General features: G+C 43.4%; 11 protein-coding genes across 17 annotated transcripts in view; 7 read left to right on the top strand and 4 right to left on the bottom strand.

Moving 5' to 3' along the window:
- The window catches only part of LOC111161084 (microfibril associated protein 1), a 13,557-nt gene extending 4,862 nt beyond the window's left edge, over positions 1–8,695 (top strand). Inside the window, exons 2-9 of the mRNA XM_022524570.1 lie at positions 693–912; positions 2,111–2,240; positions 2,512–2,699; positions 3,221–3,329; positions 3,432–3,592; positions 5,120–5,279; positions 7,948–8,037; positions 8,132–8,695. Of these exons, the coding sequence (XP_022380278.1) occupies positions 693–912; positions 2,111–2,240; positions 2,512–2,699; positions 3,221–3,329; positions 3,432–3,592; positions 5,120–5,279; positions 7,948–8,037; positions 8,132–8,314 (1,241 nt within the window). The 3' untranslated portion in view covers positions 8,315–8,695. The remainder of the gene's footprint in view (positions 1–692; positions 913–2,110; positions 2,241–2,511; positions 2,700–3,220; positions 3,330–3,431; positions 3,593–5,119; positions 5,280–7,947; positions 8,038–8,131) is intronic.
- A 5,100-nt stretch (positions 8,696–13,795) lies between these two features.
- On the bottom strand, positions 13,796–26,140 carry LOC111138940 (huntingtin interacting protein K). 2 transcript variants are annotated; one of them, XM_022490975.1, is made up of 5 exons: positions 25,701–25,917; positions 25,306–25,361; positions 24,895–24,946; positions 21,571–21,627; positions 13,796–14,200 (listed from the first exon to the last, which is right to left on the bottom strand). In XM_022490975.1, the coding sequence occupies exons 1-4, from the start codon at positions 25,860–25,862 to the stop codon at positions 21,580–21,582; spliced, it is 318 nt and encodes a 105-aa protein (XP_022346683.1). In that variant the 5' UTR covers positions 25,863–25,917; the 3' UTR covers positions 13,796–14,200; positions 21,571–21,579. The 2 variants fall into 2 exon arrangements, with proteins under 2 accessions (XP_022346683.1, XP_022346674.1); XM_022490966.1 differs by lacking the exons at positions 13,796–14,200; positions 21,571–21,627 and adding an exon at positions 24,580–24,746 and having other exon boundaries at positions 25,701–26,140.
- On the top strand, positions 14,244–22,426 carry LOC111138903 (microfibrillar-associated protein 1-like). The gene is made up of 8 exons (XM_022490886.1): positions 14,244–14,492; positions 15,691–15,820; positions 16,092–16,279; positions 16,801–16,909; positions 17,012–17,172; positions 18,700–18,859; positions 21,527–21,616; positions 21,711–22,426. Exons 1-8 carry the CDS (start codon positions 14,284–14,286, stop codon positions 21,891–21,893), a joined length of 1,230 nt encoding a protein of 409 aa, XP_022346594.1. The 5' UTR covers positions 14,244–14,283; the 3' UTR covers positions 21,894–22,426.
- An 18-nt stretch (positions 26,141–26,158) lies between the features above and the next one.
- Positions 26,159–27,480, top strand: LOC111138915. Its single transcript, XM_022490913.1, has 2 exons — positions 26,159–26,586; positions 27,073–27,480. The coding sequence occupies exons 1-2, from the start codon at positions 26,179–26,181 to the stop codon at positions 27,328–27,330; spliced, it is 666 nt and encodes a 221-aa protein (XP_022346621.1). The 5' UTR covers positions 26,159–26,178; the 3' UTR covers positions 27,331–27,480.
- Positions 27,481–28,087: 607 nt separating this feature from the next.
- Positions 28,088–31,540, top strand: LOC111138911 (serine incorporator 4-like). The gene is made up of 8 exons (XM_022490900.1): positions 28,088–28,105; positions 28,240–28,333; positions 28,986–29,081; positions 29,181–29,307; positions 29,709–29,781; positions 30,207–30,255; positions 30,402–30,555; positions 30,741–31,540. The coding sequence occupies exons 1-8, from the start codon at positions 28,088–28,090 to the stop codon at positions 30,937–30,939; spliced, it is 810 nt and encodes a 269-aa protein (XP_022346608.1). The 3' UTR covers positions 30,940–31,540.
- Positions 31,541–31,918: 378 nt separating this feature from the next.
- LOC111138924 (small EDRK-rich factor 2) lies at positions 31,919–33,679 on the bottom strand. Of its 4 annotated transcripts, none has more exons than XM_022490925.1 (3): positions 33,598–33,679; positions 32,881–32,989; positions 31,919–32,390 (listed from the first exon to the last, which is right to left on the bottom strand). In XM_022490925.1, the coding sequence occupies exons 1-3, from the start codon at positions 33,602–33,604 to the stop codon at positions 31,994–31,996; spliced, it is 513 nt and encodes a 170-aa protein (XP_022346633.1). In that variant the 5' UTR covers positions 33,605–33,679; the 3' UTR covers positions 31,919–31,993. The 4 variants fall into 4 exon arrangements, with proteins under 4 accessions (XP_022346633.1, XP_022346641.1, XP_022346661.1 ...); XM_022490933.1 differs by having other exon boundaries at positions 31,919–32,279; XM_022490953.1 differs by having other exon boundaries at positions 31,919–32,256.
- Positions 33,680–53,650: 19,971 nt separating this feature from the next.
- LOC111158849 (elongation factor for RNA polymerase II 3) lies at positions 53,651–57,234 on the top strand. 2 transcript variants are annotated; one of them, XM_022521146.1, is made up of 11 exons: positions 53,651–53,894; positions 54,134–54,169; positions 54,527–54,639; positions 54,754–54,970; positions 55,045–55,124; positions 55,248–55,320; positions 55,480–55,663; positions 55,924–55,966; positions 56,090–56,261; positions 56,485–56,529; positions 56,630–57,234. In XM_022521146.1, exons 1-11 carry the CDS (start codon positions 53,763–53,765, stop codon positions 56,738–56,740), a joined length of 1,206 nt encoding a protein of 401 aa, XP_022376854.1. In that variant the 5' UTR covers positions 53,651–53,762; the 3' UTR covers positions 56,741–57,234. The 2 variants fall into 2 exon arrangements, with proteins under 2 accessions (XP_022376854.1, XP_022376845.1); XM_022521137.1 differs by having other exon boundaries at positions 53,652–53,894; positions 54,754–54,955.
- Positions 57,235–58,477: 1,243 nt separating this feature from the next.
- LOC111158840 (protein disulfide isomerase family A member 3) lies at positions 58,478–82,830 on the bottom strand. Its single transcript, XM_022521125.1, has 13 exons — positions 82,526–82,830; positions 77,588–77,666; positions 75,273–75,390; positions 70,306–70,413; positions 68,560–68,689; positions 63,816–63,932; positions 63,381–63,506; positions 62,210–62,392; positions 61,317–61,425; positions 60,602–60,730; positions 59,977–60,056; positions 58,946–59,003; positions 58,478–58,747 (listed from the first exon to the last, which is right to left on the bottom strand). The coding sequence occupies exons 1-13, from the start codon at positions 82,690–82,692 to the stop codon at positions 58,634–58,636; spliced, it is 1,518 nt and encodes a 505-aa protein (XP_022376833.1). The 5' UTR covers positions 82,693–82,830; the 3' UTR covers positions 58,478–58,633.
- A 348-nt stretch (positions 82,831–83,178) lies between these two features.
- On the top strand, positions 83,179–98,292 carry LOC111138863 (cation channel sperm associated 2). The gene is made up of 13 exons (XM_022490794.1): positions 83,179–83,236; positions 83,683–83,829; positions 84,329–84,502; positions 84,696–84,764; positions 90,021–90,193; positions 90,716–90,871; positions 91,158–91,282; positions 92,527–92,705; positions 92,921–93,020; positions 93,339–93,395; positions 96,286–96,509; positions 96,867–97,034; positions 98,155–98,292. Exons 2-13 carry the CDS (start codon positions 83,685–83,687, stop codon positions 98,184–98,186), a joined length of 1,602 nt encoding a protein of 533 aa, XP_022346502.1. The 5' UTR covers positions 83,179–83,236; positions 83,683–83,684; the 3' UTR covers positions 98,187–98,292.
- A 13,795-nt stretch (positions 98,293–112,087) lies between these two features.
- Positions 112,088–128,097, top strand: LOC111159717 (stereocilin). Its single transcript, XM_022522286.1, has 29 exons — positions 112,088–112,133; positions 112,877–113,662; positions 113,750–113,774; positions 114,513–115,767; positions 116,767–116,829; positions 116,908–117,018; positions 117,187–117,353; positions 117,547–117,733; positions 117,858–117,973; positions 118,237–118,369; positions 118,726–118,908; positions 119,196–119,234; positions 119,394–119,561; positions 119,732–119,797; positions 120,201–120,326; positions 120,655–120,713; positions 121,504–121,627; positions 121,741–121,853; positions 123,400–123,535; positions 123,948–124,144; positions 124,344–124,434; positions 124,645–124,801; positions 125,434–125,603; positions 126,180–126,335; positions 126,718–126,860; positions 127,054–127,202; positions 127,455–127,552; positions 127,648–127,795; positions 127,991–128,097. The coding sequence occupies exons 1-29, from the start codon at positions 112,088–112,090 to the stop codon at positions 128,095–128,097; spliced, it is 5,319 nt and encodes a 1,772-aa protein (XP_022377994.1).
- A 261-nt stretch (positions 128,098–128,358) lies between these two features.
- Positions 128,359–134,503, bottom strand: LOC111162227 (creatine kinase, mitochondrial 1A). 2 transcript variants are annotated; one of them, XM_022526498.1, is made up of 10 exons: positions 134,223–134,503; positions 133,074–133,391; positions 132,247–132,445; positions 131,948–132,043; positions 131,349–131,570; positions 131,137–131,222; positions 130,893–131,016; positions 129,111–129,245; positions 128,786–128,911; positions 128,359–128,582 (listed from the first exon to the last, which is right to left on the bottom strand). In XM_022526498.1, the coding sequence occupies exons 2-10, from the start codon at positions 133,220–133,222 to the stop codon at positions 128,466–128,468; spliced, it is 1,254 nt and encodes a 417-aa protein (XP_022382206.1). In that variant the 5' UTR covers positions 133,223–133,391; positions 134,223–134,503; the 3' UTR covers positions 128,359–128,465. The 2 variants fall into 2 exon arrangements, with proteins under 2 accessions (XP_022382206.1, XP_022382197.1); XM_022526489.1 differs by lacking the exon at positions 134,223–134,503 and having other exon boundaries at positions 133,074–133,442.
- Between the last annotated feature and the right edge of the window lie 3,795 nt (positions 134,504–138,298).

The following is a 138,298-nucleotide window of genomic DNA, read 5'->3' as shown; positions in this document are numbered from 1 at the left end:
TCTGCTCAGGTCATGATCCCAGGGTCCTCACCAGTGAGCCTGCTTCTCCCTCTGCCCCTCCTCCTTCTCGTAACTCTCTCTCTCTCTCTCTCTCTCTATCTCTCACCTGCTCGCTCTCTCAAATAAATAAAATCTTTAAAAAGAGAGAGAGATGTAATCTTGGAGGTTTGATAGGACATAAGCTAAAAGAAAAGGTAGAAATAGATAAGATTAAAAGCTTGAGTTATATGGTGATATAAAGGCTGCCATAGAAAATTCCAGAAGAACTAAAAGAGGGATTGAGCAACATTTTAATTTTCTGTTCCCACCTAAGTCACCCTTGTGTGCTGGGCACTGTTACAAATAATTCCCTTAAGGATATAGTTGAGGTGGAATAGCATGAATTTGTGATGGATGTAGTCTGCCTGTCTGGGGGGAATTTTTTCTGTTGTTTCACTGCCTGTCTTCCTCCACGTCATTGTATTCAGGCTCACCTTCTTTATCATTAGGGTTGGTATTCACAAGAATGTTTTCCTGTGATTTCGTCTTATCTGGAAACACCAATAGATGAACAAATAGATGGTTGGATAGTGGCTCTCTTCTTCTGCTTGAACTCTTGTTTACCAGGAATAGGGCTCTACCTGCAAAGGCAGAGGTTGAAAGACATTGGGAAAGAGGCTACTGAAACATAATAAGTTATCTTTATCACCCAGGTGAAATTTCGATGGAGAAAGTGAAGGTAAAACGCTATGTGTCAGGAAAGAGGCCAGACTATGCCCCTATGGAGTCCTCAGATGAGGAGGATGAAGAATTTCAGTTCATTAAGAAAGCCAAAGAACAAGAAGCAGAGCCTGAGGAACAGGAGGAGGATTCATCCAGTGACCCTCGACTGCGGCGTTTGCAGAACCGTATTAGTGAAGATGTGGAGGAGAGGTAATGACTAGTGTTAGGTTTCCTTGGACCTAAACCCCCACAAGTTAGTTAATAACAAGAGCAATAATAGCTAATATTTGCACAATACTCATTATGTGCCAGTCTCTGTTCCAAGTACATTTACTAATTCTTCTATAATCTACCCAATAACCTTATGAGGTATATATTATCCCAATTTACAAATGAGGAAGCTGAGGCACAAAGGGATCAGGAAAATAACATGATCGAAAGTATTCAAACAGCAAGTAGCTGCCAGTAAACAGCAGGTTACCTCTGGTTCAAAAACCCTAATTAATTCACTAAGGGAATAGAAAACACAAACCATTAGTTGATTGTTGAGGGGCAGAGGAGGTCTTAAAATTTGAGAAGCTGACTTAATTCACTCACTTCTCCTAAAGGCTAATGAGGGGAATGACACCAATAAAGCAGGAAAAAGGGCCTGATGAATGAATGGCCTCAGGTAGTAAAGGGAACCTCCAGTGAAGGATTCGGTATGTTGTGGTTGATTGAGACATTACCTTACAAAGTAGACCAGAGATCCCAAACTTTACAGTTCATATTGTCTTGGGAATTTTCTCAGGGAGCTCCTAGACCTACACAGTTCTATTTATTTTATTAAGTAGTTAGATCCAAATAATTCAGTAAATAGTCATGTCCTAACATTTAAAGCCATTTGAAAAATATAATACACATAAAAGAAAAAACACTTTTATTTTATTCTTACATAACTGTAATTACTTATTAGTGAGGTCTATGTGCCTCTGGAACACTGTCTACTTCTCAGACCTTGGAATCAGATTGGCACTGTCATTCATTTCCTGTTCCATATTGATCTGCATGCAGTAGTTGCTTTTCATACAGCCCCCCAAAATTCAGTTTCACAAACATAATGACGTCGGCCGAAAAGAAACCCAGTGTGATCTAATGTTGAAACTGAACTACTTGGAGCTATAAAACCATGCCAGTGCACCTATATGTTTGTTGCAGTGCCTCATGATGCCTCAGCTTACATTTAAGGTTTTAGGTCCAGCCTGACTATTTGCTCTGACACTTTGAATTGTTTTCTTTTATCTGCACCTCAGGCTTCAGTATTAATAAAAGCAAACATAACCTCTAGGTGCTCTATGACTAAGGAAATGTGGTTGATGCTCTCTCATTTTGTGACACTGGTGTTACACTTGAAGATGCTGTTTTTCAGATTGGCTCGACATCGGAAAATAGTGGAACCTGAAGTGGTAGGGGAAAGTGACTCAGAAGTGGAAGGAGATGCGTGGCGCATGGAACGAGAAGATAGCAGTGAAGAAGAAGAAGAAGAAATTGATGATGAGGTATAAAAAAGGAAAATGGAAGTTCTTTCTAGGCCCAAGAAAAAGTTGGGCAGCTGTTCTCCTTTGTTGAGCTCCCGAAGGCAATAAGCTTGCTGCTTTTGGCAGAACTCTGATCTAAGGTTCCCTATTTGTTGGAGATAGAATTGAAAATAAAATGATGTAAATTGTATTTACTCCTATCAGAATTTGTTAAATGCGATGAAGGGAAAATAAAAAGCTGCCTTAGAACATAGGTCATTGGGTTGACTGATTTGGACCCGTGACTTGACAGGAAATAGAGCGACGCCGTGGCATGATGCGTCAGCGAGCACAGGAGAGAAAAAATGAAGAGATGGAAGTCATGGAGGTGGAAGATGAGGGACGTTCTGGGGAGGAGTCAGAATCAGAATCTGAGTATGAAGAATACACAGACAGTGAAGATGAAATGGAGCCTCGCCTTAAACCTGTCTTCATTCGAAAGTAAGTATCTCACAAACCAGGCCTGAATCCACATAGTTACTACTTTCCAGGTCTCAGGATAGAAGCTTTTTTTCTATCTCATGCTCTTCTGAAGTATCAGCACTGAGTGAAAATCTGCCTAGTTCCCTACCTGTGCAGAATATTTGCTGTGGAATATCTTGGTGTTAACAGAGAGCCTGAGTTTGTTTTCACATCTCCCTTTCCAGTTAAAGAGCACATAATCTGCCCATGGTCCTATAAAGGACAAAATGAAAGTTGAAGAGAGAATTACTAATCCCTTCCTAATGACGAGAAATCCTACTACTTACAGTCCAGCAGTTTCTTGCTATTCAGGCAGTTCTCAAAGATGAATGGAGTTTTAATGCTCTGAATACCTGGGATGACTCCCAATTTTGACTCTTTGCGAAAAAATAGAACCAGCGATTGTTGGGCTTTGCCTGATTTGGATGGCACTTGAGTTAAGAGGATAAAGAGCTCCACTCTAAGGGCTTTGGGCAATTAACAGGACTCTCGTGCTACAGGAAGGACCGAGTAACAGTTCAAGAACGTGAGGCTGAAGCATTGAAACAGAAGGAGCTGGAGCAGGAAGCAAAACGCATGGCTGAGGAGAGGCGAAAGTACACACTCAAGGTACTGGGAGTGGCTTTGGCGATTGCACACGAGGCAGAGTGTACTTAGGCTTGTCTGAGGAAAATAAGGAAATCCAATAGGTGAACTGTTTTCCTTACCTAGATTGTAGAAGAGGAGACCAAGAAAGAGCTGGAGGAGAACAAGCGGTCCCTGGCTGCACTGGATGCTCTCAATACTGATGATGAAAATGATGAGGAAGAATATGAGGCATGGAAAGTTCGGGAGCTAAAGAGAATCAAGAGGGACAGAGAAGATCGAGAAGCGTGAGTAATAAGATGGACCTAGAGTTTAATATCAGTAATGGGATGGGTTCCTGGTGGGGTACCTCTGAGGCTCAACATAGACTGTGAGTTCCATTCCAGCTTTCTTTATGGTTCCTGCAATTGAGTGAGTTTTCCATAATTGGAATGTGCCTTATTACAATGAAATCATGGAAAAGAAACACTTTGTCAGTATTTCTCTGTGATAGAGTATCAGCCGATACTCCCTGTAGTTTTCTAGTAGACACACAGACGTTATGCACTATTAATCAGTTATCTGTTCTTGCATAAAAACCCAATCCAAAATTTGGTCACTTGGAACAATTGATTATTCCTCACAGTTTTCGAGGTGGCTAAGCAGTTCCTCTGCTGGTTTCACCTGGGTTCTCCCATGCAGTTGCATCCAACTGGAGGATTGGCTGGGCTAGAGTGTCCAAAAATCACTTCATTCACATGTCCAGTAGTTAATGCTAAACTGCCTTACTTCTTCAGTGGGCTAGATTGGCTTTCTTATGTAACAATCTCATGACAGTATTCCAAGAGGGCAAAAGTGGAAACTGGCAAGGTCTTTTAAGGTTCACATGTCACTTCTGCCAAAGGGGCATGCATACTCTGAGGTGAAGAATTTGTGGCCCTTCAAATAATTCGCCACAGTCACTATTGTTAGAGCAGAATCAGTTCTGAGCTGCATCACCCATTCTTGAAAATTACTAGGAGAGGGTAATCCCAGATTACAAAGGGAAACCATCAATAGAAAACGCTGTCCTCAGCCTGCAGTTTCTAAGATTTTTAATCCTGGGTTTCAAGAAGGAGTCCATGTACCCTTTAAAATTGTATACAAAATTACGTGTATTTGTGTTTTTCTGGAGAAAGAGGATCTATGACCCCCCCGCCCCCCAGGGTTTGTCACTGCAGTCTAATTAATGATGGTAACCCTTGGTTTGTGATACTAAGTACATATACAATTACTTTTTAAAAATACCAATAAAATGTGAACAAAGTTATGTTAAATCCTGATTTTTTTTAAAAGCCAAGTAGGCTTTTTAGGGAAGGGGAGTTACTAATATTGCAAAATCAAGCATAATAGTATGTCTGAACCTTATAAAGGCTAGAATGAACTTCTGGAAGTTTTCAATAATGAAGACCACCTTACCTTTTTTATTTGTTGGGCTCCTGATCTTTTTTTTTTTTTTTTTGAAGATTTTATTTATTTATTTGACAGAGAGATCACAAGTAGGCAAAGAAGCAAGCAGAGAGAGAGGAGGAAGCAGGCTCCCTGCTGAGCAGAGAGCCCGATGCGGGGCTTGATCTCAGGATCCTGGGATCATGACCTGAGCCGAAGGCAGAGGCTTTAACCCAGTGAGCCACCCAGGCACCCCTGGGCTCCTGATCTTAATTCCTAACAGGCAATAGGTATAATTAAAGAGAGTGAATAATGCTTAAAAGGAGATGAGACTCCATTGTGTTCAGATAATTTGAGTGTCTCTGAGGCGGGAATGATACTAATAAATAGTTTTGTTCTCTGTACAGGCTTGAGAAGGAGAAGGCAGAAATTGAACGAATGCGAAACCTAACTGAGGAAGAGAGGCGAGCTGAGCTTCGGGCAAATGGCAAAGTTATTACCAACAAAGCTGTTAAGGGCAAATATAAGTTCTTACAGAAGTATTATCACCGGGGTGCCTTCTTCATGGTAAGTGAAAATGGAGTGGGAAGGTTGGGCTGTAGAAATAACTTACTACTTTTGAGTTCTTTTCTCCCCCCAAGAATAAACTGTCTTGAGATGTTACTTCTACTCGCCAATGATCAGTTTTCTTACTTGCTTTTTGCCTCTGAAGAATATAAACCCAGTAGGAAAAAGCACTGGCAACAGGATTTTAGAAGTAGCAGCAACTTTTCTCTCTTTTGGCCCCAGCTCTCAGGAGGAAATGGTATAACAGAAGAATTGAGGAACTAAAAAGAGAGATAGTGAATTATATTGACAAAGACTATTTACATCCCTAAAATTAATTAGAGGTCACTATTCATAGCCAAGTAAGAAATTCTGTTCATGCAAATATTTGGGAGGCAGAAATTTAATTCACTTCGTTCTGAGCTGATAGAAAGTGATTAAGCCTGACTAACCAAAAAAAATGGTTTATTATCTAACTATTATGTATAATACCATCAAGATTTTGTTCTTCATATAAAGACCAAGGTCAAAATAGCAATCTGTTAACCCTGTATAAAGTGATGAGAACTTCTTCCAAATTATTTAGATTATACCAGTGATAACTTGTTAATGGAGAGATGTCAAGAAAGAGAATCGGAGAATTGATTGCACATATTACTGTAATAGCATATGGTTTGTTAAATTATTACCTGATGCAATGTGAGTTTGAATCAAAAAGCAGACTCGTTTTTTTAAATGCTGTACTGTCAAACCCTAAAAGTCCCTACTGCAGCTAGATTCCTGCCTTTCACTGTAGATAGCCGTAAAATCTAAACTTCAGTGGAAGGTTCCTTACTCCCCTCCAAAATCCATTTCAGTCTATTCAGCCAGAAATGTTTGCTTATAATGTAGTGTCCTGGCTCATGTAGTTTTCTAGACTGGAGTCACTGGAGATTGAATTATTTCTTTACTGCTTTAAAGTCATAAAGTTTCATTGCTTACACATTTGAGCAGCTTTAATAAGCTTCTGAGAGAAACAGTGCATTGCTAGCTAAGATACATAAGTAAAGAGTTATGTAAAAGTCTTTTAGTGCACATACTCAATGAACTCTTCTCATCCATATAAGGACAATGAAGTTAAAATACCTTCTGAGATTAAATGAGGGACTCAGCTTCTAACAAGGAGAAAAGTAAATCTCACAAAAACTCTTACCTTTAAAGCCTTTCTGTACCCAGGTGCTCATTTTTTAAGTGGGCTCCATGCAGAGCCCAACATGGGACTTGAACTCATAACCCTGAAATTAAGAGTTGCATAGTCTAGGGGCACCTGGGTGGCTCAGTCATTTGAGTGTCCGATTCTTGATTTCGGCTCAGGTCATGATCTCAGCGTTGTGAGATCAAGTCCCACGTTGGGCTGTCCTCTGGGTGTGGATCCTGCTTGGGATTCTCTCTCTCCCTCTCCTTCCCTACTCACTCTCTCCCCCTCCCTCTCTTTAAAAAAAGGGGGGGGGGGCGCCTGGGTAGCTCAGTGGGTTAAGCCTCTGCCTTCGGCTTAGGTCATGATCTTAGGGTCCTGAGATCGAGCCCCACATCGGGTTCTCTGCTCAGCAAGGAGCCTGCTTCTCCCCTCTCTCTCTCTCTCTGCCTGCTTGTCATCTCTGTCAAATAAATAAATAAAATCTTTTAAAAAAAAAAAATTAAAAAAAAAGTTTTATGGTCTACCAGCTGAGCCAACCAGGAGCCCCAAGAGTACTACTGTTTGACACTGCTATAGGATATAAAATTACTACTCTCAGATGGGTTGCAACCTAAAATTGGGGCTAAGGCCATATATACTATACTATGACATAAGGATGAGTGAAAATACTGTGGGACTTCTGAAGAGGGAGATGTTTTACTTTGTAGGAGATGGAGAGAGATAACATGAAGGAGGGCACATTTAAGATGTGTAGCCTTTCTGAGTTCAGGTAGGAAGACATTCCAGGTGAAGGGACTAGGAGTGGAGGCAAAAAGCATCATCTGTAAAGGGAATTGGCAAGGAGAGGTAGATTACAGCTTTATGGTATTTGGCCTTGACTACTGTAGAGGAGGAGTTGTGCATATTTAACAAAACAATCACCAGAAGTTTTTGAGCAAGGCAGAGATACAAAAGTATGTTTTAGAAACATTAGTCTAGTGGCAGTGTGTAAGGTTGATTCTAAGAAAAACTATAATAACCCAGGGAATTCGAATTTGTAAATGGCAATTCATTATGCACAAAGTTTACATAAATTCTGAATCTGGGTAATTGAGAAAATGTTGGCCCTATTAACAGAAGTTAAATCAGAAAGAGGCCAATTTGAAAAGGTTAGGGAAATGATTTTCACTTTAAATGTGAGTCTGAAGTCCCAACAGAATATCCAAGCTAACTATATAGTGGGCAGTAGAAAATTCAGGATGAGATTTGAGAGGCTTCTACAGAGTTGAAATCATATGACTGAACATACTGGGTGCAGAGAGAATATAGCCAACCTTCAGGAAACATCCACATTTAGGAAGAAAAAAAAAGACAACACAAAGAGAAAGGAGTATCATATCCTCAACTAGATGTAAGCTCTTGAATAGGTTTAGTACCCTCATTCTTTGTATCCCTTGTTGTAGAGATTAATAAATTAGTGGTTTGAATGTATGGGTAATGAAAACCACAAGATTGATAAGACTCTTTTTACAGGATGAGGATGAAGAAGTATACAAGAGAGATTTCAGTGCACCTACCCTGGAGGATCACTTCAACAAAACCATTCTTCCCAAAGTCATGCAGGTATGGGTTACCTTAAGAACATGAGAGAGAAAAGTTATGTATTGAGGACTTGATGTTTGGTGGTATAACTCATCATCTATCCTTCCTTGATCAGGTCAAGAACTTTGGGCGCTCTGGTCGAACCAAGTACACCCACCTTGTGGATCAGGACACCACCTCTTTTGACTCAGCATGGGGCCAAGAGAGTGCCCAGAACACAAAGTTTTTTAAACAGAAGGCAGCTGGGGTACGAGATGTATTTGAACGACCATCTGCCAAGAAGCGGAAAACTACTTAGAGTTCAACTACTTCCAGCTGTGAGGCACAGGCAATGTCTCAGCATCTGGTCATTGATTTGCTTTTACCATTATTTACATGGCCCCTGTATCCAGCCTATTGGACCTACTGCCATACTTGTGACACTGGGCAACCCAGTCTTTGAAGGTGCTTTGTGAGGTTTGGACTCATCCTGAGAAACCCACAGAAAAGCACTATCCAGGTAGGATCAGAGGCTCCCCACTTAAAACCATTTCTGAGAAATCTACATTTCATCACTACTCTGCCTTCCCAAATTCACTTGGGACTATTCCAGATTTCTTTTTCCAGCCTCTTAGCTTGGGTTAGAAACATGGGCATGTAAGTGGACAGTGCTACCTTGTAGTAAATCTAAGCTCACAGATACCTGTTTTTGCATTTCTGGTTGAAGTCAGTTTTTCTAGGTGAACATATTTTTTGATCCATTTATGTGTGTGTGTCAAGAAATAAAAAAATCATACACCAAGGGTGCCTGGGTGGTTCAGTTGGTTAAGCGTACAGCTCTTGGTTTCAGCTCAGGTCATGATCTTGTGGTCGTGGGATCAAGCCCCACGTTGAGCTCCTTGCTCAGCTCAGAGTTGGCTTTGGATTCTCTCTCCTTATGCCATTCCCACTGCTTTCTCTCTCTCTCCCTCTAATAATCTTAAAAAACCCTACACCAAGAGGTTTCTTATGATACTGGAAATAAAATGTGCAGACTGACAAGAATCTACCTATTAAATAAGACAGCAAAGAATTATTGAGCAAAGAGTGTTTCGCATTTTGATTGTCACCTTTGATCTTAGAAACAAACTAAGACACTGGATAGTCTGTACTCTAAGTGGCACCCAGATTTACTCCATGAGCAGATATATGTATGGTATTCTTTGCTCTCTAAAATACAGCTGTATTAGAACAAAAGTTGACCCATGAAATGGGAAAACCAAGTACTTACTTGTTTATATGTCTACATATAAACAGCCAGTTTATATGTATCAAGGAGGGTATAGTGTTCTCCAAGTTGTAATTTAAAGACATTGAACTAGAGTTAAATTCGGTGGTTTTGCACTTAATATTTATTACATAACCACCATGCACATGGCAGAGCACTAGGGTCCTAGGGGTTATAAGGAATGACATTTCATCAGTGGGGAGGCTCTTTCTCAATTACATAAAGAGATGAGACGGCCAAGGTCTTTTTACCATCTTTTAAGTGCCCCACTGGAAGAAACATTCACAAATCTTTCATGTCCTAAAAAATCTGAATATAAATTACTATGAGGTAATAAACACATAAAGACGTCATATGTGTGTGCCAGAGGGATACAATTTAAGAATTATCCTAGAGCCAAAATGAGAATAAAACACTGAAATTCTTTTAAGAACACGTTTATAGCTGCTATCTGAGTGTCCACTCTTGGGGGGGGGGGGGGTGGAAGGGGTAGACTAAAGAGTCCCTTTTACAGGAAGGAATTTGGAAAATAATTGAGGTTTGTTTTTTTTTAATATACTGTACCTATTCTTGTGCAACTTGCCTTTTTCCTTAAATTCAAAGTGGCTTTTGATATCCTTTTATACATACAGAGCTAATTCATTCATTTTAACTACTTACAAATTCCATTGTATAATTAAACTACAGTTTATTCCTTACTAAAGAACAGTAAGTTGTTGTGGGGTTTTTTTTTCCTATTATAAACAGTATAGTTGTCCTTTTTTTTTTTTTTTTAAAGTAATCTTTACCCCAGACATGGGTCTCAAACTCATGACCCCGAGATCAAGACACATGGTCCACCAACTGAGCTAGCAAGACACGCACTGTAGTTGTCATTCTTAAACGTGTCTCTTCAGTGCACTGTGTAAGAATTTCTCTGGGGTAGACTCCTAAAAGTTCATCATCAACCTAAATAGCTATTTCCACTTGCTCTCCACAATGCGTTGTGAGAGCATTGAGAGTTTGTATTTTCCCATATATTCATCTGTATACTTGGGTTGTATCAGATTTTTAAATTTTGCCCAATCTAATTATGAAATATCTCATTTTAATTTGCATTTCCCTGATTACTAGTGATACAAGAATTTTCATGCATTTATCAGCTCTTTAGTTTTTCTCTTCTCTGAATTACCTGTTTTTGTCATTTACCCATTTTATACTTAATTTTTCTTCATCCTAAATCTGTCATATCTTTTTCCTATTTTGTCTTGGTTTTTTTTGACTTGTCTTTTCACTTTAATTTGGAGTTAAATTCTGTTTAATAGGCACTTTTGTTTCATAGGCATTTTTAATTTTAGTGTTATCAGATTTATCAATTTTATCTTTAATAGCTTGTGCTGTTGTATATATTTTGTAAGAAATCCTTCCCTGTACTGAGATCATAGATACTCACATTATAATTACTTTCTGTCATCTTAAGTATTTGTGTATACGAAACAGGATTGAATATACAACTGTGCAAGACAGATCTAATTTAAGGAGCTTATAATCCAGTAGGGATGTAATTGTTTAAGATGTGTTTATCACAGATGGGTCTTTAATCCATCTGGAATTTTGTGGGTGTGTGTGTGGTGTCAGAGATCTAATTTTACTGTTTACCTTATGGTTAACCAACTGCCCCTACTGTTCCATTGTTTGACTAGCCCATCCATTCTCCACTGCTTTGTTGTTTTTTTATTTAAGATTTTATTTATTCATTTGACAGAGGGAGGGCACAAGCAGGGGAAGCAGCAGGACCCTGGGATCATGACTTAAGCCAACGGCAGATGCTTAACTGACTGAGCCACGCAGGTGCCCCAAGATTTTAATTTATTTATTTGAGCAAGAGGGAGGGGAAGAAGCTGACTCCCTGCTGAGCAGGAAGACCGATGCTAGATCCCAGGACCCTGAGATCATGACCTGAGCTGAAGGTAGACTCTTAATCAACTGAACCACCCAAGTGCCCAGAGACTTTATTTTTTAGATCAGTTTTAGGTTCACAATTCCCATATATCTTCTGCCCCCACACATGCATAGCCTCCTCCATTATCAACATCCCCCACCAGAGTGATACATGTGTTGCATTTGATGAGCCTACATTAACACATCGTAATCACTCAAAGATTACATTAAGGTTCACTCTTGGTATTGTGTATTCTGTGGATTTAGACAAATGTATAATGACATACATCCATTACAACAGTATCACACACAGTATTTTCATTGCCCTGAGAATACTCTGTGCCCTGCCTATTCATCCCACCCCCAAGCCAACTCTTGGCAACCACCTGTCTTTTTACTGTCTCCATAGTTTTCCCTTTTCTAGAATGTCATGTATTTGGAATTGTACAGTGTATAACTTTTTCAAATTGGCTTCTTTCACTTAGTAATATGTTTGTAAGTGTCCTCTATGTCGGCTTGATAGCTCATTTCTGTTTAGCACTGAATAATATTCCATCATGTAGACATACCGTAGTTCATTCATTCACCTAGCAGGGGACATCTTGGTTTCTTCCAAGTTTTGGCAGTTATATGAACAAAGCTGAAATAAATACCAGTGTGCAAGTTTTTGTGTGGACATTAGTTTTCAACATGTAGGTAAATACCAAGGAGTGCAATTGCTGGATCACTTGGTAAGAGTATGATTAGTTTTATAAGAAACCACCAAACTGTCTTCCAAAGTGGCTGTGCCATTTTGCATTCCCACCAGTAACAAATTAGAGTTCTTGTTAGTCCACATTCTCGCCAGCAGTTGTGTTGTGAGAGCTCTGTAGTTTGGTTATTCTAATACATGTGCAGTAGTATCTCATTTTGCATTTCCCTGACAACATATAATTTGAAGCAAATATGCTTATTTGCCACCTTTGTATCTTCTTTGCTGAGGTATGTTAAAGTCTTCAGCCTCAGCTGGTTCTTCAGAACGGTCTTGGTTCTTTTGGCCTCCTTTTCTTCCATGTGATTTTCGAATCAGCCTGGGGACTACTGTTAACAGAATTGCATTAAAATTATAGGTCATGCATTTATTGATTAACTTGGGCACAGTTGCCATCTTCTCATACTTGAATATGATATATTTCTCCATTTATTTAGATCTTTTGTATCTTCCAATATAATTATATATTTTTCCTCTGAAAAGCCATGTACATTATTTGTTGAATTTAATTTTTGGTATCTTGTAGATTAGTTACTATTGTAAATTGTATTTTTTTTAAAGATTTTATTTATTTATTTGTCAGAGAGAGTGAGCACAGGCAGACAGAGAGGCAGGCAGAGGCAGAGGGAGAAGCAGGCTCCCTGCTTAGCAAGGAGCCCAATGTGGGACTCGATCCCAGGGATCATGACCTGAGCCGAAGGTAGCCGCTTAACCAACTGAGCCACCCTGGCGTCCCTGTAAATTGTATTTTTTAAACTTTATTTTCTAATTTATGTAGCTAATGCATAGGTACACTTATTTATATCCAGCATTTATTTAGTATTGTCCCTGAATTCATTTTTTAGCTTGCCTTTTTGTTATCTTGTATTTTCTACATAGATAATCATAGTCTGCAAATTTTGACAGTTACTTCTTCCTTTTTAATCCTTACCTTTTATCTCTTTTTCTTTTCTTTTTTTTAAGATTTTATTTATTTGAGAGAGAGACAAAATGAGTGGAGTGGAGGGGGAAAGGGAGAAAGAGAAGCGGACTCCCTGAAGAGAGGGAGCCTGACTCGGGGCTGGATCCCAGACCCTGAGATCATGACCTGAGCCAAAGGCAGATGCGTAATTGACTGAGCCACCCAGACACCCCTTTCTTCTTTTTCTTATTGTCCTAATTAGAACCATAATAAAACGTTGACTAGAAGGTGTGTTAGAGACAACATAAAGATGCCTACTGGTTTTTAAAGGAATACCTCTAATATTTTATCATTAAGCATAATGATTATTGTTAAGATTATATGACTTTTAATATATAAACTTTAAATAGTATATTGTGTTTTTTCCCATTAATTTTCTAAGCTTAAGCCATCCTTGTGGTCCTGAGCTAAATCCCTTGAGGTCATGATGGCTTAGAATTTTGTTTACTTTTACATTGCTGGAATAAATTTGCTATTATGTTACTTAGTACTTTTTAATGTATGTTTATTAAGAGAAATTCATGTAAAGTTTTCCTTTGAACTGTCCAATTTGGTTATCAAAACTATATTCATCTTATAAAATGTTTTGGTTAGTTTTCACTTTATTCACAGGAATTGTTACTATTTGTAAACAAGATGTTATCTTGGGGCCCTTGGGTGGCTCAGTTGGTTAAACAGCAGCCTTCTGCTCAGGTCATGATCCCAGGGTCCTCACCAGTGAGCCTGCTTCTCCCTCTGCCCCTCCTCCTTCTCGTAACTCTCTCTCTCTCTCTCTCTCTCTCTATCTCTCACCTGCTCGCTCTCTCAAATAAATAAAATCTTTAAAAAGAGAGAGAGATGTAATCTTGGAGGTTTGATAGGACATAAGCTAAAAGAAAAGGTAGAAATAGATAAGATTAAAAGCTTGAGTTATATGGTGATATAAAGGCTGCCATAGAAAATTCCAGAAGAACTAAAAGAGGGATTGAGCAACATTTTAATTTTCTGTTCCCACCTAAGTCACCCTTGTGTGCTGGGCACTGTTACAAATAATTCCCTTAAGGATATAGTTGAGGTGGAATAGCATGAATTTGTGATGGATGTAGTCTGCCTGTCTGGGGGGAATTTTTTCTGTTGTTTCACTGCCTGTCTTCCTCCACGTCATTGTATTCAGGCTCACCTTCTTTATCATTAGGGTTGGTATTCACAAGAATGTTTTCCTGTGATTTCGTCTTATCTGGAAACACCAATAGATGAACAAATAGATGGTTGGATAGTGGCTCTCTTCTTCTGCTTGAACTCTTGTTTACCAGGAATAGGGCTCTACCTGCAAAGGCAGAGGTTGAAAGACATTGGGAAAGAGGCTACTGAAACATAATAAGTTATCTTTATCACCCAGGTGAAATTTCGATGGAGAAAGTGAAGGTAAAACGCTATGTGTCAGGAAAGAGGCCAGACTATGCCCCTATGGAGTCCTCAGATGAGGAGGATGAAGAATTTCAGTTCATTAAGAAAGCCAAAGAACAAGAAGCAGAGCCTGAGGAACAGGAGGAGGATTCATCCAGTGACCCTCGACTGCGGCGTTTGCAGAACCGTATTAGTGAAGATGTGGAGGAGAGGTAATGACTAGTGTTAGGTTTCCTTGGACCTAAACCCCCACAAGTTAGTTAATAACAAGAGCAATAATAGCTAATATTTGCACAATACTCATTATGTGCCAGTCTCTGTTCCAAGTACATTTACTAATTCTTCTATAATCTACCCAATAACCTTATGAGGTATATATTATCCCAATTTACAAATGAGGAAGCTGAGGCACAAAGGGATCAGGAAAATAACATGATCGAAAGTATTCAAACAGCAAGTAGCTGCCAGTAAACAGCAGGTTACCTCTGGTTCAAAAACCCTAATTAATTCACTAAGGGAATAGAAAACACAAACCATTAGTTGATTGTTGAGGGGCAGAGGAGGTCTTAAAATTTGAGAAGCTGACTTAATTCACTCACTTCTCCTAAAGGCTAATGAGGGGAATGACACCAATAAAGCAGGAAAAAGGGCCTGATGAATGAATGGCCTCAGGTAGTAAAGGGAACCTCCAGTGAAGGATTCGGTATGTTGTGGTTGATTGAGACATTACCTTACAAAGTAGACCAGAGATCCCAAACTTTACAGTTCATATTGTCTTGGGAATTTTCTCAGGGAGCTCCTAGACCTACACAGTTCTATTTATTTTATTAAGTAGTTAGATCCAAATAATTCAGTAAATAGTCATGTCCTAACATTTAAAGCCATTTGAAAAATATAATACACATAAAAGAAAAAACACTTTTATTTTATTCTTACATAACTGTAATTACTTATTAGTGAGGTCTATGTGCCTCTGGAACACTGTCTACTTCTCAGACCTTGGAATCAGATTGGCACTGTCATTCATTTCCTGTTCCATATTGATCTGCATGCAGTAGTTGCTTTTCATACAGCCCCCCAAAATTCAGTTTCACAAACATAATGACGTCGGCCGAAAAGAAACCCAGTGTGATCTAATGTTGAAACTGAACTACTTGGAGCTATAAAACCATGCCAGTGCACCTATATGTTTGTTGCAGTGCCTCATGATGCCTCAGCTTACATTTAAGGTTTTAGGTCCAGCCTGACTATTTGCTCTGACACTTTGAATTGTTTTCTTTTATCTGCACCTCAGGCTTCAGTATTAATAAAAGCAAACATAACCTCTAGGTGCTCTATGACTAAGGAAATGTGGTTGATGCTCTCTCATTTTGTGACACTGGTGTTACACTTGAAGATGCTGTTTTTCAGATTGGCTCGACATCGGAAAATAGTGGAACCTGAAGTGGTAGGGGAAAGTGACTCAGAAGTGGAAGGAGATGCGTGGCGCATGGAACGAGAAGATAGCAGTGAAGAAGAAGAAGAAGAAATTGATGATGAGGTATAAAAAAGGAAAATGGAAGTTCTTTCTAGGCCCAAGAAAAAGTTGGGCAGCTGTTCTCCTTTGTTGAGCTCCCGAAGGCAATAAGCTTGCTGCTTTTGGCAGAACTCTGATCTAAGGTTCCCTATTTGTTGGAGATAGAATTGAAAATAAAATGATGTAAATTGTATTTACTCCTATCAGAATTTGTTAAATGCGATGAAGGGAAAATAAAAAGCTGCCTTAGAACATAGGTCATTGGGTTGACTGATTTGGACCCGTGACTTGACAGGAAATAGAGCGACGCCGTGGCATGATGCGTCAGCGAGCACAGGAGAGAAAAAATGAAGAGATGGAAGTCATGGAGGTGGAAGATGAGGGACGTTCTGGGGAGGAGTCAGAATCAGAATCTGAGTATGAAGAATACACAGACAGTGAAGATGAAATGGAGCCTCGCCTTAAACCTGTCTTCATTCGAAAGTAAGTATCTCACAAACCAGGCCTGAATCCACATAGTTACTACTTTCCAGGTCTCAGGATAGAAGCTTTTTTTCTATCTCATGCTCTTCTGAAGTATCAGCACTGAGTGAAAATCTGCCTAGTTCCCTACCTGTGCAGAATATTTGCTGTGGAATATCTTGGTGTTAACAGAGAGCCTGAGTTTGTTTTCACATCTCCCTTTCCAGTTAAAGAGCACATAATCTGCCCATGGTCCTATAAAGGACAAAATGAAAGTTGAAGAGAGAATTACTAATCCCTTCCTAATGACGAGAAATCCTACTACTTACAGTCCAGCAGTTTCTTGCTATTCAGGCAGTTCTCAAAGATGAATGGAGTTTTAATGCTCTGAATACCTGGGATGACTCCCAATTTTGACTCTTTGCGAAAAAATAGAACCAGCGATTGTTGGGCTTTGCCTGATTTGGATGGCACTTGAGTTAAGAGGATAAAGAGCTCCACTCTAAGGGCTTTGGGCAATTAACAGGACTCTCGTGCTACAGGAAGGACCGAGTAACAGTTCAAGAACGTGAGGCTGAAGCATTGAAACAGAAGGAGCTGGAGCAGGAAGCAAAACGCATGGCTGAGGAGAGGCGAAAGTACACACTCAAGGTACTGGGAGTGGCTTTGGCGATTGCACACGAGGCAGAGTGTACTTAGGCTTGTCTGAGGAAAATAAGGAAATCCAATAGGTGAACTGTTTTCCTTACCTAGATTGTAGAAGAGGAGACCAAGAAAGAGCTGGAGGAGAACAAGCGGTCCCTGGCTGCACTGGATGCTCTCAATACTGATGATGAAAATGATGAGGAAGAATATGAGGCATGGAAAGTTCGGGAGCTAAAGAGAATCAAGAGGGACAGAGAAGATCGAGAAGCGTGAGTAATAAGATGGACCTAGAGTTTAATATCAGTAATGGGATGGGTTCCTGGTGGGGTACCTCTGAGGCTCAACATAGACTGTGAGTTCCATTCCAGCTTTCTTTATGGTTCCTGCAATTGAGTGAGTTTTCCATAATTGGAATGTGCCTTATTACAATGAAATCATGGAAAAGAAACACTTTGTCAGTATTTCTCTGTGATAGAGTATCAGCCGATACTCCCTGTAGTTTTCTAGTAGACACACAGACGTTATGCACTATTAATCAGTTATCTGTTCTTGCATAAAAACCCAATCCAAAATTTGGTCACTTGGAACAATTGATTATTCCTCACAGTTTTCGAGGTGGCTAAGCAGTTCCTCTGCTGGTTTCACCTGGGTTCTCCCATGCAGTTGCATCCAACTGGAGGATTGGCTGGGCTAGAGTGTCCAAAAATCACTTCATTCACATGTCCAGTAGTTAATGCTAAACTGCCTTACTTCTTCAGTGGGCTAGATTGGCTTTCTTATGTAACAATCTCATGACAGTATTCCAAGAGGGCAAAAGTGGAAACTGGCAAGGTCTTTTAAGGTTCACATGTCACTTCTGCCAAAGGGGCATGCATACTCTGAGGTGAAGAATTTGTGGCCCTTCAAATAATTCGCCACAGTCACTATTGTTAGAGCAGAATCAGTTCTGAGCTGCATCACCCATTCTTGAAAATTACTAGGAGAGGGTAATCCCAGATTACAAAGGGAAACCATCAATAGAAAACGCTGTCCTCAGCCTGCAGTTTCTAAGATTTTTAATCCTGGGTTTCAAGAAGGAGTCCATGTACCCTTTAAAATTGTATACAAAATTACGTGTATTTGTGTTTTTCTGGAGAAAGAGGATCTATGACCCCCCCGCCCCCCAGGGTTTGTCACTGCAGTCTAATTAATGATGGTAACCCTTGGTTTGTGATACTAAGTACATATACAATTACTTTTTAAAAATACCAATAAAATGTGAACAAAGTTATGTTAAATCCTGATTTTTTTTAAAAGCCAAGTAGGCTTTTTAGGGAAGGGGAGTTACTAATATTGCAAAATCAAGCATAATAGTATGTCTGAACCTTATAAAGGCTAGAATGAACTTCTGGAAGTTTTCAATAATGAAGACCACCTTACCTTTTTTATTTGTTGGGCTCCTGATCTTTTTTTTTTTTTTTTTGAAGATTTTATTTATTTATTTGACAGAGAGATCACAAGTAGGCAAAGAAGCAAGCAGAGAGAGAGGAGGAAGCAGGCTCCCTGCTGAGCAGAGAGCCCGATGCGGGGCTTGATCTCAGGATCCTGGGATCATGACCTGAGCCGAAGGCAGAGGCTTTAACCCAGTGAGCCACCCAGGCACCCCTGGGCTCCTGATCTTAATTCCTAACAGGCAATAGGTATAATTAAAGAGAGTGAATAATGCTTAAAAGGAGATGAGACTCCATTGTGTTCAGATAATTTGAGTGTCTCTGAGGCGGGAATGATACTAATAAATAGTTTTGTTCTCTGTACAGGCTTGAGAAGGAGAAGGCAGAAATTGAACGAATGCGAAACCTAACTGAGGAAGAGAGGCGAGCTGAGCTTCGGGCAAATGGCAAAGTTATTACCAACAAAGCTGTTAAGGGCAAATATAAGTTCTTACAGAAGTATTATCACCGGGGTGCCTTCTTCATGGTAAGTGAAAATGGAGTGGGAAGGTTGGGCTGTAGAAATAACTTACTACTTTTGAGTTCTTTTCTCCCCCCAAGAATAAACTGTCTTGAGATGTTACTTCTACTCGCCAATGATCAGTTTTCTTACTTGCTTTTTGCCTCTGAAGAATATAAACCCAGTAGGAAAAAGCACTGGCAACAGGATTTTAGAAGTAGCAGCAACTTTTCTCTCTTTTGGCCCCAGCTCTCAGGAGGAAATGGTATAACAGAAGAATTGAGGAACTAAAAAGAGAGATAGTGAATTATATTGACAAAGACTATTTACATCCCTAAAATTAATTAGAGGTCACTATTCATAGCCAAGTAAGAAATTCTGTTCATGCAAATATTTGGGAGGCAGAAATTTAATTCACTTCGTTCTGAGCTGATAGAAAGTGATTAAGCCTGACTAACCAAAAAAAATGGTTTATTATCTAACTATTATGTATAATACCATCAAGATTTTGTTCTTCATATAAAGACCAAGGTCAAAATAGCAATCTGTTAACCCTGTATAAAGTGATGAGAACTTCTTCCAAATTATTTAGATTATACCAGTGATAACTTGTTAATGGAGAGATGTCAAGAAAGAGAATCGGAGAATTGATTGCACATATTACTGTAATAGCATATGGTTTGTTAAATTATTACCTGATGCAATGTGAGTTTGAATCAAAAAGCAGACTCGTTTTTTTAAATGCTGTACTGTCAAACCCTAAAAGTCCCTACTGCAGCTAGATTCCTGCCTTTCACTGTAGATAGCCGTAAAATCTAAACTTCAGTGGAAGGTTCCTTACTCCCCTCCAAAATCCATTTCAGTCTATTCAGCCAGAAATGTTTGCTTATAATGTAGTGTCCTGGCTCATGTAGTTTTCTAGACTGGAGTCACTGGAGATTGAATTATTTCTTTACTGCTTTAAAGTCATAAAGTTTCATTGCTTACACATTTGAGCAGCTTTAATAAGCTTCTGAGAGAAACAGTGCATTGCTAGCTAAGATACATAAGTAAAGAGTTATGTAAAAGTCTTTTAGTGCACATACTCAATGAACTCTTCTCATCCATATAAGGACAATGAAGTTAAAATACCTTCTGAGATTAAATGAGGGACTCAGCTTCTAACAAGGAGAAAAGTAAATCTCACAAAAACTCTTACCTTTAAAGCCTTTCTGTACCCAGGTGCTCATTTTTTAAGTGGGCTCCATGCAGAGCCCAACATGGGACTTGAACTCATAACCCTGAAATTAAGAGTTGCATAGTCTAGGGGCACCTGGGTGGCTCAGTCATTTGAGTGTCCGATTCTTGATTTCGGCTCAGGTCATGATCTCAGCGTTGTGAGATCAAGTCCCACGTTGGGCTGTCCTCTGGGTGTGGATCCTGCTTGGGATTCTCTCTCTCCCTCTCCTTCCCTACTCACTCTCTCCCCCTCCCTCTCTTTAAAAAAAGGGGGGGGGGGCGCCTGGGTAGCTCAGTGGGTTAAGCCTCTGCCTTCGGCTTAGGTCATGATCTTAGGGTCCTGAGATCGAGCCCCACATCGGGTTCTCTGCTCAGCAAGGAGCCTGCTTCTCCCCTCTCTCTCTCTCTCTGCCTGCTTGTCATCTCTGTCAAATAAATAAATAAAATCTTTTAAAAAAAAAAATTAAAAAAAAAGTTTTATGGTCTACCAGCTGAGCCAACCAGGAGCCCCAAGAGTACTACTGTTTGACACTGCTATAGGATATAAAATTACTACTCTCAGATGGGTTGCAACCTAAAATTGGGGCTAAGGCCATATATACTATACTATGACATAAGGATGAGTGAAAATACTGTGGGACTTCTGAAGAGGGAGATGTTTTACTTTGTAGGAGATGGAGAGAGATAACATGAAGGAGGGCACATTTAAGATGTGTAGCCTTTCTGAGTTCAGGTAGGAAGACATTCCAGGTGAAGGGACTAGGAGTGGAGGCAAAAAGCATCATCTGTAAAGGGAATTGGCAAGGAGAGGTAGATTACAGCTTTATGGTATTTGGCCTTGACTACTGTAGAGGAGGAGTTGTGCATATTTAACAAAACAATCACCAGAAGTTTTTGAGCAAGGCAGAGATACAAAAGTATGTTTTAGAAACATTAGTCTAGTGGCAGTGTGTAAGGTTGATTCTAAGAAAAACTATAATAACCCAGGGAATTCGAATTTGTAAATGGCAATTCATTATGCACAAAGTTTACATAAATTCTGAATCTGGGTAATTGAGAAAATGTTGGCCCTATTAACAGAAGTTAAATCAGAAAGAGGCCAATTTGAAAAGGTTAGGGAAATGATTTTCACTTTAAATGTGAGTCTGAAGTCCCAACAGAATATCCAAGCTAACTATATAGTGGGCAGTAGAAAATTCAGGATGAGATTTGAGAGGCTTCTACAGAGTTGAAATCATATGACTGAACATACTGGGTGCAGAGAGAATATAGCCAACCTTCAGGAAACATCCACATTTAGGAAGAAAAAAAAAGACAACACAAAGAGAAAGGAGTATCATATCCTCAACTAGATGTAAGCTCTTGAATAGGTTTAGTACCCTCATTCTTTGTATCCCTTGTTGTAGAGATTAATAAATTAGTGGTTTGAATGTATGGGTAATGAAAACCACAAGATTGATAAGACTCTTTTTACAGGATGAGGATGAAGAAGTATACAAGAGAGATTTCAGTGCACCTACCCTGGAGGATCACTTCAACAAAACCATTCTTCCCAAAGTCATGCAGGTATGGGTTACCTTAAGAACATGAGAGAGAAAAGTTATGTATTGAGGACTTGATGTTTGGTGGTATAACTCATCATCTATCCTTCCTTGATCAGGTCAAGAACTTTGGGCGCTCTGGTCGAACCAAGTACACCCACCTTGTGGATCAGGACACCACCTCTTTTGACTCAGCATGGGGCCAAGAGAGTGCCCAGAACACAAAGTTTTTTAAACAGAAGGCAGCTGGGGTACGAGATGTATTTGAACGACCATCTGCCAAGAAGCGGAAAACTACTTAGAGTTCAACTACTTCCAGCTGTGAGGCACAGGCAATGTCTCAGCATCTGGTCATTGATTTGCTTTTACCATTATTTACATGGCCCCTGTATCCAGCCTATTGGACCTACTGCCATACTTGTGACACTGGGCAACCCAGTCTTTGAAGGTGCTTTGTGAGGTTTGGACTCATCCTGAGAAACCCACAGAAAAGCACTATCCAGGTAGGATCAGAGGCTCCCCACTTAAAACCATTTCTGAGAAATCTACATTTCATCACTACTCTGCCTTCCCAAATTCACTTGGGACTATTCCAGATTTCTTTTTCCAGCCTCTTAGCTTGGGTTAGAAACATGGGCATGTAAGTGGACAATGCTACCTTGTAGTAAATCTAAGCTCACAGATACCTGTTTTTGCATTTCTGGTTGAAGTCAGTTTTTCTAGGTGAACATATTTTTTGATCCATTTATGTGTGTGTGTCAAGAAATAAAAAAATCATACACCAAGGGTGCCTGGGTGGTTCAGTTGGTTAAGCGTACAGCTCTTGGTTTCAGCTCAGGTCATGATCTTGTGGTCGTGGGATCAAGCCCCACGTTGAGCTCCTTGCTCAGCTCAGAGTTGGCTTTGGATTCTCTCTCCTTATGCCATTCCCACTGCTTTCTCTCTCTCTCCCTCTAATAATCTTAAAAAACCCTACACCAAGAGGTTTCTTATGATACTGGAAATAAAATGTGCAGACTGACAAGAATCTACCTATTAAATAAGACAGCAAAGAATTATTGAGCAAAGAGTGTTTCGCATTTTGATTGTCACCTTTGATCTTAGAAACAAACTAAGACACTGGATAGTCTGTACTCTAAGTGGCACCCAGATTTACTCCATGAGCAGATATATGTATGGTATTCTTTGCTCTCTAAAATACAGCTGTATTAGAACAAAAGTTGACCCATGAAATGGGAAAACCAAGTACTTACTTGTTTATATGTCTACATATAAACAGCCAGTTTATATGTATCAAGGAGGGTATAGTGTTCTCCAAGTTGTAATTTAAAGACATTGAACTAGAGTTAAATTCGGTGGTTTTGCACTTAATATTTATTACATAACCACCATGCACATGGCAGAGCACTAGGGTCCTAGGGGTTATAAGGAATGACATTTCATCAGTGGGGAGGCTCTTTCTCAATTACATAAAGAGATGAGACGGCCAAGGTCTTTTTACCATCTTTTAAGTGCCCCACTGGAAGAAACATTCACAAATCTTTCATGTCCTAAAAAATCTGAATATAAATTACTATGAGGTAATAAACACATAAAGACGTCATATGTGTGTGCCAGAGGGATACAATTTAAGAATTATCCTAGAGCCAAAATGAGAATAAAACACTGAAATTCTTTTAAGAACACGTTTATAGCTGCTATCTGAGTGTCCACTCTGAGGCAGGTATTAGGCCAAGCTTTTCACATTCACCAACTCCTCAGTTCTTAAAACAACCTATCAGGTATATATCATTTTACAGTTGGGGAAACAAGTTCAGTAAGGATGAATTGGCCAAAGGATAATCAACTCTTAAAATAAAACTGTCTTGTCTCCAGGAAATGGAATGTAAGATATAGTGTTGTGGCAGTTCAGAATTCAATTAAATCAACTTCGTAAATTAAAGTCATAGATTAGGGCACCTGGGTGGCTCAGTTGGGTGATTGCCTTTAGCTTGGGTCATGATCCTGGAGTCCCACATTGGGCTCCCTGTTCAGTGGGGAGTCTGCTTCTCCCTCTGACCCTCCCCCTTCTCGTGCTCGCTCTCATTCTCTCTATCTCAAATAAATAAAATCTTTAAAAATAAAATCATAGATTAATTCTGCATAAGACCTAAGCTTTGATATCTTTTTTGAACTTAACCATGTTTCCACCTCAGTACCTAAATTCTAACTCTTACGGGGCTTATGAACAGGGTGTCTGGGTGGCTCAGATGGTTAAGCACTCAGCTCTTGATTTTGGCTCAGATCATGATCTCAGAAGCATGAGATTGAGCCCCATGTCAGGATCCATACTGGGGATAGAGCCTGCTTGGGATTTTCTCCTTCTCCCACTGTCCTCTGACACATAAAGATGTCACATGTGTGTACCAGAGGGATACAATTTAAGAATTATCCTAGAGCCAAAATGAGAATAAAACACTGAAATTCTTTTAAGAACACATTTATAGCTGCTATCTGAGTGTCCACTGTGAGGCAGGTATTAGGCCAAGCTTTTCACATTCACCAACTCCTCAGTTCTTAAAACAACCTATCAGGTATATATCATTTTACAGTTGGGGAAACAAGTTCAGCCACGACACACACCCACTGTGTGCTCTTAAAAAAAAAAATTTTTTTTTTTTTTCAAAAGTCTTACGAACAAGATTGGTGGTATATAAACCACCCTAGAGACCCATGCCATGGGCTTCAGCAACCTTGCTGAGATTCCAAATATATCCTAAATACTACTGAAGGCTAGTCAGATGAATGACCCTGACCTGCTTCCCAGTATTTACATGTGAACATGAGGTCATGAGGTACCATTCTAGACTGATCCTTCACATGATTTCATTAACGCCTGGGGCTGGAGGGGAGTTGCTTAAATTCAGTTATATTCCAACATGTAAGTTTCCCACAATAAAATACAGTATAATATACATAACACTCGATCCAAGATGATATAACTGCAAAAAAAGAGAAAAAAAAGGCTACATCTTTATTGAAATAAAATAATCCAATGAGTGGGTCTGAGAAAGCACAAATCAGTTGGTCAGGGCAATAAGAGCCTCTACCACGTTGCCCATGTGTTCCCTCAAGCTCCGTTCTGCAGCTGCTCTTGAGATCTCCATCTCTGTCATCTGCAGGAAAAGGATCGACGATGTTACCTAAGTTTCTTCTGGGGCATTAAAATGCCACCAAGACTTGCTGACTCGACTTGTTTCAGTAAACAACCCCAATTAACCAATGTAAGCTCTGCCCATAGGCTAGGTAGGCATTACTACTCACTATCAGCTCCAGATCTTCCTTCTTAATGGTGACTTTGGCCAGTTCCTTCTCCCTGCAAATATTCATGTACATTAGTCCTCATTCTCTACCTCCACCATTAACTCTCATTCTCAGCTGTGCCTTACAAATAAATGACTCCCAACGAACACTGCTGAGTGAAAATACAAAATGACTCTCACGCCCTCACCTAACATCCCCATCCCCTCCCCTCTTTAGTCTTTACAGCAGGCAGCAGGTGCTGTCAGGCCTTTCCTTCCACCAACAAGAAAGTAAGGTTGTAAACTTCATACACATAGAAATCGGTGACAGAGCTGAAGAACGGTACAAGGTACAAACACTTAACGATAGCTTTTATTTTCGTTTGGGGGGAAGTGAGGAACTGGTAGGGCTGACTGCCTACGGAAGACTTACCGCTCCTGTTTGGCTTTCTGCTCCCGGGACCGTCTATCTCCAATTACGGACATGGCCTATGAGAAAAACAGATCTCCTTACCGCTCTGACACCCACAATTCCCAATAATCTAAAAAGGTGTAAGAAGCGGGCAGCGGGTTGTGTGTGTCTATTCACATGACGAGTGTATCAGGAACCAAGGCCTAGGTTTAACTCAATTCTGTGCACCTTAGGGCCACTTTAAACACCATCTCCATCAAGCTCCCTTTCGCAAGCGGCGGGCTCCAGTGACGGTTTCCCTCGTGACTCCTCTCGCCAACCGGACAGGAAGCCCGTCCTGGAGCCAGGATTCCGGTTACAATCTGAGAGGCCCCTCAGCTCTCAGCCCGCCCAGACACGCTCACGGCCAACCTCACCGTCTCCAGATTGGAACTCTGGATCTCCTTCTCCTCCGCGTAGTCGGTGACTCTCTCCAGGTCCGCTGCACCGCTGTCATGCTTGCGTGGCTTCTCGGGAGGCCGCTCCGGGCCGCTGGTCTCCGTCTCCAACTCCAGCTCCACATCGCCCTCGGTAGCCATATCGATCCCACTGTGCCGCTGCACAGGCCCCGCCCCACTCACGAAGACTTCCGGTAGCTTCCCCGAAACTTCCGCCGGGAGAGGATGAGGCGGGGCTGACCTCGGGCCACACCTTCACTAATGTTCTGGATTCTGGAAACTTCAGCCAGGAAAGCGGGTAGCCTCTCAGACTTTTGGAGGTTTTAGTGTTTTCTGCAAGGCCCTCTCCCACAGCTAACCACTCCAGACCTTCCCATCCAACATCCTTCTCACCTAGATCCTACCCACTCCATCCCAACCCTCCTCCCCTGCCCCCAATTCCGTTCAACCAGGAAGGATGACGTCTAAACCTAAACCAATTAGGAATGCTAATCCACTAGAGGCCAGATTTGCAAACTGCTCCCCAATCTGGAGAGAACAGCCTGTGTGGCCCAAAGGCCCTGGAGAAAGAGTAGCTTTACATCGACATTTGCATTCATCACATCCTGGAGGTCGGTGTTCTTTTCCTGATGTCCGTCCCCGTTCTTCTTTAGAGTGGGTGACCACCCCCATCACTGTGGCAGCCCATGGCGGAGGACAAACGAAAGCTGCTACTTTCTCATCTACCTTCCATCTGGTAGACCTAGGCCTAATCCCTGGGACAAGGATGGCGGGTGCAAAGGCTGTCACAGGCCCCAGCACCTCCCTCCGCCTGGCACAACGCACTGAAGTCAGCAGTATTATGGTGAATCCTCCCTTCTATCAGGTGAGCGTATACTTGGGCAGAGGGGCTTGAAAGGTCCCCTGATCAAGAACTATCTGAAAAAAATGTAAGGGAATGGTAACTGAAGCTGGGGAGGAAAACCCACAGGAGCGAATAAAAATGATAGGCATTCCTTTCACCTCGGAAGCCTTTCCGTTTCTTTGCCCCTGAGACTAGGATCATTAAACCTCTCCTTCCACTTCCCAGTACCAGATCTGTAGGTTTACAGAAAGGTGAGAGGCCAGGTGTGACTTAGGCTTTTAGGAAGGTCTGCTCAAGCCTGCATCATCTCTTAGGATCAAAGCTCTACTTGATGTCAGTGGAAGGCAATCCTAAATAGCTTGGAACCAGATTCTCATAATTCCTGAGTAAAAGGAGAGAAGAAAAGGGAAAGGGAAATTTTGGAATTCAGCCTCATGGGTTAATCTAATGCATATATTAATGTAAGCTTTTCCTCAGCAAATCTCCATCTTGTTGCTCAACCCCCAGGTGTCCTGCTGTGGGCCTGTTCCCTGTACCTGCTGCTGCCATTCTAGGTGCCCCCTTGTCACAGAATCTACTTGTAGCCGCCTGTTCTACATCCTCCTCCATCTGGGGTCCTCAGCAGTCTGCTGCCTCCTGCTGTCAAAGAGAGTAGTGGAAAAGGTCTGGGGGAAGGAACATGGGGTAAGTGAGAGGGTTCGGGTTGCCAACAGGAAAAGGAGAAAAAGAAGAAACCCTCAGACAAAAGATTCAGACTGGGGGTAAGGGACAAGTGAATGGATATACCCATGAGAAACAGGTACCTCTCTATACATGATGATTTGCCCTGCCATTTCTCACATGCACTCTCCCTCCAGATCCAGATGCCCTCAGGGTTGTGTGCCCATCTGTTTGGCCACCCTCATTGCCCAGTGCTCAGTGGCTCTGGAGCTGTGTACCGAGTATGTGCAGGAACTGCCACCTTCCACCTGCTGCAGGCCGTGCTACTTGTCCAGCTCCATTCCCCCACCAGCCTGAGGGCACAGCTCCATAACAGGTTTGTGTATATACACTTTGGGTGGGGTAAGGATGAGGAGGGAAGTAAGCATAAGCTGAGTAAAGGAAATTCCAAGATAAAGTGTGTAAAAACTCCAAAAAAAGCTTTAAGTTCCTGCTTCCGCCATACTTACTGTGTGACCATGAGCCCCATGTACTTACCCTCTTTGAACATCTAATTTTTAAAATGAAGCTAATTGTGGGGTTATTATATGCAAACCCTTTGTCAACTGTGAAACATTGTCCAGATGTTATTACGTGGTATCTGAGAGAATTTGGAATAGGCTAGGATGGGCCTGTTTCCAGACCCTCTCACATGGGACTGGATCCTCCCTTCCTATATTTAGTTGTCTCTTCTCTCCCCTTTCCTATAGTTTTGCTTTCTCCTTTGCCTTTTCTTGAGTCTTGTTTTGTCTCCTAACCAGCTTCTGGCTCCTCAAACTGCTGTTCCTGCTAGGTCTCTGTGCTGTTGCCTTCTGCATCCCCGATGAGCATCTCTTCCCAGGTACCTTCCATCTCATATCCTAATCAGCAGGCGTAAGCTAATAGATGTTCTAAGAAAAAGTGAGGGTAGGGAAAAAAAAACAGGAGTAATGACATGGTCAGCTACATTTTCCCACTGGTGCCACCTACTTGCAGCCTGGCATTACATTGGCATCTGTGGAGGCTTCACATTCATCCTGCTGCAGTTGGTGCTTATCACAGCCTTTGCCCATTCCTGGAACAAAAACTGGTAAGGTGCACCTAACCCTAAAGGGTCTTCCTGGGAAGGTTGTCTGACCTGGGAAGGTTGTCCAACCCAGTGTGGTCGAACAAAAGGCATGACAGGTCAGTGGTCCCTAACTTCCCACTAAGCAGTACCAAAAAGTTCAGAAACATGACTCTGTGGGCTAGGTGGGATGGGTAGTAACACCAGTGTTCTGGAAGAGGGGGAATAGTAATGCGCAAGAAGAGTTGGAGCCCCAAGCCACTGTCCACCTCCTACCCTTAGGCAGACTGGTGCAGCCCAAGACTGCTGCTGGTTCTTGGCGGTACTGCTGGCCACCCTGGGATTCTACAGCATGACAGGTGTGGCAGCTGCACTCCTGTTCCGCCACTACACACACCCAGCTGGCTGCCTACTCAACAAGATGCTGCTTAGTCTGCACCTTTGTTTCTGTGGCCTCCTCTCCTTTCTCTCCATCGCTCCCTGCATACGCCTCAGTGGGTACATGCCTTGCAACATTCCAAATCTAGAAGGCCTTTAGTATAGAAAAATTCATTAGCTTCCCTAATCTTAGTCAATTGCCTGCTTCCTCCTAAGGGTAGGGAGAAGTATAGATTGGGGTTTGAGTGGAAGAAACTTCTTCTCTGTAGACAAAAGCAATGATCTCCATTCTCCCCAGGGCAACCCCGTTCTGGCCTTCTACAAGCCTCTATCATCAGCTGCTATATCATGTACCTGACTTTCTCTGCACTGTCCAGCCGTCCTCCAGAGAATGGTAAGGACCAGACCTGGACTCCCCAGGTTAAAACTTTTTTTGTTCCTGCCAAATACTTAGCTCTTTGTTCTTACCACCTTTCTTGTTTCCCCTTCTCAGTATTCCTTGAAGGACAAAATCACACTCTGTGCCTCCCTGGCCTAAGTAAAGTGGAATCGCAAACACCAGATACTTATCTGGCAGTGCTAAGTGCTGGCATCATGTATACTTGTGTCCTTTTTGCTTGGTGCGTAAGGTATCAAGGGGAGAGGTATGAGAGAAGGGAGAATACCCAGGACAGAGAAGGATGGTCAGGAGACTGTCTGGGACCATGGTTTATTTGAACTTTAGAGCAAGACAAGAGTGAGGGAAGTTCCCCATAAACAGAAACAATTTCTAAAAATAGCACTTGTCAGATGATCTGTATTAGATGAAGGGGGTAGGGAGAATGACTTGAGAATTAAAAATATGTACAAAGGTTTTAGGGCCCTCACATGATGAGATTTATAAATATTTGGGGGAAACAGGCTCTTGAAATAGAATACCCTCCTGAGGATTACCAATATGGACCAGCTAACAGTACATACGCTCAGGCAATCCTCCTGCTATTTGACTGGACCTGCTTGAGAACTGTCTCTTCTTTCTCAGCAATGAGGCTTCCTACCTGGCTGAGGTATTTGGGCCCTTGTGGATTGTCAAGGTTTACAGCTACAAGTTCCAGGTGAGGATGGAGAGCTCAACAGCCCCAATGCCGTTCCCCCCTCACACACAGACAAAGATACACACACATCCTACCAACCTCTACCCAGAATGCTCAGATTCTAGCTGCTGTTACCTTTTATTAAGTACCCACAATGTGCTAAGCACTGTGCTACTTTACATTCATCATCTCATTTAATTTAATCCTCACAACAACCCTGTGAGGTAGGTATTTGCTCCATTTTACAAATGGAGAAGTTGAGGCACAAAAGGTTAAACATCTTACCAAAGTTTTCATAGCCAGTTATATGCTGGAGCTAGAATTTGAACCCAGGCGTGCCTCCACTTTTTACGCCAGACTAATCTTTTCAAAGCAGAATTTCCTGTATTAATACCCTCACATTCTTTAAAAAGTCATTCCAAAACATGCTGCCTTTTGTTTTACAGAAGCCCTCACTCTGTTTCTGCTGCCCTGAAACAGTGAAACCAAAGGAAGGTGAGTGTCATTAAGAATGTCCCTAAAAAAGTGTAGATTTCTGCAGAGTGCCAAAGAGCCCTGGAGCGCCTTCACAAAAGAAACTGGGGGAGGAGGGAAGAAGTGTTTCAGCCATACTGCTGCTAGCAGTCCTTCCCTCTCTCCAGGCCAGAGGGGTGGGGCTGTCAGGCCAGCTGACCGAGACACCTCTCCAGCTCCTCCAGCACAAGCCCAGCATCTCTCCTACAGCTATTCTGCCTTCCATTTTCTCTTCTTCCTTGCATCACTCTATGTCATGGTTACCCTTACCAACTGGTTCAGGTAGGATGGAAGTGGGCCTGGGATATATATACTCCTGAAAACCTGTTTTAGGAAGAGCAATTTAAGGCCAGTCCTAAGGGTTCTCAGGTGACACATGGGTCCACCATTATCTTTGGTGGGGAGGTAGGACAGGTCTGAAAGGTAAGGTCCTATGTATTCTCTAACCAGAGACTTTGGTTTCACAGCTATGAGGGAGCAGAACTGGAAAAGACCTTCACCAAGGGTAGCTGGGCTACCTTTTGGGTCAAGGTTGCCTCATGCTGGGCCTGTGTACTCCTCTATCTTGGGCTGCTATTGGTACCACTCTGTTGGTCCCCCACCCAGGACTCCCAGCCACCTCCTACATTCAGGGGACCCGGCCTTCGCATAAGTACTGCAAGGTAACAAATACTCAGTCCAGGTACTGTTAACTGGGGTTCCCTTAAGGTCATACTCCCTGTCTTGACTCAGGAACTGCCCAGCCCAGCAGGTACCTCAAGGACACAATGGGCAGTTATCTCCCCTTTTAGTCAGTACTATTTTTGAACAGGAGATAGTGGCCATACATACTCTAATGCCATGGGCAGAGTGTCTCACTCACTGGAGCTAGTGTTACATCTTTACCCCAGCTCAAGAACCTAACTCCCAAGTCAGCAGCTCAGGAACCACTGCTGATCCCAGCAGACAGTGCGGCACTAGCCCTTTCCTGGCTCTCACAGTGGAGATGGGGGCAGGGAAAGACCAACAGGGACTGAAGACTTACTTGGCTCTACCCTTGGAGATAAAAAGAAAAACAAGCAGTTCAGCCCTGGGCACAGGGAGATAAGCAGCCCAGAACAAGCCAGGACACAGAAAGAAAGAAACAGAGACCACCCTAGGTTTTATCCTGATCTTGAGGTCAAAGGAAGTGGGAAGACAAAAACCACCCTCATTCCATGAAGAATGACAGAACAGAAGAGAATGTGAACACTAGAGAGCAACTGACCGTGGGAAGTCAGTGAGCAGCAGGATTTGGGGGCCAACTTTCAAGCAAAGTTTCAGGCGAGCAAAATGAGGAAGAATGAGAAAGAGGGGCATAAACTTAGGTCTTGAAGCCTTCCTTCTTAGACCCTCAACTCCATCCTTGGGATGGTGTTCAAGGTCTGGGTGGGGGACAAAAATCACAGAAAAGAAGTTCCTAAAGTTCTTAGAGGATTCCTCTACCACATACTTGGAGTACTTGTCTGTTTGTTGTAGTAAAATAAAGAATTTCCTCTGTGATGTTTCACTTAGTCTATATATCTACAACCTTTTAGAATCTAAAGTTCTCTCCCCTTTTGGTGGAAAAGGGCAGCCATTCCTCCATCCCCATCCCCCCAAATCCCCAGTCAAACCAGGCGCTCAAGAAATTACAAAGCTACTTTTAATACTTTGGGGTGAGCCCCACAGGAATAAAAAACACTGGGAAGGGGTAACCCCCTCACCCCCAGGCGTGGCCCAGGGGGAGAGAGGCTACCTGAGGGGAAGGAAGCACAAAAGGGACCCGCTGCAGACTCAGGGCAAAGGGAATGCCATCGGTGCTGGGACCTGTGAGCACTACAGGAGAAAACGCGAGCGTGGTGGGACTGGCTCCAGGCACACAGGCGAAGGGCAAGAGGGTTGGACACGAAGCCACAAAGCTACTTGGGTTCCTCCTTCTTCTCGTTTGCCTTTTTCTGCTTCTGCTGCATGATCTCCGAGTCCCTGGGGGTAGAGATGATGGGGCACTGGGAGGTACCAGAGGGCAAAAAGGACAAGATGCAGGGGGATGAAGGGCACAAAGGATAAGATGGAAGTGGATGGGACAAAATTCAGCGTGTGCCTGCTGTATTCCCACCCTAGGAGAACAAGAGGAAGAGAGCTGAGGCTTAAAAGGCAATCAGTCTCTATCTGGCTGTTGCCTAAGGGGTCAGAAGTCTGGCCACACAGGCCCAAGGCTATTCTTTGCTGAGTACCACACCCAGCAACACCACTGAGAAGGTTGGGAGAAGGGAGGAGAAACTGAACACCAAAGAGGGCCGTAAGTACCGTGCTGTCATAACCACTACTGCATTTGAAATGTGAAGCTCCCTGCCCTTGCCCTTAAGGTCAGACTCCGGGGCACTCAGAAATCAACCGAGGGCAGGCACCCGCCCCAGTCCCTTCCTGTCAGGCTGTGAGCTAACAATTTAGAGGGTGGGGAGGAAACAAAACTCTAGAGGAAGCAATGCACTCTGCCCCTCACTAGTCCAGACGTACACCCTGAGGTAGCTCTCTTTCCTGGTACAACCCTCGGTCTAGCCCAGGTCTCACCCCTCCCCTCCCTTCCCTTCCCCTCCCTGGGGCTACCTCTGCTTGCGGGCGGCAGCAGAAAGCCCGTCATCTCGGCGCTTTCCCTTAACCGAGTCGCTCTGCTTTTTCATATTCTTCTGGCGGGCGAGCTCGCGCTGGTTACCGCCTAAAGAAAGAAGGTAAAAGGTGAGGCGCAGGGGGCCTTTATGGCCACACACAGGCGACCCTCCTCCCTCACCCGGACACCAGCAGGGTCCAGCGCTTATTCCTCGGTCCCGACACCGGCCCATTTTGGGGCCTAGCCTACTGAGTGGGGCAGGAGGATGGGGGTTGCTGATGGCAAGCTGCCACGGGGCAGGTCAGACTGGGAGGTGGAAGAACAACGGTTCCGAGGAGCCCGCGTGTTTCGAGTTTCGGGGCGGCACGGGGTTCCAGACTGGTGGTGATGTGTGGACAGTTTGGGTCTCTGTGGGGGATGGGCTGCGACCTGGAGTAGGGGTCTCTGGGCCTATCACCAGCGCGGGGCTTTTCGCCACGGCGCGGAAGGTCGCGGAGGGCCTTTGCTTGACTGGAGCGGGAGAAGGGGGAGGGGGTTCTCAAGAAGTGGCGGTGGGCAAAAGGCCGATTTCCGGCGCCGAGTGTGAGGGTCTCAAAAAGCGTTTCCAGAGAAAGGCCCTGCTGGGGAAGCCAGGAGGAGGTCACGGCCAAGATTCGGCAGTCGTGTTTAGGGTGGACGGGGAGAAAGGGGTAAGAAGAGAGGGTCTCAGTGCTCACGGGTCATGGCGACGGCAGCGGCTCCGGCCTGCCTCCGTTGCGTCCCCTCGTTCTGTCCGACGTTGCAGGCCCCGCCCCCTTCTCCAAGCGTAACGAAGTCGTCCTTTCCTCCCCGCCCCTTTGAGCCTGGGCTCAGTCTCTCATTGGACAGAAAGAAACACGTGGGGCTGCGAGCCACGCTTCAGCCCGGGCGGATATGGGGCGGAGGTTCGCAGGCCGAGTGCGCTGCGTGGGGCGGGGCTTCCTGAGCTAGGCGTTGGGTCGGGCGGGGAGAAAGTAGGCCGGGTCACGTGGGCAGGGTGGGGGTGGAGGGGTGCGGCTGGCGATGTGGCGTTCCCGCGGGCTCGAGCACGTGACTTGGCAGAGTGATTTCATGCGGGGTCCGTTTGGGACGCCGACAAACTCGCCCAAGGGGAACGGTAGGGAATGGAGGGCGGGGTTTTGGGGGGCCGTAATGGTTTACTCTGTTCTGTATTATCAGGACTCTGGTACTTCTGTATTATCAGTACTTGGCCCTGTTACTCAGGATTTATCCCCCAGTAACCACCTATGTAGACACGAGTTGTTCACCTATAAGGTAAAGTCAGGTACAAACGTAACTTTCAGAAACCCCCTTCCAACTACATTGTACCCTCACCGCAAACCCCTCCCACAGAAACTAGCAGCCACATCCGTGTGTCCTAAAACTTTAGTCCTGTTCGTTTCCCACAGAAATATTGAATGGGAAGATGACAATAGTTTGGAAATTTTGGAGAACCCGAAAATCACAGACTATGGAGTTGGATCAGAGACTAAGAGACTGGGAAATGCACATACTGTGAACATTTCTCCCTCTGGACGTTTCCCCAGTATACTACTGGCTTATGAAAGAATAAGGCAGGAAGCCTGGGCATTAAACTCATTCTCCTCCCCAGCTCCACTGTCTACAATCCTCCCCACCAGTCCTGAGGATTTCATTGGATAAAGGAGAAATGCTTAGGAAATATCACAGGAAAGGACTGTTTGTAAATTTTATTATGTGATTCTCTCCAGTTGGTGCTCATAGCAAAACGGAGCTGAGTCTGGTACTTCAGACTAGCTTCCCCCTCAACATAGACCTGATGGGAAGGCAATGAAGCTCAGTGCCATCCTCACAGTTTTTGCCAAGCCAAAGTATCACTTGAACTACTATTACTTAAAATGTACCAAACTTATGGGACGCCTGGGTGGCTCAGTTGGTCAAGCGGCTTCCTTCCGCTCACTCAGGTCGTGATCCCAGCGTTCTGGGATTGAGTCCCACATCAGGCTCCTTGCTCTGCAGGGAGCCTGCTTCTCCCTCTGCCTCTGCTGCCACTCTGCCTGCCTGTGCTCTCTCTTTCTCTCTCTGACGAGTAAATAAATAAAATCTTAAAAAAAAAAAAGTACCAAACTTAAATAAAAGTTATAAATCAAACTTCATAATCCTTTAGTAAATTTAAAATTGGTATCACCTGACCACAAACAGAAAGTAACTTTCAAAGTCAAAATTCAATACAATGAAAATGAAATATATTATCAAATTCTACCAAAATAATATCATTGTCAACGATGCTGAGCCTGGGGCCTGCCCTCTCTTTCTTAAAAAGATAAATTAACAAGCTTTAGAGAGGTAATATGGCATATGTCTTTGAAACTAAAACTTTCTCTTGATACAGATTAACAATAATTTTTATATTTTCAGTGTTACTTAATGCTATGTCTCCATACTACCTAAAATTATTTCTCACACCACAAGTGCCATATGTCCCACCCTTTGGTACATACTAAATGTACTAGATCAACATTGGTGCCATATATAACTTTGTACAAATCCTGACTCTGCTACATACTGGATTTGATTTTAGACCCTTATTTCCTCCATGTTTCAATTCCTTTATATGAAAAATGGGAATAATCTCTAACCCTTAGCATTGTGGAAGAGATTAATACAGATACCAAAGGGTTGGCCCATAATAGGCATTTGGTTAATGTCTCCTCCATCTCCCTTCTTCCAAGTCCTAAAACTTCCTTTTCTTTCTCTACATTCCTCTAACCCTCCTGAGCCAATATCTGAAATGGCCTCCAATGATCCTTTCCTCCTGGTATCTATATCCTAGTGAAGTCCTTGCCACACTGAATCAAGGTTGGTCTGCGACCAATAGAATATGGCAGAAGTGATGATATATCACTTTTTTTTAGTATTTTATTTCAGAGAGCAAGAGAGAGAGCATGAGCTGGGAGAGGAGCAGAGGGAGAGGGAGAAGCAGGCTCCGCACTGAGCAGGGAGCCTGATATGAGACTCCAGGATCATGACCTGAGCAAAGGGCAGACATTTAACTGACTGAGCCACCTAGGTCCCCCTGATACGTCACTTCTGATGTTAAATCATAAAAGACATTGTGGCTTCCACTTTCCTCTCTCTCTTGGATCACTGGCTCTGGGGGAAGCCAGCTGCCATTTCATGAAAGACCCAGAACTGAATCTGTGGCCAATAGCCAAGGGGAAGGGAAAATACCTCCATTTAAACTCATCACAAAATTGAGAGGAAATAAATTATAGAGATGAAGCTCTGAAACAGAGAAGGATGTAAGGCAAAATTTAAGGACCCCAGACACAAAGTTGGAAAATGAGGAAACTGACTTGAAGGGTGGGGACATCACCTGCAGACCTGCAGCAGCAGTTTGACCACAACTCTTAAGCAGAATTTGGGCTGTCTAGTCTACCACTCTAAGGTTCCCAATGAAGCCAAGCCACTTGGGTCCCTTTGCATGTAAAGAGACTACAGAACCAGGCCCATGAAGAAAACGGAGCCACATTGTGAGTGAAATAGTATAGGATGAGGAAGCAAGTTCTCTTTGGCACCTGCTACCTGCTTATCAACTCCAGCATTTCAGGTGGGTGAGAGAGTAGAACAGCCTTATAACCAGTCTCCTCTTATCAACTCACCCCACCCTACCCCCATGACTAAGAGTCTGTTTCCAATCCTGTCAGAACATGGACTGGTTGCCACACCCCTCCATCTAATTTTCCCAGGACTTGCCCCAAAAATTCACTCATTCTTTCAACACATACTGTGTTGTGCACCAACTATGTGTCAACTATTGTTTAGACATTAGGTATACAGTGACAAAAAAAGCAAAAAAATAAATATATATACACATACATACATATATATATATAACATATAGTGTAGGCAGGAATCAGCTTGTGTGTGTATATATGTGTATATATATATATATATATATATATATATATATATATATATGCAAATTGATTGTGAGAGAAGATAACAGATTCTACGCAAGGATGATATTCAAAATATTTAACAGGGTACACAGCATAAGCACCTACCCAGCAAAACAGGTCTCAGTATAATCTGAATGAAGACTATCTGTGAACAGTTCTTCCACCTGTCCTGGTAAGAAATCATAGTACTGCTAGTTCTGTGAAGGGTTCTGTAGACCCTAACTTTGATTAGGGAAGTGAAGCAAGTAACATTTGAGCTGAAGCAAAAAGGAGGAGTCAGCCAGGCCAATGGAAGAGAGGCAGGGAGAACATTTCAGGGGAGGGGATATCATATGTGAAGGCCCTAAGGTCCTGCTCCCTGAGGCTAGCCTATCAAGAACCACAAGCTAACAGGGAATGCCCCCCCACCCCGCCCTGTCTCTTATCTTTGTTTCATCCTCTCAGTCCCAGATCCCTTGACATGACAGGAAATGGCCACCTCTGGTACCTGCCCTCACATCTCATAGCTTGCTTGAGAGAGGTCTGAATCTCTTTAGTTTTAGTTTTTAAAATTCCAGGATAGGTCTGTAATAGGTTGGGTATCTAACCTTATGATAAGGAGGTAGGTGTAAGGTAGGATATAATGGCAGGATATAAATAGCCCCACATGATGAGTATGTGAAGGAACAGGTTTTTCAAAGAAAGGGAATTTGTTCCTGAAGAAAGGAAAATGGAGACAGATAAAACAAAAGATGTCCATTACATGAAGGAGAGAAGACAGCTACTTGAGCTGAAATGGTGGCAGCAGAAATGGCAGTGTGCAGCATCAAGATATATTTTGGAGACTTGTTGAGAAAGGAAGATACTATTTATTCCTGAGTTCCTTCATTTCTTCATCAAATATTAAGTGTACATCTATTATGTGCCAGACACTGCTAGGCACTGAGTATTCCGTGATGGACAAAATAGACATGGTCTCTGACCTCAGGAAGTTAATATTTTAGTGGAGGAAACTGACAACTCACAAGTAATCCAAACAATATAAAATTACAACTTGCACTAAGTGCTAAAAGAGAAAACAAAAGTTCAAGAATGAAGATTAATGGAAGAGATCCAGTTCTGTGATGACATTTAAACTGAGGCCTGGAGCCAGTTGCAGGAAAAACAGAAGAGGGTTCCAGCAATATGGTTGAATCCCTAACATTCTTTACATCCCTTCTTATGAAGGAAAAGCAGTGCAGCTTTAGGAAATTCTCCCCCTCCACCCTATATTCCAAGGGTGGTCCTGGAAGGGCTAAGTCAATCAAAGTAAACTCATCCCTCTTAATATTGATTGGCTCAAGAGCCCAGACCTAAGCCTTTGTTTGCATAGTATTCACCTAGTGAATGTTATTGATTCAGGAGTTAGCATGGGACCTAACTTGGCCTGATCAGACCAAACAGAAGAGGTTTTTGTTGTGAGGGTATGCATGGTGTTCTGTCTCACTGACTTGAACAAAGAAGTAAAGAACTCCTACCACTCCTGGCTTCTATGACCTAGAAAGGCCAGCTTTAGGTTGAAGCAAAATGAATGGTAGAAGGCATCTTGGTTCTTGATGATGCCCTTGGACCACTGGATGTATCAACTGTAACATCTGTTCTACCTCTGAGCTTCCAGCTATGAGAACCATATGTTTTTGTGTAAGCTGCCTTGAGTCAGATTTTTGTTACTTCAGCCAAATACATTTTAATCAATATACAAGCAAAAGAAACAGTATATGCGAAGGCCCTGAAGTGGGGAAAGCTTGAATATTAGATGCATATAAGAGATCGCATAATGAAATGATCCAATCAGGTTATCTTAAAATGCAACCAGCCTTCTACATGCATACCAAACTTCCAGTCAGCTTTTCAGTGCCTTCCTTGTGGAAAGAGGTGGATACTTAAGGATCATCAAGCATTGGAGAAAACACTCAATATAAAATTAAGACAAGGGGCGCCTGGGTGGCTCAGTGGGTTAAACCTCTGCCTTCGGCTCAGGTCATGATCTCAGGGTCCTGGGATTGAGCCCCGCATCGGGCTCTCTGCTCGGCAGTGAGTCTGCTTCCCCCTCTCTCTGCCTGCCTCTCTGCCTACTTGTGAGCTCTCTCTCTGTGTGTCAAATAAATAAATAAAATCTTTAAAAATAAAAAAATAAAAAAAAATAAAATTAAGACAAAACAAAACAGAAAGTAAAGTATCCAAGGATACAGAAACAATTATAGGAACAAAGGAAAATGGGAGAGAAACTATAATTAGCATCCTTAAAGATGAAGAAAATATTGAATAAAAACAGGTAGCTATAAAAAACAAACATTCAGAGAATAATAAAGAGCTTTTAGAAATTAAAACTATGATAGCTGAAAGAAAAAAATAGAAGAGTTGGAAAGTAAAAACTGAAAAAATATTACAGGAAATTGGACAAAAAAGATAGTAGTGGATAGTAGAAGAAGAAAAAATAAGGAAATTAAAGAATCCATTCAAGAGGTCCAACATCTGAATTATATGAATTTCAGAATGAGAGGAAAGTAAAACAAAAATGAAGGGGACTCATTGAGTGCCCAGCATAAGGAATAAGAACAGATCCATTTCACCACATATCGGAACACTAGAGTCAAAAAGAGGATCCTAGGGGCTTCCAAGACACCACATAGAACACACAGAAAGGGTGAAGAATCAGAATGACTTCAGACTTGTCAGCAGCAATACTAGAAGCCAGAAGACAATAGAGCAATATTACCAAATATTTGAAGAAAAATAACAACCTAGATTTTTTTTCACCCAGCTATCAATTAAGTCTGAGAATAGAATAAAGACATACAGAGTTGAAAAAGACTTACCTATCATGCACCCTTTTCTTTTTTTTTTAAAAGATTTTATTTATTTATTTGACAGACAGAGATTACAAGTAGGCAGAGAGGCAGGCAGAGAGAGAGGAGGAAGCAGGCTCCCCGCAGAGCAGAGAGCCCGATGCGGGGCTCGATCCCAGGACCCTGGAATCATGACCTGAGCTGAAGGCAGAGGCTTTAACCCACTGAGCCATCCAGGCACCCCTCATGCACCCTTTTCTACAAAATATTGAAGGTGTACTCTACCAAAATGAGGAGTAAACCAAGAAAAAAAAAAATCACAGGATCCAGGAAAAAGAGTATCCAGCATAGGAGATAAGTAAAAGGATTCCTCAGGCTGCTGGTGAAGGGAGAACCCAGGATGATAGCTTTGCAGCAGGCTTAGAGAGCAACCATTTCAGATTAGAACAGGAGGATGAAAGGCTCAGGAGGCATGTATCTAAGGGGAAAAAATGGAAACTGATAAAACTGATAAATTATCTGATTGTATTTGAATATATTGAGAGATTTCTACTTCTAAAAGACAGTATGAAAATAAATTGACATTAAGTACATAAGCAACTAAGTAAAAAACCAAATAGATAATTTGGGGGGAAGCATACAAGAAAGGAAATATAAACAGTACACTAACTGTCACAGCTGGTAAATAACATTTACACACTCATAAAATATAAACATTCAATATTGATCTAACTAAAATAACACTGCACTAGAAGGATGGAAGGAGAAAGTACATGCATATTTATGGGAATGATGAGAGAGTTAAGTCCTCATTTTTAAAATAGAAGTCAGTGGCTAATATCAGTTAAAAATCCAGAAATGGCATGATAGGGGCTCCTGAGTGGCTCAGTGGGTTAAAGCCTCTGCCTTCGGCTCAGGTCATGATTCCAGGGTCCTGGGATCGAGCCCCAAATTGGGCTCTCTGCTCACCAGGGAGCCTGCTTCCTTTCTCTCTCTCTGCCTCTATGCCTACTGTGATCTCTGTCTGTCAAATAAATAAATAAATAAATAAATAAATAAATAAATAAAATCTTTAAAAAAAAAAAAGAAAGAAAGAAATGGCATAATATTTAGAAAAAGCAACAAATGCCAGAAGAAGCAGCTAAAGGAGTTGTAATCTTTAAGCAGTGGGAAACCAAGTGGGATAATCGTTTTTTTGTTATGTTTTTTTTTTAAAGATTTTTATTTATTTATTTGACAGACACAGATCACAGGTAGACAGAGAGGCAGGCAGAGAGAGAGGAAGGGAAGCAGGCTCCCTGTTGAGCAGAGAGCCCGATGTGGGGCTCAATCCCAGAACCCTGGGATCATGACCTGAGCCGAAGGCAGAGGCTTAACCCACTGAGCCACCAGGTGCCCCTTTGTTATGTTTTGTATAGAACTTGTATGTTCATGTGTAACTTCCATAAGAACAAATAAATAGTAAGTTAAACCCCCAACCGTGGTTTCAAATGAAGTAGTTTAGGAAGAGAGAGTAGAATGTGAAGGAATCTAGGTACTGATTTCTTAGGAACTCATTTACATGTCACTAGTTGTCAGAGAAGCATCTCCCTCCCCTCTAGCCCGTACTTCCAGTGGGAAATACATCTGGGTTGAGAAAACAGAGTGTTGACAGGAAGAGAAAAAAAAAGAGAAGAGGAAGAGGAAGAACTTCTGGGAGCATATCCATAGACTAGGATACACAGGAAAGGGGAAGAATCCATAAAAAGCATGGCTAAGTTTATCCCCATAAGGGTTGGTGGCTTTACATTGGAATCAGATTCTAACTTCTGGGAGACCCAAGGCCAACTGAGGTCTCCATTCCTGAAAAGCTACTAAATATGGACCAGGAAATATCTGAGGAGGGGAACTAAGGTACTTTTCACTTTCACCTTGAGCTTCTCCTGGGTTGGACGATAATGTCTCATTCCTGAACACGGGTGTTTCTGAATGGCTTCTTGCCTCCATTGAATATCTCCTCTCTGTCTGACCGACCTCTATTAACATCTTGAAAGCAAAGCTAGGATCTCCGAGCAGCATTTCCTCCAGATACCTCTGCTTCTCCCTTGGTTCAGCTGAATTGGCATTTGCCTTATTCATACATAAATTCTGTTTCTTCTTCTCTGCTTTGGGAGACACCAGGGTTGAATAAGCAAGTTTCCCTGATAGCCTATAGCCCCTTCCCAGTTCAGTTTTCTTTTCTGCTTCCCACTCCCTTCCTACTCCTTGTTTACTAAAACTCTCAACTACTGCATAGTTCTGTCAACCATCTCTACTTTAGCAGTCAGTTTATCTATTCCCTTCAAGTGTTCCCTTTCTCACTCAGCACTTTGGGTAGAAGTTCAAAGGCAAGGAGCTAATATATAACAGAATCTAGGCTACTCTTTGCTACCCTGCTGGAAAATATGTACGGCCCTCTTCCTGCTAAGACATGGTTTCAAGGTCTTGTGCTGGGGTCATCTATTAAAGTATACCATCAATACAGTAATACCAGTACCCTTGGAGAACATATGTTTCTCAGTAAACTGAGCCCTCTCAGTGCAGACTGACACCTCAAAGCCAAAGGGCTACAGGCCCAGCAGACTCTGGAAAAAAGGAGAGAAACATACCTCTGTCCACTGGAAAGGATTCCCAAGTCCAGAACATGTGGTGGTGAGACGAATGGGGGGAGGGAAGGATGAGAAGACCTAAAACAATAATTGTGAAACAGGAACATGTGCACATTTAGAAAATGTCTTCTTCCCTCCCTTTCATATACCTTGATGCAGAACTTGTCCTGATATAGAAGAATGGGGTGACATGACTTAATGAGTATGAAAAAAAACACAAGCTCTAGAGACAGCTGGCCTGAGTTCAAATCCCAGCCAAACCACTCACTGGGATTCTTATGTGGCATGGATTCCTTTGGAAGTTTAGAAAAGACCATAGGTGGCTTCTCAGAATAATGTACATTTTAAAAAATACACCCATGATATTGTACACCCATTTTCATGGCAGCATTAATTCACAATAGCCAAAAGGTGGAAGTAACCAAAGTGGCCACTAATAGATGAATGGACAAGGAAAATGTGGTATATACATAAAATAGAATCTTACTCTACCTTAAAAAGGAAAGAAATTCTGATACATGGTACAACATGGATAAACCTTAAGAACATTCTTCTTCTTTTTTTTTTTTTTAAGATTTTATTTGGGGCACCTGGGTGGCGCAGTGGATTAAGCCTCTGCCTTTGGCTCAGGTCATGATCTTAGGGTTCTGGGATCGAGCCCCACACCGGATGCTCTCCTCAGTGGGGACCCTGCTTCCCCTCTCTCTCTGCCTGCCTCTCTGCCTACTTGTGATTTCTCTCTGTCAAATAAATAAATAAAATCTTAAAAAAAAGTAAAGATTTTATTTATTTATTTGACAGAGCAGAGACAGTGAGAGAGGGAATACAAGCAGGGAGAGTGGGAGAGGGAGAAGCAGGCTTCCCACTGAGCAGGGAGCCCCATGCAGGCCTCAGTCCCAGAACCCTGGGATCATGACCTGAGTCCAAGGCAAATGCTTAACAATTGAGCCCCCCAGGCGCCCCGTAAGGACATTCATTATTCTAAGTGAAATAAGTCAGTCACAAAAAGATACATACTGATTCCACTTATGAGGATCTAGAGTAGTCAAATCCACAGAATCAGAAAAGGGTGGTCGCCAGTGACTAGGAGGAGAGGAAAATGGGGAGTTGTTCAATAGGCAGAGAGTTTCAGTTTTGCAAGATGAAGCGTTCTGGAGATTGACTGCACAACAGTGTAAATGTACCGAACACTAGTAAATTGTACACTTAAAAATGATGAAGATAGTAAATTTAGCTATGTGTGTTTTACCACAGTTAAAGCATTTTTTTAATTTAAAAAACGTGCATGGGATCACCCTTGCACAACCAGTGCAACTGTGCATCATGGCCAGGCCAAGTGCCAACCCTGCCCACCCCTGTGCCACAGCACAGCTGTGCATCACAAAAGGGCACTAGCCCCACCCCCCCATTATCCCCCAATGCCACAGATACACCTAGTCCTAGTGGTCAGAGGGAATTTTGCTCCTGGGCTCCACATGCTGTCTACTACACAAGGTTACTCCTTCAAGCCTGGGAGAAGTAGTTGATTTGACTAATGTAGAGAAAAAGTGAGTCAAAATGAGACTGGCATATATTCCAAATGAAAGGATAAGATAAAACATGAGAAAAAGGCATCGTGAAACAAAGATAAGCAATCTACCTGATAGTGTTCAAAGTAGTGGCCATAAAGATGCTCACTGAACTTGGGAGAAGAATGGATGAACACAGTGAGATCCTCAACAAAGAAATAGGAAATAGAAGAAATTTCCAAGCAGGGGCACCTCGCTGGCTCAGTTAGAGAATATGACTTGATGTCAAAGTTATGAGTGTGAGTCCAACATTGGGCATAGAGCTCACTTAAAAAAAAAAAAAAGTTATGTCAATTATATCTCAATAAAACAAAGTATTTTTAAAAGTTTCAAACAGAAGTTGCAGAGCTGAAGAAAATAATTGAACTAAAAAATACACTAGAGGGGTTCAAAGCAGAGTGGATAAAGCTGAAGACTGGGTCAGTGAGCTGGAATACAAAGCGATAGAACTCACCCAGACAGAGTAGCAAAACGAAAAAAGAATTTTTAAATTTATTTAATTTTTTTAAAAGATTTTTATTTACTATTTGACAAAGACACAGCAGAGGGAACACAAGCACAGGGAGTGGGAGAGGGAGAAGCAGGCTTCCCGCTGAGCAGGGAGCTCCATGCAGGGCTCAATCCCAGGACCCTGGGATCATGACCTGATCTGAAGGCAGATGCTTAATGACTGAGCCACCCAGGCGCCCCAAAGAATTTTTTAAAAAAAAGATTTCATTTATTTGACAGCAAGAGAAGGAACATAAGCAGGGAGAGTGGGAGAGGGAGAAGCAGACCTCCTGCCAAGCAGGGAGCCCAGTATAGGGCTCAATCCCAGGATCCTGGGAATATGACCCGAGCTGAAGGAAGACACCCAACGGCTGAGCCACACAGTCGCCCCAGAAAAAGAATTTTTAAAAATTAAGGTAACTGGGGCGCCTGGGTGACCTGCCTTCGGCTCAGGTCATGATCCCAAGGTCCCGCATCCAGCTCTCTGCTCAGCAGGGAGCCTGCTTCCCTTCCTCTCTCTCTCTGCCTGCCTCTCTGCCTACTTGTGATCTCTGTCAAATAAATAAATCTTAAAAAAAAAAAATCAAGGTAACTTAAGGAACCTTTCAGAAAACATCAAGCAGAATAACATTTGCATAACCGGGGTCCCAGAAGAAGAAGAGAAAGTGAAAGAGCCATAAGCTCATAGGAAAAGATAATGGCTGAAAATTTGCCTAATCTGGTGAAGGAAACAGACATACAGGTCCAGGAAACCAAAGAGTCCCAAAGATACCCACATCAAGATATGTTATAATTAAATGGCAAAAGTTAAAGAGAGAATCCCAAAAGCAGCAAGATACAAAGGAAACTCCATAAAGCTGTCAGATTTTTCAGCAGAAACTTGACAAGCTAGAAGAGACTAGCATAAGATACCCAAAATACTGCAAAAACTTCCAACAAAGAATTCTCTACCTTGCAAGATTTTCGTTGAGAATTGAAGGAGAAATTAAGAGTTTTCCAATAAGCAAAAGCTAAAGGAGTTCATCACCACCAAACTGTCTTAAAAGAAATTTTAAAGGGACTTCTTTAAACTGAAAAGAAATGGCACTAATAACAAGGACAATATGCAAAAGTAAAAATCCCTGGAAAAAATACATAGTAAATGTAGTGGATCAATCATTTATTTAGCAAGCATGATGTTTAAAAGACCAAAATAGTAGGGGCACCTGGGTGATGCAGTTGGTTAAGGGTCGATTCTTGATTTTGGCTCAGGTTGTAGTCTCAAACTTGTGAGATTGAGCCCCATGTTGGGCTCTGCACTCAGTGCAGAGTCTACTTAAGACTGACTCTCCTGGGGCACTTGGGTGGCTCAACTGGTTAAGCGTCTGCCTTTGCTTCAGGTCATGGTCCCTGGGTCCTGGATTGAGCCCAGCATCAGGCTTCCTGCTCAGTGGGAAGCCTGATTCTCCCTCTCCCACTCCCCCCGCTTGTGTTCTCCTTCTCCCATCTCTCTCTCTATGTCAAATAAATAAAATCTTAAAAAAAAAAAAAAAAAGGATAGAAAACATTGGCCTTCAGCAATACACTAGACCAGATAGATTTAATAGATATATATACAACATTCCATCCAAAAGCAACAGAATAAGCATTCTTCTCACATGGAATATTCTCCAGGATAGATCCCATGTTAGGCCACAAAATTCAAGAAGACTGAAATCATATCAACCATCTTCTCTGACTACAGTGGTATGAAACTAGAAACCAGTTACCAAAAGAAAACTGGAAAAACCACTAAAAGAGATTAAACAACATGCTAATGGGGTCACCTTGCTGACTCAGTTGGTAGTGCAAGCGACTCTTGATCTCAAGGTTTTGAGTTCAAGCCCCACAGTGGATGTAGAGATTACTTAAAAATAAAATCTTTAAGAAAAAGTAAACACCATGCTAATGAACAACAAATGGGTCACCAAAAAATCAAAGAAGAAATTAAAAAATACCTAGAGACAAATGAAAATGGAAATAAAACACACCAAAATTTTTGGGAGATGCAGCAAAATGGTTCTAAGAGGGAAGATCATAGCAATATGGGTTTACTTCAAGAAGCAAGAAAAAGGGGCGCCTGGGTGGCTCAGTGGGTTAAAGCCTCTGCCTTCAGCTCAGGTCATGATCCCAGGGTCCTGGGATCAAGCCCCGCATTGGGCTCTCTGCTCAGCAGGAAGCCTGCTCCCCCCTCTCTCTGCCTGCCTCTCTGCCTACTTGTGATCTCTGTCTGTCAAATAAATAAATAAATAAATAAATAAAATCTTAAAAAAAAGAAGCAGCAAGAAAAATATCAAGTAAACAAATTAACTTTACATGTAAAGGATACAGAAAAAGAACAAAGGAAAGACAAAGTCAGTAGGAAAAAGGAAATACTAAAGATCAGAGTGGAAATAAATGGAAAATAAAAAAAAGAAAAAGAGGGGCATCTGGGTGGCTCAATCAGCTTCTGACTCTTGATTTCGGCTCAGGTCATGATCTCGGGGTCATGGGACTGAACCCCATGTCAGGCTCTGAGCTGAGCATGGAGACTGCTTGGGATTCTCTTTCTCCCTCTCCCCCTCCTCCCACCTCTCTCTCAAAAAAATTTTTTTTGTTAATATTTTATTTATTTGACAGAGATCACAAGCAGGCAGAGAGGCAGGCAGTGGGGGAGGGGGAAGCAGGCTCCCCGCTGAGCAGAGAGCCCAATGCTGGGCTCCATCCCAGGACTCTGTGATCATAACCTGAGCTGAAGGCAGAGGCTTAATCCTCTGAGCCACCCAGGTGCCCCCCCCCCGAATTTTTTTTTTTAAATAAAAACACCACTAAGGTAAATATTAAAAAAGAAAGAAAGAAAGAAAGAAAAAGTGTGTGCCTGAGTGGCTCAGTCATTAAGCACCTGCCTTCTGCTCACGTCATGATTCCAGGATCCAGGGATAGAGCCCAGCATCGGGCTCCCTGCTCAGTGGGGACCCTGCTTCTCCCTCTCCCACTCCCCTTGCTTCTATTCCCTCTCTTGGGGCCTCTCTCTCTGTCAAATAAATAAATAAAAATCTTTTTAAAAAATCAATGAAACTAAGAGCTGGAAAGATAAACAAAATTGACATATCTCTAGCTAGACTAATGAAGAAAAAAAGAGTGCTAATAAAATTATAAATTAAAGAGAGGTTACAACTGACAGCACAGAAATACAAAGGATCATATTAACCACTGTATGCCAACAAATTGAATATAGAAGAAATGGAGAAATTCCTAGAAACATACACTTAATCATGAAGAAATAGAAAGTCTGAATAGACCAATTACTAATAAGGAGAATGAATCAGTAATCAAAAAGCTCCCAACAAATGAAGGTCCAGGACGAGCTGGCTTCACTGAATTTTACCAAACATTTAAGAAAAAGTTAATACCTATCCTTCTCAAACTTCTCCAGAAATATCAAAGAGGAAGGAATATTTTCAGACTCATTTTATGAGGGCAGCACCACCCTGATACCAAAACCAGACAAGCCACACCACTCACACGTGCACACACACATATTAAAGGCTAATATCACTGATGAACACAGATGCAAAAAATCTCAACCAAATATTAGCAAATTTAATTCTACAATGGATTAAAATAATAATATACCATGTTCAAGTGGAATTTATTCCAAGGATGCAAAGATAGTTCAGAATCCACAAATCAACCAAATAATATACCACATTAATAAAATGAAGATAAAAATCATGATCATCTTTATAGATGCAGAAAAGGCATTTGAAAAAATACAACATCCATTTATAATAAAAACTCTCAGCAAAGATGGTTTAGAGTGAACATACCTAAACATAATAAGGGCCATATATGACAAATCACAGAAAACATCATACTCAATGGTGGAAAGCAGAAAGCTTTTCCATTAAGGACAGGAACAAGAAAAGGATGCCCATTGTGTGTGTGTGTGTGTGTGTGTGTGTGTGTGTGTGTGTGTATGACATATAATGTATTATTTGCTTCAGGTGTACAGGTCTTTGAATCATCGGGCTTACACATTTCACAGCACTCACCATGGCACATACCCTCCCCAATGTCCATAACCCAGCCACCCTATCCCTTACCACCTGCCCCCCCAACAAACCTCAGTTCATTTCATGAGATTAAGAGTCTCTTACAGTTTGTCTCCCTCCTGATCCCATCTTGTTTCATTTTTTCCCTCCCTGCCCCCACAACCCCCAGCTCTGCCTCTCAAATTCCTCATACCAGAGAGATCATATGATAATTGTCTTTCTCTGATTGACTTATTTCGCTTAGCATAATACCCTCTAGTTCTATCCATGTTGTTGCAAATAAGAATGCCCACTCTTGCCACTTTCATTCAACATGGTATTGGAAGTTCTAGACACAGGAATTAGGCAAGAAAAAGAAATAAAAGGCATCCAAATTAGGAAGAAGTAAAATTATGATGATTTGCAGGTTACTTGATACTGTATACATAAAAAACTCAAAAGATTCTACTAAAAAAAGCATTAGAATAAGTGACTTCAGTGAACAGGATACAAAATCAACATACAGAAATCCAGTGTTTCTATATACTAATAGTGAATTATCAGAAAGAAATTAAGAAAATCCCACTTACAAATACATCCAAAAAAATAAAATATAGACATAAATTGGGGAGCCTAGGTGGCTCAGTCGTTAGGTGTCTGCCTTCAGCTCAAGTCATGTTCCCAGGGTCCTGGGATTGAGCCCAATATCAGGCTCCCTGCTCAGTGGGAAGCCTGCTTCTCCCTCTCCCACTCCTCCTGCTTATGTTCCCTCTCTCACTCTCTCTCTCTGTCAAATAAATAAATAAATAAACAAACAGACATAATTTTAACCAAAGAGGTGGAAGACCTATACACTGAAAACTGTAAGAAACTGATGAAAGAAATGGAAGAAGATACAGATAAATGGAAAGATACTCTGTGCTCATGGATTGAAAGAATTATATTGTTAAAATATCCATACTACCCAAACTATAGATTCAATGCAGTCCCTATCAAAATTCCAATGGTGTTTTTCACAGAACAGATTTAGAAATAATTTGGGGTGCCCGGGTGGCTCAGTGGGTTAAAGCCTCTGCCTTCGGCTCTGGTCATGGTCCCAGGGTCCTGGAATCGAGCCCCATATCGGGCTCTCTGCTCAGCAGGGAGCCTGCTTCCTCCTCTCTCTCTGCCTGCCTCTCTGCCTACTTGTGATCTCTGTCAAATAAATAAATCTTTAAAAAAAAAAAAGAATTCTAAAATCTGCATGAGACCACAAAAGATCCCAAATAGCCAAAGCAATCTTAAGAAAGAACAAAGCTGGAGGTATCAGCTCTCTGATTTCAAACTACAAAGGTATGGTTATCAAAACAGTATGATACGGACACAAAAACAGACACACAGATCAATGGAACAGAATTGAGAGCTGTGAACTAAACTCACATATATATGGACAATTAATGCATTACAAAGGAGCCAAGAACATACTATGGTGAAAGGACAGTCTCTTCAATATATGGCATTGGAAAAACTGGATCGCTATCTTATACCATACACAAAAACTAACTCAAAATGGATTAAAGACTTGAATGTTATACCTAAACCACAAAATTCCTAGAAGAAAACATAGGCCATAAGCAACTTGACTTTGATCTTAGCGATAATTTTATGGATCAGACTTAAAAGGCAGGAGAAACCAATGCAAAAATAAAAATTACTTCAAACTAAAATGCTTCTGCATATTGAAAGAAACATCTTCAAAATGAAAAGGCAACCTACTGAATGGGAGATTTCTGCAAATCATATATCAGACCAGGGATTAATATTCAAAATATATAAAGAACTCAACAGCACAATAAAAAACAAAGAACCTGATTAAAAAATAGGCAGAGGATCTGAATAGACATTTAGGATATCCACAGGTATGTGCCACCATCATCACCGTCAATTTTAGAACATTTTCATTACAATGGTCAATTCTTAGTCTTCATTTTACTTGGCCTATTGACTGCAGGTGACATAGTTGTTCAATCCCTGTCTCTTTGAAACGTTGTTTTCACTTGGTTTTCAGCACTGCATACACTCTTGGTGTTCTTTCTTCTCCACTGGCCATCTCCTTTCAATTGGCTTTGCTTTTCTTCCCCCTGACTTCCTTCTAGAGATTGGAGTATCCGAGGGTGTAACACTTTACATTCCTCTTTATCTTCCTGGGTGATCTCATCTAGTCTCATAGCTTTAAAATACCATCTATATGTTTAGTACTATCAAGTCTACATCTCTAGCCTAGACATCTTTCACCATCTCTAAGTTTGTATATACGACTGCCTGCTCCACATTCCCATGTGGATTCTAAGAGATAACTCAATATGTTCAGAACTAACCCCGTTCCACGTGCAGTCTTCCCTACCTCAGACAATGACAATTTCATCCGTCTAGTTGTTCTGGCCAAAAATGGTAGAGTCATCTTTATGCCATTTCTCTCTCACGTCCCACATTCAATCCATCAGGAAATTCTGTTGGCTCCACCCTCAAAATACTCAGAACCTTATCCCTTCTCCCACCTCATCTGTTACTGCCTGGTGCAAGCCGCCACCATTTCTAGTTCGAATTATTGCAACAGCCTAACAGGTCACGCTGCTTTTTATCCTCGTCAATCTATAGTCTACACTTAACACAGCAACTACAGTGATCCTTTGAAAATGGAGGTAATTTCATATTACACCTCTGCTCAAAACCTTGCAGTGACTTCCCATTTCACTCAAAGTAAAAGCCAAAGTCCTTATAATGGCCTGCAAGGCCCTTTAGCCCCTGATCCGTCCCTGCTCCATTACCTTCTTGACTTTGTCTGTTATAACTTTTCCCCTTTATTCACTTTGGTCCAGTTATGCAGGCCTCAACTTTTCCTTAAACACTCCAGGCACACTTCTGACTCAGAGTTTGCAGTGGTTAGTCCCTCTACCTAGAAAGCATTTCCTTTAGGGCATTGCTCAAATTTCATCTTCTCCATAAGGCTTTCTCTTATCACCTTACTTAATATACAGTCAACCCTCTCCATCCTCCTCTACTTCCTCTTCCTCCACTTCCAGACCCTCTTACCTTGCTCCACTTTTTCTTTTAGCTATATAACACTTATCATCTTTTAACGTACCCGATATTTCTTTCTTTCTTTTTTTAAGATTTTGTTTATTTCAGAAAGAGACAGGACAATCCAGGGGGAGAAACAGAGGGAATGGGAGAAGAAGACTCCTTGCTGAGCAGGGAGCCCAGCACAGGGTTTGATCCATGAACCCAGTGATCATGACTTGAGCTGAAGGCAGACCCACTGAGCTACCCAGGTGCCCCAACATAGACTGTATTTCTTATGTTTATTTCTTAGGTTTGTTTATAGTGTCTCCTTCCCCTCTAGAATATAAGCTCTCCAGGGGGCACATGGGTGACTCAGTCAGTTAACCGACTCTTGATCTCATCTCAGGTCTCAAGATCTCAGGGTCATGAGTTTAAGCCCCTGATTGGGCTTCGCGCTGGGCATGGAGCTTACTTAAAACAAACAAACAAAAAAACAAAACAAAAACAAAAGAAAAAGAAAAAGAAAGAAAATAATGTAATCTCTGCAAAACAAGAAATCTGTTCATTGATGTATCCCAAGGATATGGTACAATGTCTGGTACAGAGTAAGTGCTCAATAAATATCTGTTATGAATGAATGAAAAGTGTGAGTGATAATACCTACTCTAAAGTTATTTTAGGAATTAAATAACATGCAAAGGTTTTGTCACACAATAGACATCCAACATATGTTAGATTCCTACCCCTTCCCCAAATATCTTTCCCATTTGCCTCCTCTTATAGCACTGCTCCTGCCCTCTTCTCTAAAATTTTCACCATTCTAGGCTTTCCTTTGAGTTTAAATCCAGGAAAATCCAACAGAAGTCCACAGATGTCATCTGAGAAGAAAAGGAACCCTGGGAGACCAGATTTACCTACTGCCACACTCTTTATCAAATTAACAAATGGTCACCCACAGAAGCAGAAAGCCCTAAGGAGATGGACAAGTAAATGTTTTTGTTGTTGGAATTGGAGATTTACTGCATTGCCTTTTCAAATTACCTTTATTGAGGTCTAATGTACATACTTTAAAATATACACATTTTAGGTGTACTATCTGATGAGGTTTTTAAAAAAAGATTTTATTTTATTTATTTGTCAGAGAGAGAGAGAAAACACACAAGCAGGCAGAGGCAGAGAGAGAAGCAGGCTCCCCACTGAGCAAGGAGCCCAATGAGGGATTTAATCCCAGGACCCCAGGATCATGACGTGAGCTGGAGGCAGCTGCCCAACCGACTAAGTCACCCAGGCGTCCCTATCTGATGAGTTTTGACAAATGTATAGGTAATTTGATTTGGGGTGGAGGGCATTAAGGTCACCTGAAATTAGGTAGGTCCAGGGATTTAGCAGAGGGATCGTGGCTAGGAAAGAGAACTTCAGGGCTTTTGGAAAACATGCTGAAACAGGGACAAGTGGAGACACCAGGGTCGACCTGAAATTCCTGCGGTCTCAGTGCACCAGAATCTGAACCTCCAGAATGTCACACAACTTCGTGGCACTTCTCGGCCCTCCTGAGGGAGTGGGCCAGCTCCCTTTCACACCAGTCTCACCTGTATAAGCCAGGAGCAGTGACCTGGGACTGAGTCTTCCCTTCGCCCTGCAACTCTCCTACCACCACCCACACCCCCCATCCCTGCCTACCGGTGAGGATGGGAGGGGTCCGCTCCAGCCCGCCAGAGCCAAACTTCACCACTGCCTTGACACCCACTGGGCCTGATTTTCTCTCCAGCCGCAGTTAGAAATCGACTTCGGATCCGCAGCACTATTACAGGCGGGAAAAAGCGAAAGCGCTGCACCAGGTGTTGGCGTCAGAAATACCCCTTTGGGTCCGCCACCCTCCGGTCCCTGGGGGAGTCTAGGTCTCTGAGGCACGGTCTACTGAGTCAGCCCAGCAACCAGGTCCTCTCCCGCCCCTTTGCTTCTAAAACCCTCTAGAGGTTGCAGTTTCAGCTTCACTTAGAGACGGCAACTCTTGAGTTCAGGTTGGCTGGGGAAACTGAGGCAAAACCGGGAAGGGGTCTAAAGTTGGCCACAGACATCCCCCCCCCCACCCCGGAACTGCGATAGCCCCTTCCGAAAGCCCAAGGCAGTGCGCACGTATCCAAGAAACCCGTGGGGGTGGGTCCGTGCAGAAGTTGGGGAAAGCGAAGCACAGAAGCGGCGGGGAAGCCTCAGGGGTGGGGCCAGGGGTGGGTCCTGGTGGAGGGCGGGGCCGACCTGGGCTACCAAGGGTGCCAGTGTAGCCCTGCACAGCACAGGTGGTGGTGGTGGCGGCCCTTGCCTGTGGCTCTCGTTCTGCGTGCGCTAGACCTCGCAGCCATGGAGGGACCCGAGGACCTTCTGAGTGGGAAGCTCCAGCTCTGCTTCACCCCCGTTGCCGGGACCAGCCTCCTGATGTTCAGACTCAACGACGCGGTCCTGCGGGCGCTGCAAGAGTGTCGGCGGCAACAGGTGCGGCGGACCCTGGGCCCCGTCTTCCCTAGCCTCTACCCTTCAGGATCTCAGGCCTCTGCCGGTGACCCTGGCGAAGCGACCTGGGGATGGGAAGAGGCATCCGCAGGCTCCGACCTCCCCACCTCTCCAAGTGAATTGGGCGGGGCAGGTGCCCCCCACCCCACCCCGGGCACCCGACGCTGGATCCTGGGAATGCCACTTCACCGGCGTTCAGCTCGCATCTGCTCTCCCCGCAGGTTCGGCCAGTGATCGCTTTCCAAGGCAACCGAGGGGTAAGTACGGGCCTAGAGTGTTTGGAAAAAGGCGTGGTGCGGGGAGAACAGAAGTGGGCTTCGGGAGGGTGCGGTCCGGGCAGGGAGGCTGAGAGCAGTCACGGTCTGAGGAAGTTCCGTGAACTGAACACCCGAGTGGGGCAGAGGGGGCTGCTAGCGTTGTAGTCCCAGGAGACTGCGGTTAAGGACACTGTGTCGTCTCAGCCTCCTGGGGAACTCAAGCCCAGCTGCACCTGGTGTACTAACGAGCCCTGTGGGACCCATCTTCAATCTTAGGTTGGCTCAGGGAAGAATGGCTGTGGGAGGAAGGGGGAGGGGGCGACTTCATGGGGCTTATGGTTCTCCTTTTGCGCTCAGTATCTGAGGTTCCCAGGCCCTGGCTGGTCCTGCCTCTTCTCCTTCTTAGTGTCCCAGTGTGGCCAGGAGGGCCCTGGAGGTGGCTTGGACCTTGTGTGCCAACGCTTAGGCAGGTAAGGGGGAACAGGGAGCAAATAAAAAGGGTTTGTGGAAAGTTGGGGAGGCTGATTTCAGAGGTGCTTAAAAGTTCTCCACCCTCCTGGGATTTTTCCACCACCCCTTTCCAGATCTGGGCCTAGCCAGCTCCACTGCCTGGGCCCACTCAGGGATCGCCTCACTATTTGGGCAGCCATGGATTCCATCCCAGCCCCATCTGTAGTTCAGAGACATAATCTGATGGACCGCGTCAGAGATCCTGAGAGTTGGCAGAACACAGGAGACTATTCTGAACAAGACACAGTTTCACAGCCACAGATGGCGCTAAAAGAGGTGAGGCCAGAAACTGTAGGTAGCTGGAATCAGGTGGGGCAAAGCCTAAAGCCCAGGGAGGCAAGTGCCCCTGCCACTTTCCCTGCCAGGTGCCAGATCCACTGGCAAGCAGCCAAGGACAGTCACTCCCAGGATCCTCAAAGGAACACATGGCACAGTGGGAAGTGAGGTACTTGGGGCAGGGTGGGACTAAACTGGGAATCCCTCATATTATCTTCCTAATCTCCACCCTAAATGCTGTAATAAGAGATCTTGGTCTTCATCTCTCCCATTCCCTCTTCAAATATCCTAGAAACCAGACCTATCTTCCAAACAGAGAACCTGATCAGGCACTGACTTCTGCTAGCCAGAAACATTTGGACAAGGTAAGTTGTAATAGCAAGAGTTTTTCAGAAATCAGGCTAACATTTTAAAATTAGGAGCCTTCATTTTGATGCTCCTGGAGCTCATTCTATGATTAGTTTTCACGAGTCAGGCAGACTAGGCTTTCTGGGTTACTGTTTATGTGGTATTTTCCCCAACAGAAGCGTCCGGCACCTACAACCACTCTAGGACTAGAAGAGAAGAGACTCAGAACTCTGCCTTTAGCTCCAAGTCCCCTACAAGGGCTGCCCAGTCAGGACCTGCAAGAGGGAGAGGACTGGGAACAAGAGGATAAGGATGAAGACATGGGCCCCAGGTTGGAACACAGTCCCTCAGTTCAAGCTGGTGAGTTAATGAGAAAAGGGCTAACTTCCCCAGTGGAGGGGTGTTGGGTGGCTCAGTTGGTTGGGCATCTGCCTTCCGCTCGGATCATGATCTTGGTTGGAGTCTCAGGATTGGGCCCTGCTTCGGGCTCCCTGCTCAGTGGGATGTCTGCTTTTCCCTCACCAGGCTTGTGTTCTCGCTCCCTAAAATAAATTAAAAAACTAAACTGTCCTAGCAGAAAAAAGACCTATGTAGTTTGTGTCATCTTGCTTCCTTCCTAGATTCTGAATCCCCAAGCCCTGAAGCGGTACCAGATTACGTCCTGTGAGTCTCCTGCTACTTACAATTTTATCAAACCTTGTGCATGAGATATTAAGATAAACTTCCTGGGAGCTTGACGCTTTCAGGGCAATGAAGTTGAAGGTGGCAACTCTCTGCTTCTGGCAGGCAATACAGGGCCATCCGCAGTGCAGAGCAGCAACATGCTTATGAGCAGGACTTTGAGACAGATTATACTGAATACCGCATCCTACATGCTCGTGTTGGGGCTGCAAGCCAAAGGTTCATAGAGCTGGGAGCGGAGATCAAGAGAGTTCAGCGAGGATCTCCAGAACACAAGGTAAGGACTGGACCCAAGATGGGCTTTCTAGCTTTACTGGCCATCATCTCCCTAATTGACCTTAAGACTGTAGAGTGACCCAAATGACAAGCAAGTCAGTTTTAAGAGAAAAATTATTCTCTGTCATTTAGTAGAATGAGATGGGAAGTTACTTCTCTCCTTCAAGAAAACTGGAGCTTTTTTCTCAAGGCTAAAGTTGGCGCTAGCATTTTCTTTGTTTCAGGTACTGGAAGAAAAAATAGTCCAGGAATATAGAAAGTTCAGGAAGGTAAGACAAGGTCTGGGAACGGTAGCAAGAAGGCAGAAATGGTAGATCCTCTTGTTTTGTATTGTTGGTTTTTTTTGACATGGATCCTTTTTCTCTGCAGCGGTACCCAGGTTATAGGGAAGAAAAGCGTCGCTGTGAGTACCTGCATCAGAAATTGTCCCACATTAAAGGTCTCATCCTGGAGTTTGAGGAAAAGAACAGGGAAAGCTGAAGCTGTCAGAGGGCTCTTTACCTTCTCTCTGCTCAGTGCGATATGAACTACAAAGCAGCTATGAACTACATAGAGTGCAACTGTCTGCTCTTATTGCTGAGTCCGTGGTGGCAACCACAAGTTAAACTTCTAAATTCTTTAAGGTCTTTTATTGTTGCCATATTTTACTTTTTAGGGTTTGGGCACAGTGCCAAGACTCCACAGCTGTGCCCAGGAGACTAGGACGAGTAGTAGAGGCTTAGCTTCTTCATCTTTAGTTCAGCCAAGTCATTTTCAAATCCCGAGATTTCAGCATTTCACCATTTCCAGGACAAGATACCTTGAGAACATTAGAATTTAGCCTGGTTGCCTCCCTAAAGAAATAGTAATGAGAACTTCTGGTAACAGAGCTAAAGTAACTTGTAATACACCTAGATATAATGGGAAAGGGATTGGTTGTTCCCCCTGTTCTGGAAGTGAATTATTTTACAAACATGGCTGAAAAATGAAAACTGCTTCTGTGTCCTCTGTGTCAGTTTATATGCCTTCCTTTAATTCAAAGCAATGTTTCTTACCCATGAATGTCTATATGAACCACTTCTTGGGTGCTCTAAAAAATTAGATCTCCAGATCCCAGCCCAGGTCTTATGAATTAAAACCTTCGAGGTTCTGGTTAGGCATCTTTACTTTTTCAAAGCACTAAGGATGATCCAGATATATATTTTGCTATTGGGGCTCTATCAAATCCGTCTTTTAATTGACAGCTAGATATTACAATAGGAATAAAGTTCTCTTTTTCAAATCATAGCAGTTGAGGATTACCTACAAATAGGGCTCCTGTCTGGAATTATCCAGTACTGAAAACTGCAGACAGGATTTGGGTTTCCCCACAAAAAGAGGGAAATTCATTTGAACAAAAGATCACACCAGTCCTATCCTTTTTGTTCCTCATTGTTGGAGAAGAAAAGTGGATGCTTCATTCACAACCGGGAATGATACTGTCTTTCCCAGTTCCACTGGAGAGGGAAGTTAATGGGCCACACCCTGGGCTTTAGGGGAGAGAGCAGCACCCAGCTCTGTCAGCAATTCCTGAAACAGCTTAGATGGAACCCCGACCTGATGCCACACCCTTCCAGGGACATTTTTGGGCAGAGACTAGCCCTTGGGAAGTATAAACATGCTCAGCTACACGGCAAGGGTAAATAGTAACCTAACCTTAGGGTATGGGCAGGACTGGAAATGGAGCCCAACAAGAAAGGTCCCTCACCTGCTCTTATCATCAGGCTAGAGGCCTGGGCCCTAACATGTAAGGATAGAAAGTGATGAAATTTGTAAAGGATTTACAGGTTATAACTGTGGACCCAGTTAGTTGGGTCTACAGCAGCACTGACCAATGGTAGCTATTAGCTGTGTGACTATTTAAATCAATGAAAATTAAAATGTGTTCTTAGCCATATTTTAAATGCCCAGTAGCTACATGTATTAGGCAATGAAGATTATAGAATTTTCCTAACATTACAGAAAATTCTACTGGACAGTGCTGATTTAGAAAACCTTGGTTTCCCCATCTCTTGGAAAAAAGACGGTTTAAAGGGGGCTCATTTATTGTCACTGTTCCAAATGTACAAAAAAAATTAGAAAATAACCCCCCAACTCAATCCCCCCACCCCCATAACATTCCCCCCCAACACAAATAATTTTTCCCAAAACCACAAACATCAACTGGTCCTGGTATTTCCATAAACAGTGCAGCTAAGAAACAGTTTAGAGAAATTTTAACGGGATTCAGATTATATCCATTCTGTCCTCTCTGCCCTGAGAGTAATAATCCCATATGGGTCCCAGTCCTCCCCAACAGTCTTCCCATCTCTGGTGGAAGAGTCCTTTTACAAAGTGGCATTTTTGGCTGCTGCTTTAGAGATCCTCCTGTGCCTTCTTCTTCTTCTTAGTTTTTTCTTCTTGAATTACAGGGGGATTTGTTGCTTCTCGTTGTAGATAGCTAATAAAATCACTTAATTCACGGCCACCCTGAAAACAGAAAGATCACTCTGAAAATTTAACCTTTTAAAGAACTTTGGATTTTTTCCCCAATAGGAAGACTTTTGACTTTATAAAATAGCAATCACATATATTGACCATGAAATTGAATGTTTCCAGTTAAATAAAACTCAATTGGATATGTATGTGTATGTGCGTATTTGTGGGGAGATAAGACAACCCACTTACTTCATATTTCTTTGGATTTAGCTTCTTGTTGGCTGGAGAGAAGTAGATGGTAGGAAAACTGGGTTAAAAAAAAAAAAAAAGGTGTTAACTCATTCAGGTACTGGAATAACTCCAACATATACTTCCCCAAAAATTGTTTCTGGGAATAACTTCTCATGATTTCTATTTCTGTTCTTTCTTTCTTTCTTTGGAAGATTTTATTTATCTGACATAGAGAGAGAGCAAAAGCAGGGGGAGCAGCAAGGATAGTCAGAGGGAGAAGCAGGCTCCCCGTGGAGCAGGATGCAGGGCTGGATCCCTGAACCCTAGGATCATGACCTGAGCCAAAGGCAGATGCTTAACTGAGTCACCCAGGCGTCCCCCCGCTTTTTTTTTTTGAGAGAGAGCATGTGTGCAAGCAGGGATGGAGAGGAAGAAGGAGAGAAGAATATTAAGCAGGTTCCATGTCCAGAGCAGAGCCGACCCAGGGCTTGATCTCACAACTCTGAGATCATGACCTGAACTGAAATAAAGAGGTGGCCACTTAAGCAAATGAGCCACCCAGGCACCCCTCATGATTTCTCGCTTTCCTTTTTAAAGATTTATTTATTTGAGAGCGGAGAGAGCATGAGAGCACGACAGCATGACGGCGGGGCGGGGGGGTGAGGGGGGGATGAGCAAATGCTGAGCACAGAGCCCTATGCAGCACTCAATCTCACAACCCTGAGATCATGACCTGATCTGAAATCAAGAGTTGGACGCTCAACCGACTGAGCCACCCTGGTGCCCCAATTTCAATTTCTGACCAGATACTATTCTCCATCAGTGGCTAGGTTACATCCTATCAAAACTCAGTAATAGGAGAGCTCACAAAATTTGTGGCAGTCATGTGGGCCCATGCAGTACAACTCCCAAGCCAGGAAGGCATCAGCAGTTCTGTGCTCAACTGCAATGAAGAATCCACTCCCTAAACTATGCCCAATAAATAGTTTATAACTTATTTTTTCCCTGTCAATTGCCTAGACAATTTTATTAGCATTTAATCTACTTACCCCCTGACTTCATATGGAGAAGGCACATCATTGGCTGTGGCATCCATCTTGGCTATGATAATATTTGGGTCTTTTCTGAGCTGTTAATAAAAAGGTTAGATCTTTAAATTTTCATTTTTTGGTGACTGAGGGACCCTCAGCCAAAGCAGAGCTTAAAAAAACTTCATTTTTAAACACCCGAATAAGTTCTGCTCAGGTAGGAATAGTGAGGCTTGTACACTATATTTAGCTTTCTACAGTGTCCTTTCTCTCTCTTGGTTTCTCCATATTAAGACTCTATTTACATCTACCTTCAATATTACCTGGCCTAAATAAGAAAGTACAAGGGCTAAGTCAAGAGAAACATAATGGATTCAAATAAATCACCAAAATTCAGAAGCCTGAATACCTTTAACTATAATCTAGTTTGAGTGTTTGGAGTGGAAGGTCCAAACAGGTGTCTGAAGCACTGTACAGCCTAGAGACACCAGGGGGCAGTCAGGAGAAAGTAAACAGCAGACAGCTAAAAAGAAATCTAGCAGTACTTAGGTAATGAGTTCATTAGGATAACTAATTTAGCCAAAGCTGAATATGTGTGTCAACTTCCTAACTCAAATTTTATCTTCAGAATATGGTTCAGACTTACCTTCTCTCCCAGTTCTTTATACTTAGGCTCCAGATTCTTACAGTGACCACACCAGGGAGCATAAAATTCAATCAGTACATCTTTATTTTCATCGTTCACTATTTCATCAAAATTCTCCGCTACCACTACCTGGAATACACCAAAGATCCTCTAGTTGGTAAGGCAAGGTGAAGAATAAAATTCACATGCTATATTTGTTTCTGGACCCAAACCCTCTCAAATGTGATGTACTGTCACTGAAAATATGTCATTGAAACCCAAATCACATTTACAGATTACATTAAGGATGTTCTGGTCATTTTCTCATTCCCGTGTTTGTCACCTGTCAAACTTTATTCAGGAAGCCACAGGAAGTAAGCACTACCCAACCCTTCCCTAATCTCAAAGCAACAATTCTGAAACTATTCTTAGAGGTTAGCTGGCTCTATCCCGAAGAGTAACTTAGTTCTAATATAAATACCTTCCAAAATTCCAAGATTTTATACTTTTGCTCCTTCTGAACGTTGTGAACTCTGCCAATGCTTATTTTATGATACAGGGAGGGGAGGACAAACAAAACCAAAAACATGACGACCAACAAGGTCTCACTTAAACCCAGCATTTTTTGGAATAAAGAAATGAGGAGAGTCAATTCTATCTCAATAAAACTAAGCACACAGGGGGAAGTGACGACAGGCTGCTGTTTAGAGCCTTGATGAGGCTGTGAACGCCTCACCTTTACTGGCCCATCATTGTTCTCTGGGATCGGCTCAGACTTCAGATACCTCTTCAGGTTGCCATCAAAGTAATCCTGCAGGAATCTTTCAAGAGCCTTGCCATCACGCCTGCAATGAGAAAGACAAGCGTCGGCCTTCTTAATCTTCTACTGAGAGGATTAAAAGCAATTTCTTAGAATTGTTTCTACATATTCTAGCTTCAATTTCAAGGTTAGAAACTGGAAGCTAAAAACAGGAGCTTATCTCTCAATATGCAGATCTACTGACTGAACAAAAACCACCTCCTTATATTTCTAGTGTGTACTTTGTGGATTAGAAAGGTCAGAGAAGGAAACACTGGTCTTCTGGAAATTTACTTCTGCAAAAGAACCAGGTCTTTGTTGCTCTAGAGAACACTGCCCATTTATGGTATTCTGTTTTACTGATTTGTTCACAAGCAAGATTTTCTCTGGTTTTGGTCTCCCAATGTCTCAGAAGGTGAAAAGTGGTACTTTTCTAGGGTTTTTAAGACCTTTCCATTCCCTGAGTTTACTTTAGGCCAGGGTAATATTCCCAGAAGAAAAGACATTCTACAGGGATGGGAGGGGGCTGCACTGGTCTGAAATTACATCAATCTCAGACTGTCCAATGCTCTCTATCTACTATTTCTAAAGGCAGGGTAGAAACAATCACCTAAGTATCCCAAGCTGCTGTCCTTTTGTTAGTTTTCAGAATTTACTGAGGATTGTTATCCTTAAATACCTATAATTAATTGAGAAAAATGACAATCATAGGTCTTAGCTAGAAGACCTATCCTCACATTCTAATGTTCTTTATAAATCCTTAGTAGTATAAAAGGTTTTAAGTGTCTTTGCAGAATCAAATCCCAAACCCACAGTAACTTGTAACTCACGAGAACTCCTCCTGCATGACAAACTTCTCTCCTTTCGCAGTTCTGATAGCAACAACAGGAATCTCTCCAGCAGTGCTTTCCAAGCCAAAATCAGAAAGTTCATGGCTAAAGGTTTTGCGGCTAGCTACAGCAAAGCTGAGTTTGTTTCCAGCATCTAGGAATTTCTTTGCTACCATCATCACTCTGTGGGAAACAAGATATTTATACCAAGATTTATACCCTAGTGGTAAAGCACTTCTAAAATCAAGAAGCAAGATACTAGAAAGCAAAGACTAAATTTTCCAGTCCTGCTGCCCTCTGGAATCAGTCTGAACTATATTCTTGGGCACCGACACAGAATTGTGGTACACTCCAATGTCTTACAGAACGTCACTGCCAAACTGGTGGTACCAATCAAATAGTCCATTCCCACTGAAGCTTGCTAATTTATATAACTAAAATATTGTAGGCATAATGACTCATCAGAAAAGAAAACTTATAAGGATACAATGCACTAAGAGTTTCAATGGGCAAATAGGCACAATATTTTAAATATTTATTATTATTTAATATTAATCATCTAATATTTTAAGTTAAATAGTTTAATTAGCATTAAAAAATTAGACATTATAGTAATTGATATTTGATATTATCAATTGATGAAAGTTATTAATAATTAATATTTTAAATCACTTAATATTTGAATATTTAATATCTATAGTCTAGATCACATTTGCATCTTTTACTGGGAAGTTAGGAACCAGCTATGTCACAAAGCAAAGGAACACCTATCCTATGGAAGATATGCCCAAGAGATTTTGGAAATAGTTTGTTACTTGTCCTTACAGTTCAATTTTGTTTCTTTTTTTAAAATATTTTATTTATTTGACAGACAGAGATCAAAAGTAGGCAGACAGGCAGGCGGGGGCGGGGGGGAGCGGCAGAGGAGGCTGGCGGCTGAGCAGAGAGCCTGATGCAGGGCTCAATCCCAGGACCCTGAGATCATGACCTGAGCCAAAGGCAGAGGCTTTAACCCACTGAACCACCCAGGTGCCCCTTCAAATCGTTTTTGGGAGTCAACTGTTCCCATTCCTATTGGCCCTCACATCATACACTGTAACAGGATAATTAGAAGAAAGTGTTTACACACTGGGTAAACCTATTTACTAAGAAGAAAAATGATCCTTATTACCTGTTCCTCCAGTAGTTGGAGCCTTTAGCATTCTTTTCATAGTCCACATCATAGTAAGCCACAAGTAAGTCCTTGCCCTGTATCAAATCTTTATTGTCTTCTGTCATGTGAGGGCAGATCCCAAAACTGAAATAAATAATCCATTATCAAATCTCGTAGGTTTCACTGTGTTATGGAACTATCACATAGTAACTGACAGCACTTACAAAGTAAAGAAACTTTCAACATAAAGGATAAGTACTAAGCAATATACCTTCTAGGGAGTCCTAGAGTCCTAGGGTCCACACATTACTGCTTTAATATAAACTTCAACTATTATTGTTCAATCCTTTGAATAAGGCTATTTAATCCAAAACATAGGTCTGCTTAATAACTGAGGTAAGAAAACTATAATGAAGCCAAGAAATCCCAAACAAGATATAAAAAGGTACTCACATGTTTTCTTGGATAAATTTTTTAATCTTGCCACTAGTCATTTTCTGTTCTATATATGCCACAGTCTTGTCTTCAAACTTGTTCGTTAAATGTGAAGGACGAAACAAAGTGATACCCCTTAAAAAAAAAAAAAGTTACTAGTAGGTAGGCAGCAGCAGAATGATCTTCCATCTTTTATTTAAAGCTCAGACTACTCTTGCTGCCACTTTTACTGTCATGATTTAAGCACACAAGTACTCTTTTCCTGGGAATGCAGACTTGGCAACACGACCTCATCAAAGCCAAGGTGCTACATCACCTTAATCTCAGGTGCAATAATTGGATATGAAGGTTTAATAAACCTTGCACTGGAAAGTTAGGAGACCTTGGTTCTAATTGTAACACCATTAATTTTAAAGACCTTGTGCTAGGTATCAATTGAATCCTCTTGGGCTTTAGCTTTTTCTTCAGTACAAAAGGGGATTTAAGGAGGTTAGAGTACATGATTACTTTCCAAACTTTTTTTTTTTTTTAAGATTTTATTTATTTATTTGATAGAGATCGCAAGTGGGCAGAGAGGCAAGCAGAGACAGAGGAGGAAGCAGGCTCGCTGGTGAGCAGAGTGCCCGATGCGGGGCTCGATCCCAGGACCCTGGGATCATGACCTGAGCGCCAAAGGCAGAGGCTTTAACCTACTGAGCCACCCAGGCGCCCCTACTTTCCAAACTTTTAAAAATAATAACAGAACCCAACTTACCCCCAAAACCCAGGATGTACAATAAAGTAGAGCTTACTCTTATTGGAAGGTACCTTGCCTGGCACGCCCCTTGAAAATCCAACTTTCCCACATAGTAAAAGAATTACTTCAGCAGAGAAAATATCTTAAAAGATTTCTTCCAGCTACAAAATTCCATAGGTAGGTATACAATTATAATGTTTAGCTTGAGTTCATTAGAAATTCCTTTGTTCTACACTTCTCTTATCCCAACAAACCAACTTTACCAATTTTTCTCTTGCTGGTACTATTTTGCCCCTCTACCTAAGCCAAGCTCTCCTCACTCCACTGAATACTTGAAGCAAATTCCTTCTTTAATTTCTAGAATTGTTCAGCTAAAACTGAACCCCAATTTGGTTCTGACTCACGGGTTTATATCAAGTGCCAGTTTTCCCAGAAAATACCACTATTCTAACTACTAGTATCTCACCTCTAGGTTTTCCTTCATTCATTCCTCTTCCCCACACTGCACACAGATCCATATACAATTTATTTATTTATTTAATTAGAGGCAGAGCACCAGCAGGAGGGGCAGAGGGAGAAGACGACAGAGAATCTTAAGCAGGCTCCATGGAACCAGACGGAGGGCTTGATCTCATGACCCTGAGGATCATGACCTGAGCTGAAATCAAGAGTCAGACACTCAATCAACTGAGCTACCCAGGTACCCCCCACCCACACAATTTTATCACCCGTTCTTCTCTAAGCTTCAGCCCTTTAAGTCCTAATATCCTTCTCTCATTCATCCAGTATTAACCACTAAATTTATGTCAATTAAAACACAGGCACTTCAGGGGTTTCTGGGTGGCTTACATGTCTGACTCGATTTTGCCTCAGGTAATGATCTCAGGGTCGTGAAATCAAGCCCCACATCCAGCCCTGCACTCAGCAGGGAGTCTGCTGAAAATTCTCTTTCTCTCCCTTTCCTCTGTCCCCCTACCCCCTCCTAAAAAAATTGAAAAAAAACAAGAAAACCCCAAAAAACACAGGCACTTTGTAGAACACAGGGAAACTACATAGCAAAGGGAACCTAATACAAACATGCTGGACAAGCAAAAATGTGACCAAGGCTAATATTGCAGAGGTTTTTTTTAGTGTAGTTACCAACTTCAGAGCAGTTATTCTCAAAAAATAGAAATCCAGGGGCGCCTGGGTGGCTCAGCGGGTTAAAGCCTCTGCCTTCGGCTCAGGTCATGATCCCAGGGTCCTGGGATCTAGCCCCATATCCGGCTCTCTGCTTAGCGGGGAGCCTGCTTCCTCCCTCTCTCTCTGCCTGCCTCTCTGCCTACTTGTAATCTCTGTCAAATACATAAATAAATCTTAAAAAAATATATAGAAATCCAGCAGTTTCAAATATAACCTTTAATGATGTTACACATGATGACTTTAAGACACCCTTCATGTAAGGTCTTCTCAATAAGACTTCTAATCAGAAGCTGATAGGCCACTTTAAAGGCAGCCACAATGAACAACATATCTAAGGTAACAGACCGATAGGCAATGTGTTTAATGAGCCACAGGTGGCTCCACATCCGTTTACAGACCTGGTATGTCTTAATCTAAAAGACAGACTTACAACTTTGCATCCGGGACTTTCTAGTTTCAAATCCTAGTTCTGCCACTTACCAGCTGTGAAGATAAGCAAATTACTTAACCTCTTTGAGTGCTTTCTCCTCTATAAAATAGTAACATATCTGTGTCACCAGTTAAGAGAATCAAATGAGTCAACAGTAAATGGCATATATAAACCAGTAACACTAGCCCTTGGCACACTTTTCTTCTTTTTATGCTTACCCTGAGTGATCTCATCTAGTCTCATGGTTTCAATAATTCTTTAAATGTTTATCTCTAGTTTAGAACTTTCCCTGAACTCTAACCTCATTTATCCAGTTGTCTATTGGGTCTTCACCATCAGGACATCTCACAAACTTTTCACTCATTAGGCCAAAATGAACTCATCATCAATCCCTTCGAATTTGTTTCTTTTCGTCTTTCTCCCAGCTTGATGATGACTGTTGTTAGCCCAGTCATCCAAGTTACAGAAACCTAGATTCATTCTAGATTTTCCTCTTTTCACACATGGCTAGGGACCAAATTCTATTCTTTACATTTTTTAATACTCTCTCCTTCTCCATGTCCCTAATGCTGCCTTCGTTTAGTTTCTCAGTGGTCACCCTTAGTTTGGACTCTTACTGCCTTGTCATTCCTCCCCTTTCAAACTATCATCACATGGGTACCAACAACTTTTCTTCTGAAACACAAAAATCACATTACTCTCCCACTCAAACAATGACTCTCAAATGACTAAAAGAGAAAATCAAAACTCTTCTGTATGCACTTAAAATCTTCTGTAATTTGGTCTCTGCTTACCTTTCCCTATCACCTCATTTATAAACAATACTCAGTAGTACTACAGGTCTCAACATTCCTAAGTCGTTGCATATCTTCGGGCCTTCACTTCTGCTGCTCTATCTGGAATAATGTTTTTTTTCTTTTCTTTTTTCTTTTTTTTTAAAGATTTTATTTATTTGAAAGAGAGACACACAGTGAGAGAGGGAACACAAGCAGGCGGATTAGGAGAGGGAGAAGCAGGCTTCCTGCTGAGCAAGGAGCCTGATGCGGAGCTCGATCCCAGGACTCTGGGATTGTGACCTGAGCCAAAGGCAGACACTTAACAACTGAGCCACCCAGAACCCCCTTCTTCTTCTTCTTTTTTTTAAGGATTTTATTTACTTGTCAGAGAGAGAGAGTGAGCACAAGCAGGGAGAGTGGCAGGCAGAGGGAGAAGCAGGCTCCCTGCTGAGCAAGGAGCCCGATACAAGACTCGATTCCAGGACCCCAGGATCATGACCTGAGCTCAAGGCAGATGTGTAACCGACTGAGTCACCGAAGCATCCCAGGAATAATGGTTTTGAGGATTGAACTCATGACCCTGATACCAAGATCTGAGCTGAGATGCCAGATGCTTAACCCACTGAGCCACCCAGGTGCCCCTATCTTGAATAATTCTTTTTTAATTTTTTATTTATTTTTAAGATTTTTTTAAAAGATTGTATTTATTTATTTGACAGAGATTACAACTAGGCAGAGAGTCAGGCAAGGAGGAAGCAGGCTCCCTGCTGAGCAGAGAGCCCGATGTGGGGCTTGATCCCAGGACCCTGGGACCATGACCTGAGCTGAAGGCAGAGGCTTTAACCCACTGAGCCACCCAGCCGCCCCTATTTTTAAGATTTTATTTATTTATTTGACAGAGATAGATCACAAGTAGGCAGAGAGGCAGGCAGAGAGAGAGAGAGTGGGAAAAGCAGGCTCCCCACTGAGCAGAGAAAGCCTGATGCGGGGCTCAATCCTAGGACCCTGCGATCATGACCTGAGCTGAAGGCAGAGGCTTTAACCCACTGAGCCACCCAGGCGCCCCGGAATAATTTTTTTTTTTTTAAAGATTTATTTATTTATTTGTCAGAGAGAGAGAGAGAGAGAGAGATCACAAATAGGCAGAGAGCGGTGGGGGAGGAAGCAGACTCCTGCTGAGCAGAGAGCCCGATGTGGGACTCGATTCCAGGACCCTGAGATCATGACCTGAGCTGAAGGCAGAGGCTTAACCCACTGAGCAACCCAGGCACCCCTGGAATAATTTTTATCTCAACTGCCATAACCTTCCTGGAAAAACTTATCTTTCAAGACATACCTCAAGAATTACCTCCTCTATGAAGTTTCTTCTGATACTACTCCCCACCCCAAAGGGAAAAAAAAAAAATCACTCCCTGTTTTTCCAGCACACCCTGCATACATTTCTATTGTAACACCTATAATGCTCACTTAACACTTACATTTTTAAATATATTCACTGTCTCCCCCTACTAGATGTATCTCAAAGGCAGCAACAGTTCCTAGCACTTAGCTTAATAAATCTTTTGAAGAACCAGGCATAAAAATTACCAGTTCATACAATTAGTACTTGGTCCAGAAATTTACAAGGGAGTCACTTACTCTCCATCATCATCGTATTTGTTCACCAGAGATTCCACATTGGTGTGTGCAAATCGGTAGTTATCCCTCAAGTTGCTGGCTGCTTTTAGAAATTCAGAGTGAGCTTCACTGAATAAATCATTGAAAAAACCTATATAAAAAATGTCAAACACAAGGAAGAAACATTAAGTGCTGAAACATGATCAAACTTCAAAATTCTTCTATTTTTTTGTGCTCACTTCAGCAGCACATATACTAAAATTCCTTTTTTTTTTTTTAAGATTTTAAAAAATCTATTTGTCAGAGAAAGAACACAAGCAGGGGGAGTGGCAGGCAGAGGGAAAAGCAGACTCCCCACCAAGCAAGGAGCCGGATGTAGGACTCAATCCCAGGGTCCTGGGGTCATGACCAGAGCCGAAGGCAGATGTTTAACCAACTGAGCCACCTGGGCATCCCATAAAATTCTTCTATTTTCAAAGCCTTCATTCTATTCACAGGTAAGCAAAGTGAGACCAGCAACAGGACTGGGTCTGCTTTGCTGTGACTACCTAGAATATCCGACAAAATACTTTGGATGAGAATTTTCTCTCTACCCTTAAAAAAAAAATTTTGTCACAGGGAGCCAAGGGAGAGGATTTGTCAGAGTCTATGGCTTTTCCAGTTTTTCACAATTAAACAGACTTGGGCAAACTGCTTAACTTCTTAAGAGTTTCAGGGACTATTTTAGGTGTCAGAAGGATCAAATAAGACAGTATGTTGAAATAAATCATCAATTACTTCACTGTATTTTTTGACTTGTCAGAACTTCAAGTCTAGAAAAGTGACTGAAACCTAAGTGTTTATTAAATGTCTGCTTATAGTTAAGCAGACTATACAGAAAATACACAGAATATATATTGAAAATATACAGAATCAGTAAAATCCAGACGATAAGACGTAGCTTTTAGTCAAATTTAAATTACAAACCATCTTCTATTGCTAGAAAGTCAGTTTTATTATAATTATGAGATTAAGAGAAGCAAAACCACAGATTTTAAGTTTAAATTTAGTTTTTAAGTCAAATAGATTATATATTACATTTTTTAAAAAAAGATTTTATTTATTTGACAGACAGAGATCACAAGTAGGCAGAGAAGCAGAAGAGAGAGAGGAGGAAGCAGGCTCCCCACTGAGCAGAAAGCCCGATGTGGTGCTAGATACCAGGACCCTGGGATCATGACCTGAGCCGAAGACAGAGGCTTTAACCCACTGAGCCACTCAGGCACCCCTATACATTACATTTAAAACAAAAGAAAGAACACTCAAGATGTAGAATGTATTTAACTGCAAGTTATTTTAAGGATAAAATGAGATACTGTAACACCCAAGAAAGCAAAGTACACAAATCCTACCAATTCGATCTCAAGAACCAAATCCCCTACTACTGTGAAAACAGCAGACACAGAGGTTTATTATTTACTAGTATCCTCCTATCCTAAAACCTTACTTTCAATCTTATATCTCTGAGTTTGAGATGTGATAGAAAAAGCTGAAGATATTTCTATTTTGGGTCTTTAACTAGAATCACATCTTTATTTGTAAGAACACAAAGCCACTCCAATAAAACCAATTTTTTTCCCATTATAGTAATGATGACCTAAATCTGAGTTGTCTTTTCAACTGCTCCCAAGGTTTCCTAAATTGGTTTAACTTTGTTATTTACTCAGATACAGAGGGTTTTTGAAACCAAATTGATGACTGTTGTATAATCACATATTTGCTACTTACCCACCACAGAAGCATCTTTCTCACTAATGAACTTTTCAAATTCTTCCTCAGTCCTGAGAGGAACTGAAGCTGGTCCCGCCTGCTTCTTCAGGTGGCTGACAATTCCATCTTAAAAGATAAGATGAAAGATCATAGCAACAAAAATTTCTATATTTTGAAAAGGCAATCATTCACATAATTCAAAACGCAAAAGGTTTAAAAGGGAGGCATCTGGCTAGCTCAGTCAGTGGAACATGTGACTCTTGATGTCAGGGTTCTAAATTGGAGCCCCATGTTGGGTGTGGAGAGTATTTAAAAATATAATCTTTAAAACAGACATATCATGCATAAACAAGCAATTATATTTTTATTTTCTTTCTTTTCTCTCCAAATGGCAGCATACACCTATGCTATTCTGTATTTTTTGTCATTTAATATAGTTTGGAGATAATTTACGCCAGTGTACATAAAGAGCTACACCCCAGCATTTTTTTACACCTGCATAGTGTTTCACTGTATGGATGTACCGTAATTTATTCAACCAGACACATATGATGGACATTTGTTTCTAATTTCTTGCTGTTATAGTTCTGCAATAAACAACCTTGTACTAATGTCATTTTGCACATGATTGAGTAGATCTGTAGGGTAAATTCCTAGAAGTAGATTCACTGGATCGAAGAATACATGCATTTATAACTGTCAAACTACCTCCCCAAAGAGAATACTTATTTATACCCCTACCAGGGATCTATTAAAGTGTTTATAACAGTACAAATTAATAATGCCTTTTTTCATGTTATTCTCTCTGCCTAGAACACTCTTTCCCCAGATATCCTCCTGGCTCCCTTCCTCACCTCCTTTAGTTTTTTCGGTTTTGTTTTTTAATTTTAAACATTTCTATTATTTGAGAGAGAAGAGAGGGAATGCGCGTAAGTGGGAGGAGGGGCAGAGAGAGAGGGAGAAGTAGACCCCCGGCTGAGCAGGGAGGCCTCCTTAAGTCTTTACTCAAATGCCATCTTCTCAACAAAGTTCTCCGTACCATCGTACTGTAAACTAAAACTTACTCACCTCCAATGCTCCTGAATTCCCTTCCCCAGCTTTACTTTTCTCTATAGCACTTTCATTCTCTGTCCTCATTATTTTCATCTATCTATTCCCACAACAACGTAAACTCAAAAGGCTTAAGGTTTTTTTTGTCTCTTTTGCTCAGTGATATATACCTAGCTCTAGAATAATACTTAGTAGCATGTTAAGTCTGAGAAACATCCACTTTACCAATAAATTAAGTAAACAAATCCTGTATTCTCAAGTAGCACAGAGTCACTTGTAGCCTTACATTTTAAAGGCAGAAAATGCACAAAGTTGGCTAGCTAGTACAATGGTTTAACTATATATAGGTCAAATTATGCCATGTATAGGATCCACCTACATCACATTTTCCTACTGAGGTGAAATGGGCTAGATAAGTAAAACAATTTAGAAAACACAAAAAATGATCTTACCCCTTAAGCCTAGTTGACAGACCATTAAGCTACTTCTGGGGTCCACTAAAACTATTCATAGGCTCAAAATGCCCACACGCCAGACAAAGGCAATGCTCCTCCTCCATAATATTCTACCTCTTGCACCCCCTTTCTCTTCTAAGTATTCTACTGATTTGTTACTAGCTGAAACAGAGTACTATTTAACTCTTTCAACATGATCTAGCCTATTATGCATTTTTTCTCATGTTTCCTCCTTCTCTCCAGTCATGGACTTTTTTCCCTTTCAAATATTTTCCTCAATTCCTCACATAGAAGGGGATGCATTAATAGATTAATTGAAATTGAATATGATTTGTTTAGTCTCTAAGGGGATTATTTTTACTATGTCATGATACAAATTATACAGAACTTTAACTTGTGGCTATGATGAGAAAGTGTTACTTTTCTCCCTAAACATTTAAAATTCTATGGAAGGTTTAAAGGGAGTACAAAGCAACCAAATTGAGCAGGAGGGCAAACAGCATAGTTCACAGAGAAGTACGTGAACAAAATTATACATTCTAAGTAGCCAAACATCTGGCCTCCTTGTCAGATATTAAGAAATTCTTAAATTTAAGAAACCTATGTTACAGGCCAAGTGACATTATCTGACCAGTAGCAGTCTCACTGGGTTCACCTATAATTTAGTTAAGACATGCTCAAGTTCAGAAAAACATTTGAGTAATTCTAACTGCTAATTCCATCCTAAATCGAACAAATAAAATCTGAATGGTAACATGGGGCTCTTCATTAATACTTTCACGGTCAGGAAAAAAGTTTTTTTTCCTTCTGTGCTTACACATATCAAATTTTAAGTGTTGGCTAAATGACCTCAGTGGAGTCAAAGTATTTTTTCATGCATTCGACAAGGAGTTATTGAGTATCTACTACATGTGAAGAGTCCTGGTGCTGGAGATGGAGTACTAAATAAAGTAAACAAAGTCTCTGCTTTCTTAGAGCTTACATTTTAGGTAAATCTCTAAACAATTAAAAAAAGTCCCCAAATAAATAATTTAAAAATCATCTAATAACCAGCTCTATGTAGAGAATTAAGAAGATGATGTGATAAGAAAAAGCTGGGTGGCTATTTTAGTTCTGGTGGCATGTGAAAGCCTCTGGGAGGTAAAATTCAAGCCATGATCCAAATGACAAAAAGGAACGAGCCAAGCAAACAAAGGGGAAAAACATGTCAGGCTGGGAATACAATAAGGACAAAGGTCCAAAGGTGAAACAATCTTAAGCCCATACAAGAGTTAGGTAGTAGCCATGTTATGCAGAGCTTGTATGTAACAATCACATAGACCGAAAAAATTCCACCTCCCGAAAATACCCAACTGAACCACTTTTCTCTTAGCTTTCCATCATAAAAAGGTAAATAAAATGTGCGTCATTACTTGAAAGACTCAAAGCAAAACTGTCTAAAATATTTTTTCTCATCAATTATAGGACCTAGAGGATCCAGCCTGGGTGGCTCAGTCAGTTAAGCGTCTGCCTTCGGCTCAGGGCATGATCCTGGGGTCCTGGGATCAAGCCCCGCATTGGGCTCCCTGCTCATCATGGAGTCCGCTTCTCTCTCTGCCTCTCCACCCAACCCCCGCTCACAGTCTCTCGCAAATGCATAAGTAAAATCTTAAAACAAACAAACAAATGAACATCTGTCTTCAGCTCAGTTCATGACCCCAGGATCCTGAGCGCAAGCCCCACATCAGACTTCCTGCTCAATGGGGAGCCTGCTTCTCCCTCTGCTGCTCCCCTGGTTATGCTATCTCCCTCCACTCCACATAAATAAAAAAAATCTAAATAAATAAATAGATAGATAGATAGATAGATAGCTTCATCTAGCACCCATGCTAGTTATACTTCAGCCACATGGTCTTTCTATCCCTTGTACTCATCAAGCTCAGTTATACCTTAAGGCCTTTTTGTATACCTTAGAGCTTTTCCCTCTGCATGGAAGGCTCTGGCCCAGATCTTCTCAAGGCTAGCTCATTCCCATCACATTCAGGTCTCAGCTCAAAAGTTATAGACAGCCCTGATAACACTGATGATGTGGTACTCCCAAACCCAGTCACTAGCACAACATATGGTTTTATTTCTCTTCTTTAATGCTCTTATCAACTAACTAAATATATCTTGTATATTCAAATTAAATACTTTTTAACTGTGGTAACATATACATAAAATTTATTATCCTATTTTTAAGTATACAGTTCTGTGGCTTTAAGTACATTCACACTGTTGCACAGCCACTCTCCAGGACTGTTTTCATCTCGCAAAACTGAAACTCTACACATTAAAAAACTGTCCATTTTCTCTACCCCGTAGTCCCTGGGAATCACCATTGTACTTTCTGTCTCTGTGCATTTTATTACACTAGGAACGTCATATCAGTGTCATGTTATTTGTTTTTTTGTGACTGGTTTAGCATAATGTCTTCAAGGTTCATCCATGTTGCACCACATGTCGGAACCTCCTTTTTGAGACTGAATATTCCACTGTGTGTGTGTCTATATATATATGTTTATATATAATTAATAATATGTGCATTTTATATGGCCAGTTATCCACTGACAGACACTTGGGTTGCTTCTACTTTTTTGCTATTGTAAATAATGCAGCTATAATAAACATGGGCGTACAAATTTATCTTCGAGACCCTGCTCTTAATTCTTTGGGGTATATACCAGGAAGGAGGATTGCTAGATCATCCAGCAATTTTTTTTTTTTTTTTTACTTTCAGGAACTTCCATACTGTTTTCCACAGCAGCAATACCATTTTACATTTACACCAATAGTGGAAATGATTCTAATTTTTCTGCATCCTCGTTGACACTTGTTATTTTCTGTTGTGTGTGTGTTTTGGGATATAAAGTAGTTATCTATATATACTTTTAAACTTGGTTGTTGTCTTCTCTTCATTTCCCAGAATGTAAGCACATAAAGAGTAGGAACCTTGTCCGTTTTGTTTATCAAGAAATACAGAGCACCTAGTATACCTAGAATATCTGGCACAGAGTAAGTACTCAGTAAATACGTCAAATGAAAAAACGCCAGTAAACCTTATAACTCAAGTTCAAATATTTCCTACATTATTTATATACTCTGTTTTAAAGAAGTCTTTTGTTAGATACCAAATTGACCTCTTAGATGAGGATTTTTAAGATTTTATTTATCTAACAGAGTGAGACAAAGAGAGCACAAGCAGGGGGAGAGGCAGGCAGAGGGAGAGGGAGAAGCGGATGTTCCACTGAGCAGAGAGCCTAATGTGGGGCTTGATCCCAGGACTCTGGGATCATGACCTGACCCAAAGGCAGATGCCCAACTGACTGGGCTGCCTAGGCACCCCTTAGATGAGCAATTTTTAAGATTACAAGTATGTTGTATAGAAAAATGTCATGTTCCTATTACAAAAACAGAGTACTTAACAAATTCAGTTTTCAAAATGTAATCCAGGATCCTTACCGGCAGTCCTGGGTCCATCATAAGCACCAGCTTCTTCACCATCTCTAAATATCTTCAGAGTTGGATATCCACTGACTCCATACTTATTACAGGTGTTTGTGTTGGCAGTACAGTCAACCTAAAGATTAAAATACACGAACCATCTGTTATCCAGATGCTTGTTGCAGATTCCTCCTGTATTCCCAAAATATTAAGACTGCTCAAATCATAAGAGGATCAAGCAATTCTTTGCACACATACCACAGAACATATATTTTAAAGGCTGACTGGTGCTGGGCTAGTTATATCACAATCACCATTGCTGGACCTCCTACGAAATGCATAAATGACTATTTAAATTCTTCCCTCAAAGTCTCTATTATTTAGAACAGTAGTCGCCACCTTCTTTCTGCCTTAGAATATGTGAAGAATAAATTACTTAAATGACTAACAGTACCTTTCTCCCTCTGATAATGATTACTATAAAGGGGATGGATGGAGGTACATATCCTTTAGGTGGGATGGAGTATAATTTGATTTGCAAATCATCTAGAGTTATTAGCAAAGTACCAGCACTTGAATATGCTCCCTGAGACAGTCTGACTATGGGCTAAACTCTAACTAGGTACATCTAGAGACACCCGTCAGGAAGAAGGAAAACAATATGGAAAACAATTCCTATCTATTTATCCACTTACTCTCAAGTCGGCAGTGCTACACGTACCCTGCATATGTTATTTCATTTCCTTTTCACAAGATTTGGAGGTATGGTCCCAATGCTTTAACATCAGTTGAGGTGTAGAGAAGTAATGTGTCCATAGTAACACACGCTATAGCCACACAAGGCAGGAATTAAATCAGGACTGAACTTTTTTTCCCCGCCAAGGCAATCCGCCATAGAAACATCAGGATTAAAAGCAGTTTCCAAAAACAGTCCTATATATGTATGAACTATTTATCTGAGGCTGACCAAGATGTGAGCTTTTTTTTTTTTTTTAAGATTTATTTATTTGAGAGACAGAAAGGAAGGGCACGAGCACGTGGGCGAGGGGAGGGGCAGCACAAGAGGGAGAGTATCTTAAGCAGGCTCCACACTCAGCACAGAGCCCGAAGTGGGGCACAATCTCATGACCCTAAGCCAAAATTAAGAGCCTGACACCTAACCGAATGAGCCACCCAGGTGTTCCAAGATGTGAGCTTTTATACTGCAGTAACTATGGGTTTACTATAGAATAATGGCAGAATTCTAGAAGCATTACTATTATTGTAAAAGCAAATACCAAGTTTATTATAGTTGACCAGTTACATACTTAAAACAACCTGTCATTTTCCTATTCCTATCACTATGAATATCGTAAGGTAGTTTAGGGAACTCACTTATTCAGTAATTTTCCTCTGACCTTGATGACTATACTTTCCATATTTGCCCTTAATTCTTTTTTACCATATATTTTACCTCTTTCTTATTCCAGTAATTCCGTTAGTTTCACTACTTTTAATTTTTAGAAACCATAATTAAGTCAGTTGTGTATTTGCTCAGAAACTAGTATCCCCTTCATGTACCATAAGAGTAGAGAAAAATGAATGTAAATTTCACAAACTACTATTTATACCCCCCCCTTTTTTAAATTTAGTTAACATACAGTGCAATATTGGTTACTGGAGGTGTGCCTAGGTGGCTCGGTTAAGGGGTCCAACTCCTGATCTTTGCTCAAGTCATGATCCTCAGGGTTGGGAGATCCAGCTTGGTATCAGGCTTGCGTCAGGCTCCCAGCTTAGTGCTTAGTGGAGTCTGCTTGAGATTCTCTCCTTCTCCCTCTGCCCTTCCCCCAACTCATGCACATGCTCTCTAAAATAAAATCTTTCTAAAAAATTGATTTCGGGGCACCTGGGTGGCTCAGTGGGTTAAGCCTCTGCCTTCAGCTCAGGTCATGATCTCAGGGTCCTGGGATCGAGTCCCACATCAGGCTCTCTGCTTGGCAGGGAGCCTGTTTCCTCCTCTCTCTCTCTCTCTCTGCCTGCCTCTCTGCCTACTTGTGATCTCTGTCTGTCAGATAAATAAATAAAATCTTTAAAAAAAAAAAATTGGTTTCGGAAGATGTCAATGATTCATCACTTACATACAACATCCAGTGCTCCTCACACGTGCCCTCCTTAATGCCCATCCCCCACCCACCTCCCTCCATCAACCCTCAGTTTGTTCTCTACCCTCAAAAGTCGCTTATGACTTGTTTCCCTCTCTCCTTTCTTTCCTTTTCCCCCTTTGCATGTGTTCATCTGTGAGATCATACGGAAAATACCCCATTTTCTTTAATGAAGAATCTGCCTAGACTCACCTTTGCTAATGGGACTATTCCTTTTAATCTGGTTGCTGCAGCTTCATACTCAGGGGCAAGCCTCTTGCAGTGTCCACACCTATATAAATACATTAAGAAAAAAAAAGGGCCAAATTCTCATTTTAATCCTTCAAGATTGTTAACGGTGTTTCTGTAGGATGAACCTCAAACTATAATGTTACTTTTGAACTAGTTAACTGCTTCCAAAAGCAAAAACATCACCTGAACAACAGCCATTACTGATAAAGTAACCAGAGCTCTCATGGGCAAAAGTACTATCCCTAACCTGAAGTTGACTCTACAGGACTAGTTTAGCTCGGAGCAGGCAAACTGCTCAATTAAATACTTTCTCAATTAAAAGTATAAATGAGCCTTGAATGCTACAGTCAGAATTAATCTCCCTTAAAGAGAGAAAGGGGTCAAGCCTTCTGGACCAATTAATGAGGATAAAATGAGAGCAAGATAGCAGCAATCCCATTTCTGGCAGCATTTCCCAAAAGAAAGCACATTTTTTTTCCTTAGGAAACCAGCACTATGATTCTTAAAAATACAGTGACTGAAACCTTATAAGGTTCCAAGTATGATATTAACTCTTTAAAAATCACTATCAGGTACTTTTTCTCCACTCCTTCAATAGGAATCTCTTTGTCTAAAAATCTGGTTTGAGAGGGCAGCAGAATGAGGCCCAAAAGGCACTCATTTGCTATAGATACTTTAGCAGCTATTGGGAGTCTTTTTTTCTTCTCAACTGAGTTTCAACACAGCATTAGAATGATGTATTTAAGACAGCAAGCCTTATTTTTACAGCTACACAGTTCATCTGGTTGTAAGAAGTGATGGGGATAAAACATTGTCAGAGTATTTTCCCAGAGGGTCATCAGAAACACCTGCTCCTGGCCTGGGAAGTCCTAAGAGTCCCATAGGCACACTGTATATGCAATGGGGGAAGGGGGAGACACTCCTCCTTATCAAAGTATAATTAGCACCAGCTATGTCATCTCTTTAAAACCCACGGGGTTGCAGAGGGACCACTTTGAGAAGGTAAAGTAGTTCTGTGACCTTCCCAGATAGCAAAAACAGAATTAGAAAACAGAAAGAAACATAGAACAAACTTAATTTTATAAATTTCATAGCCAATAGTCTCAAAATTTATTTTATTAAGTGATGGACAAATAACTTGGAAACATTTTGCCCCTAAAACTTGTTTAAAACAAAGGACTGTATAAGAGCTTATATTCTTCAGGGTCTTTAGGAGTTCTATTCAAAAATAATCATTAGGAAGCTTAACTGAAGGAATGGGGAAGGAATGTAATAGAGATCAACTGTACTGGCTTTAATTTTTAGACCAAGAGGTGAATAAATGGTATTCCCTATACTGTATTTCATGGATGCACATTTTACCATATCTGAAATTGGCATGTGCCCTGCAATCATGTCATAGTTTCAATGGTCGGACTTCCTTCTTTGTGAGACATGAAATAAGGATTCCCCTCACAATCTGTGTCATCTTACATGTATGTGGAATATGGTATTATTCATTACATCCTCTGTATTCCTTTATATTGCAAAATAAAGTAAAAACTCATGTACTTGCATTCCAACAAAACACAGATCCTAAATGATTTAATAAAATAACCAATGTATCTGAGAAATTCAGGCTGTGGAGACCATAAGGGCTCAAAGATTAAAAATAAAAAGGTTAAAAAATGTTAAAATTGGATCTGGGCCTTTAAAAATTTAAGGCTTCAGCCTGGACCTGTCCTGGGGTATTTTAGATAAGGGGAATAGTAGCGCAAAAGTAAAATTACTCGTGAAAATGATACTCGGAGAACTGTGGAAGGCTCTGTTTGTTGTTATTAAAAGATAATGTGTTATGTGTATTAAGACTACATCAGTCAGCAATATATATAACAGGAAGGGGGAAAATAGAGATAAAAATAAAAGCCACCTAGAAGATAATATATTTCACATGGCAGATAATGAAAGCTTGGACCAGAGTGACAGCAATGAGAATATAAAAGAAAAAGAGAGATTTCTGTTGAATATATAATTTCAAGAAGCTTGAGGCACCAGATTTAAGAATAGTTTCACCTCAACCATCTCAAAACATTTGAAGAGAAAAAAATAGTATAAAATAATTAGACTGGACCAGTGGGTGTCAACCCAGATGCATATAAAAAATACCCATGGAGAGAATCAGCAGAGTAAGGGAACATATGTGTGCAAGTATCAAGGCTGGGTCTGAAAACCACTGTCCTAAGCACTTGCTACATCCATAAGGTCATCAAATGCCCAAAGGAATAAGCTGTTTAACGAGTTCCTGAGAGACCAGAGGAGAGAGGCTTCTTCAAATTCACCAGGAATGGAATCAGGTGGAATATGAAGATTTACCACTACTTCTTTCACCCAGTCCTAGACAGTATTAAAATAAACAATTCCACCACCTTCAGGGATGGCACCTAACAGTAATACTGTATCCCAACAATCATTACTTCATGTGACAAATGTTTCTGACAGAAAAACTGATACAGTCCTTTCTCTATAGAAACACCAGTCTAGGAGTGACAGACAATATTAGGCCCCAACTGAGAGGTGGAAGCAACCAGTTAGTTGTCCAAGGAGCTAAATCTTGTTGAAAAGATCAATTTGGGGTGGAAGGATACATCAGAAATTCCAAGAAAGGGAATCATCATGTATAAAAAGAAATATTTCATTTTATACTATCCACAGTGTTTTTCAATATGTACTCCAGAAACACTGTATATCAAATATCATTTAATACTACTGTCCTAGAGGGTAGATCACAAATCTACAACATAAGTAGATGTTGAGGACTTAAAAGTTATTGTTGATCAATAAATTTTCAGATACTATCGCATTTAAGTAGTGCTATTTATTTCCCCAGAGAAATTCATATACTCCCATTCTTACAAATTATACAGATGATTAACTCCATAATAGAAATAGAAGTCTACAAAGTCAAATGCAAAAAAATCTTTCACTTTCACTGTAAACTGAAAGTGCAAAAAATACCCAAAAATAAATGAGATGAAGAACTTGCTCAAAATAGGTCAATTTTACTTTCAATGGGATTCTTTAACTGTTCCTATCTAACTTGTGAGCTAGTTCTGTACAAAGGATTACAGCAGTCAGAAAACATTTCTAGCTTTAGTATTAATAAAAATAGTTAAATGTAAAGAAATCAGGACATTAACAGGAGACTTCCTTGATTCCATATTAGTCACTCAGAAAACCAATCCTGCTTGCTGGCATTGTGGAGGATTACCTTACCTTCTAGACCAATTAAAAGCAGACACCACAGCAGGGATCCACCCAATTTTGGGGGGAGTTTAGTGCATGATGGGATATGCAGTTTTTAGGAAAGCACATGCAACAATTTAAAGTAGGAAAGAATACCTTTAATTGGGGGGGGGGGGAACTGCTTCAACCTAATAGTCTAGCGCATTAGTCTCCAGGAACTGACTTTATGTTGACCCCTATAGTCACAAAAGCACGACCCAGTTTTGATACAACCCCATCCAGACACTCTAAGTACAGTTACACCCTTTCAAAGTTAACAGCGAGGTTATATGATTGGAAGTTGCTTCTAAGATGGAATGTGACTTCTGAAGATATATAACGAAAGACCACCTAAGATGTGTAATCAGTACTACCAGCTGGCCACAGGAATGCCCCGCTGGCAAAATCCATCACAAGCTGAAAACAAAATCTCTTGCCCCTAACACATCTTTCTGGTTCAGGTGGTCTTCATCACCAGACTTCTTCTAGTATTACCCCCAGGAAATCTGCTGAACCCTTGCTGAGTGAAGACAGAGTTAGAAGCAAGTGAAAGTTATACACCAACTTCTACTGATACTTTTAAATACAAACCGTTTTTCATTAAAGGTATTGCACCAGGAGTTAAAAAAATTAAGTACTGTAATCAGCATGAATACATTGAGCCATCCCAAGCCTGAAAATAATCACGGCTCTCTGTGGTAAAGATTTGGGGCTTTTTAAAAAAAAAAAAATCAGGTCTACTGAGTCAGAAATCCTACTTGTTCTCACCCCCCCACCCCCAACTTTTTGAGTTAGCTGAATCCTAAGGAATTCACACACCTGTTCAGCGGTTATAGCACCCTGAAGCGAACTATTTCTCCCCATAATGGTTACTTTCTCACTGGAGTCTTTCTGGACATTTTTCAGAAAACCTAATTAAAACCGACACTTTAGACAGATTTCTGACGGCATTACGCTTTTCACCTATTCTTTTTGACGGGATTCTGTTGGTGCTGAAATGTGATCAGCTTAATGGAGAAAGTGTGCACCATGCGATGGGACAAAATAATTGTCGGCCTCAAGAAAGCACTTATTACCATTCAGCAGCCACTGAGTGACCTTGGCTAGAAACCAATGGCTGCGGGGCATGGGGCAAGTAGAAAGGAAGTACTCTGGGGGCCCAGGGCCTCTGCATCTGGCGAAACATTCGCTTCCGATATAAGACCTTGGGACGCCTCGTTTGCAGGATGGAGAGCATTAACATTGACTCAGCCAGAAACTGTAAAGACACCGTTTGGAAGATGGAGAGCATTAACACTGACTCAGCCAGGAAAAAGATACCAATCTAAGCGGGGTAGGGGGTGGTTAAAACCTCTGCAAATAGGAAGTGCCGCAAGAACAACGAGGTAAAGATGTGGCCCTGCGTGAGCGGGGCCTTGGGGTTTTCTTCCCGGATCTCGTTCCCAGGCAATCAGCACCTACTTCTCCGCTCTCGGCGAGGCAGCTCGGCTCGCCGGGGGTGGGAAATCTGCCGGCTGCAGCCGGGCCTGCTGAAATGGTGGAGGGCGCCGGCGCTGCGCAGGCCCAACCGTTCCCGCGCCTTCGCCCCCGGCCCGGGCCTCCCGCCCTCCCTCCCGCGCCCCGGCTGAGTGGCCTCACCAAGGGGCGAAGAACTCGACGAGCATGAGGCCCGCAGAGCCCGTGTCGGAGATGCGACTCTCGAAGTTGTCGTCAGTGAGTTCCAGCACGTCGGAGGCAGAGGCGAGACCGGCCGCGGCGAAAAGCAGCGCCACGCCGGGGAACAGCGTTCGGCAGCGGGGGCGCATGGCTACGAGATGAGGTTAGGGGCGGCCGGGAGGGTCGGGGCTCTGCAGGGACTGCGGAGGCCGGCCGCGACCACACACCCTGTGCCTGCGCTCGCGCGTCTGGCCCAGGCGGACCTGCAGCCGGAGGTCCCAACCCCCCAGCCGGGCTCCGGCCGCAGTGTGGCAGCCGCCGATTGGCTGTGAGGCGCCTGCGTCGGGCGGGCGGGACCAGCTGGTAACCGCCGAGTGGCCGGAGTGCGGGGCGGGGCCGAAGCGGCAGGCGCCGGGGCGAGCAGGGCTGGGAGGGGTCCTGGGCCGGAGGCTGGGGCTGGGGCTGGGCCCGCATGCGAGCCGGAACCCAGGGAGCGAGTGAGGTGGAGTGGGGCGGGGCGGACTGGGGCGAACTGGGGCGGAGTGGGGCGGGGCCGAGCTAGAGCCGAGGCGCTGGGAGCCGACCGTGAGCTCATCTTTCGTGGGGAGAGCTGAGTTCTGGGGGCGCCAGAGCGGAGGTGGAGACGCAGACTTGAAGGCGGGGCTGAGTGGGCGGAAGAGAGCCTTGGCTGAGGTGAGGCCCAGAAGCGGGAATTGAGAGATGGAGGCTGCACCTGAGGGACATAGTTGGGACAGGACCTGTTTTCCAAATGCCAGGCTGCTACAATTTGTCCAGTTCCTCTTGGTTTGTCTTTCAGGGGCAGCCTTAAGTCCTCCCACTGCCCCTCCTCATTGCACTGCCCAATTACCTCAGGTCCAGGTGCTGCTCCGATTTCCTCTTTGTCCAGCCCTGGGATGCCTGCCCTGTGGTCACACAAGTGAAGGTGCTTGGCCACTTAGTCTACTGCGCAATGTCTCTCTTAGGACTCTTTGCTCCTTTTGTTTCAGAAAACCTTGAGTCTTGGTACAATGTGTTTGACTTCTTTAAGGGCAGAAAGGATGGGAGAAGGAGAAGTAAACCTCTAATCTTTGGTCCTCTCCAAAAATGAAATGACACTTGGTTTTTCCATTATTTTACAGACATGGCCACCAGTCACCCAATAGGACACGTGCAACTGCCCCGAGCGGATGCCATTCGTTCACGTCTCATTGATACTTTCTCTCTCATCGAGCATCTGCAAGGCTTGAGCCAAGCTGTGCCACGACACACTATCCGAGAGATAGTTGGTCAGCAGCCTGTTTCTTAACTACCATAGATTTAAGTCTCCTCGCCACACCCTCCAAAGTGTAAAAAGCAGAGACCATTTTAAGGGTGAAAAATTCAGGGAAGATTGGCTTGCTTGCTAGTTTGTAAATGATATCAAACTTGATAAATCAAAGGCTTTGTAAAGAAAGCTCTTTGAGCCCAGGAGATCGCTCACTTTTAGGCTTAGGATAACTACTAGCCCTGGCCAACTTGGAAGTTTCTATTTCCAAGACTCTAAAAATTTTGAGGGTTGAACCTGCTGCCTTTATTCTTGGGCATGGATAGTGTTGGTCATAAGTGATATATTAGCTCATATTCCAAACTAATGTTAATTGCAGTGAGAAAGAACAGCAAGGCAAGCTCTGCACTAGGGGACCCATTATGTAACCAGTATCCCTGGCCCTGGTCCTGCCTGTTCTTCATATCCCCCAGAGAATTCTCTTTATATGTATCCACTGTCCCTTTTAATTTTTGGTCTAGATCCTTCCCGTCAAAAGAAGGTTATGTTGGGAGATCAACACCAGCTGGTGCGATTCTCCATAAAGCCTCGACATACAGAACAAATTACACATGGCCGGAGGCTGATGAGCAGGCTTCGAGTGCGCTGCAGTCAGAGGCCACCTCTTTCCTTGTGGGCTGGATGGGTCCTTGAGTGTATCCTTTTGTGCCCCTCATTTTTAATCGTTCACCTTTACTGCCTCTCTTGCCTTATCATCTGCCTGAAGACTTATTTTCCCTTTTCCAAACTCCTATTTTCTTCTCATCCTCACTGGTTCTCTTCTTGCCCTTATGATACCACCTGTATAAGAAAGAATTCCACTCTGTATGTTTCCTTAAGAGAAAACAGGTCCTCTCTTCACAAACTTCATCATCTTTCTCATCTTTTTGAATACGATTGTACTGATGGTTGAAATAGGTGAGAACTGAGAACTGACATTGGATGGAAGAGGAAGTGGCTGTGGGTCATTTTTCCTATAAATTGATCATTTTTTAATTTTTTAATGTTACTTGAATTGTGATAGAGACAATTATATTAAGTCTTGGAGTAGGATTTATGCAACTGCTAAGATATCAAAATATTTGAAGGGCTCTCGAGAGTGGTAGATATAAAGTAGCCTAGACACAGAGTATAATAGACTTATGGGCAACCAAAGATGTGAAGACCAGTTATATTTCTTGTGTCAGTTTAGTTTAATAGTTGTTTAAATTAGCCTTTTGTATTAGAGATATTGGTGCCTATCAGTGAGTGATGCAACATTTACATTTTTTACAAGTATGTTCAATGTTAAGTCCCAAATAAGAAAGCTCACAAAGTATGTAAAGTTAGCTACAACTAAAATATTAGATGAGCCAAAAAATGATTAAAGAGTAAATGATTCTAAAATCAGTCCTAGGGGCACCTGGGTGGCTCAGTAGGTTAAAGCCTCTGCCTTTGGCTCAGGTCATGATCCCATCCATGGTCCTGGGATGAGCCCCGCATCGGGCTCTCTGCTCTGTGGGGAGCCTGCTTCCTCCTCTCTCTCTGCCTGCCTCTCTGCCTACTTGTGATCTCTGTCAAATAAATAAATAAAATCTTTTAAAAAAATTAAAAAAATATAAAAGAAATGTATTAAAAGCAAAAGAACATCTAGAAAACAATGGCTCATTTAATTATCATCTCAAACAAACTGCTCAGAATTGATGAAAAGGGGGCACCTGGGTGGCTCAGATGGTTAGGGTTTGCTTTCAGCTCAGGTCATGATTTCCAGGTCCTGGGATCGAGCCCTAAATTGGGCTCCCAGCTCAGCGGGGAGTCTGCTTCTTCCTCTCCCTCTGCCTCTCCTGCTTGTGCTCTGTCTCGTTCTCTTTCAAATGAATAAATAAAATATGTATTAAAAAAAGAAATGATGAAAAGGACAGTAGAAATACTCCTTGTTTCATCCTCATTGTTTCAGGGAATTTTCCCACTTTAATGTTTTTTGTTTGTTTGTTTTAGACTTTTTTAAAAAAATATTTTATTTTTTTATTTGACAGACAGAGATCACAAGTAGGCAGAGAGACAGAGAGAGAAAGGGAAGCAGGCCCCCTGCTGAGCAGAGAGCCTGATGTGGGGCTCTGCGGGGCTCAATCCTAGGACCCTGAGATCATGACTTTAGCCAAAGGCAGAGGCTTGAGCCACTGAGCCACCCAAGCACCCTGGAGTTTTCCCATTTTAAAATGGTCTTTTAATGCAATCAGCTCAAAGATATTTAAATATACAACAGTACTTGATACCCACTACAGTATGCTATATACTTTAAAGTACTTATTCTTTTTAGAGAGAGGGAGAAAGAGTGTGCACACATGTGGAGAGGGGAATGGCAGAGGGAGTGGGAGAGAGATAATCTTAAGCAGGCTCCATTCCTCAGCGTTGCCTTGAAACGTGGTGTGGGGCTTGATCTCACAACCCTGAGATCATGACCTGATCAAAAGTCAGATGTTTAACCAACTGAGCCACCCAGGTACACCTGTATCTTGACGTATTTAATTTCCCCCTCATTGTGGTGAGGATTTTGAAGTAAGTCACCCATATTTCCTATATCTTGTATGATAACTGGCATGTATTTGCCTTGTGGTGTTAAGGGTATAGTCTTAAGCCTTGGAATAAAGTAAACAGCCATAAATGTCAGGATTTCCTGGATCTAACGGACAAATAAAAATAGAATAGCACTAACCATTCTAGTTGGTAAAACAGTTGGATATGAAACATGATCACTGTGCTACAGGATAGGTAGATTCCTTGAGTGGCCATTATCTGACAAGTTCAGCAAAATTGTATCTTATTAAATACATTCTCATGGTAGAAAGGCAGGAGAGATTTTGCAAAGGAAAAGAATTTGTGACTAACAGATGTCTTTGAACAGACCAATTCATGTGATAGACATTGAGACTGTTTAAGTTTTTAAAAAAACCAATTTTCCAGATCATAGAGAATGTTGTTATAGATAGGGAAAAAAATAGTAATTAACAAACAGTTCTATAGATCAAAGTTCCCCAACCTTTTCTTTCTTTCTTTCTTTCTTTCTTTCTTTTTTTTTTTTTTTAGAGAGAGTACATATGCTGGTGAGAGTTGGAGGGTTATTAAGCAGGCTCCAAGCCCAGCCCAGGGCCTGACAGGGGACTCTGTCTCATGACTCTGAGATCATGACCTGAGCTGAAATCAAGAGTTAGGCGCTTAACCAACTAAACCATCCAGGTGCCCCATCCCCAATCTTTATGGTCTTGTGATTTTGTTTCCCAGTAATACAACTATAAACTTGTAAACCTCCTTAGGAGTTTAATCATTCCATTAGTTCTCTATGAGATAAAGAAGAAAGTTGAAGTAGAAGTAATATTTCAGACTAACATATTATTAAATATTGTATTCGAATGTGTATAATACACTTTTAAAAATTATAATGTTAGCACATTTTTACTTTTGCCATTTTTAAGTGATTCCTGCTGTTTTTAAATATATGAAAAAAATAAAGGAAATATATGATTTGCCCATAAGTGAATTTTTTTAAAAGATTTATTTATTTGACAGATAGAAATCACAGAGAGAGAGAGAGAGAGGAGGAAGCAGGCTCCCTGCTGAGCAGAGAGCCCAATGTGGGGCTCTATCCCAGGACCCTGGGATCATGACCTGAGCCGAAGGCAGAGGCCTTAACCCGCTGAGCCACCCAGACACCCCCATAAGTGAATTTTTAAAGGCCATTATATATTGTTTGGCTCAGGGATCAAATATATTTATTTTATATATTATATGTTTTTTAATTTAAGTTTTCTTTTTTAAACATTGAGATATAATTGACATATAACATTAATTTCAGGTTTACAGCATTATGTATTATATGTTAAGCACATCTTATATGTTAAGCTGTGGAGGAAACTTAATTATGTGTTATGGTATAAAAAAAATCTACTTTCACAATGATATTGGTAATTCTACTATTCACTTTAAACATCAGTTGGCTTATTTTTATAATTTTCACATTTTGTTTCCAAATGATGAGAGGGAGAAAAGAAAGATTTGACTCATTTGCAATCCATTTTCTGAAAATAACACATTGCAAGTGTGAATAGTCCTTATTTCCAACAACAACAAAAAATTCATGTATAACGTCATTATATTTTTTACATTGATTTTGAGGTTCTAGAGATATCTTGATGTGCTATATATAAGAATAATTCTCCAAGTTTATCTCAAGATGATCTTCATCAGAGTCTATAAATTGCATTCATCTGATCAAAAACTTTATATAGCATTAGTGTTCCTTACTTCATTGTGGATATAATGAGCCAAATCTTCTTTCTTTTCTCCTCTCATCATTTAAAAAAAATACATGATTTGTGCACAAATGAATTTTTAAGTGACATTATTTGTTGTTTGGTGTGGGGATCAAATATGTTTTATGTATTATGTTTTTGTTTTTATTTTTTATTTTTTTGTATTCTGTGTTTTAAAATTTAATATTATGGATATAACCAGCCAAAAAACGGTTACAATTTCAAACTATTTGACTGTCAAAATTGACAGCAGTTTGTGTTGTTCAGAGTGATTGAATATGTCCTTGTAATCTCCATTAACTGCCAAGGATATCAGTCATAGTGCATTTGGAGGCTCTCAGATTGTTCTGTTTCAAAGGGAAACGTATTAGGGGTACCTGGGTGGCTCAGCCATTAAGCATCTGCCTTTGGTTCAGGTCATGATCCCAGGGTCCTGGGATGGAGCCTCACATGGGGCTCCTTGCTCAGTGGGAAGCCTGCTTCTCCTTCTCCCACTCCCCCTGCTTGTGTTCCCTCTCTCCCTGTCTCCCTCTGTCAAATAAATAAATACAATCTTAAAAAAAAGAGAGAGAGAGAGAAACATATTAAATTATTATTTAGCTTTTAAGCCTATTTTGATTTCAGTGTTTTTTTTTTCCCCTACAGCGTGGTATACATCCATTAAATGCATAAAAGAAATGAAGAGGGTTGAAAGATGAAGGCAATAAGCTGAGGAATAGCAATTAGCAGATAATAGGGTTTTAGAGAGAATGTATAGGATTTAATTTTCTTTGCAGGACAAAATCAGTTTTAGAGAAGAATGGGAAAGTTTTAAAAACTAACAAATAGGGTGCCTGGGTGGCTCAGTTGGTTAAGCGACTGCCTTTGCCTCAGGTTATGATCGTGGAGTCCCGCATTGGGCTCCCAGCTCCATGGGGAGTCTGCTTCTCCCTCTGATCTTCTCCCCTCTCATGCATTCTCACTCTCTCTCTCTCAAATAAATAAATAAAATCTTTAAAAAAAAAAAAAAAACTAACAAAGAACCAAATAATTTTTTTAAAGATTTTATTTATTTATTTGCCAGAGAGAGCACCAGCAGGGGGAGCAGCAGGCAGAGGGAAAGGCAGGCTCCTCGCTGTGCAGGCAGCCCTATATGGGACTCCATCTCAGGGCCCTGTGATCATGACCTGAGCCAAGGCAAAGGTTAACTGACTGAGCCACCCAGGCATCCTAAGAACCAAATAATTTTTTGTTATAGCTCACTATGTCTCATGAATCTGGCTTCTTGTTCATACTTCCTTATCAAACACTTTACATATCATGGCCCTACATTTTCATTCTATTCTCAAGGCCCATAGCTTCTTTGTGAAGTTTGGGACTGGAGTGCCAGTGTAGCAGAAGAGTGGTGGTAGTGAAGAGAGCAATCCCTTGGTAACTGTGTGACCTCCGAGTGGGAAGGCAGTGACTTGCAGCTGTTAGACATATTGATACCAGCAGGAGAAGAGTTGCAGCTGTTTTTCATGGTCAATTCTTTCCTTTCCTGTATTTCACAGGTTGAAAAAAAATCAATGTTAAGAAGAAAAACAAAGGGGCGCCTGGGTGGCTCAGTGGGTTAAGCCGCTGCCTTCGGCTCAGGTCATGATCTCAGGGTCCTGGGAGCGAGCCCCGCATCGGGCTCTCTGCTCAGCAGGGAGCCTGCTTCCTCCTCTCTCTCTGCCTGCCTCTCTGCCTGCTTGTGATCTCTCTCTGTCAAATAAATAAATAAAATCTTTAAAAAAAAAGAAGAAAAACAAAGAAAAATGGAACAGCATGGGCACACTGTGGTTTATAATAGTTTCTGATCATTCTAAACCCTTTGGTTTCCCAGTTCCTTAACCTTTATTCATCCTTTGCTCTACTCTCACAGAATTGCTTGAATCCTCAAACGCCAAATTGTGGTCACTCAAGCTGACTCTGGAGGTGGCAGCTTGGTTCATCTTGCTTATTTTCATCTTGGAGATCCTTCTTATGTGGATATCCAGCTTTTTCCTCTTCTGGAAGAATGCCTGGAATGTCTTTGACTTTGTTGTCACCATATTGGTAAAGATAAATATCCTGAGGATTAGTTTGGTGGGTTGAGGAATGAGCCTAGGTGAATCAAAATGACAAGAAAAGTTAATTAGATCACAAGAAGAATGTCATTATTTTGATATTTTTAAAAAAATTTCAGTCAGTCTTTGCAGGAGTTGTTGGTACTAGTAGCAAGACAGAATTTAACCACAACATTACCCCAGCAAGAACATCTACCAGTTTACTAAGCACTTACTAAGTACCAAGCACCATTCTAAGTGTTTTTCATGTCCTGAGTATTTTCTCACCACTTGAGCTCCACAACAACCCAATGAGGTAAGCACTGTGCTTATCCCCTTTGAAGTGCAGGGTTTTAAGTAATTTAGTAGAGGAAGGCTCAATTGGAAACAGTCCTCAGAGAATGCTGTTCAAGGGATAATGCCCAAGGAACTATGAAGAAGATGAGATAGGGGTAACTGTGAAGAAGAAGGGGTAACTGTGCATGGGTGCTTTGGGTACATTTTACTCATAATCTGTGTGTGTTTCCCACAGTCCCTGCTTCCGGAGGTTGTGGTGCTGGTGGGGGTAACAGGCCAGTCTGTGTGGCTCCAGTTGCTGAGGATCTGCCGGGTGCTAAGGTCTCTCAAACTCTTTGCACGATTCCGTCAAATTCGAGTCATTATTTTGGCCCTGGTGAGGGCTCTCAAGGTGATTTGACTGTTGCAGCTAAACCAACTGGGTAGGGTGGATAAACATGGGAATTTAACATAAAACAAGGCTGGGTGGGTCAAAGAGGGACTATATAAAATGTCATTGGATGATAAAGGGCTGGGGGCAGGTGCTGTAGTGTACAGAGAACTGGACTTGGGAGTGGAAGTGAAGGTTTTGTGGGGGGGGGGGCAAGGGAGGGGGGATTGCCAGGGTGGCCTGAACTCTGCTGTAGGTGGAATCAGCCTAATTTGGCCCACCTCTGACTCAAGGTCATGCCCTCTAGAGCATGACCTTCCTCCTGATGTTGCTGCTCATCTTCTTCTACATTTTTGCTGTGACTGGTGTCTACTTCTTTGAGGATTACACTCGTTCTACTCGCCAGGACCTGGAGTACCCTATGTTCTTCTCGTAGGCAGGACAGGGGTGGGGGAGAATTGAGGGTGGGGGGAGAGAATTTGGGCAAGAGACTGGGAAGCTAGTCCAAAGTAAGTAATACAAAAAGTATGGTCTATTGTAAGGAACTGGAATAGAACACAGTAAGGAGAAAAAAGAAAGCAAAGGAATACGGAGTAGTAGTAGCCCTGATTTTGAGGAAAGGGTGACTAGTTCCAGGTTTGCTCTAGATTTTGAAATTTAAACATCCCCTCCTCAGCCATCTTTAGATAGTAGTATATTCCAGTGTCTAAGCTCTGGTTTCTATACTCACTTACCTCTTTTGAAAAATGGAAATAATAGTAGCACTACCTCATCAGAGTATAGGAATAAGCATAATGCATTTTTGCACTTAGCACAGATTTTGACACAATGTAAGTGATCAACACAGGCTACTATGACTCTGAAGTCACTGGTTTTACCCCAAAGGCTAGGTGTGGTTACACATGCACACACCTAGATTAATTCAAAAGTAAAATCCTGATAAGATCTTTGTCTAGAGAACAGGATTGCCAGTAGATAGTCAATTGGATTTCGATGAGATAATGTTATTCATGAATTGGAATCCAATCTTGTCAGCCCCTCTTAGGTATCAGACTTAACGGGTAGCTTGGTAAGAGTATTGAGTTGGGAGAGTCCTAAATATTCATCCAATGCAGGCCCTGGTATTCTCAATAAGTTGTATATGGAAGACTAGGAAGGAAAGAAGGAAAATTCAGATAACTTCCTGAGATCTTTTGTGGCACATTCATTATTATTCATTATTTGGGATCACATATTTATGTTACATACCTATCCATTTACTTAAGGATGACTTCATACCAAGGAACTAAATAGGAATGATGTTTGCTAAATTTTTAAGTGATCTTCTGTTCGATGAAGTCCATAGGACAGTGAAGAATGAACTTAGAAAAAACATATGTAGCTGGTGATTCATTCAATCTTTAAAAATTCAGCCAGTACCTATTTACTGAGCACCTACTATGTTCCAGGCAATAATGGAATAGTGAGAGATATTCATGGATTATTCAGGATAAAGGAAAACCTAACAAAACAACTGCAAGCTGAAGAATGCTTAGCTAAAAAGTTGTTAGAAAAGAAGCCAAAATCAGAGCAAACTACAAAGAAATGTTCTTATGTTGCTTTAAGAGTAATAAAATACTGTTTCTTAGAGATTTAGATCTCTGTTCTGTCTGTACCCATACCTCCTTTCTCTCTAGGGACCTGCTGAATTCCCTCGTGACAGTGTTCATCCTCTTCACCATGGACCATTGGTATGCACTGCTTCAGGATATCTGGAAGGTTCCTGAAGTTAGCCGTGCCTTCAGCAGCATCTATGTCATCCTTTGGTTGTTACTTGGTTCCATTATCTTTCGAAACATTATAGTAGCCATGATGGGTAAGCACAGAAGAGAGGAAACTTGGTTGTGAGGGGGTGGCTGGGAAGAAATTAGGATGAAAGCTAGGATTGGGAGATTATTCATAGAGAGAACCTGAGGTAGCAGGAAGGCTTGGGGCCTGGAATGGATATTTCACTTGGTTTCTCCCCACCCAAGCCCTCTCCCCAGGTCTAGTCACCGCAATCTCCCAACTCCTAATGGCCCTTCGGGGCAGTTACTAACTTCCAGAATATCAGGAATGAGCTGAACGAGGAGATCACACATCTGGAGGTTCAGCATAAAGCTGACATATTCAAGCGGCAGATTATCCAAAGGTCTGCTACCCCATTTTCAAACTCAAGTTTAGTTCTAAAGGGTATCCCAGCCTCATTCCCTGTTTCCATTCCTTGGCCTTGAACCCATTTTTCCCTTCTCTTCCACAGAAGATTTGCCCCAGGGTTAGAATTCCCCAGCTCTCGAATATTGCCTGATTCTTTATCCACTCTTGGGACTTTCCTTCTCTTTTTACCTTCTTACATCAATGTGTTCTCCTCAGTTTTCTTCACTTTATGATCTGAATTGCTTTCTTTTCCCCTTCCATACTCCTGCATCAGTATAACTCTCTTCACTCTTCTGTGTTTTTTGCTTTGCAGGAGACAAAACCTATCCCCTGAGGTAATGAGGTCAAGCATAAGCAAAGTGGATACCAGGTTAGGAGTGTAAATGTGAAATGGGATGGACAAATGTGAAGGAAGAGAGGGTAGAAAACCAAAGACAAAGGTTGACTTTGAGAGATAATCCATTTATTCAATAACTATTTATTGTAGTAGGTTAAGTGGTGCCCCCCCAAAAAGAAATATCCATGTTCTAACCCCTGTTAGAACATGATTTTATTTGGTAAAATGGTCTTTGCAGATGCAATTAAGGATCTTGAGATGCAATCATCCTGGAATATCCAGGTAGGCCTTAAATGCAGTGAAAGTCCTTTATAAAAGACAGAAGAGGAGAAGACATAGACATTGAAGAAGAGAAGATGTGAAGATGGACATAGAAATTAGAGAATTGGAGTCATGCAACCACAAGCCAAACGAAGCCAATGAATGCTAGGCAACTGCCAGAAGCTAAAGGAAGTAAGGAATCTTCTCCCCTAGTGGTTCCAGAGGGAGTATGGTCCTGGAGACAGCTTGATATCAGACTTCTGTCTCCCAGAATTGTGAGAGAATAAGTTTCTGTTATTTTAAGCTACCAAGTTTGTGGTAATTTATTACAGCAGTGATAGGAAACTAATACAAATACCTTCTATGAAACAGATGTTATTCTAGACCCTGAGTGCTCAGCAGTGGACAATAAAGCAGAAAGAAAAATAAGAAATTCATTCAAGAAATAATTATTTTAGGGGCACCTGGCTGACTCAATTGGCAGAGTGTGTAACTCTTGATCTTGGGGTCATGAGTTCAAACCCCACATTGAGCAATAATAATTATTATTATTTATATAAACTTTTTTTAATTAAGTAAACTCTGAACACAATGTGGAGCTTGATCTCACGACCCCAAGATTGAGTCAAATGCTCTACTGACTGAGCCAATCAGGTGCCCCAAGAAATAAATATTGAATACCCATTAGGTGCTTGGGCTATATCAGTGAACAAAATAGGCAATAATGCCTGTTATCATGGAGCTTACATACCGTGGGGGGGAGGGAGAAGAGACAATAAACAACATATAAATGAGTAAATTAATATATAAAATATGATAAGCATTATGAAAAAAATAGAATAGGTGAAAAAGGGATTGGAATATAGGGTGGGGATTGCAGCTGGGTTATAATTTTAAACAAGGTAGTCAGGATGGCTGCATTTAAAAGGTGGCATTTGAACAAAGACATGGAGGAGGGAAGGGGATTACTGTGTTGAAATCTGTGGGAAGAGTGTTATAGGCAGAGGGAATAGCTGATGTGTTTGAAAAACAGCAAAGAAACCACTGACAAGAGTAGGGTTACCAGTTGGGGAGAGTGACAGAAGATGAGGTCAGAGAGATAATGGGGACCTGATCTTGTAGGGCTATGAGGGCCACTGAGGGACTTAGACTTTCACTCTAAGTGGAATGGAGAGCCACAGAGTAGAGCAGTGATAATGAAGTGACTTACATTTAAGACAGATTACTCTCTGGGGTGCCTGGGTGGCTCAGTTAAGTTGCTGCCTTCGGCCTAGATCATGAACCCAGGGTCCTGGGATCAAGCCCTGCATTGGTCTCCTTGCTCAGTGGGGAGCCTGCTTCACCCTCTCCTACTGACTCTTGATCTCTCTTGCAAATAAATAAATAAAATTTAAAAAAAAATAAGAAGGACTACTCTGGTTGCTATGTTGATGATGCACAGTAGAAGAATGGGAAGAAGCAGAGAGATGAGCTAAAGCTATCCAGGCAAGAGGTGATGATGGCTCAGATAAGAGTGATACCAGTGAGAAAAGATGTATTTTTTTAAAAGATTTTATTTATTTATTTGACAGAGATCACAAGTAGGCAGAGAAGCAGGCAGAGAGAGAGGAGGAAGCAGGCTCCCTGCTGAGCAGAGAGCCCGATGCGGGGCTCTATCCCAGGACCCCGGGATCATGACCTGAGCTGAAGGCAGAGGCTTTAACCCACTGAGCCACCCAGGTGCCCCGAAAAGATGTATTTTTAAGGTAGAATCAAGAGGATTTCTTGGTGGATTGGATGGAGTATAAGAGAAGAGTTGAGAATGACTCCAAAGTTTTGGCCAGAGTAGTTAGAAGGATAGATTAGCTGAGATGGGGAAGGCTGTGAGTAGAGGAGGTTTGATAGGCAGAGTTCATTTTGGGTTGAATTTGAGATGCCTATTAGACATTCAGGTGCTGATATGTGAGTAAAAGTTGAATATTCAAGTCAAGATTGAGGAGTGAAATCTGGACTAGAGGTTTAAATTTGCATTTAGAAGACATTTAAACTCTGGAGATCACCAAGGAGTGACTGTAGATGAGGAAGATAAAATGTCCAAGAGCTATGGCTTGGGGCCTCTCAAGAGATAGAACCGAGGGGGCAAAGCTATAGTTGTGGTTAAATGGGCATAGACCTGGGCACCTGGGTGGCTCAGTGGGTTAAAGCCTCTGCCTTCGGCTCGGGTCATGGTCTCAGGGTCCTGGGATCGAGCCCTACATCGGGTTCTCTGCTCAGCAGGGAGCCTGCTTCCCTTCCTCTCTCTCTGCCTGCCTCTCTGCCTACTTGTGATCTCTGTCTGTCAAATGAATAAATAAAAAAAAATCTTAAAAACAAATAAAGAAATGGGCATAGACCTACAGAGCAAGGAGCTGAAACTTAGCAAAATAAGGTGGAGTGTAGAATGTGGAAGCCTGAATAAAATGGAACACAGAAGCTATGTGGTGAGGGGCACTAATAGGGATATACTACATGGGATCATTGAAGTCAGAGGTGCTTAAAATCTCGAATTTTGGGAGTGGTTGGGCCCTCATGACCTTAAGCCCCAGCTTCAGGGGATGGCAAGGGTCAGGGCCAGCATAATGAAAGAACTAGCCACATCTCATAAATGTATTTGAAGGAATAAAATTTCTCCTTTCACTTATAGAGATCCCAATCAACAAAGGGAATCTTTGGTCTTACCAGCAGCTTTTGAAGAAGAGTCTAAACACAGTGCTGATGAAGAGGGTTCAAGAACATCTGCACTGAAAATAGAAGAGTTTTTGTCGAAAGTGAAAAAGTCCCCATCTTCCTCCTCCTCCTCCTCTTCCTCCTCATCTTCATCTTCCTATTATTCCTCCTCTTCTGAATCCAGATATCTAGACCCCATCGGTAAGCAGAGTTTCTTTCATTTGAATTCAGACTCCTCGAGGAGACATCCCAGTCTTAATAGGAGTTCTCCCACTGTATCTACTTCCCAGTTTTCTCCACTAGTCTGATTTTCTGGTCTTAATTGCTTTCTTTGTGCTTTTGTTCATTTCCCGTGTACTTCCGCTTCACTTTGGGTAAGTGTGGCTGTGGCTGTCTTTGCTTACTATAAAAAGCAGTCTCTTGGTGATGTTCCCTTTTCCTTCCCTGATTCCTGTTTACTCTTGCATCCCTGCTTTTCCCCCACGTGATAGGATCTATTAGCGCTTACCCAACTTCCACAGATCTAGACATGTATTTAAGAAGCATTCCTCCCTCCAGGTCAGTTGGACTGGGAGACTCATGTGCACCAGAATCTGCCTGGACTAATGGAAATGGATCAGGATGACCGCGTTGTTTGGCCCAGAGATTCACTCTTCCGATATTTTGAGTTGCTAGAAAAGCTTCAGTATAACTTAGAGGAGCGTAAGCGGTTGCAGCAGTTTGCAGGTATGGATTTAGGGCCGTCATGGGGACCAGGGGTTAAGTACATTGGAGTAGCATAATGGAATAGCATATAACTGGAGAGAAGGAGAATGGTGTCCACTATTTCAGCATTTCAGCCTGTGAATTTCCACCTCACGCTTAAAAATGTGATTCCTTGGTTTGGTATGTCACATTCTTATGTCCTGATTTTTTATAATCTAGAGAGAACCTGAAGCTTTGCTTCTCCAGTAGGGAAAACCTAAATGTTATGAGGTCTGAGAGTTTGTTTCCCAATTGCAATTGTTGGATGTTAGGATAAGGTGGGCTCTTGCTCTTTTTGTGCAGTCCACTCCCTTTTGGACCTGTTTCTGCTCTCTCAAGGGCATATTTCAGACCTAAGTGGTAGGGCCTCAACCTCAAATTGGGTAGCAGTGGGGATTAGACAGTGAGCAGAGAGCTCACAAGTGCCCACTGCTCCCAGCTCCCAAAAGAGGTTTATGAATTAAACATTTTTCTTCCTATCAGCCCCTTTTAGTGTCAGCCTAGGCAAAGAGAAGTATGTACATTATTTAAATAGTAGAGTTAATTTAAGTGGAAAACTACTTGCTCAAAATTCTTTCCCCTAAATTTCACCACTGAGAGATGAATTGGGGTTAATAAATTCTCCCTCTAAAATACAAAAACTGGAAAAGTTAGGGGTCATTTTTTATAACTTAATAGGGAGTGGTGTTGTCTTCCTCATATCTAATTAAAATCAGCTCAATGTAAAAGTAACAATGAGTGAAGAAGAATGTGTGCGTGATAGACACAGGAGGGCAATTAGAGGAATTTATACCAGTGAAACATGGAATTTAGAGCAGGATGTCACAGACAGGCTTTGCCTGCTTCAGGTTAATCCTAATCTTTCCAATTGTCCTCCCCACTTGTTCTCTGGGTAGAAACAGGGTGAAAGAGAGGAGAAGGAGCAAAGTAGCTTCTTTAATCTGGGTTAATTAATCTATGGCAAAGATTACTGAGTCATAGAGCTTAATGAAAGTAAAAGATTTTCTGTGGGGACCTAGAACCCAGAAAAGCAGGGTCTACAGACATTCGGATGTCCTGAATATTCTTTGCTTCATAGCCTCACAGTCCTATTTCTTTACAGTGCAAGCACTGATGAACTTTGAAGACAAGTAAAGCTGAAAATGGATGGCTTCAATTTCTTTGGCAAAAATTAATGAAAGGAAGAGTTGGAAATGGAGAATTCAAAGTATAACTGTCTAATAAATACTGTTGGTAATTACTTAGTGGTCTGTTTCTGAGATGAAGGGGATACTGAAAGGTATAAAGTCAGGCTGCAAAAGTTAGTTCAGGTGCCGATGGGGCTCATGATGCTTGGTTTTCTACTCTTTGCACAGCTCCTGAATTTCATTTTTTTCTTGACTTTGTCCTTGTAACCCCAACCCTTCCTGCAACCTCTACTTCTGGACAGAGTCCTAATTTTACCATCTCCCTCCCTGATGGGTATGGGCCTCTGGGGGTGGGAGGGTAAAGAGATCCCAGGAGCTATAGGGTAAGTAATGGAGAACTATTGTTTCCATTGTGCACTATGATCATTGCTTCTCCTATGCATCATTAACTTTCATCAAATATTGGGGCACTTAGGTGGCTCAGTTGGTTAAGCCTCTGATTCTTGGTTTTTGTTCAGGTCATGATCTCAGGGTTGTGGGATCAAGCCCCTTGTCAGACTCAGCACTCAGCACAGTCTGCTTGTCCCTCTTCCTCTGGTCCTCCCTGCCACTCGTGTGTGCTCTCTTGCTTTCTCTCTTTTTCAAATAAATAAATAAATAAAATAAAAATAAAATCTAAAATAAAACCCCATTAATCAAACATCATTTGATTAAAGGGTCCCTTTATGGGACACCTTGGTGGCTCAGTCAGTTGAGCATCTAGCTCTTGATTTGAGCATCCAGCTTAAGCTCAGGTCATGATCTCATGGGTCATGGGATCCAGCCCCATATTGGGTTCCTTGCTCCGTGGGCGGCAGCAGGGGAGTCAGCTCTGCTTGAAATTCTGTCCCTCTGCCCCTCCCCCCACTCACTCACACGTGAGGTCTCTCTCTCTCCCAAATATTTTTTTTAGCAATTTTTATTTTTAAAATATTTTTATTTATTTATTTGACAGAGAGAGAGATCACAAGTAGGCAGAGAGGCAGACAGAGAAGGGGAAGCAGACTCCCTATAGAGCAGAGAGCCCAATGCAGGGCTCTATCCCAGGACCCTGGGATCATGACCTGAGCCGAAGGCAGAGGCTTAACCCACTGAGCCACCCAGACGCCCCTCCCAAATAAATATTTTTTATTTTTAAAGATTTTATTTATTTATTTGACAGAGAGAGATCACAAGTAGGCAGAGAGGCAGGCTCCCTGTTGAGCAGAGAGCCCAATTTGGGGCTGATCCCAGGACCCTGAGATCACGACCTGAGCTGAAGGCAGCGGCTTAAACCACTGAGCCACCCAGGTGTCCCCAAGTAAATATTTTTAAAAGATTTGCTCTCAGAGAGAGAAAGCATGAGAAGGGGGATAAAGGGAGAATGGACTCCCCTCTGAGTAGAGAGCAGAACCCTGGAATCATGACCTAAGCTAAAGGGAGACACTTAACCGACTGAGCCACCCAGGCACCACTAAATAAATAAATCTTTTTTTTAAGATTTTATTTATTTGACACAGAGAGAGAGAGAGATCACAAGTAGGCAGAGAAAGAGGATGAAGCAGGCTCCCTGCTGAGCAGAGAGCCCGATGTGGGGCTCGATCCCTCTGAGCCACTCAGGTGCCCCAATCTTTTTTTTTTAAAAATGGGTCCCTTTATTCCAGTTCCTTGCCATTGCTCCAGGCAGTGATTCCACTTTGTAGGAGTGTTCAAATCAGTCACTGTCCATTAGATTTTTAGTGTTAGAAGAGGGACTTCAGAGTTCATTTATTTCCCATCAAATCAGGAGCATCACTGAAAGGGGGGGGGATACCCAATTTATGCTTACATTTGATAACATTTCTAGTTACTGAGGATTTATTATGTAGATGGGATTCCAGTCCACTGTTGGATGACTCAAGTCTTTACAAATATTTGTTATTAGACATCCTGTCATTTATTCAGTGCTTAACATGTATGAAGATATATATTCATACATAAAAGACACTGAGTTGGGGGCACCTGGGTAGCTCAGTCAGTTAAGATCTGCCTTCAGCTCAGGTCATGAATCCAGAGTCCTGGGACAGAGTCCCCCATGGGGAAATCCCCGCTCAGCAGGGAGTCTGCTTCTCCATCTGCCCCTCTCCCTGCTTGTTCTCTCTCTCTCCGTCAAATAAATAAAATCTTTTTTAAAAAACCCCACTGAATTGTACACTTTACAATGGTGAATTTTATGTTATGTGGATTAGATCTCAATTTTTTTAAAGATTTTATTTTTTAGGAATCCCTACACCCAATGTGGGGCTCAAACTCATGACCCCAAAATCAAAAGCCACATGCTCCACCAATTGAGCCACCCAGGCACCTCTACATCTCAATTTTTAAAATGAAGTAAAGAGGGGCACCTGGTCGGTTAAGCTTCTTCCTTCAGCCCAGGTCATGATCCTAGGGCCCTCCTCCCTACTCAGCTGTAAGTCTGCTCTCCCTTCCCTCTACCTGCTGCTCCCTCTGCTTGTGCTTTCTCTCTCTCTGTCAAGTAAATAAAATCTTTTACTTATTTTTTTTTAAAGATTTTATTATTCACTTGACAGAGATCACAAGTAGGTAGAGAGGCAGGCAGAGAGAGAGAGGGGGAAGCAGGCTCTCTGCTGAGCAGAGAGCCTGATGTGGGGCTCGATCCCAGGACCTTCAGACCATGACCTGAACTGAAGGCAGAGGCCCAACCCTCTGAGCCACCCAGGCACCCTGTAAATAAAATCTTTTAAAAAATAAGGTAAAAATTGTCTAAAACCAAGAACCAACATTGTTATAAGGAAAACCATTTTAGGCATTCTCCATTAAAATGAGAAACAAAAATGTTTCAAAATAAACATCAACATATAATATTGTATTAAAAATCCTATCATAAGAAATAGGGTATAACTATTTGGAAAGAAGAGAGGGATGCATGAAATATGTGAAAAAGATTAAGAGTACACTTATTGTGACAAGCACTGAGTAATGTATAGAATTGTTGAATCATTATATCGTACACCTAAAACTAATATAACACTGTTAATTATACTCAAACTAAAAAAATAAAATAAAAATCTAAACAGGAATTTAAAAAACCCAAAAAATGGGATGCCTGGGTGGCTCAGTTGGTTGAGCAGCTGCCTTCAGCTCAGGTCATGATCCCAGCGTCCTGGGATCGAGTCCCACATCGGGCTCCTTGCTTGGCAGGGAGCCTGCTTCTCCCTCTGCCTCTGCCTGCCACTCTGTCTGCCTGTGCTCGTTCTTGCTCCTCTCTCCTGACAAATAAATAAATAAAATCTTAAAAAAAAACCCAAAAATTTATTTGGAAATTAAAACTAGAGGGGCTCCTGTATGGCTCAGTCAAATGCCTGACTCTTGATTTCCGCAGCTCAGGTCATGATCATGATCTCACAGTCTTAAAATTTAGCCCTGCGTGGGGCTCCCCGCTCAGCACAGAGTCTGCTTGAGATTATCTCTTCCTCTGCCTCTTCCCCTGCTCTCTCACTTTCTTTCAAATAAAAGTCTTTAGAAAAACTAGAAATACCATTTTTATTTTTTTTAAAGATTTTATTTATTTATTTGACAGATGGAGATTACAAGTAGTCAGAGGGGCAGGCAGGAAGAGAGGAAGAAGCAGGCTCCCCTCTGAGCAGACAGCCCGATACGGGGCTCGGACCCAGGATCCTGGGATCATGACCTGAGCCAAAGACAGAGACTTTACCCCACTGAGCCACCCAGGCATCCCTAGAAATGCTATTTTTAGACACGACTGTATACCTAGAAGCCCCAAAAGAATCAACTAGAATTAGAGATAACAGAAGGATTTCTGCTGAATACAAACAGAAGAGGATTGGAGACAGAAACGGGGGAAACAGTACATTAGGGATAGAAGGAGGAAAAGGAGCTGGAAGAAGCCTGAGAGGAAAAACCTTAAGAGACAGAGGATAATTATTGTGCAGTACTGTTCTAAGAGCCAAGATAGACTTTCAAGAAAGAAATGGTCCAGTCAGATCTGGATTAGAGCATCCATTGAGCCTGGTAATCAGAATTCAACAAACCTAAAAAACAGAGTAAGGAAATATTATTATTATTATTATTATTAAAGATTTTATTTATTTATTTGACAGACAGAGATCACAAGTAGGCAGAGAGGCAGGCAGAGAGAGAGGAGGAAGCAGGCTCCCCGCTGAGCAGCAGCCCGATGGGGGGCTCGATGCGGGGCTCGATCCCAGGACCCTGGGATTACGATCCCAGCCGAAGGCAGAGGCTTTAACCCACTGAGCCACCCAGGTGCCCCAGGAAATATTATTTAATAAATCTTACATATGCTATCCACAAAGTAGATGCTCACTGAGTATCTTTGAGTAGCTTTGCTCAAAGTGAATCTGAGGACCAGCAGAAGTTGTTTCATCTGGGAACTTGCTGGAAGTGCAGAATCAAGTTCCTGTCCTTAGAGCCTATTGAATCAAGTGTTACTTATGCATGTTAAAGTTTCCAAAAACACTTCTTTATAGGTATTTAATGACATTCCCTCTTGGCTTTCTATAGCTGACTCACTCTTTCTTTCTTTTTAAGATTTTATTTATTTGACACAGAGAGAGAGAGAGAGAGAGAAAGCACTCACATAAGCAGGGGGGAGAAGAAGGCAGAGAGAAAAGCAGGCTCCCCCCTGAGCAGGGAGCCTGATGTGGGACTCAGTCTGGAGGCTCCAGGATCATGACCTGAGCCAAAGGCATGCTTAACCAACTGAGCCACCCAGGCGTCCCTATAGCTTACTCTTTCAAATGAGTGGTCTATGCAGGCTGCCTCATTCTTTAACTTCCTAATGAAAATGATCTGGCTTCAATTCTACCAGAATGGAACTTTATTCAACAAATATTTGTTGAGTTCCTATGTTTCAGACACCGTTCTAGGCATTAGGATACATCAACGAACGAACAGGACAGAAATCCCTGCCCATCCTAACTGGGTCCTCGTAAGATCACTAGGTAATAAATGATAAGTTCCATGAAGACTGACTTTACTTCTTCTCATTTCCCCCCAAATTATCCTTTGAGCAGCCCAGAGCATGTGATAATAGCTGTACAAAACCAAAAACAAGCAAAATCTTTTCTGACTAAAGACAAATATTCTCAGGTTGAAAAACCAAGCCCCACTGGTAATGAAGCCATTACTCCTCTCCCTCCCTTTTTATCCTCGCCCTAAGTATCCCTTCTGTAGGAATACCCTGCTATTCCAAAGGAAGAGATTGAAGCTCTATGCCAAATAATAATGAGCATTCATCAGGAACATTTTGCAAGTGAAGTTACAACTTAGATATTGTTGTGATATAACAAAATTAAAATTTTTTCATATATGATTTGTATTGAGCTTTTATTTTAGAACATAGTTGCTCCCTTTGATCTCTTACATCTTCAAATACCATATTGGAACTCAAGCCAATGCATTGCCACTTGGAAACAGAAAAATTAACATTTGCTTTATTTTATCATAAGTTATATAAAAAATCGAGGAAAGAAAAGTTTATAATAACAGTACAGCTTCTATCTACTGTATTACTGTAATAACTTTGACTTTCACTTTTTTAATGTTCAACGTGGATTTTTAGTTATGAACCTACATTAATTTTGTTTTATTATAATTCTCTGTATATGGTCACTGTGTCTTAAATTTAATATGAATGTTTTTTTTTTAAACAGGGAATTTATTTTATTTTATTTTATTTTATTTTTTTAAAGATTTTGTTTATTTATTTGTCAGAGAGAGAGAGAGAGAGCAAGCACAGGCAGACAGCGTGGCAGGCAGAGGCAGAGGGAGAAGCAGGCTCCCTGCCAAGCAAGGAGCCCGATGCGGGACTCGATCCCAGGACGCTGGGATCATGACCTGAGCCGAAGGCAGCTGCTTAACCAACTGAGCCACCCAGGCGTCCCTTAATATGAATGTTTTAAATTAAAAAAACTTTTTTATTATACTTTCAAAGGTTTAAAACCTCAGAGAATCAGTAGGTCTCAATCCATCTCTTTCTTGTGACTTTGTACTAGTTGGCCTGATGTTCACAAAGGCATTTATTTATTTTTTTCAACAAAAGTGTTTTTTAATATTTTTTTCTTTAAAGATTTTATTTATTTATTTGTCAGAGAGAGAGGGAGAGAGCACAAGCAGGCAGAGTGGCAGGCAAAGGCAGAGAGAGAAGCAAGCTCCCCACCAAGCAAGAAGCCTGATGCAGGACTCGATCCCAGAACCCTGGGATCATGACCCAAGCCAAAGGTAGCCAGCCAACCAACTGAACCACCCAGGCATCCCATCAACAAAGGTTTTAAATTTCTTTATGTCCCAGCCATGATGTTCAGTTTTAAGGATAGAAAAACCGTTCAGGGGGCACCTGAGTGGCTCAGTGGGTTAAAGCCTCTGCCTTCAGCTCAGGTCATGATCCCAGGGTCCTAGGATCAAGCCCCACATCGGGCTCTCTGCTCAGCAGGGAGCCTGCTTCCCTTCCTCTCTCTCTCTGCCTGCCTCTCTGCCTACTTGTGATCTCTGTCTGTCAAATAAATAAATAAAATCTTTTTTAAAAAAAAGAAAAACTGTCGGCGCCTGGGTGGCTCAGTGGGTTAAGCCGCTGCCTTCGGCTCAGGTCATGATCTTGGGGTCCTGGGATCGAGTCCCGCATTGGGCTCTCTGCTCAGCGAGAGGCCTGCTTCCTCCTCTCTCTCTCTCTCTGCCTGCCTCTCCGTCTACTTGTGATCTCTCTCTGTCAAATAAATAAATAAAATCTTTAAAAAAAAAAAAAGAAAAACTGTACAGTATATGAATGCAAACCTTTTTACAAGTCACTTTTGGAGAGATTTCTGTTTTTTACTATGGCAAGTAGAAATCTTCACAATGTTTTACATTTGTATTTTTCCTATTTAGGTGACTTAGGGTAGAATGATCATTTTTAACTTTTTTATTTTTTATTTTTAAGAGAGATTGAGAGAGTGTACACTCATGAGCCAGAGTGGGGGCAGGAGAGGGCTAAGGGAGAGGGAGAGAGAGAGAATCTTAAGCAGACTCCACACTCAGTGCAAAGCCTAACACAGGGCTTGATCTCACAACCTTGAGATCATGACCTGAGCCAAAATCAAGAGTTGGACACTTAAGTGACTGAGCCACCCAGGTGTCCCAAACATTTTTAACTTTTTATTTTAAAGTAATTTGAGACTCACAGAAGAGATGCGAAGATATTTCCTAGGTACCTGTCACCCAGCTTTCTCTAATATTAACACCTTACATAACCAAGATATAATGGTCAAAATTAATAAATTAACATTGGTAACATGCTATTAATTTAGGTACAGACTTTACTAGGATTTAATCAGTTTTTCCACTAATGTCTTTTTTCTGTTCTCAGTTCCAGACCAAGATTCAACATTGCATTCAGTTGTCATATCTCCTTAATCTCCTCTGGTTTCAATCGTTACCTTAGTCTCTTCTTATCTTTCAAGACCTTGATATATTTGAGGAATTCTGGTCAGGTATTTTGTAGAATGGGTTCTTCTGATGTTTTCTCATGATTATATTGAGGTTATGAACTTTTAGGAAAATACCAGTGAGATGAAGTGGCCTTGCCAGACCACATCAGGAGGTACATCATAGTGATATAGGTCATAACTGGTGATGCTAACCTTGATCGTTTAGTTAAGATGATGGCAACCAGCCTTCTCCACTGTGAAGTTAACTCTTTTCCCCCTTCATCAGTAATAAATACTTGGAAGGAGATACTGTAAGGTTATCCAAATTTCTCATTTCTTCTTAAAACTTTACCCCAATAATTATAGCTCATCAGTGAATCTTGTTTGCAGTAATTACTAAAGTGGTGTTCTATTTCTCTTGTTCCTTCTATATTTATTAGTTGGAATTCTTTTTTTTTTTTTTAAAGAATTTTCCCTACTCTGAGGTGAACATTTTAAGTCTTTATCTTAGTAGAAGTAGCAATCTCATCACCATAGTAGTCCCTATAATATAGGTCAGGAATGTGTGTGGTAGAATGAATTTATATATTTAACAATGCTTTTTATTTATATATTTAACTATATGTGTGTGTGTGTGTGTGTGTGTATGTATATATATATATATATATATATATATATATATATAAAACAATATTTAACAATTGCTTAATACTATGTGCCAGTAACTGTTAGGCATTTGGGGTACAACAAGGTGTAGTCTCTGCTCAAGACCTTATATTCTAGTCTAGCATAAGATGATACTTAGATTTCTGTATTGAAGACTGGTAGATTTCTCTGAGCATATAACATATGACCCCACAAAAGCCTTCATAGGGCCAAATAATACTTTATCTGACTGACTGATGTCCTTATTTTTAATATTCTCTTCAATGAGGACAAACTGGACTTCCTCCCCTCAACCTTTGTGCCTCCCCCTCAACACTTCTAAATGAAAGTCTTCACTGCTTCACCTCCCCCACATGAATCTTATACAAGTTTCTCTTGTTGGCCAACCATCACATGGAGCCATTCAGGGAAAGGAATTCTGGGAAATCGGTTCCAGTTTAGCTAAACTGACAAAGTTCAAAACCACTATAGATCATTTGACCATCGTACCTTCATTGAAAATTTCTCCTCCTTTGGCTTCCTGACACCACTCCCTTCAGGTTTTCCTTTGGATTTCTTCCCTTCCATTTTTGTTGCTAGTCATTTTCTTCCCAAGCTTTAAATGTGTGGTCCGCTGTTTTTGCTTCAAACTCCACAAATTCTCACTAACTAGTTTTGTCCACTTTTATGGTTTCCACTACTGTTTGTATGCTAATGACTTCTAATTCCATTTCAACCCAGACCTCTCTTAGAAACTCCAGGAAAAATAATCATTTGTCTATCCTTAGGCATTTCATTTGCCTATTCTTTGGTGCTTCATTTCTAATATATTCAAAATTGAATTATTACCATTCCTTCAAAACTGTTCTTCCTCTTCTAACCCCAATAAGGACTGCCAAGCAATTTTCTTGGGTTGGGGGAGTCCTCAATGACCCCCTCCCTACTTTACTCAACTATTTCTGTATTTTTTCTGAAAATCTTTCACTTAAAACACTGCTTCTTGGGACACCTGGGTGGCTCAGTCAGTTGGGCATCTGCCTTCGGCTCTGGTCATGATCCCATGGTTCTGGGATCAAGCCCCTGGGATCCAGTCCTGGGGAGGAGCCTGCTTCTCTCTCTGCCTCTGCAGCTCACCCTGCTGTGCTCTCTCTCTGTGTCTCTCAAATAAATAAAATCTTAAAAAAAAAAAGCACTGCTTCTCATACCAATTTTGGTATTAAGATTCTTAGTGGCAAAAAAAAGTTATTTTAAGCTAGTCTAATCGTAGTAGTAGTAACACTTAGTGGATTTGTGCCAGTGCCTGGCACATTATAGGCACTTTAAAATGCAAGGGCACCTGGGTGCCTCAGTTTGGTTAGGTGTCTGACTCTTGGTTTCAGCTTGGGTCCTGGTCTTGGGGTTGTGGGATCAAGCCCCTCCTCCCATCAAGCCCCACATCCAGCACTGTGCTCAGAGCGGAATCTGCCTGAGATTCCCCCTCTCCCTCTTCCCCCCCTCCTGCTCATGCATGCACATGCTCACTTTCTTTCTCTCTCTCAAATAAGTAAATAAATCTTTAAAATGCAAGGGAATTAACATAATTGGATTGATGAGTAATATCTCCATTTTACAGATGGGTGAATTATATAGACACTATTGATTACAGGGGTAATAAATATCAAATTGCAAACATAATTTAAAGTTATCTTAATCAAGAGAAGTCTGGGTGGCTCAGTCGGTTAAGCATCTGCCTTCGACTCAGGTCATGATCCCAGGGTGCTGGGATGGAGTCCCACATCAGGCTCCCTGCTCAGCTTTTCCCTCTGCCTGCTGCTCCTGCAGCTTGAGCTATCTCTCTCTGGCAAATAAATAAATAAAATCTTTTTTAAAAAAGTGTCTTAATCAGGAAAGTCAAAGACTATACTGCAAAAACAAATTAATCCTGAAACCTTAGTGGCTTAACACAAGAAAGGTTTATTTCTCACTCACTGGGCAACTAACTCTTCAAAACAACTACTATTGATTTTTATTACTTGCAATAGTTATGTTCTATAAAGAAACTCTGAATTAACAAATACTAAACCATTGCTCTTAGGGAAAATATGAGGTTAGGTTCCTATAAACCTCTGGTCACAGCATTTTCCTCAGTAGGTGGATATATAATCTTGCTTTGTATATAGTGTTTTATGTAAGGTGTTTCTGTTTGAAGACTCCTTATTTAATGTATGTATGTTGTTGATTCATTAGCACTGGCTTCTTTTTGTCAGTAGCACTGCAACTCACACCTGAATAAAGTTCATATTTTCTCTGTAAGTCACATCACAGGTTTCCTGTGCTTAGGAGCACTAGAAAGAACCTGAACATTAAGCATGAGGGCCATTTTAAACAGCAAAATCACCAGCAAAAAGAACAAAAAATGCAAAACTTGTGGCACTAAATAGATCATGAAAAGGACATGGATTTCTAGTATGAGAAGGCAGTGGAGTATTGCCTTGAGTAATCTCAGCTGGGAACACGCACATCAGGGGAATCAAATTTTTCACCACTCTGCCTACATCTGTGAGTGATTATGAAAAAACCCAGAAGTTTTGATTTAGGTTCACAAATTTTAATGAGTAGGCTAATTCACAAATACAGAACTCATAAATAATGAAAATTGATTGTACATGTTCTGTGATAACTTGGAGCTTGAGGCTACTTGGTCTTGTGACACCGCCATCTCAGCCTGCAGTTTCTAGGAAGAGATTACCGGAGTAACATTCACTAACTCTTAAGTTCTTTGGTCATTTACTAGTCACTGGCCAAAACTAGTCACCTGCCCCTACCCAACTGAAAGACATCTGGAAAATGTGGGTGGGAACTTCTTGGATATCTAGTGAACAACATATAATTCAGTTACAAATAACAAATCAAAAAGGGAGAAAAATAATTGTAATTTTCAGAGGGAGGAATGTGTTTTTGTGAGACAGAGTACCCTAGGACAGGTTTGGGGCAGTGAGGATGTTTCAGATTTCCCAACTTCTCTGGCTCCTTCTGGGTACCTCCGTTTCAGTAGCCAGATTACAGAGCATTCCAGTCATCCCCACCAATCTTATCCATTTCACTTTAGCAAGATACATTAATTTCCTATTCTGGACCTCTGTAATTTCAGTTTGTTTCCGTTTTTCTCTCTTTCTCTTTGATCATTCATAGATTGGAACTCTTCTCACTCTTGTCACCAGAACACAGCTGATTCTCGAACAACATGGGTTTGAACTGTGCGGTCTACCTACATACAATTGTTTGGTTTGTTTGTTTGTTTGTTTAGATAAATACAGTACTGTAAATGTATTTTCTCTTCCTCATTATTTAGTTAATAATATTTTCTTTGCTCTAGTTTATTAGAAGAATATGGTATATTATACCTACAATACATAAAATATACATTAATTCATGGTTGTTAAGGCTTCCAGTTAACAGTGGGCTATTAGTAGTTAAGTTTAGGGGTAGTTAAGATTTTTAACTGCACGGTGGGGTTGGGGGGTGGTGCCCCTAATTACCTGCCTTTTCAAGGGTCAACTGTATAAGCAGTAACCTGCTTATATCAAATAGTTTGAAACATTAGCTATAAACCCTAAACACTTTACCCTCAGTTGGCACATAGTCTGAATCCTTGGTGGCAACAGGATTGCTTAAGCCACTACTTGCTCCATCATCGTATGGACTGCCAAGAATTTCCCAGCCTGGGTTGAGGGAGTACTCATTGTTCCTCTCTCTGTTTGAGCCAACTAGTTTCATACCTGTTCTCAAGGTCTTTCAGTCAAGACACTACTTCCTGGTAAGAATCTCTGTATTAATTAGGGCTCTTTAGTTTCAAATAAAATAATTAATAATGAGTTAGTCTGATAACAATAGTAGCAACATTTAGTGAATGTTTATTTTGTACCAGTGCCTGGCACATGAAAGGTGCTTATTCTTTGTTGGACGAATGCCACATACTGTGCTAAGTACATTAAGTGCATTATCTAATTTAATCCTCTCAATAAGTCTATACTAGTATCTCTCCTTTTTATGGAAAAGAACACTACGACACAGAGAGGTTAGAAACTGCCCACAGGCATGCCTGGGTGGCTCAGTGGGTTAAAGCCTCTGCCTTTGGCTCAGGTCATGATCCCAGGGTCCTGGGATCAAGCCCCGAGTTGGGCTCTCTGCTCCTGGGGACCCTGCTTCCTCCTCTCTCTCTCTGCCTGCCTCTCTACCTAGTTGTGATCTCTGTCAAGTAAATAAATAAAATCTTTAAAAAAAGAAAAGAAAAGAAACTGCCCACAACACACAGCTAGTAAACATTGGAGCTAGGATTTGAACCCAAGCCACTTCAGTTTTTGGGCTATGTTAGTAAAAAAGGAGAATTTATCATAAGAGGGTTGTTATACAACCAAGGGCAGAAATTCAGATGGATTGCAGGATGGGCTGGAACCAGGAGATAGAAAACTATTGGGAATCCAGGTCTTATTCTTTGATTCTCCTCTCTGCTTTTCAGACTGGATGTGGTAACTTTGATGGGTAAAGGGAAAATATCAGCTAAGGGGTACAATAGATCATTTCACTAATCCCGAATTTTTATTTGTCTCAGAAAATCCTAGCACTGTCCTCAACTTTGGAGGCCTGCCCAAATCATTCCATTTTGTGTGTGGGGGAGGGAGGGGGTCTCAATTTCCTCATTTACAGAATGAGAAGTTTTTACCACAGGATTCCCTCAGGTCCCTTCCAGTTCTAAAATTCTATGATCCTAAGTGAACCTCCTAGGGCAGAAGCTCATTAATAATATATTTGAATGTGTGGGTTTGGGGGATAGAATAGAGGAGGGTTCTGAGGAAAGAGGGACAGAATAATTGTTTAAGCGGAGCCTCAGTGTTGAATTACTATTTAGAGCTGGTATCAGGTAAAAGCCTTTGGGCTTTTAAGTGGAGGACAGAAAAGACTTCTCGCCTTGACTAGACCCAATTATTCTGAACAGATCTCTCCGATCTATGAGCAGTACTCTCTCTTTTTGTGTGTGTGAGCCTGCGTGAGTGTGTTCATTCATGTATGAGTGTGTGAAGTAGCCCCCTTGCACAGTGATGTAATCTGGCTTATATCTCTTTTCTCAGCTCGGAATTTTCTACAGGTCTTTCGCCACAGGAAGAGAGCCAGAAGGCAAACCCAAACATTTGAATGGCCCCTTGAGCAAGTCGCACATCCATAAAATGAGAGGTTTTATCTACGTAACCTCTGAAGTCCTGCCCCATTCTGAGCATTTTGTGGTTCTTGGACTGAATTGAAAGCAGCTTTCCTCTTCCTAAATGTTATGTCATTGGACCAGAACTTGGTCTTTATTCCTCTTCTCTGTTTATACCTGGCTGCCCAGCTTCTTTTTCTGGGTCCCCTTTCTTCTTGACTCCTCGGAATACTACTTGCTTTTTAACTCCTTTGGATCCTCTTTGTTTTCTTACATTTTTCTGCAGAATGCCACCCCCCTACCAGGTTACACCCTTATCTGCATCCTGGCTCTTAACTGAGGCTGTCTCCTTAGGCTCCTTAGGAGCCTTAGGCTCCACCAAGGGCCCCCTGGGATCCCCTATAACTGGTCCCTCTCACAGAAGCACACCTTTTTCCAAAGCCAGAGGATCAGGTATTCAGAGGCTCAGGTGACAAACCTGTCAGGTTACAGATATTGTTTCCTGAAAGACCACACTATAGTGTCAGTGGCAACTCGGGCTGCCTGCGGTGCCCTGCCCTTACCTGGCTATCCCATGCAAGGTGAGAATAACCAGAACTCACCTCTTACTGGTGTTCACCTGGAAACATGGCTCTGAGCCTCTGGCCTCTGCTGTTGCCGCTATCCTGTGCAGGTGAGAGGAACAGCGAGCAGGGCTGGGGATGAGAGGAACGGTTGCTAAAAAGAGACTTAAGAATGCAGAGATTAACTCGTTTCTATAAAAGACAAAGGAAGGGGTATCTGGGTGGCTCAGTCAGTTAAGCATCTGCCTTCGGCTCAGGTCATGATCCCAGGGTCCTGGGATGGAGTCTGCACTGGCATTGGCAATTCCTAAGCAAAGGAGCCTGCTTCTCCTTCTCCCTCTGCCGCTCCCCCTGCTTGTGCTATCCTGTTCTTTCTCTGTCAAATAAACAAATAAAATCTTAAAAAAAAGAGAGAGATAAAGGAAGATGGGTAGAGACTGGAGCTAGGGAGAAAGCGAAGGTTAAGAAAGCAGGTCAAGGGGCGCCTGGGTGGTTCAGTTGGTTAAGCCGCTGCTTTCGTCTCGGGTCATGTTCTCAGGGTCTTGGGATCGAGCCCCACATCAGGCTCCCTGCTCAGTGGAGAGCCTGCTTTTCCCTCTTCCTCTGCCTGCCGCTCTGCCTACTTGTCAAATAAATTTCTGTGTCAAATAAATAAAACCTTAAAAAAAAAAAAAAAAAAGAAGAAGCAAAGGAAGCAGGTCAAGACTTCCTGTAGGATGATTCAGTAAAGGGACTCAGCTCACCAAACCCTGAGCTTCATCTTTAGATCTAAGCTAGGGCTGGGTTCCAGGGCAAGGCTGAATTGGGTTCTAGGCTCTTCCCCTTGATTGAGCTCCTGTTTCTCTCTTTACAGTGACTCTGGTCCCTACTGGGATTCAGTCCCTGGACCCCGGGCTCTCCCTCCTGAAGTCATTGCTCTCCACCATGGACCAGGCTCCCCCTGGGTCCCTCAGCCGCTCACAGTTCTCTGCACTCCTAGCCAACATTTCTTCTTCCTTTGAACCTGGGAGAATGGGAGAGGGACCCGTGGGGGAGCCCCCACCTCTCCAGCCCCCTGCCCTCCGGCTCCACGATTTCCTAATGACACTGAGAGGCAGCCCAGACTGGGAGCCAATGCTAGGGCTGCTAGGGGATGTGCTGGCACTGCTGGGACAGGAGCAGACCCCCCGGGACTTCCTGGGGCACCAGGCAGGTGTGCTGGGTGGACTCGCAGAGGCGCTGCTAGGAGCCTTAGTTCCTGTGGGACCCCCTACCCCTACCCGCCCCCCATGTACCCGTGATGGGCCCTCTGACTGTGTCCTCGTGGCTGACTGGTTGCCTTCTCTGCTGCTGCTGTTAGAGGGTACACGCTGGCAGACCCTGGTGCAGGTGCAGCCCAGCGTAGACCCCACCAATGCCACAGGCCTTGATGGGAGAGAGCCAGCTCCCCACATTTTGCAGGGTCTGTTGGGTTTGCTCACCCCAGTGGGGGAGCTGGGCTCTGAGGAGGCTCTTTGGGGAGGCCTGCTGCGCACAGTGGGGGCCCCCCTCTATGCTGCCTTCCAGGAGGTGCTGCTCCGTGTCACCGACTCCCTACAGGATGAGGTCTTTTCCATCCTGGGGCAACCAGAGCCTGATGCCAATGGGCAGTGCCAGGGAGGTGAGTGCTGCCAGGTCTGCTGGGCTGTGGCAGGGCAAAGAAGGGGTGAGACTGGGAGAGTCCTCTTCCTTACTGTTTCCCTCCTAGGCAACCTTCAGCAGCTGCTTTTATGGTAAGTAACTCTCTTCCCAGGAAAGGAGTTCTGATTGGGCCTGGGAAGTCAGCCTCCAGGGTGGAGGAGAGAACTGATGGGAGGGGTGTTGTTTAGTGGCTTTAGAGCGTGACTGACTAGGTTGGTGTCCCAGCTCTACCTTTACCTAGCCATATGACCTTGGGGAGATTACATTCTCATTCTATGCCTCAGTTTCCCTACTTATAAAATATAAATAATATTAGCCACCATAGAGTTGTGGAAAGAGATTGAGTGGGTTGATACTGTATGTATAAGCCACTTAGAACTGTGCCTCGCACACAATGTTTCATAAATGTTACCCCGTAGAGATGGGATTGGGAAGAAAGGACAAGACTGGATTCCTCCATCACTTACTATTTCAGCACAACAATGCCAGAGCACGGTCAGATTTCCTCAGTTGCTCTGCAGACTTCCTGAAATGAGGCCAAGCAAGGGTTGGACCTAAGCTACCTAAAAGCATATCAAGAAAGGAGAAAGAAAGGAGCCGGGTGGACAGAAGGGACTCCAACTGGGGCTCCTCCTAGATGATTTCGTGCCTTGGCAGGACAGATCTCTCTCCCATTTCCACCTAAACCAGTAACATCTATAGTCCCTGGGACCTTTTGGAAAAGCCTATGCTTGCTACCCCCCTTGCAGGGCTCTGGGCCAGGGTCAGAATGTTCAACTGGAGGAAATGTAAACTGACCAGATGCTGCCTGCTCCTCCCTCTACACCCAGGGGCATCCGGCACAACCTTTCCTGGGATGTCCAGGCGCTGGGGTTTCTGTCTGGATCACCACCCCCACCCCCTGCCCTCCTCCACTGCCTGAGCACGGGTGTGCCTCTGCCCAGGGCTTCCCAGCCCTCAGCCCACATCAGCCCTCGCCAACGGCGAGCCATCTCTGTGGAGGCCCTCTGCGAGAACCACTCAGACCCAGCACCACCCTACAGCATTTCCAACTTCTCCATCCACTTGCTCTGCCAGCACGCCAAGCCGGCCACCCCGAGGCCCCCTCCCAGCCCCGCTGCCATCTGCCAGACAGCTGTGTGGTATGCAGTCTCGTGGGCACCAGGTGCCCAAGCTTGGCTCCAGGCTTGCCATGACCAGCTTCCCGATCAGTTCCTGGAGGCAATATGTAGCAACCTCTCCTTTTCAGCCCTGTCTGGCCCCAACCGCCGCCTGGTGAAGCAGCTGTGTGCTGGCCTGCTCCCACCCCACACCAGCTGTCCTGAAGGCCTGCCCCCTGTGCCCCTCACCCCAGAGATCTTCTGGGGCTGCTTCTTGGAGAACGAGACTCTGTGGGCTGAGCGGCTGTGTGGAGAGGCGGGTCTGCAGGCTGTCCCCCCCAGCAATCAGGCCTGGGTTCAGCATGTGTGCCAGGGCCCCACCCCAGATGTCACTGCCTTCCCACCCTGCCACGTTGGACCTTGTGGGGAGCGCTGCCCAGATGGGGGCAGCTTCCTGATGATGGTCTGTGTCAACGACACCATGTATGAAGCCCTGGCACCCTTCTGGCCTTGGCTTGCAGGCCAGTGCAGGATAAGTCGTGGGGGTAATGACACTTGCTTCCTAGAGGGGCTCCTGGGCCCTCTTCTGCCCTCCCTGCCACCACTGGGACCATCCCCATTGTGCCTAGCCCCAGCTCCCTTCCTGCTTGGCATGCTATCCCAGTTGCCACGCTGTCAGTCCTCTGTACCAGCCCTTGCCCATTCCACACGCCTACATTATCTCCTGCGCCTGCTGACCTTTTTCCTGGGTCCAGGGGCCGGGGGCACTGAAGCCCAGGGAATGCTGGGGCAGGCCCTGATGCTCTCCAGTCTCCCAGACAACTGTTCCTTCTGGGATGCCTTCCGCCCAGAGGGCCGGCGCAGCGTGCTGCGGACGGTCGGAAAGTACCTGGAAGAGGAGGAACTGCCAATATCACTGGGCTTCGAAACCACTGAAAGCCCCAGCTCTGTTACAAACAAGATGGAGCTGCTGGCTTGCTTCAGTGTAAGTGATCTGCCAAGGTGAAAGCCCTGGGAACAGAGGGAAGGACCTCCAAATGATTTCTCTAATGCTGAGAGGATAATAGTATAGTATACTCTAGTGGTTTAAGCACATAGCTCTGGAGTCAGACAGACTTGGGTTCACATCTTAGTTCTATGATCGACCTTGGACAAGTTATTTAACCTCTCTGGGCAATACTTTTTTTTATCTATAAATGAGGGTGAATACTCATGCCAATTTTTTTGTAGGGTGGCTGTAAGGGTTACATAAGATAAAACATGTTGTGGGTTATGTATATAGCAAGATACAGAAACATGTGATAAATGTTATCTCATTATTCTGACTCTTTGACTCTCCCCCTTTCTGCTCCAGAAGGGAAAGGGATCAAGTTGGAGGGCCCTAATTCTGTCCCTAGAGAGTGAGACTCGGAGGCTGGCAAAATAGAGGAAGATTAGGCAGAAATGAGAAAAATTCAGGGCAACTACAAATCGGAAGACTTGGGTTCTGGGGTCAACTATGTTACAAATTAGTGTGGTGTTAGGCAAATAATTTAATTTAGGTTTTCTGGGCTTCTGTTTCTTCTCTGTAGAGTGAGGGGACTAGAATACATAAATACCATAAGTCATTCATTGGTTCCCTGTTTTATGAAAGGCACTTTGCTAGGTTCTGCAGGGTATGTAAAAATTCCTTACTCCACGTTGGGGCCCACCTTTCTCAAGCCCTGCATCCAGTGAAATGATTTTAGACAGATTCATAGCAATTTGGTTCCGATCTCCAAGCATTTATTTATTTATTGAGCCAGCAGTGGGCCTGGCATGGAAAGGGATACAGGAGAAGTTACAGACATTGTCCCTGGCCTAAAAGAATTTAATATCTGAGGAGACACACATCCTAGCTTCAGACGAAGGACAAGCATCCTAGCAAGAGGAGTTGGAGTGCCTGGGGAAGCTTCAGGAGGGACAGAGGAAATATCTCTTGGCATCCTATCTGTCTCCCCACCAGCCTGTGCTATGGGATCTGCTCCAGAGGGAGAAGAGTGTTTGGGCCTTGCAGATTCTAGTGCAGGTAACAGTTGGACGGGCATGTGGGTGGGCTGGGTCACAACCCCGTGAGGCTGTGTCTACCATAACCTCCCACTCCTAGGCATACCTGCACATGCCGCCGGAAAATCTCCAGCAGCTGGTGTTTTCAGCAGAGAGGGAGGCTGCTCAGGGCTTCCTGACGCTCATGCACCGTTCCTGGGCCCAGCTGCAGGTGGGTATTGAGAGAGGGGGAACCGGGGTGGAGGGAGAAATCTAGGAATCAAGGGCACTTAGAACCCAGTGTGCAGAGGGCTTGCCCAGTGGAAGGAGGATCTCGAGAGGAGATCGCAAGGATGCTGAGCATTTCCAGAGCCAGCATCCATTCCTGTGCCCCCCACAGGTACCACCGTCAGAGGAGCAGGCCCTGGGTCGCCTGACAGCCTTGCTACTCCAGCGGTACCCACGCCTTACCTCCCAGCTCTTCATTGACCTGTCACCACTCATCCCCTTCTTGGCTGTCTCTGACCTGATGCGCTTCCCACCATCCTTGTTGGCCAACGACAGTGTGTGAGGACCCTGCACCACCCCTCCTGATCCTGCTGGGGTCAGGCCAACCCCACCAGCCTAGGGCAACCCCTTTCTGAGATCCCCTCTGTTAAAATTAGGGAGAGTCTCCTTCTTGCCTATGATTGTAGGGCTGCAGAGAACTAGGGGACTGTTTGGAACAGGGCCGAGGGTTGAGAGCCATTTCTCTCCCCAGCCTGGCTGCCATCCGGGATTACAGCCCAGGAATGAAGCCTGAACAGAAGGAGGCTCTTGCAAAGCGCCTACTGGCCCCTGAGCTTTTTGGGGAAGTGCCTGCTTGGTCCCAGGAACTTCTGTGGGCCGTGCTGCCCCTGCTCCCCCACCTCCCTCTGGAAAACTTTCTGCAGCTCAGCCCTCACCAGGTAGGACATGATCCTCTTAACTTGACCAGCCCATCTTGTGCTAGGTGGGACAGGAGTCCTGGTCGGCAGCTCCCCACAAGAGTCCCACAGTGACCCCAATACAAGCTGCCCCTCCTCATCTCAGATCCAGGCCCTGGAGGATAGCTGGCCAGCAGCAGGTCTTGGGCCAGGGCACGCTCGACATGTGCTACGTAGCCTGGTGAACCAAAGCATCCAGGATGGAGAGGAGCAGGTGCGCAGGTGAGTGGTTGTGGGGTCGGTGATCAAGGTCACATTGGGAGAGCAGCGAGGATGGCTGCTGGATAGGTTGGGGTCCTAGGAAGGCAGGGGCAAGAAAGTAAGCAAGGGACATAGGCAGTATTGGATTCCGGGACAGAGTCCTATCTATGGCACCCGTATTTCCTAGTTTAGTGGTCAGAGTGCCCACTCTCTGTACCCACGTGGTCCCCACCTTAGTGCCAGCTTCCGTGACCACATGAAGGCCAGCTTCGTGCTCTTCTCAGGCTGGGGTCCCTCGCCTGTTTCCTGAGCCCTGAGGAGCTGCAGAGCTTGGTACCCTTGAGTGATCCAATGGGGCCGGTGGAACGGGGGCTGCTGGAATGTGCGGCCAACGGGACTCTCAGCCCACAAGGACGGGTGAGCCCCTTGGCACAGGCCTACAAGACTCCAGGCTTTTCTTGAGTCAGTGTGGAGGGCTCGCCCAGTCATCTCAACCACACGTGAGCACAATAGTGCCAGCCCTCCCTGACCTCTGCCACCTCTGTTCCTTTATCCATGGTCATTCTTATCTGTTACCACCTCTTCCAGACCTATGCCATTTGGTTTATGAGACCCCAAGCATACCCTCTGAGATCTTCAACCCCATCTGTTCCTATCCCAACCCTGGTTCTAAGTCCCAGACCAGGCCCTAGGAAATCCAAATGTGGGATCAGACAGGAAGCTTAAAGTTCACTTATCTTTTCTCTCCAGTCCCAAAACTTCTTTGGTTACAGGTGGCGTATGAGCTTCTGGGAGTGTTGCGCTCTTCCAGAGGGGCTGTGCTGAGTCCCCGGGAGCTGCGAGTCTGGGCCCCTCTCTTCCCTCAGCTGGGCCTCCGCTTCCTGCAGGAGCTGTCAGAGCCCCAGCTAAGAGCCATGCTTCCTGCTCTGCGGGGAACCAGTGTCACACCCGCCCAGGTGGGCCTGTCTTGCTCTCTGGTGTCCACCCTCCAGCCCTGGGAACACCAGTCAAGAGAATTACATTCAGGGATACCATTAGTTCCTCTAGAGCCTCCTCCTTTTTCTCTGTCCCAAGGAGGGCCCCCTCATCCCCCCTTCTTCAGATCAAGAAGATCCATGGCCAGGCTAGTCAGTGGGGGTGGTAGAGAGGGAGCTAGAAGTTTTGGAGGGTAGCTCCTCCGGACTTGTTTCAAACCTGGCTGCCAGACCTGAAAGCTGCTGTTTCCTGTCCCCTCCCACCTTAGGCTGTTTTACTGCTTGGACGGCTCCTCCCCAGACAGGATGTGAGTAGCAGCCCCTTCTCAACATCCTCCAGAGGTTCTTGTCCCCCTTTCCCTGCCTCCTGCATCTGCCCCTTTCTTCCCTCCATGCTTCCTCACCTGCCACTTACTGTACTGGGTTTGCTGCTCTTCTTCAGGACTCTTGTATCTCTTGCTCCCCAGCTGTCCCTGGAGGAACTCTGCTCCTTGCACCCTCTGCTGCCAGGCCTCAGCTCCCAGACACTCCAGGCCATCCCTAGGCGAGTTCTGATTGGGGCCTGCTCCTGCCTAGCCCCCGAGCTATCACGCCTCTCAGCCTGCCAGACCGCAGCATTGTTGCAGACCTTTCGGGTATGAGAGTGGCAGGGAGGATGAGACCCTTAAGGATGTGGGCTCTGGGGAAGGAGCAGGGAATCTTCCTTTTGGCCAGGGAAGGTCTCCCACACTTCTCCACCTTCTTACACACACACACACACACACACACACACACACACACACACACACTGCCAATTCTCATGCAGGTGAAAGATGGAGTTAAAAACATAGGTACAACAGGTGCCGGTGCAGCTTTGTGTATCCCTGGTCAGGTACGTGTGGCATCTCCCAAATAAACTCCTCTCCCCATCCAAGGGCGGTTTCATACGGCTGGTGCTGCTTCACACACTCCCCACGAGAGTCCAGGCTGGCTCTGTGCCCCCCCCTCAAGACATTAGTTGCCCTCCCCAGTTCCAGAGAACACACTTGCCTAGAATGTCAAGGCCAACCACCCTGCTTTCAGATAAAGAGACCAAAGCTCAGAGAGGACTTTAGTCCACCAGGTGCCCAAATAGCAGCAAGACTTGCCTGCAGCCGCCTTGAGGTGAGGGCTCTCAGGCATGCACTGCTCTAGTGGCGCAGACCATCCAGCCTTATCCTAGCTCTGGTCCCTTCCTGCCCCCGTGGCTCCCCTTACCTACTGCTGCACTGCGACACCTACATGGCCACCGGCAGCCTATCCCCACCACCTGGCCAGACTGCCTGCTTCCCCTGCTCCCGCTGAAGCTGCTGCAGCTGGACTCCGCGGCTCTTCTGGCTAACCGAAGGCGCTACCGCCAGCTGCCCTGGTCTGAGCAGCAGGTAATTCTCTCCACTTAGCCCAGGACTACCCCCTGTGTCCCACCTCTTTTACCCAGCAGCCCTACGTTGGGCACGTTAGCCTGAGCATCCTTTATATATTATAATGTGACTTGCTTGGCTCATTTCTTCTCCCTTCTCCCTAATCCTCCATTTCTCTGTCTCTGTCTCTGTCTCTATCTCTGTCTCTCTCTCAGAGAGGAATGTGCATTTGGGAGAGCAGGAGGCTAATGGGATCTACACGGTGGGGAGGCAAGACTGGGTCCAAGGCATCTTAAGTTCTTAGGCAACTATCTCTGCTGGAGTGCTGCTCCTCTTTTTTCTCTTGTAGGCACAGTTTCTCTGGAAGAAGATGCAGGTGCCCACCAACCTGACATTCAGGAATCTGCAGTGAGTAACCTGTGTTGCGCAGTGAGTTTAATTCGACTAACAATTTTTGAGCACTTACCATGTGCCAGATACCATGTGATGTGGTGGGAGATGTAGGGATGAATGACACATCGTGCCAGCCTGTGGTTCCCCTCTTGGCTCTTTCTCCCTTTACCCTCCTGCCCTCCCACAGGACCACAACTACCCTGATGAGTCTAAGGGATTCAGAAAACCTGGGTTCATGTCCCGGCCCTGACATGTATTTGTGATCTTGGGCAAGTCATTTAACCTCTCTAAGCTTCAGTTTTTTCCTTCTATAGAATGAGAATTAAAATAGTACCTACCTCATAGGATGTGGTTATAAGGATTAAATGAGATAAGGCATGTAAGGGACTTAATAGAATGGCTGGCCCTGTGCAAGCTCCCAACAGACATTTGCTATTGTTAGTTTGATCTGATTAGTTAATCAGAACCACTGGCCAAGCAGAATAAACAGGAATAAGTAAGTGTATCACCTAACTTCTACCCACAGTAGAAGAATCATGGTCTTCAGAATCTAAAGACCTAGCTCTAGGCTCAGTTTAGCATGTTTGTAGGAGAGTAATGTGGGGAACTTCGCTCGACCTCTGTGAATGTTTATTTTCCTCTCTGATAAACAGTGATGATGTGGGGAGCCAATGAGAACATCCGTGGAAAATCATATCTCAAACTATAAGTTACCGTAAATGAGCATCTGTACTTGTGTTGATACAATGAGCAGACAGACCATGGCATGTGATGAATGAGCATCTGTCCACTCACACACCTACAGGGCTCTGGGCACCCTGGCGGGGGGCATGTCGTGTGAGTTTCTGCAGCAGATCAACTCGATGGCAGACTTCCTTGAAGTTGTGCACATGATCTATCAGCTGCCCACTGGGGTTCGAGGGAGCCTGGTGAGAGGGGGTGCTTAGGCATTAGTTGGAGCAGGGAGGCAGGGACCCTGGATACAGAATCCGGTTCCCAAGCTTAAGTCTGTCCTGACATGTTTCCCCACCCTGTCCTACAGAGGGCTTGTATCTGGGCAGAGCTACAGCGGAGGATGACCATGCCAGAGCCAGAGTTGGCAACCCTAGGGCCAGAACTGAGTGGGCTAGATGCAAAGCTACTCCTGGATTTACCGTAAGTGCTCCAACTAGAGAAACTGGCTCCTTAGAAGTCTCAACTTGGGGTAGAAGATCTGCCCCTAGGAAGTGCCCTTAAGGTGGTGTTTTTTTCCTGACTGTTCCCTGATACTAGTTATAGCCCAAAGTAGAGGATTCTATTCAAAGTTGCTCTATGTATTGACTGGTTCCCAGAACATGGTCCCAACATGGAACAGCTGAGGGTTGGTAACACTATGATGTGGCCTTCCAAGCAGTCATGATATAATAGGCTACATTAATAGAGATAGACTATCTAAGCTGAGGGAGGCAATGGTCCAATTCTGCCCTAGAGGATTATAGTCTGTTTAAGCAACCATGTTGTCAGTGTGTCCAATGGAGTACAGAAAGAGAACATGTATGAAACATGCATGATAAATGCCTTCAAATACCCCAAGGGTTATCAAATAGAAAATAGATGGGCATGTTTCTGAAGGGCCATATTGGGCATTGCAAGGATGAAGGAATAAAAATCAGAGTCTTGCAAAATATAAGGAAAATTGATGTAGTGAATTCCCAACATCAACAATTCAAGAGCTGTTCAAGCCTAGGCTGGATGGTCCCATAGCAGGAATGTTGTAGAGCACATTCAAGTATGGGTAAGGGTCGTGGGGAGAGAAAACTCATGAACCTGAGTCCTCCTAACACAGACTCTGGGAGGTTATGAGTATCACTCATAGGCCTCTTTTTCCATTTTACCCCCATCCCTACCCCATCGCCATCTGAACTGTAAGTCAGGGTAGAAAAAGGCTGGTGTTAGCCTTCCTAGGGATGAGGTGGTGGTCAAAGTGGTTGACTTCATCCTTACATTTTTATAGGCCTTTCCACAGATTTTGGCCCTTGTGCTACACAGCCTAGTTCCAGATTTGGCAGCCCTAGAGTATACAATATCACTCCTAATGTGGGGACAAGAGGGCTTTAAAAAAAAAGCCATTCAAATCTTTTTAATTTAGATAATTTAGAATTCTAAGGACCTAGATAAGGTGAAAGATCCTAGACCATGAGCTGGAAGACCTGAGTCCCTCATCTGTGAAAGAGTAAGAAAAATACCTTTCTTACCTCAAGATCTTGTCGTAAGGATCAAATGAGAGAACACCCAAAAGAACTTGGTAAACTGTGTAGCATGATACAAATGAGAGAGGACCTCCTCCCAACAAGCAGAGGAAGGGTGGTGCTGTAGAAGAGAGGAACTGGGAGTAAGATCCCACCACCTCTGGGAACCCGTCTCCTAATCTATCAATGGGGGGAAATTTCAAAGATAGTTGATATTTGGAGCTTTGGGTTCCATTAGATGGTAAGATCATTGGTCATTTCTTTTCGGGAATACTAGAAGTATGTCATTCCTTTTGTTCCCTCCCTTTAAACACTATGATGGGAATTGCATCTGGGGCAACTTAATATCAGATCCTGTCCAGGGCCATAAGTTTTGTTCTGATGTTACCTCTTTTATCTGGGCAATGTGGCGTTCTGTGGTTTCTTTTCAACAGGGCTCATTTCTGAGGGCCCCTGTTGTCAAATTGCTATAGGGTCCGGTTGATGGAGAGACTGTCCAATGAATCTATTATGTTGGTGGTGGAGCTGGTACGAGGAGCTCCAGAGCAGCTGCTGGCACTAACCCCAGTCCACCGTGTAGCCCTGGCGGAGAGGGCCCTACAAAACTTGGTAAGAGTCCAACCTACCAGACTCAGAGTTGCTGCCTGGATAATTTTTACCTCTCAGACAATGCTCTCTGTCTTCTAGGCCCAGCCCCACACTTCTGATGCCAAACAGGTTCTTGTCCACAAGGCCCTAGCCCCTAGATCTACCTCCAGGTTCTATTCCTTGAGAACCTGCTTCCTATTTCTTATCCACATTCACTGGAGTCCCAGAAATCCTTTGGATTCCATCTCTTAGCCTTTCTGCCTCCGCCTATCTGGGCTCCTGATTTAAGAAAGTAAACAATGGCAGTGAACATTATAGGATTTTGAGTTGGGAGCTTGGAGGGAGAGAAGAATCAAAGGTTTTGGTGTCTTGATCAGAGTCTGGTCGTCTGAGTCAGAGATGCATTGTCCCAAGGCCTGATGCCCCTCTCTAGGCTCCAAAGGAGACAACAGTCTCAAGGGAAGTGCTGGAGACATTGGGCCCCTTGGTTGGATTCCTGGGGATAGAGAGTACACGACGGATCCCCCTACCGATCCTCCTGGCCCATCTCAATCAGCTGCAGGGCTTCTGCCTAGGAGAGCCATTTGCCACAGAGCTGGGATGGCTCCTATCGCAGGAGCCTGTTCTTGGGTATGAACCTTTGGAAACTTCCAATTCTAACTCATCCTACACCCACCCTCTTAACCACCATCATCAGTGGCAGCTCATTTAATACACTCAAGGGTCCTTGGAGCCCTGAGTCCCCAATCCTAGAATGTCCTCTTTTCCCCTTCCTTTCCATCACAGTTCTCTCAGCATCCCAGCCCCTGATCTTCTTCCTGTCCCCCAGGAAGCCAGAGTTGTGGAGCCAGGGTGAAGTAGAACAAGCTGGACGCCTAGTACTCACTCTGTCTACTGAAGCTATTTCCTTGATCCCCAGGGTGAGGTGAAGGAACAAGGGAGGGAGTAAGGGCAGAGAGGGGACTGGTGAGCTGGTTCTGGGGAGCTACGGCCAAGGAGGTGTGGGGCAAGGGTTGTAAAGCCTGAATCTGGGGAAATTGCTAAAAAGAGACAGTACTTTAGAATTAGAGCTGCAGCAGCTGGCCCTGACCTTCTAGGTCTCTGCACTCTCCATCTCACTTCTCACACAGGAAGCCTTGGGACCAGAGACCCTGGAGCAGCTCCTAGAGAAGCAGAGGAGCTGGGAGCAGAGCAGAGTTGGACAACTATGTGGCGGTCCACAGCTTGCGCCCAAGAAAGCCGCCTTGGTAGCTGGGATTGTACAGCCTACTGCAGAAGATCTCCCAGGTGAAACTACCCAAATATTCATAAGTCTATAGGAAAGAATATCCAGCAATGGAATCAGAATTTTAGGCTTTAGGTATGATGTGCCCTTTGAGAAGATTTACACACTTTCTGTTCTCTGGACTCGGTTTTCTAATCTACAAACCAAAGTGGTTAGCGGGATGATCTTCAAGGTCTTTTCTAGTTCTAGGGTTCTATAGCCCTAGAAATTTAGAACCCATTGCACTTTGAGCCCAGGACTTCCCTTTTCCTATTCTCTTATCCCTGTTAACAGTGACCCAGCTCGTAGGCTTGGCTCTATGCTAGAGTATGGAGCTGTCTGCTGGGAAGATGCTTAGGATGTAGGAGGGAGACCCTCTGGGACCTGAGACCTGGGTTCTGATCTAGACCTGCCATTAAATCCCTGGGCAACCTCCCTCAGTCTTCCATTTATATAATGTGGAGCTTGTCCTCTCTAATCACTTACTTGTTCTAATGTCCTTTGAGTCCTGTAATTCTCACACTATAGTAATCCTTTGGCCCATAGTGTCCACACTACCCTTTTCAAAGGTCAGAGGGGTCATTCCATCTATAGATATCTCTCAGGGCATAGTTTAGTTCTACACTGATGTCCTGTGCCTGCCTTACCTCTTCAGAACCTGTGCCAAATTGTGCAGATGTACGGGGGACATTCCCAGCAGCCTGGTCAGCAACCCAGATTGCGGAGATGGAGCTCTCAGATTTTGAGGACTGCCTGGCATTATTTGCGGGAGACCCAGGACTTGGGCCTGAAGAACTACGGGCAGCGATGAGCAAGGCAAAACAGGTTAGGGATAGAGAGGCCAACATGAGGAAGCTGGTTGGGTGCAGTGTGGAACACAAGGAAATGGATAGCCGGGTAAGAGATGGGAGAAACAGGAGATTAAAGAATTAGAGAGTTTGGATCCTGAGAAGGGAGTCAGAGGAAAAGAAGCTAGTGCAATGGGTAGAGGGAAGAAAGCAGTGGTTACCAAACTTTACTGTGTATAAAAATTATCCAGGGAGCAGGTTTTTAAAATGCTGATGCAAGGGTCCCATGCCGCTCACTGAAGAATCATCTTAGTGCTATAGGGATCTACATTTTAACAGGCATTCCCAGTGAGTCTGGTGCACATAAACGTTTAGAAATCATGGACTAAGAGTGTGCTATTCTTCCCTACTGAGACTCTAGCATCTTTCAGTAATAGCCTAGTCAGAGGAACCTTAAACCATCCTCATTTTACAGCTGAGGAAGCTAAAGACCTAGAGAGGCAAGTGATTTGCCTTCAGTTACACAGCTAAGGTCAGAGGCATGACTAAGACCCAGCATTCTCACTTCTAGACCAATGCTTTTCCATCCACATTGTTCTTCTCTTTCTCCTAGTTGTGGGGTCCTCCCCGGGGATTCCGTCCTGAGCAGATCCTGCAGCTGGGTCGGCTCTTAATAGGTCTAGGAGAGCGGGAACTACAGGAGCTGACCCTAGCGGACTGGGGAGTGCTGAGCACCCTGGGACAGATAGATGGCTGGAGCTCTGTCCAGGTAACACCTTCCCTTTTTCTACTACCTTCCAAACATCCATTCCACAGGTCCAGGCCTCTAGGGCACCTAAAGCCCAAGGAATGTTTTCCTGTCACCCTGCCTGGCCATTCTTTCTATTTTTAAATACCTCATACTTGTGGCAATAGAAACTCTGTGATTTATTCACTTTGAGCCCCTGAACAGGTAAAACTCCCTTCTGCCTGGCCCTTTTCCCTGGCCTTCTAGTTTTGGATCTTCAACCTTCCCCATGGCTAGTGGATCTTCTGGTCTTAAGAATATAAGTATATAGTCCAGTAGCACTTGTCACTTCCCTAATCACTTCCTCTTCTAAGAATTCCCCATGATTTCTCTCCTTATTCTCTGCCCTCCATCCCTGTATCAGCTCCGGGTTGTGGTCTCCAGTTTCTTGCGGCAGAGTGGCCGGCATGTGAGCCACCTGGACTTCCTTCACCTGACTGCCCTGGGTTATATGCTCTGCGGACTTCGGCCAGAGGAGCTACGGCATATCAGCAGTTGGGAATTTAGGTCACCTGTGGAGGGGGGTGTGGGTGGTGGTGCTGAGGTAAAGGTGGACTCACTGGGGTTGGAAGGCTCATGAAGGAGTGAGTGGTCCCAGGGAGGAAGGGACCTCACTTGAAGCGGTCTCTACTCGCATCTCACAACCATGGGCCCTATCACCGTGGTTGAATCTTCTCCCTTCCACCCCACTCTTCCACAGCCAAGCAGCTCTCTTCCTGGGCAGTCTGCATCTCCGGTGTTCTGAGCAGCAGCTGGAAGTTCTGGCCCAGCTCCTTGTGCTGCCTGGTGGTTTTGGTCCCATCAGTAACTGGGGGCCTGAGATCTTCACTGAAATTGGCACCATAGCAGGTAGGGAGGCTGGACCCCTGCTGGTTCTGGTTGTCATGGGTTGGTTTCTGTACCATGGCTGGACTGGGTGGAGGACTGCTCTGGAATTCTTAAGGTGGGAGTCTGAGAAGGTATTTAGGTAAGAGGTTGGAGAGGTGTTGGGAAAGGTATATGGTACTTTGGGAGAGGTTGGAGAAGGTCTGTAGGTTTGAAGAGAAGGGGGGAGTGTGGTATACAACAGCGTTTGAATGCCCATCCCACGTGCTTTAACAGCAGGGATCCCAGACCTGGCTCTTTCAGCACTGCTGCAGGAACAGATCCAGGGCCTCACCCCTCTTGCTATTTCTGTCATCCCTGCTCCTAAATTTGCTGTAAGTATTGATGGGCTGGCGTTTGGGGTGACCATGAAGAGCCAGGGCCCAACGGGGGCTACAGTGGATGCACTGATTCCTGTCCCCACCCCCAGGTGGTGTTCAGCCCCACCCAGCTATCTAGTCTCACAAGTGTTCAGGCTATGGCTGTCACTCCTGAACAAATGACCTTTCTGAGTCCTGAGCAGCGACGAGCTGTGGCATGGGCCCAGCACGAGGGGAAGGAGAATCCAGAACAGCAGGGTGAGTTCCCAAATGCACAGCCTGACCCTCCAACTCCTGACCCAGAATCTGACCCTGAACTTAGTTCTTTCTGGCTCATAAGACTCACTCAGGGAGATCCCTGGAATAAAGGGATCTAGGCAGATAGCTTCCATCTATTAGTGGTTCCTGGGGAACAGAGGTGTAACATTCCTCCCATTCTCTGTCTCATTATAGGTCGAAGCACAGCCCGGGGCCTTCAGGACTGGTCACAACCCTCCTGGGCCATGGCGTTGACCATCTGCTTCCTTGGCAACCTGCTACAAACCTGTCTCTACAGTTAAAGAGAGGGATTGTTGGGAAAGAAACTTTAATAAAGTGCAAATGGAAATGCATTCTAATTATCCTCAGGAAGCCGATGAGGAATATGGGTAAAATGCTAATGCCTTCCACCCACCTGAGAATCAGTGTTCCTGGCATGCCATATCTGGAGACTTCTTTCCATCATAAATAACCCCACTGCTTCTTTTCCTTTCCTGGAGGCTAGTCCCTCTTCACCCCAACCATGAGAAATAACACAGACAGCTAGAGCACAGCAAGGAGGCTTTACTAGGACAGAAGGGAGTTGGGGGCATCCAAGGCAAGTAGAATGGGCCACATTAAAACGAGCAGAAGTCTTGGGAATCTTGAGTCATCTTCTGGGGAGGGGGATTTAATGCTTATTGTGGACAAGAGGAGGAGGGATGCGGATATCCTGGCCTCTCTCCAGACGCCGTTCACAATCAATCAAATAGTTCACGCCATCGATGACCAGCTGCACCAGCTCCACCTGAAGGACACTAACCCTTGATCTCTGCTTCCCATAACTTGAGTTTCCTTCTTCAGCACTGATTTGCCTGCTCTAGGAACTCCTTTCCAGTTGCCTCCCCACTCAACCTGAATTTCATTTCAGATTCCTAGGGCCCATTCACCATCATATTTCAACCCCCACAGACCTATATCTCTCCTCACCCTAATCCCTAAGGATCTCACCTCTGATTTGCCCAGTCGGTCCAAATTAGAGATGTCAAAGACGCTGCCTGTGGCAGCTGTGTCCACTCCTCCAGTACCACGTTTCTGGAGCCTTAAATTCTCCAGGATCTTTGGGAAGCGGCTATCCTAGAGGGGAAAAGATAGGGGTTGGGGGCAGGGTCAATAGGGGCAGAGACTGGGTATACCCGGAACGAGCTCAGAGCCCTTTCCCCTGACATTTCTAGCCACAATATGTCTGGCTCCTTTCCAAAATGCTCACCCCCTCCCAACCACACACAGCCACTGTCCTCACTCATGCTCCACTCTAACCCCACAATTCCTTTACTTTGCTTAGCAGAGGCAGTTTGATGTGCACTCCTGCCCGAAGTCCAGTGCCCAGGTTAGACGGACAGGTCAAGATGTATCCCAAACGCTCATTCCACATGAACTCCCAGCCACGCTCCTGGATCAGCCGCTCCACCTGAGTCCATAAAGGCTCTGTTAGTGAAAAGTCAGGGATATGTGAACCCTCCCTTAGCCAGACCTACAGGAACTCTATAAGTATATCAAGAACCAGAAACTTGGGCTGTGAGAGAATGACACTGCGGGGTGTGTGTGTGTTTGTGTGTAAATGGTTTGTTATTATCACGCATACAAGGTAATTTTGATGTTGCAAGCCCATAATGGTGTGATTATAGCAAAATATCTTACATGTGAAAGAGGAGAAACTTGGGAGAATGATGCATTTGGGATGATCTAGGGAAATGAGTGGGGGTGGTAGACTGAACTGAGAAAGGGATGATTATTCAATGAGCTCAGCATACATGGATTATCTTTGCTTTGCTAATGAGCCTAGAGTTTGGAAGGGTTCTTTCACACATAAAATGAGGGTGTAGGCTTTGCAACAGGAAGAGGCAAGAAAGCCTTCTGTTAGCTGTGGAAAAAGCACATGTGAGAAGGCAGAGAGAAAGGTGCAAACAGTCCAAAAGAGCCGGACTCATAGTTAAGGGTGTGCGTGAGGGGGTTGGGGGGGAAGTAGGGGAAGGGTATTTTGTTTCACTTGAGCATCCTAATCATGGAGATGGCCATTAGAGTTCAAGACACAGGGGATCTGCCAGAGTACTGGACATGAAAACTACCTAACATGAGTAAAGTGGACCCTATTCATAGTTCAGAAACAAAACAAAACAAAACAAAACGAAACTATGGTATAGGGGGCATATTTAACAGGCTGGCCAAGGGGAAACCCTTCCATCTAGAAAAATAGTAATAGGAGCTAACATTTACTGAACATTTATTATGGGCCAAGCATTTCACATGCTTTATCTCACTTAATCACCACAATAACATAAAATGTAGGAAGCCTTATTATCCCAATTTTACAGATGAGACACCTGAGGCATATCATTTGAAAAGTACTTCCCTACCCACTGACAGAATATGTTATCTGTTATTTGCCAAAAACAATAAAAACTTCCCAGCTAGAATCTAAAAGAAGAGGAGCTGTCTCTACAAGTCCAAAATAGAATTGTAGATAGAAGAACATACAATAAGAACTGGGTTTATAGGGATTTCTAATCTAGAATAGAATATGGAGACCTAATCCCTATAAGACTCAGGAATTCAGTAGAGCCACACGTTCTGGAACTTATGCCATTCCATCTTCCATTTACCCCAGTCTTCTTCCTGCTCTCAGCTTAAAACCTAGACATGATACTTTAGTGAAAATGACAGAATCCAGAGCCAAGAACTACCCTGGCTCAGAACTGGGTGATTACATTGAAATCATGGACACACCAACCTTTTACTCCCTACCTTGATCCAGGCTCAAACTTTTCCTTATTTGAACACTCCACACATCCCAGGCACTGAGTTACTCCTTTGTCTTATATGGCAACTGCTTTATTTACTACCTTGTACTCATGACATTCTTTCTCTCTTTCTATTCTTGTGTGACCATATATCCTGCTTTTCCCTCGAGAGAGTCCTGATATATTGTCCTGGAGTGACTGATGATAATCCCCTTTGCTATCAAAAGTGTCCTGAGCTGGTTGATAAATTATATAGTCTAGTCTTTGGTTTTTCCTTATGTCCTCCCACATAGTTCCCTTATACACTCTTCTCCAACCTCTTTGAGGCCTCGACAGAATCTTTCAAACACTTTCTTCATGTTGCCACCCTTCTCCATAGAGATGACCCTTGTATGATCCTCCTCATTCACCCAGATCAAGAAGCTCTTCTCGTTGTTGTGCCTGAGAGCGGAAAAGAAGAAAAGACAGGGATTAAGAGGCAGGTCCAGAACTGGAGGAGATAGAGGGGAAAAAAGGCACTTAAGGGGCATGGGGACAAAAGAGGTAAGGTAAGCCTCATACCAGATCCCACGAGCATCTGGCCAGTCTCGAGCCATTCCTGCTGCAGTCAGCAATGGGGACACAGGCTTATCAAATAGGAAGTGATCCTGAGGCAAGTAAAAGGACTTGGTTTAAGAATCTTCACAGTAGCCCCTAGGCCCTCTGGCCCACCCTCCCCTCTGATTCTTCTTTCCATCTGCTTCTCAACCCTGCTCCTTCTCAAGGCCCCTCACATCAATAAGCTGCTGCTGTTCAGCCTCTGTCATCTCACTGAGCCGATAGTAACGTCCAGCCAGGTCACCCTTCAGGCCACTCAGTGCATCTACTACAACACGTTCCACCTCTCGTCGCTCTGCCCGAGTGCAGGCTGGAGGAAGACTGAGTCCACGGATACTTCGGCCAGTTCTGACTCTCGAGGACAATACATACCTCTCATCAAAGTAGCCAGAACGAATCTAGGGAATAAGAGGAATTAATGTAAGTCACAGGAGCACAGTGGGTGCGAACTGAGGGCCTTGGGGAAGGAGAGACCTTCAAGAACTGTAAGGATCCTTACTGCATGCATTAGTAGGAGTCCACTCAGCAAGTACTCCAACAGAACGGGGCATTAGGAACCCTCCCTCAAACCGCCTACTTTGGGGTATGGTCACTCTCATCGACCCTCTCATCTCCATATCTGCTGCTTCTTAAGATACAATTCCTTCCCCCACACCAAGACTAAAATCTCAACAGTCTAATGACTCCGAGTCAGGAAATGATTAAGGTGAAGGGATTAGAAAACAGAATGTTGTACATAAGGCAATGTAAATCAGAAGTAGAATGTCTGACCTACCTTGCTGGCATCCAGGTCAGTGGTATGTTTCATTGTTCGGGGGTCATATCCATTGTGTCGCTCTTGTATCACAGGATCAAACAGCTCAGCAAATACCTGATGAGGAATTAAGAGGGAGAGGGTGGTTAAAGAGAGGGGATCCCTTTCCAGGCTTTAGCTGTGGACTGATTTCACTGGGTCAGAAAACGTGCGTATGGAAGGTCCAGCCTTAAGGGAAAGTGAAGGGTCTGTAGGGGGAAGGAACTGGGATTACTGGGAAGATGAGTTGGGTCACCAGGGAGACTCTGGGGGCCCCCTACCTCATAGGTCTCCTCATCTCCAGCTACCATGCCCACAGTCTTGATGAAGGGGTGGCCGGGGTTGTCCACGCCAGTCTGGATACACTGATCTAGCGTCCAACCAGTGGGTGTGGTCTTGTCGCAGAGCCGGGCATAGACTGCTGGGGTCAGGTGACTGGCCATGCAGTTGTTGTGCTTTCGGAGGTCTGGGTACTCAGCGCTAGGGAGGGGGTACCCAGTAACCATGGAGGGAGAGCACAGGGGGCCTAGACCCAGGGCAGTCAGCTGGGAGCTATCCAGTTAGCCATGACTGGCTTTGCTCCTTGGGAGAAGGGGAGATTAGAGGGAGCCTAAACCTTGGTAATCTCTTTACGGACTTTCAGGGTCTATTCTTTCCCAACAGTTCTAGCTTCCTCTTGCTAACCGGCTCAATTCCCCCAGATTTGCTCAGTTCGTTCCTACCATTAATACGACAGTAGGGATGGGGGAGGGGAAAGACCAAGGAGGAGAATTCAGGAAATGGGGGGAAACAGCAGGAAAGCGAAAAGGATAGTTCCTGGTTTCTCAATTAGGGATTTGGGCAGAGTGGGTGCAGCCAGAACTCACAGGGCCAGAGCGGGTCTTGGGGGCGGGGACTGCGAGTTACAGGTCCCCAGGAATGCGTTTAACCTCACGGTTTTGGCCTCAATCCCTAACCCACTGAGGTCTCCAGACTCTACAGCACTCCACTCCAGAGCCTTCGTGATTATAACCCTTCTCTGTTGCCCGGGTCCTCATCTCCATCCCCACCTTCGTTCCCGTCACCACCTCCCCCCCCCCCGACACCCCTGCGCCTCAGACACTGATACCTCGGGGGATACAGCCTTCGTCGTTCACTGGCGGCTCTTACAGGTTCAGGGCGGAGCAGAAACCCAGCGGCTAGAGACCCAGCTCCAGCCAAAGCCAGGAGCCTGAGCCCCGGGCGGGCGGACAGCAGACGAGAGAAGGGACCAGCCATGCCTTGAGGGTCCGGTTACTCAATCCCGGAGCGGGAGCTGGCGGAGGGCAGGAACGGGGAGGGAGGATGCAACCCGGAGGATTGAGGACCGGAACTCGATGCGAGGCTGGAGCCGAAATGGGGGCCGGAGTGGAGTCCGGAGCGGGAGATGGAGCGTGTTCCAACCAGACTGCAGGAGAGGCGCAATGAGCTAGCGGCGGGTGGTGGAGGAGAGGGAGGCCCCAGCCGCAGTCTCCAGGGGTGGGGCTCACGCAGGCTCCGCCTTTCCGCCTGCGACCGTGCTAGGTGTGCGGGGGCAGAGGAGGTAAGTACCGCCAGGTAGATTAGAGGACCGGAGCTCCCCAACTCTAGGCCGGGGATGCGGGCCCACTTGAGAGAAGGTCGCCCAGATTTCAGCACCAAGTACAGGACAGCACCCGAGGGGACCCGAGAAAGCCGAACACCCTTCCCCCAAGCTTTCCCACTTAATCGGGAACCCGATTCGTCACTCTGGGTGTGAAAGGGTGACATTGCACAACCTCTTCTCTAGTTTTTGGCCTTCCCCAGTAACCTCTTCATATTCTCACGGGAGGCGGCCGCTGGAGAAACCGCAGAATAAGTACAGATACCAGAGAAAGACAGGAAGAAAACACACAGAGGCAGACACTGGAAAAGACACCGGTGGCTCAAGGTCACCTTTTCCTTAGAACCAGGAAGAGGACCAAGGAGCCCTTCTGCCACCCCTGTGCTATTCTTAAAAGGTCGTGGAAGCATTCCCTAAGAGGAACCAGAGAAACATTAACTCTTGCCCATTTATATTGTGTTCCATACCCCCACTCAGCCCCCAAGCCTGAAGCCCTGTCCTGCCTCCACTTCTCAGGATCTCCCGCTTTTCTCCCCCCTCTCTCCTCCCCAACCTCTACTTCACCTTTGATCTTTTAATTCTTCATGCTTTATCCAGGTTCAGAAGTGTTTGCTGCCTACAGGACTCCCTCTGAGTATTCTTTGCAAGCTTGCCTACCTGTTGGTTGCACTGATATGGAGCTTGGGGTTGGGCTGGGAATCGTTAGTTTCCTCTTTCTCCTCTCCCTTCTCTTCCCTCTTTGTAGCTTCCGTTCCTGGGCCGGAGGAGAGTGTAAGGTGAAGTGAAGGGTGTGGTAATATGACGAGGTGTAGGAATGGAACAGGCAGGCACAGGTCTCCAACCACCACAAGTGTTACTTTCTTGGCTCCCTAATGCTATTTAATACAGTGTGTAAAGGGGAGTGGTGTTCAAGGGCCTAAGGTTGCCAGGGAATCTCTCCCTTCCTACTGGTCCTCTGTCCTCTCTTCTCAAAAGGTGTGTATTCTGATTTGAGAGGGTGTGTTCCCACAGTTCAAAGTGTGACTTGACTTAGGTGTAACTTGACCTTTGTCCTGGCAGGAAAGAGAATGAATGCCAAAATAGAGATGTGGGGCTTCAGTATGGAAGTCAGTTAAGGTGGGGTGGGTATGGTGGTGTTAGTCCCTTATCTCCACTATCTTGGTGTGCCCACAAGATAGTAAGATACTTGGAAATCTTATTTGAGAAAGAGAAATTCCCTTCACATGGTCCTCTGGCCCCACTAAAGAGACCCTACTGAGATTCCCTTCATTTCTCTCAGGCTTCCCTTGTGTTTCTTTTTCTCCCCTTCTCATTTGCAGGTATCCTTAGAAGCCATCCACCTTTCTTTTGTGTCTGTCATTTAATTTCTTCTTCAGGTAAGAGAACAAGTATCGGAGAACAGATAGAGTTCTACAGTTAAGAGTCTGTTTTGGAGAGATGGAAAATGTTACCTGTGGGCTCATTGTCTAGGTTAAGAAGTAGTCATGAGCAAGCAAATATAATTACTTGGAATGGTGTATGTTTACCCACATAAAGAAGGGAGATAATTTTCCAGAGTGGTAGGGTTGTTATTTGATTGAGAGGGTGGTTACTATGATTAAAGAGGTAGGAAACAAGAAGAGAGAACTACAGAAGGAAAAATAAGACTTGCCCAGAGGAATAGAGAAAGCACTCAAGTTTGGAGACTAGCCGTTCAAATTTGAATACTAGCTCCACTGAGAAAAGACATGATGTGTGTACTTTTCTTATTCCCTGTGAGCCTCTAACAGCCACATTAAAGCTCACTTTAAAAAATTATCCTATGGCATGCAGGAGGTAATTGATATATATGTATTTGATTTCCTTAATGATAATGATACCAATACTACTTAACATTTATAAAGCACTTTACAATTATAAAGAACTCTTGTATGTGTTATTTCATTGAATTGGATTGTTCCAATGGATGATCAGGGACTAAGCCTACATTTTTCAGGGTGGGGTGAGAAAGACAAGTTAATTACCTAGAAGATGGTTTAATAACTTGATTGAAGGGTTGGAGTGGTGGAGAGAACACGAGCCTGAGTAGAACTCGGGAGGATTCTATTTCCCTTAGGGACGGTCCTTAGAATCATCCCAATCTCATTCAGGATGCCTTGGGGGTCAATATAATGAGGCACCTGACTGAAAAAGTGGTAGGTGAGGTTGCAGAAGAGAAACAGGGAACTTGGAATTGTCTTGGCCAAGGAAACCTATGTAAGGATGAAAAGATAAGAATAAAAATGCAAACATATACAAAATGCTTTCATATAATCAGTACTGTATGATTAGGGTTTTTTTTTTTTAAGATTTTATTTATTTATTTCACAGAGCGAGAGAGAGTGTGAGCACAAGCAGTGGGAGTGGCAGGCACAAGGAGAGAGAGAAGCAGGCTTCCCATGGAGCAGGGAGCCTGCTGTGCTCCATCCTAGGGTCCTGGGATCATGACCTGAGCCAAAGAAGACACTTAACTGATGGAGCCACCGAGGCGCCCCTGATTAGGTTTTTAAACCACTCTCTTTCAGATGAAGAAACGGAGGCTGTTGGAAGTTCAGTGGCTTGTCCAAAGCTGCGCAGCTATTAAAGGCAAGGCCAGGATTCAAACCCAGGTTTGTCTGGTTCCAAGGCTGGAGGAGGGGTAAAGAACGAGCCCAGTGTGGAGATCGGAACCATCTTGTCCAGTCTTCCCTGTCCATCCATTTTCTTGTCTCCTCCATAATAAGTCTCTTTGTTCCTTTCCTTAACTTTCTGAGTTGTTTTTCTCTTTGTCTCTTTTTGTCTCCAGTCTACTCCTCTACATCTGTTAACATTTATTGGCTAAGTATGTCATACTCCTTTTGTTTAAACAAACAAACCAACAGAAAACCTGGTTTTGTTTTCAAGGACGTGCAGTGGCACAAAATGTACCTCTTCCTCTGCATCTTGCTTCTTCCCTGCTCTTGGTCTCCCTGTAAAGTTTCTGTCAAAAACCAAGCATCCGGGCTGTGCCATGCCAACGCAGTTAGAAATCGGAGGAAGGGTAGCATCAGGTTGCATTCCCTCCCCACAGCCGCTAGGGGCCACCCTCCTCCACGCAGAAGTGCGGGCCAACGCAGCCTGACTCCGTTGCTGGTGCGCGCCCTCCGCTGATTGGTGACACCGCAGGGAAGCCGCGCTTTGATTGGGCTGCTGTCAGGTGTCGCTGACGGCAGGTTCGGCTGCGCGAGCGCAGGGAGGCGGGTGAGCGAGGGCGGGGGGGGGTGGGGGGGGGGCTGGGGGCGGGGGGCGGTATCTGAGGGGGTGGGCTGGGTAGAGTGGGCTCGGTTGGTGCTGTGGGCAGTGTTTAGTACCCGCTGGGGGCAGCTTCTGAAAGAGGCCGGGCGGAGAGGCCTCAATGTCAGCGTAGGGAGAGTAAGGCGGGGGCGGGCGAAGGCTGGTGGAGTCGCATCGGAGGGCGGTATTCGTGACCGGGAGCTGTGTGAGGAGAGACACCGGAGGGGGTCAGCGAGAGAAGAGCGGGGTTTGAGGATTTGCGGGAGGAAGAGGGAGTCCTGCGTGAGGAGCGGAGGCAGCAGGGGAGCGGGTCAGGGTGGGGAGGTCTGCGTGAGGAAGGGTGGAATGGAGTCGACGCGGGAGAGGATCGCTAGAGGAAGGGGTTGTTGCAGAGAAGAGGGGACCCTGGAGAGAGCTAGTGTGAGGACGGAACGGATCGTAGGCATTCTTTGTGGGGAATCATTGAGGGTTCGATATAAATATGTTACCAAGTGTAGTGACGACTCTGCGGGTTTCGAGAGCTGCTTAACGCTGGAGAATGAGTGAGAGGATTAGTTGGATTATTAATTGGATTAGTTGGTCAGTGGTGGGGGAGGGGCAGCACTGTTGTGAGTGGTTGGAGGGGGGTCAATGGAGAGTCACTTTTAGCAAATGGGAAGAAAGAAGTATGGTTGTGTTGATAGAACAGGGGCATCGGCACAGTTCATCAGTGTCAGAATATGGGTATGTATGAAGGAGTAAGCATTGCATCGAGAGGGAATTTAGGTGGGAAGAAGATTGTGTTGGTGGGCCGAGGAGTTTTACCTTGTTGGAAATATTCTGCCTGAACTGTGTATTAATGTTTCCCCCTTTAGCACTAATGGTGCCCTGTATTAAGTGCATGTCGATTAAGGAAGTTAGAGGACTCCTGCAAACAACCCCGAATTCTAAGGGATAAAGAAGTTAGACAGTTTACCCTCTCTTCTGCCCTCTTAGATCTGATTTAACATCCGTGTTTCTGAGATTACCCATCTGCCTCACCCTTTCTCCCTACCTACCTACCTTCTCCCCGCTTCTGACCCTAATCTGCCTCACCCTTTCTCCTCACCTACCTACCTTCTCCCCACCTCTGACCCTCCCTTTTTTTCCGTCTATTTGCGTTGATTCAGGCGGGCATTAGACTGCCCTTTAGCCCTTTTGTAGAGCTTGAAGTTTTCTTTTGTTTCGCAACAAAGTACTGAAGGAGAGGGAGATGGGGAGAAGGGCCCAGAAAACGGGAATAGCTCTTGGAATACCACATCAAATCCCAGCCTTTCAGAGGTACATCTAAATAAATCCTGGCTTATATCATAGCTATTTCTGTCAGGCTTTTATCTTTGCTTTGTTAACTATGAATTTAGGCCTTTCCATTTCTCTTTAGCCCCATGCTTGTGAACAGACTACCATTCTATTACACTCCACCCCGCCCAACCCCATTTTAAAGT

This window comes from Enhydra lutris, unplaced genomic scaffold, assembly GCF_002288905.1.
Source record: "Enhydra lutris kenyoni isolate GAN:26980312 unplaced genomic scaffold, ASM228890v2 scaffoldscaffold4, whole genome shotgun sequence".
NCBI classification, from domain to species: Eukaryota; Metazoa; Chordata; class Mammalia; order Carnivora; family Mustelidae; genus Enhydra; species Enhydra lutris.
The sequence above is the reverse complement of the archived record's forward strand: the minus strand, read 5'-3'. Positions and strand labels throughout refer to the sequence as shown.

Bases quoted from the DNA above. Each gene is read 5' to 3' on its own strand.
- LOC111138903 (XM_022490886.1), top strand. From the start codon at position 14,284: ATGGAGAAAGTGAAGGTAAAACGCTATGTGTCAGGAAAGAGGCCAGAC. The intron at 18,860-21,526 runs GTAAGTGAAAAT...CTCTTTTTACAG, and splicing joins ACCGGGGTGCCTTCTTCATG to GATGAGGATGAAGAAGTATA. The intron at 21,617-21,710 runs GTATGGGTTACC...TTCCTTGATCAG, and splicing joins TTCTTCCCAAAGTCATGCAG to GTCAAGAACTTTGGGCGCTC.
- LOC111138940 (XM_022490966.1), bottom strand. From the start codon at position 25,862: ATGGCTACCGAGGGCGATGTGGAGCTGGAGTTGGAGACGGAGACCAGC. The intron at 24,947-25,305 runs GTAAGTCTTCCG...GAATATTTGCAG, and splicing joins CAGAAAGCCAAACAGGAGCG to GGAGAAGGAACTGGCCAAAG. The intron at 24,747-24,894 runs GTGAGTAGTAAT...CTTTTCCTGCAG, and splicing joins AGGAAGATCTGGAGCTGATA to ATGACAGAGATGGAGATCTC.
- LOC111138915 (XM_022490913.1), top strand. From the start codon at position 26,179: ATGACGTCTAAACCTAAACCAATTAGGAATGCTAATCCACTAGAGGCC. The intron at 26,587-27,072 runs GTGAGCGTATAC...CTCAACCCCCAG, and splicing joins TGAATCCTCCCTTCTATCAG to GTGTCCTGCTGTGGGCCTGT.
- LOC111138911 (XM_022490900.1), top strand. The intron at 29,782-30,206 runs GTGAGGATGGAG...TTTGTTTTACAG, and splicing joins TTTACAGCTACAAGTTCCAG to AAGCCCTCACTCTGTTTCTG. The intron at 30,256-30,401 runs GTGAGTGTCATT...CCCTCTCTCCAG, and splicing joins AACAGTGAAACCAAAGGAAG to GCCAGAGGGGTGGGGCTGTC.
- LOC111138924 (XM_022490925.1), bottom strand. The intron at 32,391-32,880 runs GTAGCCCCAGGG...TTGTTCTCCTAG, and splicing joins GCTGCCGCCCGCAAGCAGAG to GGTGGGAATACAGCAGGCAC.
- LOC111158849 (XM_022521146.1), top strand. From the start codon at position 53,763: ATGGAGGGACCCGAGGACCTTCTGAGTGGGAAGCTCCAGCTCTGCTTC. The intron at 54,971-55,044 runs GTAGGTAGCTGG...TTTCCCTGCCAG, and splicing joins AAGAGGTGAGGCCAGAAACT to GTGCCAGATCCACTGGCAAG. The intron at 55,125-55,247 runs GTACTTGGGGCA...CAAATATCCTAG, and splicing joins ATGGCACAGTGGGAAGTGAG to AAACCAGACCTATCTTCCAA.
- LOC111158840 (XM_022521125.1), bottom strand. From the start codon at position 82,692: ATGCGCCCCCGCTGCCGAACGCTGTTCCCCGGCGTGGCGCTGCTTTTC. The intron at 70,414-75,272 runs GTAAGGATCCTG...TTATCTTTTAAG, and splicing joins TGATGGACCCAGGACTGCCG to ATGGAATTGTCAGCCACCTG. The intron at 60,731-61,316 runs GTGAGGCGTTCA...GGTGTATTCCAG, and splicing joins ACAATGATGGGCCAGTAAAG to GTAGTGGTAGCGGAGAATTT.
- LOC111138863 (XM_022490794.1), top strand. From the start codon at position 83,685: ATGGCCACCAGTCACCCAATAGGACACGTGCAACTGCCCCGAGCGGAT. The intron at 83,830-84,328 runs GTCAGCAGCCTG...TTTTTGGTCTAG, and splicing joins CACTATCCGAGAGATAGTTG to ATCCTTCCCGTCAAAAGAAG. The intron at 84,503-84,695 runs GTATCCTTTTGT...AAGAGAAAACAG, and splicing joins GGCTGGATGGGTCCTTGAGT to GTCCTCTCTTCACAAACTTC.
- LOC111159717 (XM_022522286.1), top strand. From the start codon at position 112,088: ATGGCTCTGAGCCTCTGGCCTCTGCTGTTGCCGCTATCCTGTGCAG. The intron at 113,775-114,512 runs GTAAGTAACTCT...CTCTACACCCAG, and splicing joins CTTCAGCAGCTGCTTTTATG to GGGCATCCGGCACAACCTTT. The intron at 124,145-124,343 runs GTATGAACCTTT...CCTGTCCCCCAG, and splicing joins TCGCAGGAGCCTGTTCTTGG to GAAGCCAGAGTTGTGGAGCC.
- LOC111162227 (XM_022526498.1), bottom strand. From the start codon at position 133,222: ATGGCTGGTCCCTTCTCTCGTCTGCTGTCCGCCCGCCCGGGGCTCAGG. The intron at 132,446-133,073 runs GTATCAGTGTCT...CCCCCTCCCTAG, and splicing joins CGAAGGCTGTATCCCCCGAG to CGCTGAGTACCCAGACCTCC. The intron at 128,912-129,110 runs GTAAAGGAATTG...TTTCCCCTCTAG, and splicing joins AACTGCCTCTGCTAAGCAAA to GATAGCCGCTTCCCAAAGAT.